The sequence below is a fragment of the Narcine bancroftii genome, chromosome 7 (genome assembly GCF_036971445.1).
Source record: "Narcine bancroftii isolate sNarBan1 chromosome 7, sNarBan1.hap1, whole genome shotgun sequence".
In the NCBI taxonomy this organism is placed as follows: Eukaryota; Metazoa; Chordata; class Chondrichthyes; order Torpediniformes; family Narcinidae; genus Narcine; species Narcine bancroftii.
Genome location: NC_091475.1, coordinates 179885123 through 180029301, shown reverse-complemented (window position 1 = coordinate 180029301; position 144179 = coordinate 179885123). Strand labels below are relative to the sequence as shown.

The 144179-nt window shown below is 41.6% G+C and overlaps 3 long non-coding RNA genes across 4 annotated transcripts; 2 read left to right on the top strand and 1 right to left on the bottom strand.

Moving 5' to 3' along the window:
* The first annotated feature begins 39464 nt into the window (after positions 1–39464).
* Positions 39465–62612, top strand: LOC138739459 (uncharacterized). Of its 2 annotated transcripts, none has more exons than XR_011342267.1 (4): positions 39465–39608; positions 54655–54874; positions 54989–55132; positions 56474–62612. It is a non-coding gene; the product is annotated as an uncharacterized lncRNA (long non-coding RNA). The 2 variants fall into 2 exon arrangements; XR_011342266.1 differs by lacking the exon at positions 39465–39608 and adding an exon at positions 48115–48193.
* LOC138739460 (uncharacterized) lies at positions 44452–88545 on the bottom strand. Its single transcript, XR_011342268.1, has 4 exons — positions 88348–88545; positions 87181–87356; positions 86345–86684; positions 44452–44696 (listed from the first exon to the last, which is right to left on the bottom strand). It is a non-coding gene; the product is annotated as an uncharacterized lncRNA (long non-coding RNA).
* Positions 77047–141549, top strand: LOC138739461 (uncharacterized). The gene is made up of 6 exons (XR_011342269.1): positions 77047–78583; positions 132321–132404; positions 134110–134300; positions 134968–135072; positions 139356–139587; positions 141029–141549. It is a non-coding gene; the product is annotated as an uncharacterized lncRNA (long non-coding RNA).
* Positions 141550–144179: the final 2630 nt, after the last annotated feature.

Sequence of the window (144179 nt, the reverse complement as noted above, 5' to 3'; positions counted from 1 at the left end):
GGATGCGAGAGGGTGCTGAGGACACTGAAGGGTTCCTAATTGTATTGGAGTTCAGAATGCCAATGGTTTGGACTGGACTCAGTGTGGCTGCGGAGGCTGCAGAACAGCTGGAGGTGAATCCATAGACACTCAGTAGGCACTTTCAAGCTGCCTTGTAAAGTGAGGTTAACTGGGCTATTTGCCCTGTTACCGCCTCATCAGGCAGCTTGAAATGATCCAACCTGGTCAGTGGGCTCCAAAATCAACCGGGTCCCTGTCCTACCTTGGAGGTGGTCAGAGAGCCCAGTTAAACTTACCCAGATCGTGTCCACCGGCGGATTGAAAACAAAAATGGCCGACCCAGTTACTCCTGTGACATCAGTGCTTGTGCACTTCACCCCTGCTGAAGTGTCTGCCATAATTGGGGGGAGAGAGGGGTTCTATGCCATGGAGGTGAGGGGGCCACAATTGGGGGGAGTGAAGTTGCTGACACGGGGGGGAGAGGTGGCTGCCACGGGAACAGAGGAGTAGGCTGCCACGGGGTGGGAGGAAGCACAAATGACGGTGGGGGCATGATTGATAGCTGATGGGGGGACAAGGGAGACTGACCACTGATAGTTTGCATGATGGGTCACCTACCATGTCATCGTGGGGGCAGGATCCCCCTTAAATCGCCATGTTGGCAATTTACTGGGTCGATTTATACCCCCCCCCCTCCCCAGCTTGAAAGCTGCTGTTAGCACCTTTATCCCACTATGCACCTGGATCCCTGGAGGGCTACCCAGGTGCTGCAGCATAAAAACACCTAGTGACTCTGAGTAGACTCTCTCTTGCTTCTCTTTTCTCTGATTGTATGAGGTGCCTCAGGCAATTTCTGCCAATGGTGAATCTGTTTGCCTTACAGCAGACAAAAGACAAATTTTGTGTAATATGACACTGTTTTTAATACATGACAAGAAATTGAATCTTCAATAGTTTCGCCTTCACAGCTCTCTGAGCTCTCTGAGCTCCAGAGTCAAGAGTTTGAGAGAGGAAATTCCTCCTCATTGCCATCTGTTCCTTTATTCTGAAACAACGCCTTTTGACACTTACTCAGCTAATCCTCAACATTTTACAGGTCAATAAGATCACTTCTTATTCTTCTAAACGCAAATGATTATTGATCCATTGTGCTCAGTTCATGTTCATACATCAGTGTCCATCCCAAGAATCAATCAATGAACTTTCTCTACATTCCCTCCGATACAAATATATTCTTCCATAAATATGAAGACCAAACTGTATCCCATCCAAATAAAATCTCACCAGATCACTATAAATTTGCAGGCCCTTATCCCTTGTTTAAAAGGCTAACAGCCCTTCAGCCTTCCATTTGGCATACTTGCTGTACCTGCATGAGAACTCTTGATGTTTCATGTACTCAGGCCCCCAGTGAAAACACAGCGCTGCTCCAAAGGGTTCAACCGTCCAGCCCTAATGCTGACATTCTTTACAGGCTTGTTAAAGGAGCCGGTGACATTGGGAAAAAACCTTGCAACTGCGGAGAACTATGCCCAAGGTGGCGGTGCCTATGCTCGGCAGCAGCCACGAGGGATTGCAGTCTCCGAGAGAGCAGCGGATCAGTGCGGGACACTAGAAATGGGAAGAACACCCTCCGTTAAGAAGAAGAAGAAGCAGAGGAGACAACCCTACAAGACAGTGACCACGGCAGCATTTCAGTGAGGGGTTCAGTGACTGAGGGATCCACACAGGCTGTGGGTGACTTGAAGTAAGGTGATATATGTGGACTGTGGGCTGATAGAGATGGGCTCATGTGAACCATTATCAGAGCCAGGATTCAACAGGGTGCTGAGGACAAGAAGAGCTCCTGAAGGGCCTCGGTCACTGAAGGTTTTCTGATCGGGTCAGATGTTTGGATCTGGAGCTCGGGTTGCTGGAGGATTGAACAGGAGTCTGTGTGGCTGCAAAGGGTGCAGAAGCACTGGAGGCAAAACCATGGACACTCAGGAACTCTGAAGGGGCTCTCTTTTGCTTCACTTTTTCTCATAATGTAAGGGGCACTGGGCAACACTAATGGTGACTCTTCATCTGCCTTACGGCACGCAGATGGCAATTTCATGTAATAGTACATATTCTGTACTATTACATGACAATAAAGGAATCTTGAATCTTGTAACAGTTTATGGTTTCACATAATTTAAATAACAAATTACATTTTCCTTCTGTTTGTCCAAACTCAATAAGATTACATTTTCTTGTGTTTTATTTCATTTGTGATCTTCTAACCCATTCACTTAACCAACCGATATCTATGTCCTTCTCATAAGCTGACAACTCAGTTATATTTCATTGGCAAATTTGGCTACAGTTCACTAGATCTTTTTATTGAAGTTTGCAATAGAGATTGTGAATAGTTGACCCCCAGCACTAATCCGCAAGGCACCCCCCACTGGTTACTGATTTCCAGCTAGTAAAGATTCATCTTGAGTGCTTGATTTTCGTTAATTTGCCAATCAACTTCCCATGCAAACTCATGTCTCTTAACTTGCATATTAACCTTTAACGTGGTGACACAGATGGTGTTAGTGTCAACCGAGAGGGCTGTGAAGCTAATCTGTCCGAAGGAGTTACAAATAAAGGGAGAAGATTGAGAACAGAGTAGATCAAGCAAACAATGCTGGAACTGGGAAATACAAAACATAGTGGCTGGTGGAATTTTAAAAAGATAATTTAGAGATCCAGCACAGTAACAGCCATGAGCCCGTGCCGCTCAAAAATCTGAAAAAAAAAATAGTGCATCTGCAGAGAGAGAAAAACCAATTCCATTAACACTGGCCAGTTCCAAGACATACTGGAAATGTGGAGTCCTTCCACCATATTTGACAATGTGTTGGTTCACTTCCATTCTACCAGTTCTCTTCATGCCATCCCAATCTCCAAAATATTTAGTTTAACTCTATTCTAAGGGTGCTGGATAATCTTGGTAATTTATTGGCTAATATAAGATAGTCCACTATTTCATCCCTAATGTCGATTCATACAATATGACAGAACAGGCCCTACTCCCCAATTTCTGCATGCCAGCCAAGTTGTGAATTTGAGCAAGTTCAGATTTTGTCCATATCTCCCAAAACCTCTCCAAGCCATACCTGCCTAAATGATTTCTGAATGTTACAATTATACACACTTCTACCATTTCCTATGGCAGCTCATTTCACATACCTACCACACTCTGTGAAAAAAAAGTGACTTTCAGGTCCCTTTTACATCTTTCCCCTTTCACCTGAAATATATGCCATCTAGTTTGACATTCCTTTACCATGAGAAAAAGATGAAGACTATTTATTTTATTCATGCTCTTCATAAACCTCAATCAGAAAAAACAACCTTCCATTTCCACCCACTGACACTTCCATTAAGCCATTGATTGACATGACACAAGTTAGCACAGAACAAATGAGGATCTCAAACTTCTACAAATATAAAACACAATATCAGTAATTACTGGAAGATTACTTATGGCATTATTGAATCAAGCACTGCCATGTATCACAGAGTAAATTTCAGCTGTATTTTCATTTGGAATATATGGCCTTAAGTCAAGTCAAGTTTATTGTCATCTGATTACATAAGTATAACCCGACAAGACAGCATTCTCTGGAACATGCAGACACACAACCAGACATAACACACATACAGAAAAATAATACATATGCAGGACAAGTATTTCATCTATACAGATAAATAAATATTGTTTTGAACATATGAGAGCCTCAAATGGTTAGTGTGAGCAGTTCCTTTGGTCATTCAGCATTCTCTCTGCCCATGGGAAGAAGCTATTCCTCAGCCTGGTGGTGCTGGCTCTAATACTCCTGTATCTCTTCTCCGATGGGAGCAGCTGAAAAATGCTGTGTGCAGGGTGAAAGGGGTCCTCAATGATTTTGTGCACCTTCTTCAGACAATGATCCCAGTAAAGCATTTTAATGGGGTGGGGGCAAAGAAAGATTCCAGTGATCCTCTCTGACACACTATGGTTCTGTGGATTGACCTCTGATCCATTTTTCTGTAGTAACTGTATGACACTGTGATACAGCTGGCCAGGACACTCTTGATAGAGCTCCTGTAGAAGGTTAACATAATGGTGGCCAATAGCGTTGCTGCTTCAGTCTTCTCAGGCAGTGCAGTCGACGTTGTGCCTTCCTGACAAGTGAGCGGATGTTGAATCTCTAAGAAAGGTCACTATTTAAGTGAACTCCAAGGAACTTGGTGCTCTCCAGTCTCTCTGCTACAGAGTTGTTGATGCGTAGTGGAGAGTGTCGTTCCTGGTCTTCCTGAAGTCTACGATCATCTCCTTTGTCTTGTCCATGTTGAGACTCGGGTTGTTAGTCTCGCACCATTTTATGAGATTTTCCTCCTCTTTTCTGTAATGCAAATCATCGTTATTACTTATGAAGTCAACTCATAAGTTGCGTCATCTACAACCTTGATGACACAGTTGGAGCTGGATCTGGCGATGTAGTCGTGGATCAGTAGCATGAACAGGAGTGGGTTGAGCACACAGCCCTGAGGTGCTTGATATTCTGCTACTGACCCAGACAGACTAAGGTCTTTTCATTAGGAAGTCCAGGATCCAATTACAGCGAGGACAGCTTTTCTTCCATCCTCTGGGGAATGATTGTATTAAATGCAGAGCTGAAATCAATGAACAGCAGCCTAATATATGAGGCATCATTCTCCAGGTGGGTCAGAACCAAGTACCAAGTGAATAGGGTCCTTTTTTCAGATTGTCAGAAGAGAAATGTTGCTGTATGCTGCCAGTTAGAATTCCTGAGACAAAAAGGCATTTGTTTAAGACCAGGAATGAACTTTATCCTAAGCCATTGAAAATAAAACAATGTAGCTGCTGCTTATCACTGTCCCAAGCTTGTATGGTTGTTTCAATGGAGGCTTTCCTTGATCTATTAAGAGAGAAACAGCATCAGAAAAGATGTTGATTTTCATTCTGGGGTACTGAATGGAGGAGTAAACCTTCTAATTATATTGATCATACAGTAAGTATGATGAAGGTCTTGATGCAGCACTTTGGATTCAGGATGTTCAAGTGTCAATCGAGCATTGGTCAACTAGAGACTAGCCAACAAGTTTGGCAGTAGGCTAATTGGGTTTAATTGGGTGGCACGGGCTTATGGGTGGAAGGGCCTGTTACCGTGCTGTAAAGTATGTCCAAATTTAAATATAAAATCTGGATGTAATATGCATGACAAATACTCAGTTCATTTCTGTCCCAGAATGAAATCGGGTTCAACGTATAACCCAATATACATTGGATATCCCTACCCCAACCTCCAATAAGGCAAATGATTAAAATATTTAAGTAAGACCATGTGTTCACAGCATCCTTCCTCCTCACACGAGTGAGTTAAAATGAAAGAGAAGAGAATTCTTGTATGTAATCCTCCCAGGCAATTTTGATTGCTTGCCTTCCTGGTTTCCACCAGTTAAAATTAGCCCAAAACGAAGTCATTACAAAGAAGGGCACAAGCCTGAAACGGCAACTTTCTATAAATGAAGTATGACCCACTGAGTTTCTCCAGCACTTTTTGTTTACTTTACTAGCCCCTGATATCTGCAGATGTTCTTGATTACATCCATTATATATCATACACAAAACAAATTGAAGGCCTGCTGCCCTCTAGTGCAACATTATTGGCTTTACTGACAGTTCAACAATCTTCATCTTAAACATCATGAATTTTTCCTTTCCAATTCCCTTCGCATCTTTCCCTTTTGTGCATGAATTCACACATCAGACATTTAGTTGAGTAGATGAATGAATCATAAATATTTCTACATCGTTATGTTACTCATTTGATTGGAGATGAATAACTACAGAGTTAAAATACTGTGAGCCCAACTTGAAAAGATTAGAAAATGGATGAGAAGTAGTTGAAGATTATGACAGCTGGTCACCCAACCATCAGTTGACAATTCTGTGTATAGAGCTAATTATGTTTGATCAACCTGCTTCCACTCCGATTTGTTATCCCTTACCCCTCCTGAAATATCAAATGCTGCTGAGTAACTTTCAAAAGAGAGATAATAACAAAAATATTTGTTACCAAAATTGTATGTAATTCCATGTCATTTTTATGAAGATAACTGAGGAACTTGGTGCTCTCCACTCTCTCTACTACAGAATTGTTGATGTATAGAGGAGGGTGTTGTTCCTGGTCCTCCCGAAATCCACGATCAACTCCTTTGCTTTGTCCATGTTGAGTCTCAGGTTGTTCCTCTCTCACCATCTCACAAGATTTTCCACATCTTCTCCGAAGTTTGACTCATTGTGTTGCTGATGAAGCCAATGACTGTTGTGTCATCTGCAAACTTGATGACACTTGGAGGTGGATCTGGCGATGCAGTCGTGGGTCAGTAGCATGAACAGAGTGGGCTGTGCACATAGCCCTGAGGTGCTTGATATTCTGCTATCAACCCAGACAGACTGTGGTCTGTGTTGGGAAGTCCAGGATCCAACTACAGAGAGAGGTGTTGAGTCCCAACGAGGACAGCTTCTCCACCAGCTCTGGGAATGATCGTATTAAATGATGAGCTGGTCAATGAACAGTAGCTTGATGTATGAAGTGTCATTCTCCAGAAGGCCCAGGATGAATGAAACAACAAGGCTATAGCATCGGCTGCGAAACAGTTTCTTCTATAGGCAAATTGAAATGGATCCAACATCTCTAGAAGGTGTGCTTTGAAATTTTCCTTCATCAGATGCTCAAAGAATTTCAATATGGTGGAGGTCAGTGCCACAGGATGGTAGTCATTAGGTGCTTTTAAGCTGCAGGATCCAGGTGCGATTAGTGTGGCAAAGGTGTCTCCAGCACCTTTCAAGCTGAGGGGGGATAGCCCCAGTAAATCGCCAACCCGGCGATTTAAGGGGAAGCCCACCCCTGTGATGATGTGGTAAATGACGTGCTGTGGTGCGCTGTTAGCCAGAATCAGAAGGTAAAGACTGTACAACAGGCTTTAATATACAAAGACTTCTACAGAGCCAGGCTGGCTGTAGCTGCAGCAACTCTGAGTAAGGCCTCAGAGGCCGGCGCAGGCTTATATCCCAGAGGGTGATTGATACCTGACCGGGTGGGGCTTGATCCATTCTGGCCGACTGATTGACAGCTGGCCAGGTGTTTCCTGTCCCCTTACACTCCTGCAGGTACAGAGATTGCACCCTGCTGTAGGCCGGTGGTGTACCACCACATTTACCCCCTTCTTTTAAATTGTCCTGATGGGGGAGGGCAGTAACAAGGAATCATACCCACTATACAAAATACAGTATCTACAGATTGAGACGATCCGGCGGCCGCCGGGGTCTCTGTGATCATCGTAGGACTGGCTCCTGGTCACTGGTCAGGGAGGAAGTGGGGGGGCTGGCAGCAGGGGTCTGTGTGACTGGTGTGGTGCCGCGTGGAGGGGTGGCCAAGGGGGCCAGGGTCGATTGGATGCGTGGGGGGCAGGTTCATCCCCCAGGGCTGAAGTGGGCCCCTGGTGGTCCTGGGTCCTGTGCGCCCCATAGCTGCCTGGGGACGGCGATGTATGCCAGGTCGGCGTCGTCCTGGGCTGAAGGATGCCGTGGAGTGGTGGGAGTGCCTGCTGGTACCAGGTCCCTGGTTGAGACCGTGTCCTCCCTGCCACCACCGAACTTAACATAGGCTTAGTTGTGGTTCGCGTGCTGGAGGGAAGACCTGCTCGATTAGGGATTCGGTCTTGTGTGTCCGTACGTGTTTACCCAGGAGCACCAGTCCCGGGGACGTGAGTCATGCTGTGAGGGACATTCCAGTTGCCGACCTCCTGGGGAATGTGAACAGACGTTCGTGAGGTGTCTCGTTGATAGCCATACATAGCAGTGACTGAATGGCATGGAGCGCCTTGGGCAGGGCATCCTGCCAGTACTCAACGGTGACTTGAGAGCCAGGAGGACTGCCTTCCAGACCACCCTGTTTTCGCGTTCCACTTGCCTCTCGGGTTATAACTTGTCGTGCGGTTAGTCGCGATGCCCCTCGCCATCAGGTACAGGCACAGCTCGTCACTCATGAAACTAGACCCCCGGTCGCTGTGGATGAAAGTGGGGTAGCCAAACATGGTGAATATCTGCCCCAGGGCCCTGTCCAGGCAAGGGACAGCAAAATGGAAGCGTGAGTTCTTGTTCACTACAGTGAGGAAGTAGACGTTTTGGTTTGTGGAAGGCAGGGGCCCCTTTGAAGTCCATGCCAAGATGTTCAAAGGGCCAAGTGGCCTTTACGACATGGGCCTGAGGCGGGCAGAAGAAATGGGGTTTACACTCCGCACAGACCCGGCAGGCCTCGGTCATGTCCCTGATAGTATATGGCAAGTTCTGGGACTTAATGAAGTGGTACAACCTGGTGATACACGGATGGCAGAGGTATTCATGCAATGCCTGCAGCCTGTCGTCGAGCATAGAAGCGCAGGTCTGAGAGAGGGCATCGGGGGAGTCGTTAAACTTCCTGGGGCAGTACTGGATGTCGTAGCTGTGGGTTGCCAGCTCGACTCTCCAGCGCGGGATCTTGTCGTTCTTGATCTTGCTCTTGTGGGTAGTGTTAGACATGAACGCCATGGCCTGCTGGTGCATGAGGAGGGTGAATCTCCTGCTGGCCAGGTAGTGGCGCCAGTGGTGGACCGCTTCCACAATCACCTGGGACTCCTTTTCAATGGCGGAATGCCCTAGCTCGAAGCTGTGGAGAGTCCTAGAGAAGAAAGTGACGGGGTGCCCCCTTGGTTGAGGGTAGTGGCGAGGGCTACCTCAAAGGCATCGCTCTCCACCTGGAAGGGGAAGTCCTCATCCACGGCTTGCATCGTGGCATCTGCGATGTCCTGCCTGATGCAGATGAAGGCTCCCTGCGCTTCAGGTGGAAGGGGAAAAGTTGTGGCTTGGGCCAATGGGTGGGCCTTGTCTGAGAAGCGAGAGACCCACTACGAGTAATAGGAGAATAGGCCAAGGCACCTGCGGAGGGCCTTTAGCGTGGGTGGGGAGAGGTAGCTCCATTAATGGGCGCATCCTTTCTGGATCTGGGCCAATGACCCCATGGGCCATGATGTACCCCAGGATGGTGAGGCGAGTGGTGCTAAACGCACACTTCTCCTTGTTCTAAGTGAGGTTCAGCTCCCCGGCCGACTGGAAGAATTTTTCCAGGTTAACATCGTGGTCCTGCTGGTCACGGCCACAGATAATGACGTTATCCAGATACGGGAATGTCAGTCTACCATGCAATCAATCTCCCGCTGGAAGACGGAGACCCCGTTCGTGACCACAAAGGGAACTCGGCGGAACTGGTACAGGCACCCATCTGCCTCAAAGGCAGTGTTGGGCTTGTCCTTCGGGTGGATGGGAATTTGGTGATATGCCGACTTTGGGTCAATCATGGAGAAAACCCATTAGTGGGCTATCTCGTTGACCATGTCAGTGATCCTCGGCAGGGGATAGGCATCCAGCTGGGTGCACTGATGAATGGTCTAGCTGTAATTCACGACCATCCTCGGTTTACTTCCCCCTTTGACCACCAGGACTTGGGCTCTCCAAGGTCTGTTACTGGACACTATGACACCTTCTGCCAGGAGTCGCCGCTCCTCCGCCTTGATGAAGTCTCTGTCTGTGGTGCAATAGCGCCTACTTCTGGCAGTGACTAGCTTGCAGCCTAGCGAAAGATGTGGGAAGAGCACCAGTGGGGTGATGCGTAGTGTGGAGAGGCCGCAGGTTGGCCGGGGCTTGTAGGTTGGCATGCTGTGTAACGTGAGTGGAAGTTGGGGCCCCCCCGAAGGCAAGGGTGACACTCTGCGTGTGGCACTGGAAATCTAGGCCCAGGAGGCCTGGGGTGCAGAGTTTGGGCATGACCAGGAGCCTGAACCCCTTGTAAGTCTCCCCTCCCACAGTTATATTGGCCGAGCAGCGCCCGAGGGTACCAGTCTTATCCTTGGTGGCGAGGGCGATTAAGCAGGTGGTAGGGTGGACTTTTAATCTCAGGGAGTGGGCCACGCTCAGGTGAATGAAGCTCTCGGTGCTGTCACTGTCGAACAGGCTTTTTGTTACCTGCCCGTTGACTTGCATGTCCATCATAGAGTGCCTGAGGTTGTGAGGGACGTCCCTGGACAGCATGGTGGCAGCCAGGACAGTCTCGGGGTCAGAGTCGTCACTCTCCGGTTGTGCATGGTGATTTATGGCATCTGGAGGCATGGGGAGTGCCGGTAGGGCAGCCTGGTCATCGCCCGTGTTGACTACGTTTACATCGGTCGTGGGGTACGGCGTGCGGCAGCCAGTGGCATCCGGAGGGGTGGAGAGCATTGGTAGGGCATCCTGGTCATTGCCCGTGGTGACCACATTGTTCTCCTCATCATCGGGGGCCCTCCGTGTAGGTCGTTGCCTGGCTCAAGATGGCGGCAGCATGTGGGGCCCTGTTGCGTGGCTGGCCTCCTTCCAAGTTGTGTTCATTACGCCAGGGAAAGTGGTGTCACACCGTGAGCCGGAAGTGGTGTTGCTGAAGTTCTCGGTGAGCAGCGCTGGCGAGGGCGGGGGCTGGTCCGGGAGCTTGAGGCACGCGTTGCGATCATCGCTGGCGGAGCCGGATGCTGCACCGTCAGAGTCAGGGAAGGCGGAAGTTGAAGCGGGGACAATGGTGCCACCCGGCACACACACGTGGAGGGGTCCGCGGGGGAGGTGGGGAGGTCATAGAGGGCCGCTGAGCTGCCGGCTGGTTTCGAGAGGCACACTTTAGCAAAGTGGCCACTCTTGCCGCATTGGGAACAGTACTGGTTCCTAGCCGGGCAGTTTCAGCGCGATCGTCGGTCTGACCCACACCAGGACGCACAGTACTTACAGGGGCGCCGGGCACCTGCCGCAGTGACGTTCTCTTCCCCAGTTGGCTCCGGGGCTGCAGCTGAAGTGTGAGAGGGCCATGATGGAGCCTGGGGGAACCTGGAATCGAAGGCTTCAACATGCAGAGCTGCAGCTTCCAGAGTTTGGACCACTTCCATTGTCTTGGTCCGGCTTCTGCCGGATGGCCCTCGAGCATAGCCCTCGGACGAATGCATCCCAGATCAGCCTCTCGACCTCCTCTGCGCCTACCCTGGGTTCAGCCAGACACGGTCGGGCCAACTCTCGCAGTTGTCACAGGTAAGACTCAGCCGTCTCCCTGGGTTGCTGGGTTCAGGTGTTGAGGAGGTACCTTGCACAGACCACATTCATGGGGGGCTTGTACAAGTTCTCAAGAGTGTCCATTGCGCTCTTGAACGTGGATCAGCCTTTGGTTGCCTGGAAGGTGTGGGGATCCATCTTTGACTGGAGTAGGACCAGCCTCTTCTGATCTGAGTCCAGGATGCCGCCTGCGTGCGCCTCGATGATTGCCTGCACCGCGTGCTGCCAGATCTCGAAGCGTGTCTGGACTTCCAGGTGGCGTGGGTCAACATCAAGGCTCCCTGCGCTCAGGAGTTTTTCTATGGCAGCCATGGGAAAATTTTGTGGATTAAATTGTGGTGCGCTGTTAACCAGAATCAGACACACACACAAGGTGAAGACTGTACAACAGGCTTTAATCCACAAAGACTTCCACAGAGCCAGGCTTGCTGTAGCTGCAGCAACTGTGAGTGAGGCCTTGGGAGGCCGGCGCAGGCTTATATCCCGGAGGGTGACTGACACCCGACCGGGTGGGGCTTGATCCATTCTGGCTGACTGATTGACAGTCGGCCAGGTGTTGTCCTGTCCCCTTACACTCCTGCAGGTACAGAGGTTACCCCTGCAGTAGGCCGGTGGTGTACCACGACACGCGCCACACATATTAGTTTCCCTGTCCCCCCACCAGCTGTCAGTCTCTTCCCCCCATCAGTCTTCCCCCCATCAGTCTCCCTCCCTCCATCAATCATGCTCACCCCCCATCCCGTGGAAGCCGACCCCTCTGCCCCCACGGCAGCTGACTCCTCTGCCCCCGCAGCAGCTGACTCCTCTTCCCCCACGTCAACTGATCCTTCTCTCTCCTCCATGGCAGTGACCCCTCTCCTCTCTCCCCTATAGCAACAACACCTCTCCTCTCTCCCCCACGATAGTGTCGCCTCTCCTCTCTCCTCTCCTCTCTCCCCTGTGGCAGTGACCTCTCTCACTCACGGCAACGACCCCTCTTCTTCCCCCATGCGACATCGATTTCTCCCCCCATGGCAGCGACCTCTCACCCTCTCCCACTTCTCCACCCCAGGTCCTGGCAGTGCCCCTCTCTTCCCCTGATCACCACAGACACTTCAGCCAGGGTTTTCCTGTGACACCAGCACATAATTGCTGACATCACAGGAGTAACCAGGTCAGCCATTTTGCTGTTCAAGCCACCGGTCGACGCGTCCGAGGTAAATTTAACTGGGTTCCTTGACTACCTTCGAAGTAGGGCAGGTTGGATGACTCTTACGTGAGCGGGGCACTAACCAGGCAAATTCCCCAGTTAACCCCATTTTACAAGGCAGTTTGAAAGCACTTATTAAGGCCTAGTATTGTCACCCTATTTGATACTGGGATGATGGTAGCTGTCTTGCACCCTGTGGAAATAATGGACTGCTGCAGTGAGGTGTTGAAGACACAGGGAGAACGTACAAATTCCTTGCAGACAGAGTCGGCATCGAACCTGGATCACCAGTGCTGTAACAACATTGCACTAACTGCTACACTAACCATGCCACAGTAGATTTGAACTGCAGTTGCTTACATCCACAACACCTATTTATTTGAGAGCAAGAGAGAGCCACTGCAAATTAAACCACATCTTTACTTCGGTTGCTCATGTTCAACTCATTTTGTAAGGTGATTTTCCCAGAATAAACTGCATTGATTCTCATGTCTTGTGTTCTCATGGTCACAGCCTCTTGGCATTTTATAATGGGTATGACATCATGTGAGTACTTAGATTTTGCAATGACATTCTATGAATGTCCACAGGATCATAAGATTTAATTTACATAATCTCAGGAGATTTGCTCCTTTTAAAGTATTGGGAGTTACAAATAGCAGTGTTCAAATTGTTCTGGATTCAAGATTCCTTTATTGTCGTGTAATAAAAAACAATGTAACATTACACAAAATTGACTTCAGTCTGCCATAAGGGAGACAAAGATTTGCCATCAGCAGAAATTGCTAAGTGCCCCTTTCAGACAGAGAATAAGAAGCAAAAGAATCTCTCCCAGATTCACCGAGTGTCCGTGGATTTGCCTCCAGGACTCCTGCAGCCCTTTCAGCCACACAGAGGCTCCAATAGCTCAGTAGTTACAGCACTGGTCTTGTAAACCATGGGTTGTGAGTTCATCCCTCACTGAGGCCTCTGTGAGGGGCACTGGACAAAGTGGTTGACAAATTTAAAGAATTTCATGTAGGATGACAATAATAGAACCCAGACTTCAAACTATCAGCAACCCGATCCAGATCCACACAGCGCTCTCTCGCATCCTGGTTCCATCAAAGGTCAATGTCCCCACATGATCATCTCCTCAGCTTCTCTCTCAATCAGGGGGTGTTCTCCTTGTTTTCTGGCACCTTGCACCAGTCTTCCCCGGTGTCTGCACCCCTCACACCCTCACGGCTGCTTCCGATCATAGACGCCACCATCTTGGGTTGCAGGATTTTAAAATAACCATCATAATATCCTTTAGTAGGCTGTTTAAAACCTGCAGGAACTAGCAGCTGTTGGACTGGGTGGTAGAACCCAGTGAGGAGTGCTGTGGCTCTGCTCCTGCTTTCCTGGTGGTCCACACCAGTGGCAGTGTTGCCGTTACAGAAGTTCTAGCAGTGCCTTACATTGTGTGACACTGAAGAAAGATATATTGATATTAACCATACTCTGGATTTTGCATTGGAAAGACTCATCTTTGTTTTACCTTTCTAGTTCTGCACCTCAATACTGATGCAAATGCATTTATATAAATATCATAGAAGAGCAACACCTGCCCAGCGTAAAAAAAGGTTACTGGACAGTGAACTGAAGCATCAATTTGCAAAGTGTCAGACCAATATGGCATGTGTTCATTTCTGTAATTCTCCAGTATCTTGAAACTGCGCTGAGAGATCACACACCTCACAATGGTGGTGAATAGGGGTAGGGAGAAGGGTGCAAGGGGGAAGCAAAAATGGAAGTGTGTCATCTTGAGGCACCTTTCTGTAACTAATTACAGCATTGAAGAAGTGGGAGGGAAAATCAGAGGGTGTGTCATCCTGATCCATTATTATACATTCCTCGGGGAGAAATTACAGGTGGAACTGGTATTGGAGCTGATTCAGTGATAGACACTTGCATATCCTTCATTAAAGAGGTTTTTTGAAAGGCTTTGAAGGAGTCTTTGCTCCCTATTCAAATGGGCAGCACAGGTCTGAATTCAAAGAGAGTTGAAGCAGAGAAATAAAATAAACAATTACTCTTAAAGCATAACACTCAATCCAATAAATTCCAAAAAAAATTTTGACAATTATTCCTTCACAAGAATTACACTAGTAGTCGAAAAAATCTGCTGGGCTGTTCAAAATTAATCAAATAGAGGCATTGTCTCTACACAATCTATGAATTCAAACATCTGAGAAAATTCTGCTTCAGTTGGTATTGCTTCGTAGTATTTTCTCATTACCTCATATAACTTCTCAACCTTGCCCTGAGGGACATGCAAGGGTGCATCAGTGTGACTCACTGACCGAGTGATATGGGCCCTCCAATTCTTCAATACTTTAGATGCCATTTAATTATAGAAGACTACACACCCAGTTTGCAGGAGCAAATTTAATTTACACAGAATGACACAGATGAAAAATAAGCCAGTTACATAACTGCTGAAGTGAATTTTGTGCTTTTCTCAACTGAGTGAATTTATGATTAATTCAGTAAATTTTAAGAAGAATGAGTGCATGAAAGACTAAATGTATTAACCATATTCCTGGCAATCAGATATTGTGGTATATTAGGACCAAGGTCTAAATTTTAACATGGCTACACTGAAACAATATATAATTAACATTATTTTCCAACTTTTATTTTTATACTGGACGTGATTTGCTCTTTTGTGATATTTATAAATTCATTAACATATTCTTGAGCTGCAGAGCCAGAGATGCAGAACAGAAACAACTTTTTCCAACACAAAACACATCATCATGTTAGAGAGGATCATTCTTGGTCTTTGCATGGTCGACGAGATAGACAGCAGACTCGCCAAGGCAAATAATGCCTTTGGAAGACTACACAAAAGAGTCTGGAAAAACAACCAACTGAAAAACCTCACAAAGATAAGCGTATACAGAGCCGTTGTCATATCCACACTCCTGTTCGGCTCTGAATCATGGGTCCTCTACCGGCATCACCTACGGCTCCTAGAACGCTTCCACCAGCGTTGTCTCCGCTCCATCCTCAACATTCATTGGAGCGCCTTCATCCCTAACATCGAAGTACTCGAGATGGCAGAGGCCGACAGCATTGAGTCCACCCTGCTGAAGATCCAGCTGCGCTGGGTGGGTCACGTCTCCAGAATGGAGGACCATCGCCTTCCCAAGATCGTGTTATATGGCGAGCTCTCCACTGGCCACCGTGACAGAGGTGCACCAAAGAAGAGGTACAAGGACTGCCTAAAGAAATCTCTTGGTGCCTGCCACATTGACCACTGCCAGTGGGCTGATCTCGCCTCAAACCGTACATCTTGGCGCCTCACAGTTCAGCGGGCAGCAACCTCCTTTGAAGAAGACCGCAGAGCCCACCTCACTGACAAAAGACAAAGGAGGGAAAACCCAACACCCAACCCCAACCAACCAATTTTTCCCTGCAACCGCTGCAACCGTGTCTGCCTGTCCCGCATCGGACTTGTCAGCCACAAACGAGCCTGCAGCTGACGTGGACATTTACCCCCTCCATAAATCTTCGTCCGCGAAGCCAAGCCAAAGAAGAGAAGGAATAAGACACAATATTATTTTAACAATGACTTGAATAAAAAGACCAGTCAACATGCATGCAGGTCAGCTGAATGGAAAGTCTGCAAAATACAAAAGTTCTGGAGAAACTCAGCAGGTCATGCAGCATCAATAGAAAGAAAAGGGTAATCAACATTTAGAGCCTGAACCCTTGGCCAATGGATGAGGAAAAGCAGGCAGGCACCTAAATAAACAGATGGGGGTATGGGGAGGAGATGAGGAAGGAAGGGAGGGGCAGGGAAGGAGTACAGTCTAACAGGTAAGAGGTCATAGATGGATATGGGTGGGAGGGTAGAAGATTTTAAAAAGCTGAGAATTAATAATAAACAAGAATGGGGAAGACTGAAGCGCTCTGAATGGAGGGGGAATGGAAGGGAGTGGAGGAAAGGAGGCACAGGGATAGGGAAAGTGAGAAACTCAAGGGAGGTGTTTAACAGAAACTGGAGAAGTTGATGTTAATGCATCTGGTTGGAGAGTGCCAGGACAGAATATTACTTGTTGTTTCTCCAAAGTGCAGATAGCCTCCATTTGGCTGTGCATGAGGCCATGGATAGATGCATATAACCATAACCATATAACCATATAACCATTTACAGCACGAAAACAGGCCATGTCGGCCCTTCAAGTCCATACCGGTTCACTTGAACAACTCCACTAGCTCCTCCGCAAACTCCTGAGGAAGCAGAGGCTCTCTTAGGTCGGAACATCCTTAGATTTTCCAGGTATTCATAGATTGGTGCATCTTAAGACCCTCCAGGTCCTCGTAGATCAGGTAAGTTTAATTTAGATAAATAGGATTCGAAAGAACTAGTGTCCTGTTTTCCCTCAGAAGTATATAATTTTTGATAAAATGAATAAAACTGATCATTAATAGGTAACTATTGAATTCTTTTTCACCATTTCCAATCTCAATACAATTAATCACTACATTGGTGTGGGAATGGTGTATGGAAAATCAAGAGGATGCAGACTGCGAGGCCATTTTGTTGAGCACCTTCACTCTTTCCGCTGCAATAACAGAGACACCCCCAAGTGGCCAACCATTTTAAGTTCACAAACCATTCCCACACTGACATGTCTATCCATGGCCTCATGCACTGGCAAACGGAGGCTACCTGATATTCGGTCTGGGCACTCTCCAATCAGACGCCATTAATATAGTCTACTCCAGATTCCATTAAACTCCTCCCCCGTCTCTCTCTTTCCCTATCCTCTGGCTCCTTTCCTTCAGCTCTGCATCCATTTTCCTTGGCTCTCCATTCGGAGAGCTACCTCCTTCCTCTAATGTTTCTCAACTTCTTCCTCTTCTATCCTTCCATTGATATCCATCTATGATATTGTAGCTGTTAGCCCCTGCTTCTTCCCTGCTCCTTCCAACCTTCTCACCTCTCCTCCCTTCACCTTTTTATTCAGGTGCCTGTCTGTTTTTTTTTAAACAAAGAGTTCAGGTCTCAGATGCTGAGTGACCTGCTGACTTTCTCCAGCACCTCTGTGCATTCCACTGAATAGTTCGACCCACTGGGCTTTTCTCTCATGTCATTTCTCTCATGACCCTGTAGTGTTCTGATGTTGCAATGTTAAAATGGCCATGGGCATATTGTACAAAAACAACACAAGGTTGCCAGTCTCACTCAGAAAAGACAACTGTAGGAACATAAAAGCCATTCCATGTCAAGGATACTATCTGTTAATATTATGGATTCCAAAACTCTGAGTGTTCTATTAAAAATAATGAGGACTAATGGGTTGGAAGCACCATTGCTTTTCTGGATTCCTAAATGCTCATTATAAAAAGGAAAAAGAGCCTATAAAACTTGGGGAAATATTTCTGTGCCTGGGGGTTGGAGCTATGACGGGTTTTTACTTGTTATATTGGAATTGTTATATTGGAAGTGAGCAGTGACCAGCTTTTTTTAAATTCTGCTGCCTTTGCAGGTTGGATCCCTGACTGTGGATAATTGCACCTCCAATCAACCAGCTCAGTTCTGCTTTGTAAGCAATCCGGGCATAGTAGGAATACAAAGGTTTCAGCTTTACCCTTTTCCAAAAAAAAGTTATTCTAACTGACAGATCTAAGAAAATAATGGCTTATTTCCCACATTCAAAGCAAGAATAACACACTCTTATTTTGTCTTACTCCTAGAACTCTGGATTTTGATCACAATAACATGATATTTTGAGGAGTCAAACCAATTGACCCAATACTGCTTTGCCCAAATCAAGTTAAAAAGAGATGACTTTATTGGTTGCATTAAGGAAGTTAAATTGAACTGTGTTCCTGTTAAAATTGCCAAGGCGCTGTCTTCAAGTGACAACCTGACCAGGTACCATATTTCACATAATACTGCAATGTCATTGAATTAATTGTATAATAAGCCAGTGCTTTTTTAGCATTTAATCTTAGTTGGCCTTAAGATTATTTAATCAATTTATTTAACAGTGGGACTTTTCAAAAACATGTTGAATGTTTTTATAAAATCTGAATATATTTTAAATTGTGTCGAATTTTGTCGAATTGCTCTTATCCATACCAAATCCTGGTGTGAAACACTAACAATGTCTTTATTAAATCACTGTCAAAAGGTATGTTGTCTTATACTTCCTGAGGTGAATTTTTCCAAGAGAAACCCAGATACCTTCCACCAGAAAAGAGAGAAAAAAAATAATTGCAGAAGCAATGAGAAAGAAATTAGTGTTAGGTGATTGTGTTTAAAAAAATGTTGTAAGTCAGGAATGAAAATGGAAATGTTGAAACTGCTTAGGAGGCCAGACAACATCTATTTAAAAGGGAAACAAGGAAAGGAACAAAGGTAAACAAGATAAATTGTTGGAGAGAAGAGCAGGATTTCTTCAAAATGCTATTCTGAGAAATCTGACCATGACCTAAACAGCAAAACAAAAGCAAAACAGTGTCAAATAAACCATTGTGCTGGAGAAACACAGCAGGTCACACAACATTCATAGGAAGTAAAAGGTCACCAACTTTACGAACCTGAGTGACCTTTTATTTCCTATGGATGCTGCATGTGCTGTCGGGTTTCTGCACCACATTTGTGTATTGCACTCGATGGCAGCAACTGCAGACTTTCTTGTTTAACTCAAAACACTGTGGATACAAGAGAGCAGGAAAAAGAGTGGCAAAGCTATAGGATCCTCTGTGACCACAAAATGGGGCTCACACTTGTGTGGTCTCCCGGATACAAAAGTGGCTACCAGTCATTCTGAAAGTGGAAGCGAACAACCAGTTGTTGTGGTTCATGTATGGATCAACAGTATAGGAAAATAGTGGGACAAGGCCCTAGAAGCAGAATTTAGCAAGCTAAGAGATATATTAAAAAGTAAAACTTCAAAGATAGACATCTCATGATCAATACCTGTTTCAAGCGTCAAGTAGGAATTGCAGAATAGTTAGGATCAATCAGTGACTTGAACAGTCATGCAGGAGGGAAGGTCTCGTGTTTCTGGGGCATTGGAACCGGTTCTAGAAGATGTAGAACCAGTACAAACTGTCCCAGTGAGACTATATGCTAGTGCTTTTGGGGAGGGTTTAAACTAACATGGCAGAAAGATGGGAATCCATGCGGAAAGACAGAACGAAGCAATGCAGAGACTAAAGTACATTGGAAAGAAAAAAAAAATAAGGTGGAGTACAGAAAATTCAAATGCAAAGATCATTATATTCTAAAAGGTCAATGAGTTTAAGTGTTTTATCTGAATCCATGTAATATTTGTGACAAGGTGAATGAACTTGTGGCACAATCCAGTACAAAGGGGTGTGATTTAGTGGCCATTATAGAAACATGGTTGCAGAGTAGAGATGACTGGGAGTTAAATATCCAAGGGTATCAGGTAATTCAGAAGGATGGGAAGGAGGTAAGGGATGTGGGGTTGGGCTCTTAATTAAGGGAGACCACAGCGATAATGAGAGATGTTATAAGATCGAAGAAGAAAAATGTTGAATACATCTGAGTAGAAATTAGGAGTGTTTAGGCATGAATTCCAAAAAAAACTTGGTTTGCAGGTGCAACAGATAATTAAGAAAGCAAATGGAATATTAAGCTTCAATGCTGGAGGAATTGAACTTAAGAGCAGGGAGATCTGCTTCAACTCCACAGGGCAGCATCTGAGAGCGTGGCATACAGTACTTACCTCGTTATTTGAGAAAGGATATATTGGCTTTGGAGGAGGTGCAGAGGAGGATGACCAAATTATTCTGAAGATGAGAGGGGTTAACCTATTCGGTGAGATTGGGTCACCTTTCTTTGCTAGAATTCAGAAGAATGAGAGAGGATCTTTTAGAAAGATAAAATTATGAAAATGATAGAGGCTGGAAAGTTGTTTTCACTGGTAGGTGAGATTAGAACTCAGGGGCATAGCCTCAAGATCTAGGGGAGTAGATTAAGATGGAGATCTGGAGGAACTGCTATTTCTAGAGAGTAGTGAATCTGTGGAAATCTCTGCCCAGGAAAGCAGTAGAGGCTGCCTTATTAAATATATTTAGATAGATCCTTGTATCATAGGAGAATTAAGGGTTATGGAGTAAAGGCAGGTAGATGGCCAGATCAGCTGCGATCTTATTGAAAGGTGGAACAGGCTCGATGGGTCAGGCTCTCTACTCCTCCTGTTTCATATGAAAGGGAAGAACAAGCAGAAAGTGCTGGAAAGAGTCTGCAGATCAGGCAGCATCTTTGGAATGGAAAACAAGTCAATTTTCAGGACAAGAATTTTCATTAGACTAACTACTGCAGCCTCACATTGTTTTCCTGTGTGCCATTTTGTGAAAAATGTTACCCACTGGACCAAAATACTGGGGTTGCTGGAATCCAAACCCTCCATGACTCTACTATTTATTTAACAATAATATTTATATATTTTAATATTTGTACCTATGTACTGTGCATATGTATCATTTGTCTGTATGTGTGTTATGTCTGCTTGTGTGTCTGCATGTTTTGCACCATGGACCGGAGAACCCTGCAGATGATGAATAAATTTGAACTTGAACCCAAAAAGGGGACAGAATAAGCAGGAAATTCTTAACAGATCAGTGAGTGTTGCCATGGTACATTCTATCCCACTGCCGTTGAAAAGAAAACAAACTCTTGATTCACTGTTGTTTGTTCTGCACCACAACCCATTATTTTAATCTTGGATATGTTTTGGGCAATTTGGTTTTAATAGAGCCCTTGGCATGAGAAATCAGCAATAATAATGCCCCTGATTTTCATAAATATTATATGATCTTTTGTTGATGAGTAAGAATGACACTAAATATCAGCCCAGGAAACAGAAGCAATAACTCGTGAATATCCACAGATGTTTGGGCCATGAGTAGAAGCCCAGCTACAGTGTCACCAGAGTGCCAAGAATCACAAGTGCAGAAGAAGCAAACTATATTCTCTTTTGTTATGTCATGGGTTTCATCTAAACTAGTGACTCATTAAATTTGCTTTAAGTAGAATTCTATTGATTAAGCAGAGGCTTGACTCCAATATAGTAAACTCGTGTTGTCAGTCTTTCTGTTCTACTTGCAACACTTGGATGAACTTGCTTTTTTATGGGAATGTCCCATGAAATATTTTATGTAGACCAAGAAGTGTGGGACATAATCACTGTTGCTTTGTACAGGACTGTGCTCATATTTGTCATGAAAATATTAGCAGCTTGGACCATCTCACCATATACTGCTCGCACTAACTATCCTACACTCTAATATTTACTAAACAATATTTCTTTATTTATTTTTATATATGTAAACTTGTCCTGTGTATGTACACGTATATTGTCTAGATGTCTGCCTACATACTTGGCACCAAGGACCAGAGAACACTGTTTCTTTGGGTGGTACCTGTGGAATTGCATGATAATAAACTTGAACTTGATAGACAGTACCATATTTCTTAAGGGGAAATATATATATATTTGTCTGGTATCACATCACAGATTATACAAAATGCAACAATACATCAGGAGTAGATTATCATCTTATTTTGGTCTCAGATTTCTAGCAGGTTAAGGAAATTCAAAACTCCCCAACCTCAACCTTTTTGTATATTTTGGATTCAACGCTGTAATATTAAGATCAACCTAAATATCCAGTTGTGTATTCTGGAGAAGCCTGACAACTGTGGCATTGACTCTATGCAGCTAAAATAGCTGTTTGACAATCAAGTAATCTGAATTAATACTTTTGCTTTCTTGTTCTACGATTATTGCTTCTCTTCCATTTCCTTCTCAGACATTCTCACTTCAAGATGTAGACACAGTTAAATAAGGGATGATCAAGGTCCAGTCTGTTCACCCTCTATCACCTCATAGATAGGTGATACAATATAATGCTTATGTATTGTTGAGCATAGATGTACTGGGACAGCCTGGCCAAGAGAAGGGCTAGTTTGGGAGTGCAAGCCTTCGGGAGGGCACAGTTAGGATAGTGGCTAGTGCAACACCATTACAGCACCATTGACCCAGGTTCAAACCATCCCTGTCTATAAGAAGTTTGTACGTTCCCTCTCCATCTGCGTGGATTTCCTCCAGGTGCTCTGGTTTCCTCCCACCCTTCAAAACATTATAGGTTAATTGGGAAATTTGGATGGCACAAGCTCATGGGCTATGATCATGCTGCCTGTCTAAATTAAAATTACTATTGCTGAGATATTTTCAGGGCCCATGACCTTTGCTGTCTATAAAGCCTTGATCATTCTATTCCTGATGAAGGGCTCAGGCCAAAAACCTTGACTGCCTATTGATTTCTCTGGATGCTGCATGACCTGTTGACTTCCTCCTGCCCTTGTTGATGTGTTTTCTGTATTGTTACTGTTCTACTGCATCTGCAGACTTCTTCTTTAACCCCAAACTATCACTCAATCAGTTGTGTCTCATTTGAAATCTTGAAAGGGTCTAATGGGGCATTAGCTTAAAATTGTTGCAATTGGAATCTCATGGGGAATTACTGATTGCTAACTTCATTGGCTGGAAAAAATATATCCCCATCAGTATATCTCCCAAACCCACTGAATGCCAAAATGACCAAAGTGTAGTTATGTGCATTACTCTCTCATGCTGAATCTCTCATGCTGACCAGCCATTCCTGATACTGAGCTGCAGAGGAACGGCTTCAAGGTTTCAGCCAATATTTAGATCCGATCAGAGGAAAGTCCATTTTGTGCCCAGATCATGGTGGTTTGACCAATAATGACACAATTTATTTTACAGGATTAAGGAATTATTTTCAGCGTAGGTGAACCTGCACAGTGGGGCCCAGGGGTCCTATGATCTCCCCCCAACTGCTTATGAATTAATTACATTGAGTGTTGAGGATTTCAGGGTGAGAATGACCAAGTGGTTTGAAGTGGAGATACTTATTTTGCAGATTTCTCATGAAAATGATCTCTCTGTGGAGAGACCCTTGAATTCCCATGCATTCACTGACTCCTCCTCCATTAAGTTAGAGAAGAAGGGTCTGGATATGAATGGGCACAGTCCTGGTAATCTTCTTCATTCTAGTCCTCCTCTTTCTCCTGCCGCTCTCCATGTTAAACCTTTCAATCCTCAGCCTCCACTTTTCGAGCAGTGACTGGTTTGATCGGTATGAATGTACAGCATGCAACAGAGAGTGATGAAGCAGTAAATAACATCACCTCTTCAGGAGGTATGGCATTTTCTGCTTTGATTTGAGGACTTTTGTGGCTTTTATTGCATCTGTCCTCAACCTACAGTCAGGGAAGTAAATGGAACCCTAGAGACACAAGCTACTAAAAGTATATTGTAATGTCGACACCCTCAAGCTGAAGGTGCCATGTATATTTCCCAGAGTTCAAATTGTTTGTGTGACCTTAAGATTTCCTATTCATATTTTATTTTGGATTATTGAGAAGAGCTCTTATGAACTTATGGGAAGCCAACAATGCTGGCTACCTGTCCTTCACTGAAAGCCAAGGGAATAAAATCACTTCTCCTCAAACAAAGTGCCTGGATGACTCTTCCATGTAGTGGTGAGTAGCAAAATAGGAGACATGGCAAAAATCTGCTTCAGGGACTTGGAATGATCCTATGGTGAAAAACCTCAGCCATTATGATCTTGAATTTCTTCACAGAGAAGGCAGCTCAAGTATGAGAATGTGTCTGAAGTTTTTCCACAGAATGTCACATGATAATCTTGGAAAATACAAGCCTGCCAATATGTTGTTCATCAATGTGCCTCTGCAGACTCTTTGCCAATTGATCCGTCTGCCTCCTGTCTGATATTCCTATCCATACATTTTAATGACTCAACATTAAAATGAACAGATCTTTCCAGTCCAGTTTACAGACAATGGTTGTATTCATTCCTTTAAATTTAATTATCCACTCATCCTTACTATCAGTACATTTTCTCACTTACACCTGGATGAAAAAAGTAGACCCAAAAAAAGTATTTTTTTGATTTAGGTGGAATTGCCCTGGTCTTAATGGTTTACACATAACCAGCACCTGTTGTGGAAAATTGATCACAGAGTGTTCTGAAGTATCATATAGTGAGCACATCCATCGCTCAATAGTAGCCGTGCTGAAAATAATGTTTTAAGCCCTCATTACCATCTGCCAGTTCTTCCATTCGGCTTCTCAGTGCATTAGCCCTCTTTTTGGAGACACACTCTGTGGGTCTCTCATGTGAGATGTTCCCCTTTGCATTTTGATATGTTTCTATCTTTTCTCAGGCTTTGAATCTCTTCCCAATCTGTGAATCTTGCCATCTGAACAATGTTGTTCTTGTCTGCTTTTTCTCAGCCATAAAGTACCAATGCTCTCTTTAAGATCCTCCTTCAGACAGTCTCAAGAAAAAATTAGTGTGTTTGTTAGTATCTATTGCAATCCTAGAATCATGTCCAGGGCAGTTCAAGTCTGTGCATGGAATGAAAGCCTAGATCTTTGCAATTAGTGTGTCAGGGCTTTCTATAACCCTTATCTAGCTCAGAATGTCATCTCTCTCCATCCATTCATCTTGAACAGTGTAAACTCTTTGTATAAAGTTCCCATGACATCCTTGCACAATTAGATATATAAACAGCAGAGATCAGAGCATCGAATGAGATACCATAGATTAATTAGAATTGTTGGGTCCTGTTTCATGCTAACTTTCAAAAAAGGTGAGTAATCATTCCACAGGTTCACTACTCTCCAGAGAAAAGCAGTTCATCTTCATCTCTGTTTTAAATCTATTCCCCTAAATCTTGATGCTATGTTCCTGAATTCATCTTACCTACCACTAAAAACAACTTTCCTGCTTCTAATCTTATCTACCCCTTTCATAATTCTCTATGAAAAAAATTATACTTCTTAATTACAGTGAGGAAAGTCCTGGTTAATCCCCTCATCTCTGAAATCAACCTGGTGAAACTCATCTACACTGCCTCCAAAGCCAGTAGTGTATATCCTTTCTCAAGTAAGGAGACCAGAATTGCATGCATCTTCTTTTCAATTTGCTTTTCTACTTAATTTAGTGTCATTAGCGAATATGCAAATGCTATACTTGGTTTCCTTTTCCAAATCATTGATTGTTTACTGAACATTTGCTGGGGGTCCTGAGGAGGTTTATGAGAATTATCCCAGGAATGAGAGGGTTAACATATGAGGACCGTTGATTGGCTTTTGGCCTGTACCTGCTGGAGTTTAGAAGGGTGGGAGGGGATCTCATCAGTACTTACTGAATATTGAAAGAGCTGGATAAAATGGATGTGGAGAAGACATTTCCAATTGTGGGAGAGGGGAGGACCAAAGGGCACAGCCTCAAAATAAAAGAACATCCCTTGAGAACAGAGAAGAGGAGATGCTGGTGATTTCCAAAATTAGTTGCCACATATGGCTGTGGAGGACAAGTCATTGGGTATATTTAAAGGTTATGGGGAGAAGGCAGGAGAATGGGCTTGAAAGGAAAAATATATCAGCCTTGATTGGAATGGCAAACCTGACTCAATAGGCTGAATGGCCTATCTCTGGTCCTCAGTCATGTAGTCTTATGGAAATGTTGCTTGGTCACAAAGAAAGTGGCTCATGCACAACTTGTTGAGTTTCCCCAGCATTTTTGTGTAAACTACAATCGCAACGTCAACCAATTATCTTATTTAACTCATGTTCCATGAGCTTTTCTTACTGTTATTAGCCTGCAGCAGTGTAGAGGATACAAAATCATTTAGAAAATAATTGTAATCATGATCTACCATTTGATTTTTATTCTTGGTGTGTTTCTAACTTATGCTGTTTTGTACATTAGTCTTTTGCAATCCAGAGTAATATATTAACTGGCACAGTACCAGTAATAATGTGGCTAGTTAATAGAATATATAAGATGCATGATCTCAGAATTAAATTTCCATGGTTTTTAAAGATGAAATATGAAATTACAGTATAACTCCAAATTAATTGATCATAGATCTAGTCATAAATCCTCAACTAAATGTGTACAAAATAATGATGAACATTATATGGTTTTCTGAAGATAACTAATGCACTCAATGAAATCTAAACTGTTCCTTGATTCAACCTAAAATAAAGCAGTGCGACTGAGGCAAGATTCAAGCACAGATACCTATAACACCACTGCCCTTTACAGCTCCCCCATTACCCAACCTACTTACTTGCTCGTGAGCCCAGTTTCCCATTACAGTTCAGGATCACTATTTTAGTGGTAGCAGCCACAGGTGACCCTCGCTTTCCTGCCTTCCAAGACATGGGAATGAGCAATTATAGGAATCACTGCCCAAATATTTGATGCAGAATATAATTTTCTCTCGTAGAATTCATGTGGGGGGGTGGGGGGAATTAAAGTAAATAAATCAACACAATTATTTTTCACCTCGCCTTTCTCGATATGTACAGATGAAGCGAATTTATGATTATTTTTTAGACAGAGCACTGTAACAGGCCCTTCCAGCCCACAAGCCTGTGCCACCCAATTCACTTACAACCCCCAAACGTTTTGAAGTGAGAAAACCAGAGCACCTGGAGGAAACCTACGCAAACACTGGGAGAACGTATAATCTCCATAGGCAGTGCCAAATTCGAACCCGGGTCGCTGGCACTGTTCAGTGTTGCGCTAACTGCTGTGTTAACATGGGAAATCACAATACAGCCCAGTCTTTTGGAACACAGTCCTTCCACCCCCCCCCCCCCAATAATGCAGGGGTTGTCTGTATTAGTAACAGAGGGGGTCATTTCAAGGGGTGAATAGGATAGTTTTATTATTAACTCTGATACACTGCTTGGTAGCCCATCTATTATTCTTGGCATTAGGCCCAAACACTTCCTGTCCTGTTGCTTCCTGCAGCAATAAAGTAGGGCAAGTGGAATCAGCACCTCTCTCGAACAAATTCAGAACAAAAGGAACATCAAAATCCACCTCTCTTCAGGCACTTGCCAAGATTGATTTGTTTTGAGTGAGTTTTCCTTCATAACACCTACTTCCATGTGTTTCCAGCTGTGAGCATTCAACGAGCAAAGGCCTGTCTCAGGAAGAAGATCTGGATATTGATGTTTAAAACAACAACACATGGGGTCATATCAATCAGCCCTTCACACTCTCAATAAGTCTGCAACTCCTTCATCTGTGTTGGTTTGCCTATATAAATCCCCTACCACTTTCTCCACCTTTGCTCTGCCATTTTAATGACTGGACTCATGCCGTGTATTTTTGGTATCTCCTGATGCATGGAAATCAGTGGTGGGGCAAAGTGGAAGGTGTGAAATGTGGTATTGAGCTAAATGGAGCATAACAGCCTTTAACATGCAAAATACAGTCAACATCTTTGATAACTTGAAGCTTACATTGTGAAGAATTATGTTCTGGGTGATCACTAATTTGCTAATGCTATTTAATACCTATCATATATACTCATGTAAAAATCAATCCTATGTAAAGGTCAACCCCCTATTTTGGCCAAACAATCAGAAATTTTCTATACATCTTGTGTAAATTCGATCCTAGTTCTTCGCAGATAACAGATCAACAGTTGCAAGTGCCTGTACCTTAACTGCTACAATGAAGAAATGAATGGATTAGAATGACTGAACTATTTGTGAATGTGAGTGCTAGAGAATTGTTACCAATGTTTATCAATGTTTACATAGACCTTCTACCTGCTGTAGTCCCCGATGCCTCTTTCAATGCAGGTACTTACCCCAGTCCTGAGCAACCCTGTTCTGGCATCCACACCTACTCCATCACCAGTTTCGACACCAACCTCAGTCTCTGTAAAACTGACACCTTGGATTCTTCCGCTGCTGGATCCCACTGCTTCATTCCCCTCTGCTTTTTACCCATCTCTATCCCCCTCACACCTCTCACTACTCACCCCATCTCTTTCTCTATCTACCCCCTTTCTTTTCACTTCCCCAGCCTTTAAACCCCCTTATCTCCCTCCAGCTCCCTGAGCACCCCTTTTCTTCCCACCCTCTTAGCCCTCAGACTCTCTCATCTCCCCTCCAACTCCCCTCTGACCTCCCCAACCCTCCTTCTGTCCTCCCTGACTTTCTCAATCTTCCGTAACCCCCTCCCCAGATCTCCCCACCTTCTTCATTTAGAGCTATCTCCTCCCCCCTACCACTTCTCGGCTATTTTTTTCCTCTTGTGGCCTCCCACCCCCATCTAACTATGACCTCTTTCTTATGGGCCTGTGCCTTGCCCTCCCCTTGCCCTTCCTCCCACCTTCTATTCAGCCACCTGCCTGCTTTTAACTCTTATCTTTATTTTCACTACATAAAAATCAGAGCATTGACTTGTTTAGTTTCTCCAACACTTTTGTGTAAACTACAAAGTGTTTTTACAGATTTTTGTGTTTAACTATTAATCATATTTTAATTGACTTGAAATAGCAAAGATGATTACACTCCGATAAGATTCCATAAAACATTGACCCTCACATTCAAATTCCATATGCTTTTCTATATAGGGTCCAAACATGGATGGCCTGAATGAGACAAGGTTTTTTTGTGTTCATTGCTGATGACATTAAAAGTGAACAAAACTGTAAGATGTAATGATGGCTTAGAAAAAGGGACCCAACCAAAAAACTGCTAGTCCATTTATCTCTCTATGGACACTGCTTGGCCCACTGAACCTCTCCAGCTTCTCCATGCAGAAATAGACAACATAACAGAATGAATGAATGAATGGTCGATAAAGGATAACTATTCAGTGTTAGAGGATGGAAATTGGGATCCTACAAGGATTATACTTGAGATCATTTTTGTTCTTAATTTATTTTAATAATTTGAGTTTTTGATTCAAAAATAAGAAATTCTTAATTTGCATACAACCTTGAATTGTGTAAGGGTATTGGTCTATGCTGAGGAGATGGTACAAGTTAAAAATTTGGTTGAAAAGAGTAGAAAGTGACTACCAGGATCTTGAGATCATTCTGGGTGACATGGTTCGCATAGGGGAATTGATGGCACAATGCTATTATGGCTCCAGCCACCTGGGTTCAAATCCAGCGCTGTCTGGGAGAAGTTTGCACATTCTCCCTGTGTCCTGTGTGGGTTTTTCCTGGTTCTCCAGTTTCTCCCACTCTCCAAAAATGTTTAGGAATGGTAGGTTCATTGGGTGTAATTGGGCAGTACAGGTTTCAATGGCCGGAATCAACTTCTACCATGTTGTAAATAAATAAATTCATTTTAATAGATTAGATTTCAACCTTGAGGGTTTTAAAGTTCCCACAAACCTACAGTTGTCTTCGTTTGGATGGAGTTTGTCCAGATAAAGCATGCATCAACAATGCCTTGATCATTGGTCATTCTACTTGTGCCAGTGCCCTGAAGGTTTACTGGACTTCACTGTGACAAAGGCCTTTTCTAACCATTCCAACTGCAGTAGAAAGATCAGCAAATTCGAATGGAAAACAATCAACTGGTATAAATGTTCTGGGCTGAAGAACTAGAAAATATTTCAATTATTATGTGTAAAATGTAAGGGAAGTTATGTTAATAAGAAGAAAAATCCAAAAAATTGCCTTTAAAAGTGGTTTATTAAAATGTTAAAGAGCCAAGCAGAGTTTAATGGTGCAATTGAGCAGTGAACCTCACATTGATGCAGGAAGTGATATTTTGCGAGGAATTTTCATCTAACTTGTATGAATTTAGGGGTTCTGTTTGACCACGCATTTGACAACACTCTCTGTTTTAATGGGGTTCATTCCCCACTCTGCTGATATTAATGCAGCTTTTCATCAGCTTCCGCAGAAGTTAATACTAGATCAATTTGGAGGCAGCTGCCCACTACCTGGTTTGGGACACTGTATGGAGTATTTCGGCAGGATGATGATAGGTTTGGTTACATCACCCTCAGGAGCTCCTGATTCACGGTGATTGTTGCAGATCGCAAGGTGGATCAGTCGGCTACATACCATCTCTGGACAGAAGACCTGCTCTACTTTCAGAGCAACCTGCATCAGGCCTTTCCTGCCCTTTGTTAAGGAGTTACCTACCTCGGCCGCACCATTTCATCTGATGCAAGGATCAACAAAGAGATAGACAACAGACTCGCCAAGGCAAATAGCACCTTTGGAAGATTACACAAAAGAGTCTGGAAAAACAACCACCTGAAGAAACATACAAAGATCAGCGTGTATAGAACCGTTGTCATACCCACGCTCCTGTTTGGCTCCGAATCATTGGTCCTCTACCAGCATCACCTACGGCTCCTAGAACACTTCCACCAGCATTGTCTCCGCTCCATCCTCAACATTCATTGGAGTGACTTCATCACCAACATCGAAGTACTGAAGATGGCAGAGGCCGACAGCATCGAATCCACACTGCTGAAGATCCAACTGCGCTGGGTAGGTCACGTCTCCAGAATGGAGGACCATCACCTTCCCAAGATCGTGTTATATGGCGAGCTCTCCACTGGCCACCGAGACAGAGGTGCACCAAAGAAGAGGTACAAGGACTGCTTAAAGAAATCTCGGTGCCTGCCACATTGACTACCGCCAGTGGGCTGATATCGCCTCACAGTTCGGAGGGCAGCAACCTCCTTTGAAGAAGACCGCAGAGCCCACCTCACTGACAAAAGACAAAGGAGGAAAAACCCAACACCCAACCCCAACCAACCAATTTTCCCTTGCAACCGCTACAACGGTGCCTGTCTGTCCCGCATCGGACTTGTCAGTCACCAACGAGCTGCAGCGGACGTGGACCTACCCCTCCATAAATCTTTGTCTGCGAAGCCAAGCCAAAGAGAAGAGAGAAGATTAATGACGATCAAAATCATTAAAGAGGGAAACTAATCAGTGTATAATTTTCCAGTGAGCAGGACATAGACATTTTAACACGTACAAAGTTTCTGTGCATTAAGTGAGAGGATTTTAAAAAAAACCTTGTTGCTAGGCAGAACTGAGTACTTGACTTGGGCTACAAACACAATCTGCCGGAGGAACTCAACAGGTCAGCAGCATCAATGGAGGGAGAAGGAATTGTTTTTTTTTAATTTTTTTATTTGCACTATGTCATATCAATAACAACATCCACAAATGATCATCAACAATATATATATATAGTAGGGAATTAAGGGAGTGAGCTTTGTTATATATGAAGATTAAAATCTTTTCTGGGGGGGCTGGGTGGGGAAGAATAACAGTCACTGTGAAATCAGTTGATGCTTGCGAGCGGGTTCGCAAATCCAAATGAAGAGGGGAGATGTGGTTGCCGACAAGGGACAAAGGGCAACTCAGAGAGGGGAGGGACTATTGAGGTTAAAGGAATTTTAGATATGGGAATAGTGGAAATATTTTATGTTTTAGAAATGTTGTCTTATAATGTGTTCAAAAAAAGAAAACAGAAATGGATAAGAAGGGAAGGTGGTGATGAGGAAAGGGAAAGGAAAGATAAACAAGTATGAAATGGCCATGTTGAACTATATGACCTTAAATATTCACAGAATACATAACCAAATCAAAAGGAAGAAGCTGTTAAATTTACTGAAGAAAGAAAAAATTGATATAGCATTCATGCAAGAAAGATATTTAACTGAAGTGGAACACAAGAAATTGAAGAGAGATTGGATAGGACATGTAACAGCAACATCATATAATTCAAAAGCCAGAGGAGTAGCTATATTAATCAATAAAAATGTACCAATCAAAATAGAAGAGGAAATAATAGATCCAGCAGGGAGGTATGTAATGATAAAATGTCAGATATATTCAGAATTTTGGAATTTACTCAATGTATACGCACCTAATGAAGAAGATCAAAAATTTATGCAAGATACCTTTTTGAAGATCGCAAATACGCAAGGGAATATACTAGTAGGAGGAGATTTTAACCTTAATTTGGACTCAAACATGGATAAAACTGGAAAAAAGACTAACAGAAAGAAAAAAGTAATCAAATTTATAATTAAATCGATGCAGGAAATGCAACTTTTGGATATATGGAGGAAACAACACCCAAAGGAAAAGGAATATTATTCGAGTAGACATAAAATATACTCAAGGATAGACCTATTCCTGTTATCAGCCCACATTCAAGGAAGAGTTAAGAAAACGGAATATAAAGCTAGATTGTTATCGGATCACTCACCCCTGTTATTGGCAATAGAGCTAGAGGACATCCCACCAAGAATGTATAGATGGAGATTAAACTCCATGCTACTTAAAAGACATGATTTTAGAGAATTCATTGAGTGAAAAATTAAAATGTACTTTGAAATAAATACGGAATCAGTGAAAAATAAATTTATACTATGGGATGCAATGAAAGCATTCATCAGAGGACAGATAATAAGTTATGCAACTAAGATGAAGAAGGACTACAATTGAGAAATAGAACAGTTGGAAAGGGAAATAACAAATACAGAAAAAGAATTAGCAATAAAGGAAGATACAACTAAAAGAAGAGAATTGACAGACAAGAAAATAAAATATGAAACACTAAAAACATATAAGGTGGAGAAGAACATGAAGACAAAACAGAAATATTATGAGCTGGGAGAAAAAACACACAAAATACTAGCGTGGCAGCTTAAGACAGAACAAACTAAAAGAACGGTATTGGCATCAAGGAAAAAGGACAAACAAATTACATATAACCCAACATAGATCAACGAAAACTTCATGGAATTCTACGAACAACTATATCAAATTGAAAACGAAGGGAAAGAAGACAAAGCAGATGAATTTCTAACTAAAATTGAACTACCGAAATTACAAACAGAGGAGCAAAATAAATTAATAAAACCATTTGAAATAGAAGAAATACAGGAGATATTAAAAAAACTACCGAACAATAAAACACCGGGAAAGGATGGACTCCCAATAGAATTCTATAAATCATTCAAAGACTTATTAATTCCTCCTCTCCTGGAAGTAATGAACCAGATTGAAAAAACACAAAACATACCAGATTCATGCAAAACAGCAATAATTACAGTAATACCAAAGACGGGGAAAGATCCACTAACACCAGCATCGTATAGACCAATATTTCTACTTAACACAGATTATAAGATAATAGCTAAACTATTAGCAAACAGATTGGCCGTCTGTGTAACAAAAATAGTAAAACTAGACCAAACTGGATTTATTAAAAAAAGACGAACAACGGACAATATCTGTAAATTCATTAACTTAATCCATGCAGTACAAGGAAACAAAACTCCAACAGTAGTGGTTACTTCAGACGCAGAGAATGGAATTATTTATTCAAAGTACTACAAAAATTCAACCTACCAGAGAAAGCATTATATAAGGGACCTTTGGCGAAAGTGACGGTAAATGGATATATATCAAACCAATTTAAATTAAGCAGATCAACAAGGCAGGGATGTCCACTATCTCCCTCACTGTTCGCATTAGCTATAGAACCACTAGCAGAACTGATAAGAACAGAAAATAAAATACGAGGGATAAAAATAAAAGAGAAGGAATATAAAATCAGTCTATTTGCAGATGACGTTATAATATACTTAACAGAACCAGAAATATCAATAAAAGAATTACATAAGAAATTGAAGGAATATGGAGAAGTAACGGGGTACAAGATCAACGCAAATAAAAGTGAAGCAATGCCAAGGAATAATGCGGATTTCACAAAGTTTAAGGAAGAATCACCATTTAGATGGCAAACACAAGCAATTCGATACCTAGGTATACAACTAAATAATAATCTCGGCCATCTATATAAACTAAATTATCAGCCATTAATGAAAAAATTACAAGACGACTTAGAGCACTGGAAAGACTTACCACTAACACTGATAGGAAGGATAAACTGTATTAAAATGAACATCTTCCCAAGGATACAATACCTATTTCAATCATTACCAATTCACCTAACAGAGAAATTCTTCAAGGAGCTAAAGAAAATAATAAGGAAATTCTTATGGAAAGGGGGGAAACCGAGGATAGCACTAGATAAATTAACAGAATGGTACAAACAAGGAGGCTTACAACTACCAAACTTTAAGAATTATTGTAGAGCAGCACAATTAAGATACCTATCAGATTTTTATCAAACAAGGGAAACCAAATTAGACCAGATTAGAACTAGATAAAATAGGGGAGAAGATACCTGAGTATATACTCTATAAGTGGGATGAAAAATTGGTACAACGTAGGAATTCACCAGTATTGCACCATCTGCTCAACATTTGGAAGAAGATTCACGTAGAAAGGAATAAAATAAATTATCAACTACCAAAATTAATATTGACACAAAATCAACTAATCCCTTTCACAATAAATAACCTTTCCTTCAGAGAATGGGAGAGAAAAGGGATCAAAAGAATAGAAAATTGTTTTTCGGGAAATAAATTATTATCTTTTGAACAAATGAAGGACAAATATAATATAACTCACAATACAAGGTTTGCATACCACCAACTGAAAACCTACTTGAAGGACAAATTGGGAAACAGTCTGAGGTTACCAGTAGAAAGCAATTTTGAATATGTGATTACAGACACAATGATAATTTAAAAATTTATAACAAGCATGTACATCAAACTGCAAGAAAAGGAGAATGAGGAAACAAACTGTAAACCTAAACAAAAATGGGAACAAGATCTAAACATAAAGATAAAGAATGAAACATGGGAAAAGCTATGCTCCGGAACTATGAGAAATACAATAAACATGAGGTTACACATGATACAATATAATTGGTTACACAGGCTATACATCACACCCCAAAAGTTAAATAAATGGGACCCAACAGTATCAGACAGATGTTTTCGCTGTAAAAAGGAAACGGGAACAACAATACATGCAATTTGGACATGTGAGAAAGTGCAAAAATTTTGGGAAGATCTAAACCAGATATTAAATAAAATCACAAAAAGCAATATACCAAAAAACCCAGAGATCTTCCTTCTAAGAAATATAAGAAATAAAGAATTTGGACTCGATTTGGATGGGGCACAAAAAAGATTTATTATGATAGCCCTAGCTGTAGCAAAAAAATGTATTATGTCAACCTGGAAATTAGAAGATAACTTGAGAATACAACAATGGTACATAGAAATAAATAAATGTATTCCATTAGAAAAAATAACATACAATTTAAGAAATAACATCACAATATTCAAACAATATAGGAACCATACATGAAATACAATAGAGAAATCCTACCATGAACCTCCACCACCTAAAATGACAGAAGGAGAAGACAACAAAATGAACTGACTCAGTATATAAAAGTAAAAGATAAAAATTATGGTTTATTGTGTGAAAAATAAAAAAATTAAAAAAAAACAAAATATATATATATTGTGACATTTTTTCTTTTCCCCCCACTTCCTCTCTCCCCTTCCCCACCCTCATAAAAATCAGTAAAGAATAAAACACTTAAAACAAAGAAAGAGAAACAAGTTGTATTGTCTACTTTCACATATTTAAATCTTCTTGTGCTCATAATTATGTTGTTTTACAAGATGGAGGTTTGTGGCCGGCATTCTCCGACATATTTTATGTATAGTTCCCAAATTTGTTCAAATAATGTACACTTGTCTTTCAGATTGTATGTAATTTTTCTAATGGAATACACTTGTTTATTTCTGTACCACTGCTGTATTTTAAGGTTTGTTTCTAATTTCCAGGTTGTCATAATTACATTTTTTGGCTACTGCTAACGCTATCATAATAAATTTTATTTGGGCTTTGTCTAATTTTAGTCCTAATTTTTTGTCTTTTATATTATTTAACAGAATTTTTTTTGGATCTTTTGGTATATTATTTTTTGTGATTTTGTTTAATATTAGATTTAGATCTTCCCAAAAAGTTTTTACTTTTGAGCATGTCCAAATTGCATGTAATGTTGTTCCAATCTCTTTTTTCCAACGAAAATATCTATCCGAAGCTGTTGGGTACCATTCTTTTAATTTCTGAGGAGTAATGTATAATCTGTGTAGCCATTTATATTGAATCATACATAATCTACTATTTATCGTGTTCCTCATTGTTCCTATACATAACTTCTCCCATGTTTTGTTCTTTATCTCTGTGTTTAAATCTTTTTCCCAACCTTGTTTCGAAGGAATTGTTGGCCTTTTTGGCTGAGACCTGATGTAGTGTGGACTACCTGCAGGATCCTAGTGCACAAGCATGCTTGAAGTGTTCAGTGATGCATAAAACTACACTGCCAGTAAATAGGTTGGACCACACATTATGTGGCAGATCTTCCCTGGAGGATTCAGGCCTGGTCAATATTATTTCAAGGGTCTTATCTGAGCTGCTGCCAGGATGTTTAAAATAACCACCTTAGTTATAGAGTCCCAGAGGAAGTGTGGAAAGAGGCTTTTGACCCACCAAGTCCACACTAGTCATTGGCACCCATTTATATTAATCCTATGTTATTCTCCCCAATCATTTTTTGTCACTGCCCCTAGATTTCACACACACCGACACACACAGTGGACAATTAACCTATCAAACCTCACATCTTTGGATGTGGGAGGAAACATGAGCATCTGGAGGAGACCTGTGCAGTCACAGTTAAAAAAAAAGGAAGCTCCACACATGAAGCACGTGGATCAGGATTTAACCCAGGTTCTGTACTGTGAGACAACAACCATCATTGATTTTATTTCTAACAGAGGTTATTGCAACTGCCCTTTCTGCTGCTGGTATTTCTCACGGTCAATCCAAGCTCACGTGGCCAATCAATGCCCACTTCCAGTCTTCTGCTAACATTCCAATCTGGTTCACTGAGGCTCACTCTATTTTTAATATTTTATTTATTCACATATATAATGTCAAAAATTAAGAACATTACAACATAGCTACATAATAAAAAAAATTAACCAGTATAAATATATTGAAAATATATTTATAAAAACTAAAATCCAACTTAAAAAAAAACAACAAACCACAAAAAAAACCCAAGGGACCCACCAAGTTAATCTAATCCCAAAACTAATATATAAAATATTCATTATAAAACTCTTACAAATAATTAAATCTGATTGCATCAGTTGACACTCAAAGACCTTAAGAACATTATAAAATAATTATATTTTAGGGAAAACTTCACCGATCAAGGATTTTTTAAATATAATTCATGATTTTAACCATTATTTTTGCACATGGACCCAAAAAATGCTAAACGATTAATTATTGGTGTTTTTAATAAAAGAATATATCCATCAACTTCCACTTTAACCTTATTCTAAATATTCAACAAATTTTTAATATCGGAGCTTCCTTGTTTTTACATTAGATTTGAGATCCCATTTATAAATGAACTCATCTGATTTAACCTCTCCTATTTTATTTATTTCAATATCCACCCATGATGGTTTAATTTACCAAACATAAAAACTAAAAATTTTAATTGTGCTGCTCTATAATAATTTTTAAAATTGGGAAATCGTAAAATTCCCTGTTCATATTTCCATGTTAATTTTTCTAATGATTTTCTTACCCATCTCTCCTTTCAAAGAATTTTCCTAACTTGTTTATTTAAATCCTGAAAAAATTTATGGGGTATAGATATGGGTAAAGTTTGAAATAATTATTGAAGTCATGGGAAATTATTCATTTTAATACATTTAATTCTCCCAATTAATGTAATTGGTAAATTAACCCATTTTCTTTAAATCTTGCTCTATCTTTTTAAATAATGGAATATAATTTAATTTATATACATTTTTCAAATTAGTATCAATATATATACCTAAATATTTAATCTCTTTTCAATTTTAAATGTTCACTTTCAGTTAAAAGAATCTCTTGTAAAAAGGCAATATCTACCCCTAATTTCTTAATATATATAGTCATACCTACTTTCTTTTTATGGGTTCATTAATATTAAAACTTAATATCTTAACTGTTTTAGCCATTATTTCCCAAATTATTAATATACAGTCCTATCCAGGAAGAATTCCCATAAATTAGAATGGTCTGAGGTGTCATCATCTGCAATCCAAAAACACTGAACTTATTCAAAATAAAAATATTAAATAAAATTGTAAAATTGAAAAAAATTGAAGAATGGAAAAAAATTCCTCCCTGCCCAAAATGCCATAAAAACTAACATTACCACCCTCCATTTTACGGGTCACAGTCAAACCACAAAAACACATGTCGTCATCAGAAAACTAACAAACACGACCCCCAACTCCTGGGAAAAAAAATGAAAAACACATTCCCCATTAAAAGAAATAATTTCCCTGGTAAGGAAATAAATGACAATTAAATAAGTAAGAATAAACAGAAAATTAAAGTTTAAAATTTGTGAATGTTCTCTGAAGCAACACACAACCCCTTAGTGAAGATGAGAGGAAACATTCAGCCAGTGGGAGGTGAGCCATGGGCAGATCTTTAACAAAATCTTCGGCCTGAATATAATTGGTGAAGAAGACATTCTGCTGATCTGGAATGAAGACTTTCAAAGTAGCTGGATATCGCAGCACAAATCTATAACTTTATCGTATAGAGCCTTCTTAACCAGATTAAACTCTTTCCTTTTCTTCAAAGAGCTTGACACAGATATGGATAAAAAAATCTTATCACCTTCATAATTCAAAGGCCCATGTTTTTTAGCTATAATTTTCCAAGATATCAACCTTCTCTAACAGTTTTCCATTCATAGAAACCAAGACAGTAACAGAGTCCTCATTAACATTTGTTCTTTCCTCAATACATTGAACTTCTTCACGATCATCTCGAATTCTTTCTTCCAATTTATCAACTCTTTGTGAAACACTATTTATTGATTTAGTTAAATCAATTTTAACTTGTTGTTTTTCTCCAGTTAAAAATTTTAAATTATTTTCCATTGCATTTGCAGGAATATCAATTTTAGCTTCAATTTTATCCATTTTTTCTTTAAAAAAAACTTTGCCTTGCCTTTAAATTCTTCTTCTGTAGTTGTATCTTCATCTTCACTTGTAAGATCACCAGAATCCTCTTTCATACCAGATAAGTCTTCTTCTCCTTGCAGACCTGGAGTGCTGGATTGTCCCTTTAAGAGGGATGAAGATTTTTTTTTTCCCCTAACATTTTCATCTGCAATGCACCTGTGCGACTCCTTGTGCACCCGCTGTGTGGAAGTAGTTTTCTGGACAGTGCTATCTTTGCGGGGAGCTGCAGGGATGGCTCTGTGAGGCGGTCCCTCTCTAGGGCTGTCTCCAGCAGATTGAGGAAGAACTCTGACAGCCGACTTCATTGAAAAGGTAGGCCCAGGTTCTTTTTCTCTCTTCAGTTCACATTTTTCCTTTGCTGTAGTTTTTGGCGTTTTTTTCTTTTTTCAGCAAAGCTATAGTTAAAGTTAGTAATAGTTTAAAAAGACTTTAAATTAACTTTAATAGTAAAAGCTTAACTTAATTAGCACATTTTAAAATTAAAATCCCCGAGAGTCAAAAGGGAGTGCTGCATTCCCTACGCCGTCATGTGACCTCCCTCCTGAGACTCATTCTTACAATGCCTAATTAATACACCTGCATGAAGAATAAACAGTTTAAAAAGACAAATGTTCAAAATGTAAAGTAAATTGAAAAAAAAATCAGTGTCATTATCTTTAATTATGTAAAGTTCACTTTAATCAGGTAATTCCCATATCTTAAAAAATTTAAATTTAAATTTGAACCCCAGTTGCTGGCCCTGTTACAGCGTTGAACTAACCACCACACTGACCATGCTGCCATCATAATTAACACCCCCCTCCCAAGTTTACAGATAAAGCCTTACTAATGTACTAATAAAGATAAAGACTCTTACCAGGCAGGGATAGGGAGACACTTTGGGAGAGTTGCCCCAGAACGAGCATCCTGGGTGTCACCATTTTATTCAAATCCAACTTTATTCAAATTTTATTCAAACAGCTGCTGCAGGCAGGGCATGACCAGGGCATCCCACTGGCTGAATGTTTCCTCTCATCTTCACTAAGGGGTTGTGTGTTGCTTCAGAGAACATTCACAAATTTTAAACTTTAATTTTCTGTTTATTCTTATTTATTTAATTGTCATTTATTTCCTTACCAGGGATTTTATTCTATATATGACAATAACCCTCATATCATAATCCTATTCTTTACTTGACCCACTCCATTTGAAACTCAGTTGCTCCGAGCTGAGATGTCTTACAGTCGACCACCTGCTGACAATTTCTCGTCACTTGAATGTTGCATATTCATTCAGTGTTAAATGTGGATCAGAAGCAATAAGCACCATTTTCTGCAGCATTTTTCTTTGCTCATCTCCCATGCCAACATCATTTCTCTCACAGCTTCCTCTCCTTACTATTTATCTATGGCTTTGTAATTTGGCTGGCTTGATAAGGACAATGACACAGATAATTTAGAGACAGGTTCAGATCAGTTAGGTGAATGGACTGAAAAATCACACATTGATACTTTGAGAATAAATGTGAAGTAACAAAGGTGGGAAAAGATTACGTGAAGTACTGTCTGTGGAACAGGAAAAGTATTTAGGTGGGATTATTCATCATTCACTGATGTTTCCTGTCCATAAGGAGCTCTCACAAAAAGGTTAGCTCTGTACTGGCATATATCTTGGCTGCGCTTTGAAACAAACTATCCTTACCTTACAGAAGATATTCTTTTTTTTATTTTAAATTTTTTTTTTTGTTTTTCACACTGTGAATCATATCAATCAAAATACGTACAAACATTTCCCTCTTAGATATACACAGTGGCATTTTCTCCCCTTTTTTCTCCCCTACCTTCCCTCCCCTCTTCCCACCCCCCTCCAAACCCATTAAACATTCAACATATACAATACAATAAAACCATTAAACAATGTCATCACACAATGAATACTGTATCATGCGTAACCTTGTGTTTATTATATTCTTCATAGTTCCAGACCATAACTTTTCCCATGTTTCATTTTTTATCTTCATGTTTAAATCTTTTTCCCACTTTTGTTTGAGTTTATATTTTATTTCATAATTCTCCTTCTCTTGCAGCGTGATGTACATGTTCATTATAAATCTTTTAATTATCATTGTGTCTGTAATCACATATTCAAAGCTGCTTCCTTCTGGTAATCTCAGTCTGTTTCCCAATTTATCCTTTAAATAAGCTTTCAGTTGATAATATGCAAACATTGTACCATGAGTTATTCCATATTTATACTTCATTTGTTCAAATGTTAATAAATTATTCCCCAAAAAACAATTTTCTATTCTTTTAATTCCTTTTCTCTCCCATTCTCTAAAGGAAAGGTTATCTATTGTAAAAGGGATTAGCTGATTTTTCGTCAATAATAATTTTGGTATTTGGTAATTTGTTTTTTTCCTTTCTAAGTGAATCTTCTTCCATATATTGAGTAAATGATGCAATACTGGTGAGCTTTTATATCGTACCAGCTTTTCATCCCACTTATAAAGTATATGCTCAGGTACCTTCACCCCTATTTTATCTAGCCCTATCTTAATCCAGTCTGGTTTTTCCCTTGTCTGATAAAAGTCTGATAAATACCTTAATTAACATAACATAACATAACAATTTACAGCACGGAAACAGGCCATTAGGCCCTTCTAGTCCACACCGAACCAAACACCCCTCTCTAGTCCCACCTCCCTGCACAATGCCCATAACCCTCCATCTTCTTCTCATCCATATACCTGTCCAACCTTTTCTTAAATAATACAATTGACTCCGCCGCCACTATTTCTCCCGGAAGCTCATTCCACACGGTTACCACTCTCTGAGTAAAGAAGTTCCCCCTCATGTTACCTCTAAACCTCTGCCCCTTAATTCTTAACTCATGTCCTCTTGTTTTAATCTTTCCTCCTCTTAACGGAAATAGTCTATCCACATCCACTCTGTCTATCCCTTTCATAATCTTAAATACTTCTATCAAATCAACCTTCTACGCTCCAAAGAATAAAGACCTAATCTGTCCAATCTCTCCCTATACTCTAGATGCTTAAACCCAGGTAACATTCTGGTAAACCTTCTCTGCACTCTCTCCACTCTGTTTATATCCTTCCTATAATTAGGCGACCAGAACTGCACACAGAACTCCAAATTAGGCCGCACCAACGTCTTATACAATCTCAACATCACCTCCCAACTCCTATATTCCATGCAATGATTGATAAAGGCCAGCATACTAAAAGCCTTCTTCACCACCCTATTCACGTGAGTTTCTACCTTCAGGGAACGATGTACCGTTACTCCTAAATCTTTCTGCTCTTCTGTATTCATCAATGCTCTCCCATTTACCACGTATGTCCTGTTCTGATTCTTCTTACCAAAATGAAGCACCTCACACTTATCAGCATTAAATTCCATCTGCCATTTTTCAGCCCACTTTTCTAAGCAGCCCAAATCCCTCTGCAATCCTTGAAAACCTTCTTCATTATCCACTATTCCACCTATCTTTGTATTGTCTGCATATTTACTAATCCAATTTACCACCCCATCATCTAGATCATTAATGTATATAACGAACAACAATGGGCCCAATACAGATCCTTGAGGCACACCACTGGTCACCGGCCTCCAACCTGACAGACAATTATCCACTACCACTCTCTGGCCTCTCCCTTTCAGCCAATGTTCAATCCATTTGACTATCTCAAAATTTATACCTAAAGACTGCACCTTCTTAACTAACCTTCCATGTGGTACCTTATCGAAGGCCTTACTGAAGTCCATATTGACAACATCCACTGCACTACCCTCATCCACATTCCTAGTCACCTCTTCAAAAAATTCAATCAGATTGGTCAAACATGACCTTCCTCCCACAAATCCATGTTGAGTGCTCCTGATCAGACCCTGTCTATCCAGATGTTTATAAGTACTATCTCTAAGAATTTACCACAGACGTCAAACTTACAGGCCGATAGTTGCCAGGCTTCCTCCTTGAACCCTATTTAAATAACGGAACCACATGCGCAATGCGCCAATCCTCCGGCACTATCCCCTTGTCTATGCTGCTCTATAATAATTTTTAAAGTTTTGCAACTGCAAACCACCTTGGTTGTATCTCTCTGTTAATTTATCTAATGTTATCCTCGGTTTTCCCCACTTTCCATAAAAAATTTCCTTATTATTCTCTTTAGTTCATTAAAGAATTTCTCTGTTAAGGGAATTGGTAACAATTGAAATAAGTATTGTATTCTTGGGAAGACATTCATTTTAATGCAATTTACCCTCCCTATCAACGTTAGCGGTAATTCTTTCCAATGTTCTAAGTCTTCCTGCAATTTCTTTATTAGTGGCTGATAATTTAGTTTGTACAAGTGGCTTAAATTATTATCTAATCTAATACCTAGGTATCAGATTGCTTTTGTTTGCCATTTAAATGGTGATTCTTTTTAAAATTCTGTATAATCCGCATTGCTCATTGGCATCACTTCACTTTTATTTGCGTTGATCTTGTACCCCGATATTTCTCCATATTCCTACAATTTCTTATGGGGTTCTTTTATTGATATTTCTGATTCTATTAAGTATACTATGATGTCATCTGCAAATAAATTGATTTTATACTCCTTCTCCTTTATTTTTAACCCTTTTATTTTATTTTCTGTTCTTATCAGTTCTGCCAATGGTTCTATTGCTAAAGAGAACAGTGAGGGAGATAGTGGACATCCCTGCCTAGTTGACCTACTTAATTTAAATTGGTTCAATACATATCCATTTACTGTTACCTTCGCCAATGGTCCATTATATAATGCTTTAATCCAATTAATATATTTTTCTGGTAGATTGAACCTCTGTAATACTTTGAATAAATAATTCTATTCTACCCTGTCAAAGGCTTTTTCTGCGTCTAAAGCTACAGCCACTGTTGGCTTCTTATTTCCTTGAACTGCATGAATTAGATTAATAAATTTACAGACATTATCCGCTGTTCGTCTTTTCTTAATAAATCCAGTTTGATCTTGATTTACTATTTTTGGTACACAGTCAGCCAATCTATTCTTGAGGTCAGGTTTGGAATGTTGTTTACAGCCTTGGCAAGTTAGTTTTAAAAGGATATTGTTGCATTAAAAAAAAGTTCACAAAAGAACACCAGTAGGACCCAATATTTTCCTCAGATATTTAATTCATTTTTAAACATATTATTCATCAGCATAGTTAGTTTAGCAGATAGTGCAAACTTATCCCAGTGCCAGAGACTGGGGTTCGAATCTTGTGCTGTCTGTAAGGAGTTTGTACATTCTCCCCTTGTCTGCGTGGGTTTCCTCCAGCTGCTAAAGTTTCCTCCCACATTCCAAAGATGTTCAGTGTTAGTAGGTGAATTGTTCATATGGGTGTGATTGGGCTCATGGGACGGAGAAGCCTGTTAAAATTTAAAGTTCAGAGTTATTGTCAGCGTACATGCATGTTATGCATCATAACACTAATTTACATTTAAAAATAATGTTTTACAGTCCAATCCTATAGCAACGGTACAATTCTAGATGGATGTACAGATGACATGTAGAAAAGAAGAATTACATTCCAAGAGAAAGGGATCAATTAAAATGTTTGAAACTGAAAGTTACAGATATCCTTAGCTCAAGCAGTAGCTAAGGTTTGAGAGAGACAAGAAAAAGTAGTTGAGATACAAATTAACATTCTGATATTGGAAAAATGTCAAACTCCATGATCCCCTGAGCTCTGTTCATGGTTGAATGCAACGTCCACACAAGCTCATGTCCAATTTGCGTTGCTGGATAACATTAATTGGCAGTAACCTTTCTTTGACTCCCTCTTTCTTTCAAAGGTCCAAAGGTTCAAGGTTCCTTTTATTGTCATGTAATAATCCATTAAAAATGTAATAAACTTTCAATTTACGTCTGATGTAAGGCGAACAGAACCATGAGTATTGCGACAGATTATAGGTATGTTTTTGGGAGATAAATTGGGGAAAGTTTTTTAGTGTAGGTCACATAGAAACACTTCCAAACAGATCTCATTTAAAACGCTGGAACTCTCCTCATGCTAGACATGCCTTTGCAAAAGCTTTGGAGAGTACCCAAGAGATTTCACTCATGGATTGTTGTTTACAAAAAGGTAACAGATGAAAGATCTCATCGGAGCCACAGGCTGTCTGGAGTGGAACTTGCTATTCTAAGAGGGTCATTTGTTTTTGCAAGCAGAGAGAGAAAAACAGGCTTTTTCTCTGAGAGAGAGAGAGAGAGGGAGAGAATTCAGTTTTGTAGTGCAACAGTCAGCAGCAGCAGCTGGGACTGGAACAGGACAAGCTGGCAAGCTTGTGGAAAACCCCATTTGGAAGACGGGATGTGACTGCTTAGTTCAGCATGGTCAAAGCCCTTGTGGTTCATGCAAGAGGAGAGGACTAGCAATCTAATATTTCACTTGAAATAGGGGAAACAAAAAGGAACTCTGTGGTGACCTGAAAGAAAGAGGTGATCATTTGGAGAACCCTGAGGGGGCAAGTTTCATCAGCAAGACACTGAAGTAACTGATTAAAAAGCAATCAGTTGTGGATGTCCTGGAACAACAAATCTCTCTCTGAAAACCGACAAGAACCTTTCAAGCACCAAAGCCTGGTGAACTTTATAAATGTTAAATTCTGTGCACAGTATAAGAATTACCTGTGGCCAGTGAACTAGGAGGAATGAGAAGTGAGATTGGACTGTGAACCAAAGAATTTTCTAAACTTACACACACATTACATACATGTGCACTTAGAATTAGAAGGGGGTTAAGTTAGGTTAGTGAAGTCAATTGTGACAAGTTAAAGTGTGATTCTGTTTATATTTTTAAAGATAATTAAAAGCAACCTTTGTTTAAGTAACCATTGGTCTTGGATTTTGGGGTCCTCTGGGCTTGTAGCAGCATTATCCAGTGCCCCTAACAGTAGGGAAAGAAGAAGCAATTGAGAGTCCATGACATTTTGATGGGCTTTCTGCTTAGAGGTAATGGTGTCCCCATTCCAGGCTGCGATGCAGCCAGTCAGCACGCTTTCTATAACACATCTTCAGAAGCAGTGAGTGCCCAAGGATTTGCCGCCAACACTCCTGCAGCCTCTGCAGTTGCATATTCCTTCTGGGCATAATGTAGAACCCTTAAGTAAAACTCACAGATTCAGCAACGGCCCAGAGATATGTTGAACCTATTTTTTGTTGGTGATTTAGTTCAAATTTCAAAGTTCAGATTTATTGTCAGACATCACAACATGACATCACATACAACTCTTAGACTCTTTTTCCTGTGGGCCAGGTAGAATTTCTAGTGTAAAAAAACTGTCCTCAAGAAAAGATACATATCCAAAAGATAGAAATGTAAACAAACTGACTGCAAATACCGAAAAAATATTCAGTAATAAATAATGTACTAAGTAAGAGTTGTGAAGTGAGCCTCTGATTGAGTTTATTGTTCCAGAATCTGATAATGGAGGGATAGCAACTACTCCTGAACCAGATGGTGTGAGCCTTGTGGCACATACAGCTCTTTCCTGACCTTTGATGACGGCTGCTGCTCTATGACAGCAGCACTCCATGTAGATTTTATCAATGGTGTGGAGGGTTTTGTCTGTGATAGACTGTGTCCGTGACATTTTGATGGGCTTTCTGCTTAGAGGTAATGGTGTCCCCATTCCAGGCTGCGATGCAGCCAGTCAGCACGCGTTCTGCAACACATCTGTAAAGCTTTGTCAAAGTTTCCGATGTCCTACCAAACCTCATCAAACTGCTGAAGAAGTAGAGACGTTGACCTGCTTTCTTCACGATAATGTTAGTGTGTTGGAAAGGTCCTCCAAGATAGTGCCTACGAGGAACTTAAATTTGCTCACCCTCTCCATCTCTGATCCCCCAATAATCACTGGATTATGCACTTCTGGTTTTCCTTTGCTAAAGTCTATGATCAGCTCCTTGGTTTTGGTTATATCGAGTGTGAGGTTGTTGTTAGTACACTATTCAGCTAAGTTTTCAATTCCTGTATTCTGACTCATCATCCAATTTTTTTGACACACTTCCGTAGTATCATTAGCGAATTTGTCGATGGTATTGTTGTCATACCGAGTCACACAATCATGGATATAAAACTAGTAGAGCAGGAGGTTAAGTACACAACCCTGTGGTGCTCTGGAACTGATGAAGATGGTGGAGGAGATGTTCTTGCCAATCATCACTGATCGAGGTCTGGAGACGAGAAAATCCAGGATCCAATTACACAGTTGGGTTATTGAGGCCCAGATCCTAGAGTTTGCTTATTGGTTTTGAGGGGGTGATGTTGAATGCTGCACTGTAGTCAATAAAGAGCATCCCAGTGTATGTGTCTTTGCTGTCCAGGTGTCCAAAGGTTTTGTGTAGAACCAGTGAGAAGGGATCTGCCAAGGACCTGTTGTTGCAGTTGGGAAATTGGACGGATTCATGTTGCCGCTCAGTCTAGAGCTGATGTGCTCAAACACCAGCCTCTCATCACTATGGATGTAAGTGTCCCTGGTTGTTCAGCATAGTGTTTCAGGACTTGGCCATGAATTTTGTCCAGACCAGATGCTTTCTTTGGATTCTCTCTCCCTGAAGGCAGCCACATGCCATCTTTGAATACTGACAGTGGGGGATCATCATGGGGTGCGCAGAGGTGGCTCTTCCTTGTTTTGGTGGTCAAATCAGGTGAAGAAGGCATTGAGTTCATCTGGGAGTGAAGCTTTGCTGTCTCCTACTGCACTGGATTTGGTTTTGTTGCAGGTTATTGTTGTTTTTAAAGTGAAGCTGGGAGGGGTTTACTTCCTGTCTGTCTTCTTTATCTCCTGTGTGCCTTGTGTATTGCTTGAAGGCCATGCTGTGTGCAGTGGAGAAACAACAGAGGTAGAAGACAAGTTTCTGTGTATGTATTTATGGTTTTACTGCTCCAGATAATGCTGTTCTTTTGAGTTTGAAGTTGCTAAGTGGTTCTTTCTCAAAGTAGAAGTTAACACATATTTTTGGCGATGAAGTGAACTGGTTTTGTGGCAGTGTTGGCCCATCTTGAACTGCAGCTGTGCATTTAGATGGGTACGTTCGGGATTATCGGTGAATTCATGGAAGGAAATGAGGATTGGCCTGTGTATAGTTGGGAAACTTTTTCTGTGCAAATGGAATTACTGAGGAGGCTAAGAAGTGTTCTATTCTCCTGAGTGTGTGTGTGTGTGTGTGTGTGTCTGTGTGTGTGTGTCTGTGTGTGTGTGTCTGTGTGTGTGTGTCTGTGTGTGTGTGTGTGTGTGTGTGTGTGTGTGTGTGTGTGTGTGTGTGTGTCTGTGTGTGTGTGTGTGTCTGTGTGTGTGTGTGTGTCTGTGTGTGTGTGTGGAGGGGGGGGTGGGGAAACAAAACTTACAAGTTAATAAAGACGTTAGCTATACTGCAGAAACCAGGGGAAATTCCATTTGATGAACTAGTCAAGCTCTGAAACCTTCTGTGGTCGTCCAACAGTTTAAGTTTCACGGCATTTTCAAGAAGCCAGCACAGTCTGTGTGTGGCCAATTGTGTGCTGAGCTTCTACTTCTATTGGAGCATTGAGATTTTGAGGCAGTATTAGATGATGCGCTCCGTGATAGATTGGTATACGGAATTAATAATGGCACCATACAATATGGCTTGTCGGGGGAAACCACACCGCCGACTTTCAAGAAACCCCTAGAGATTCCTCAAGGCATGGAGATGGCTGCTAATAATGCCAAGGATATCCAGACATGGGACGGTGGGGGTGGGGGGGGGGTGGAGGGGGGGGTTGTCACAGTCATAAGCAATGTACCAAGTCAGGAGGGAGACTGGTAAACAGGAAAGGAGGGTGGAATGTTTTTGGTGTGGAGGGATGCACGATGCAAATAAATGTAAATTCAAAGACACTGTCTGCTTTGGGTGTGGCAAAGAAAGGACATTTAGCTAAGAAGTGCAGGGGTTCAAAGGGTAAAGTGAAGGCTGGGCAGAGGAAAACTCAACGGCTCCAGCAGTCACTTAGAAGAAGCAGATGAAGAGACTGCGTGTGCTTACAATATGTTTGGAGTAGGGACAGATGGGGAATGACCTGAACCATATTCTGCCACAGTCACTGTCCGAGGACAGGATATTACGTTTGAGATTAATTCAGGGGCCACAGCATTGGTCATTAGTGAGGAGGCCTACAGTGGGACATGGGGGTCCAACCTGCCTCCCGCCAAAGCTCAAACTCAGGATCTATACCTCATTTAGGGTGTTATATGTAGATATTTCAGCCAAAGGTCAGAAGCCAGAAGCCAGGCTGATGAGAGCTAATGGTAGCGGGCCCAGTCTTTCGGGCCGCGATTGGCTTTGCAAAGACCAGCTCAACTGGCTTGAAATTAAGTCTGCACATACCGCAGAGAACATTCTGCAGTGGAACAGTGACATCTCAGGGATGAGCTGGGCACATTTAGGGGCATGACAGTGAAACTCAATGTTGACCCTGAGGCCACAACACATTTTTTTTAAGCCCAAGGCCTTACGCCACAAAAGATAAGGTCAAGGAGGAGCTTAAACATTTACAGCAGTTCGGCATCATTGAGTCCATCTAGTTTTCAAGGTGGCCAGCTCCATTGTTCCAGTTTTGAAGGCAGACAAAATGGTGAGGATGAGTGGGGACTATAAATTTACGGTGAATCAGGTCTGGAGGAGTACCCAATTGTAATGCACGTCGAAAGAACCAAAGACTTGTTGATCCAAATCAAGGCTTTTATTAACTAAAAGACTGGAGCATATCATAAGTAGGTCGACCAGTCCAGAGTGACCTGGTCTGGCTAGGAGCAATCCTTTAAGACCTGCCAGTAGGTGTGGCTACACTCTCAGCCAATCACAGTCATCCTACACTACCATCTGTACATATGTACATATACACATTGGTGATAGAATCTGTCTTCTTCTTTGGCTTGGCTTCGCGGACGAAGATTTATGGAGGGGGTAAATGTCCACGTCAGCTGCAGGCTCGTTTGTGGCTGACAAGTGGCAAAGCAGCAGGAATGGATGGAATCCCCCCAGAGGTCTGGATACTACATATGTGCCTCCAGAGATGCTGTTTTCATTGGAGAGGCTGTCAGAGACACCTGTAAAGCAATGGACAGAGAGAGAACCAGTCCTGTTTCAAGTCATGTCTTGCCTTTTACAAGGATGGCCAAGTATCGTGGAAGGAGAGGATCTAAAGCGTTATGCCAAATGTAAGGCAGAATTGAGTCTGCAGCATGGATAGAAGCTCACATCATGGGCAACATTACAGCCCATTCAAGCATAGACAAACTCAGGCGAGTATTTGCAGTCCAGGGTTTGCCTGACCAACACTGATAATGGCCCGATGTTTACCAGTGAGCTGTTTGGTGAGTTCATGCAACAAAATGACATTCATCCCATTCAGACGCCCCTTTCCACCCAGCCTCACATGGTTTGGCTGAGTGGACTGTTCAGACAGTGAAGGAAGGCCTGAAGAGGATGACAGGAAACTCCCTTAGCACCAAGCTTTCACGTTTCTTGTTTAAATAATACCTTGTGTCGCAGACTACAACTGCACGCACTCCTGAAGAGATGCTGATGGGGTGGTAGGCCCAAGTCAAGATTGTCCCTGCGTTGCCCAGACATGAAGGCAAGTGTGGAGAGAAAGCAGGAAAAGCAGAAAAAGGGACATGATAAACATACGTGAGAAAGACAGTTAAAACCAGATGACACTCTATGAGAGAAACAATCAGCAATGGCTACCTGGGATTATTCTTAAGCAGAGTAGGCCTGTCTCCTATGTTGTTAAGCTGACTGAAGGACGCGTTTTCCACAGGCACCAGGACCATGTCCGCTTGTGTCATGATAAATACTCAGATGCGGACAGTATAAGGGCTAGTCAGCATGGATTCCTTAAGGGAACCTTCTGGAATTTTTCGAGGATGTGACAAAGAGGGTGGACTTGGGAGAGCCAGTGGATGTGGTGTATTTGGACTTCCAGAAGGCCTTTGATAAGGTACCGCACGGGAGACTAGTGGGCAAGATCAGGGAGCATGGTATTGGAGGTAAGGTGCTGACATGGATAGGAAATTGGTTAAGAAATAGGAAACAAAGGGTTGGGGTAAGCGGGTCTTTTTCAGGATGGCAGGATGTGACAAGTGGAGTGCCGCAGGGATTGGTATTGGGTCCTCAGTTGTTTGTAATTTATGTAAATGATTTGGATGAGGGGATTATGAATAATTTGAGCAAATTTGCAGATGACACGAAACTGGGTGGCGGTGTGGGGTGTGAGGAGGATGTCAGGAAAATGCAGAGGGGCTTGGACAGGTTGGGGGAGTGGGCTGCTGAATGGAAGATGACGTTCAATGTAAGCAAATGTGAGGTTATCCATTTTGGGGGCAATAATAGGAAAGCTGAGTATTATTTAAATGGAGACAAGCTAGGGAGTGGGGAGGAGCAAATGGATCTGGGAGTACTTGTTCACCGGTCACTGAAGACTAGCATGCAGGTTCAGAAAGCTGTGAAGAAGGCTAATAGCATGTTGGCTTTCATAAAGAGGGGATTGGAGTATAGGAACAGAGACACCCTTCTGCAGTTGTACAGGGCCCTGGTGAGACCCCACCTGGAGTATTGCGTCCAGTTCTGGTCTCCAATTTTGAGGAAGGACATACTAGCTATAGAGGGTGTGCAGCGCAGATTTACAAGGTTAGTTCCAGGGATGGCGGGGTTGACATATGCTGAAAGGCTAGAAAAACTGGACTTGTATCTGATGGAGTTTAGAAGGATGAGGGGGGACATGATTGAGATATACAAAATTATCAGGGGGATAGACAGGGTGAAGTCGGATTACTTGTTCCCAATGATGGGGGAGACGAGGACGAGAGGGCATAGTTTAAGAATACAGGGTAGGCCCTTTAGGACGGAGATGAGAAAACATTTTTTTACTCAGAGAAGTGTGAATCTGTGGAATGCTCTGCCACAGAGGGTGGTAGAGGCAGATTCGCTGATTATGTTCAAAAGAGAGTTAGACAAGACTCTAGTGGGCAAAGGAGTTAAGGGTTATGGGGATAAGGCTGGAAAGGGGTACTGATGGTAGTGATCAGCCATGATCTGTAAAATGGCGGTGCTGGCTCGACGGGCCGAAGGGCCTACTCCAGCGCCTATTGTCTATTGTCTATTGTCCATGGAGTTTCCAATGGTGAGACAGACTACTGTGGAAGAATGTTCCCCAGTGACTTTGCCAGAGAGAGAGAGAGAGAGAGAGAGAGAGAGAGGGAGAGACTGGTGCCCTGAAGAGGATGAACATTCCCACACAGACCCCTCTTATGCCCTCAACACCAGATCTGCCCAAAACACCTTCATCAGCGATGCCTGCTGAGTCATCAGGGGTAGTGTGCAGATCACAGCGCCTTTGCAAACCTCATGGCAGACTAAATCTTTTTAGTAGACTGAATGGAAATCTGCCACGTTTTTTAGATGTTTTTATATTGTTTTGAGCCATGTTAGCTGAAGGCAGAGCCAATAATGGAGATTGTGATTGTGAGAGCACGCAGGATTGAAAATGTAACTTTCTTCTAAGGCTGTAGAGCTTAAAGAGGTTGCAGAAAGAGGGCATGGTGAGCCCTTGGAGGAGTTTGATATCCAGAAGGAGAATTTTAATGTTGAGATGCTGTTCATGCTGGACTGGGAGCCAATGCAAATCAATGGGCAGAGGGAGATTGGTGAAAGTCCCATGTGATTAGGAAGGCAAATGGCATAATTGAATTGAATTGGTGTTGTCATGCGTAATAAGATGCAGGAAAAAGCTTTGTTTTCTGTGCTATCCAGAGAAGTTATATCATATAGCAGGCAGTGCAAGGATACCAAATGAATGTACAGCAGTGCAAGGAGTAGAGTTAAACAAATGAAATAGTGCAGAGTATAGAGAAAAGTACAATGAAAGAATCAATGGATCTTTTGCCAGCAAGAGATACATTTAAGAGTCTGATAACAGCAGGAAAGAAACTGTCCTTGAATCGGGAGCTTTGTGGTTTCAAACGTGTATTTTCTGCCTGATAGAAGGGTGGTGAAAAGAGTGTGACTGAGGTGGGATGGGTCCTTTAATATCTGCTACAGTTTCTGCAGTCTTAGAAAGAGAAGTTTCCATATGTAGCTGGAAGCTGTGATGCACCTGGACATGATGGCAAGAGAGTTGGAGCTTAAATACATAGAAGTATTTCTTATGATCATAGGAATTGTCCAGTGTATTTGTGATGTCTGTTTGGAGTTTTAGCTTTGTTTAGTCCCCTTTGTTAAGTTATACCTTGCTCCTGGAAGTGATCCGCCAGGCAAATTCTTGGGGTAAATGGGTTATCACAAATAAATAAATTAGATCTATATTCTTAGAAACAGAAGAATGGGGAAATTATCGTATTAATAGATAAAAGGGGCTTAATAGGGTATGCCTTAGGATGCTTCCATTCATGAGAGAGTTTTGAACAAGGGACACAGCTGAAAGATTTAGAGACAGTCATTTGAAACTGATATGTATGGGTACATCTTCTCACAGGTGAATCTCTGGTACATCTTCTCACAGGTGAACCTCTGGAATTCTCCACCCCAGAGAACTGTGAAGGCTAAATTACTAAGGGTATTTAAAGTAAAGTGGACCAATGTTTGAAAGATGAGGGTATTGTAAGCTACAAGGAACTGGCACAAAAGAGGAGATTCATCCTGGATAGTTCGGTGCTGATTATTTTGAATAGCAGGGAAAGATTGAAGGGCTGAGTACCCACTCTTGCTCCTGTTTTCTTATGTTCCCTGACAGTAAGGAGACATTCATCAGAGTTTCAGATTTAAAGGTTGATGTTGGCACAGTCAAATGGAGGCAAGGGTGAGAGTTTTGTTCCCGCATAAATCTAATTTGAGATATATATATATCCTTCACAAGAAAACATAAACATATAATAATGGTTTGGTGTAAATTTGTAAACCTATATCACGCAGAAGAAAATGGGTGACATGGTTGGTGTAGCAATCAGCACACCTTTACAGACCCAACAATTGGGACCAGACCAGGGTTCAAATCCTGTACTGTCAATATGTTCTGCCCGTACCTGCATGGATTTTCTCTGGTTTTCTCCCACCATTCAAAACATAATGGGGGTGTAAGTTAATGGGGTGTAAATTGGGCAGCTCAGACTTGTTGGCCAAAATGGCCTGTTACTATGCTGTATGTCTAAATTTTAAAAATTTATACTGGTATATTGCTAATAACTAGCACAGGCTGAATGATATCCTCCTGTGCAGTATAATTCTATGACCAAGATGAATTCCAAAATTACATTTCCATATCACTATCAGACACATTGATAAGTTCATTTTTTTGGACCATAGGGACTAGGAACTGGAAGAGCAAAACTTGAGACCAGACATCTACGTGGCTACAAGTGGCAGAAATGTAAACAAAAGAAGTAGAATGAGATTCCACAAGAGAGAATCTTTGAGGCAGAAGAAACAAAATAATGGTTTCCCAATGTCAAGCACATTGGCAACAAAAAGGAATTGTGTAACACTGAAGGCCAAGAGAACATGGTTTGTGTCAGAATGATCAAAGGCCAGTATGCTTATTTTAATTTTCATCTTTAAATGCAATAATTTCTCCAAAAAGAGCAATCCACCTCAATGGACAATCTCATCTTGATTATTTCATTAAAAAAAATTAAAACAGGCACATCTACTAAAGAGCCAAAGAAGGAAGAAAAGTCAAAAAGGAGCAGATGATGCCAATGGTATTGAAGTACCATTCAGAACACATTCATCGAATGGAATTCCCCTCCCCCTCTAGGGGAAGAAAAGCTACACTACTGTCAAGGTAAATTTGTTTTTGATATGGTAATCAATAGAATAAATCTAAATAATAAATCATTTTCTGACTGACGTTAATTGCAGTGAAGTTAAGTGTTATAAAGGAGTTCCAAATAATGCTTGTTAGCTGATTCCTTGGTGTAAAATCTATTTTCACGCGATTTTAGTTCAACACTTTGGTACTGTTTGCTAAAATAGTTTAACACAAAGATAAGGACACAATCAAAGGTAAATTAATCACAGCAAGATGTTTATGGGGATGACCTGAAAGGTCAGAGTTATAGCAAATACCTGAGAAAGGGAAAGGATTGCAAGGTGAGAAAGGAGATTTGAACACAAGGCCAAAACTAACCCCCCACGGTGGGAGGTCAAGAGTGAGGGGCACAGCAAGGAGTCAGATTAATGGAGAATTCGGTGGAAATTAGATAAAATGCAGGAAGAATTGCAGAGCTACAGAAGTTGAAGGAATTATGTGATCCTAAATAATTTATAAGAGAACAACTTGGGTCAATATAGTGCAATAATGATATCTGAGTTAGTATGGTGGCACTTGATGGCCCCTTATTCCTCAACAACATCTACAGGTCCACCATCAAAAGCATACTTGCTGGATGCATCATGTCGTGGTCCCCTCCAAGACAATTTTAGTGAAGGGGGTGAATGTGGTGATACTGCAGGGGGAGACCACTGTACCTGCAGGAAGATCACTGGAGGACAGACAGCACCTGGCTGGCTGTCAATCAGTCGACCTGAATGGACCAAACCCCACCCGGTCAGCTGCCAATCAGCCGCTCAGGATATAAGCCACATCCAGCCCCTCTCGCAGTCAGTCACTCAGGAGCAAGGCACAGCTTGCCACAGCAGAGACTTTAAGCTGAATAAAGCCTGTTGTTTCAGTCCTTGAATCTTGTGTCTCTCACTGTCACTACAGTGCATCGCAAGAACATTTAAGGATTCTTACTTTGCACATTATTTATTACCTAAATTTTTTCCATATTGCACAGTTTGTTTGTTTACATTTCTTTCTTTTGTATATGTATCTTTTTTTATGTACCTACTAACAATTAGAATTTCTGCCCGGCCCACAGGAGAAAAAGGAATCTCAGAATTGTATGTGATGTCATGTAAGTGTGCTGACAATAAATCTGCACTTTGAACTTCGTTATGCCATCATTTAATGAATTGGGGAAAATTAACACATTGGCAAAGCAAGTGAGAGAGTTCAATTTCCAGCCAGGAGAAAGGGTGTTAATGTAAAAAACTTCCTTTGGAGAATAGAAGCAAGAAGTGAGATTTATAATAGAAACAAAAATGAAATGAAATAAATGTGACATCTCGTTACTTTCAGAGTTGAACAAAGGATGATCTTCATTGCGGATACTAATACAGCAGGTTACATTAAGCATCATTTACCAGATATCCCCATTTCTGATGGCTCCTGGGATACTTCCAAAATGCAAATCAATAGCTTCCTGACCAGTCTGATACTTGATCAAAAACACCAGAAAAACATCAGCATTCCCACACATGAAGTAGGAGGAAATGACGAGTCCACCTTTGCATCAGGATGGTCACCTGCATCACAGATTGATATCTGAGTGAACCAGGTAAATATTTTCAATTTAAAGCAAACTGGCAAAGGCAAACAGTTTCAGTTACATGGAATTTCAATAATTCCTGGAGGTGCTCATTAAATGGTTGTTGATCAGTATATCCTATTTCACCTGAGAGATTGGCAGCAAAACATTGGTGCTGTGGATCTGGGTGGAGCGGAGACACAGCGCTTCCCCATTGGGTCCAACCACCCAGTCCAACTGCCAAAGGCTCCCTGCAAGCTTTAAATGGCCTGTTAAGAGAGCTAATGGTGTTTTATTTAAAATCCTGAAAATGCGGGGTCTGGGCCAAGATGGAAACACCTGTGCTCGGCAGCATTAAGGGGATGTAGACTCCAGGGAAGCAAAGAACTGGCGTAGGGCACCAGAAAACGCAAGTAACTAACAAGTTGTTGGCGACTTGCGGGTGAGGAACTCACACAGGAAGCAGGCTGCTGGCAATTTGAGGTCAAAGGACTCACACCAGGCAGCTGGAGGCTGGCTCATGAGAACCAAGTATTGGAACCAGAATTCAAGCGGATGCTGAGGAAGGCTCCTGCTGAAGTGTTCCTCATCATGTTGGAGGTTTGGACCTGGGCTCAGGATGTCAATGGTTTGAACCGAACTGGAGTTTTGAGGTCATGCAGAGGCTGCGTGAGCTCTGGAGGCGAATCCACGGACACTCAGTGAGTCTGAGAGGACTGGCTTTTGCTTCTCTTTCTCTGACTGTAAGGGGGCTGGGCAATGCTAATGGTGAATCTTTGTCTGTCAAGGCAGACTGAAGGCAATTTTGTATAATATTTCATTTCTGTTTCACAACATGACAATAAATAATATTTCATCTGATCTGAAAAATTCAACCGTACCCAGTGCATCAGGCAATATTTAATTTCCCCTGCACGATGAAAGTCTTCCTTCTGTACATTGGTCTCATGTAGACTTTTGGTCCAGTGATTTGGAGAGGAGAGAGGCTTGGACTTGGGAAAAGGGTGTGTCAAGGCGATGGCACCAGTGAGTACCTGTGATTGGCTGTCTGGCAGGGTGTTTGGAGGATCAGCCTGCATAAGGATCCTGAGCTTGTGGTGATGGTAAAGGTTTAGTACCATTGGGATGAATGGTTGACTCAAAGTCTGTAATCCCAGTCTGGGACTACAGACCCCTGTGGTGAAACAGGCCACACAGGCACTATCAAACCTGCTTCTATAGGAGATAAGGCGGGCCAATCCAACATGTCTTCCAAAACCACTTCATACATCTGGGGCCCTTTGTGTGTGATGTGCAGATGCAAGGATGAACTTGGACAAGCAACAATGGACTTCATGTCCACAGTTAAAGTTTGCTGAACAAAGATTAAGTATTTAATCATCAGTTGGAGTTTAACTTCCCTAAATATTAATTGGTAGTCTAATGTGTGAGACTTGATATTAACTTTTATTTATCTTCATGATACTTAGCCAAATTTGAGAAGTAGAATATCTTCTCAAACTTACAATCAGACCTAGAGTGCAGAACAACATTTCCAAATTGTAAGGAAGTATTGAACAGAGTTCATTGATCGTGTTGGATAAAATCAGGTGGGAGAATGCTGCAGTGGAGCAGCTCGGATTAATTGATATAATTGCCCTCTTTGTGTTCTGTGCTATTTTGTGTCCTGCAACTTACATTGAACTAATAAAGTTTTAGAAATGGGATGGGAAGTAGAAAATTGGAATGGTTATGTTGTGGCTCACTGAGTAGTAATATATATTTTTAAAAATAAACAGTCATCGATTGAGGAAAGGGAAAATAAACTAAAATAAATCAGAGTTCAATCTAGAGGAGAACATAGGTTGGTCAGAGGGATTGGTGGTGCTTAGAAAGGATAAAGTTATGGGAAAGTGGAGGTAAGGAAGTAGGCAGGAATATTTTGCATCATTTAAACTTCCTATCCTTACAGTTGAGACAGCGAGTTTGCTCTGAAAAACATTTCAGATGTCAAACTACCAATAGATTAGGACATAGGCTGACTTTTCCGTGGTGAAAGGATAAAGAAGAGGAGAAGGCAGAAAGTTTTACTGGCTTGGAAGAAAATTTACAAACTCTTTTGTTTTTAAATTTCTGTTATAAACTACAAATTAATTTGGCAGTAGCAGAAATAAGTCACATTAGAAGATGACAGACATCCTTTATATGTGGGACAGAAAAAAGTATATCATTTAAATTTTTTTGCAGAATATAATACGCAAGGATGGCATCATGATGTCCCTGTTAAAGAAAATTAGGTTAAAACAGGCTTTGCTATTTTACGATAATATTATGGCCTACACTAGAGGAACAGCTGCAATGAGCTAATGGTTGTCTTCTTATCCAGTTCAGCTTCAGATTGCGATCATAATAAAATGGTGGGGTGAAGAAGAAAGGAGGTGTGTTGAGGAGAGAGCTGAGAGGATGGGAAACTAGGTGCAGGTGGGAGAGTGAGAGCAAGTAAATCTTGATCCTCAGTGACAGCCAGAGAAGAAGAGTAAAAATGTGGGGAAGATTTGTTGGAAGGAATCTGATTCTGAGCCACACAGAATGTGATGAAAGGAATGTGCTAGTAGTTTGTGAATAATAGAGGAATTTTAGAATAACCCCTGATAACCAACATCATTCTTTAGTTTACACCAAATACAAAGGATAGTTTTCCCATATTCTGTAGCGACAAACCTAAAAGGAAAAGACATGTTATCATCGCTGTGCGCACAATAGATTAGTTACCTAAAATAATGTAGTAATTAATCATTATATTTGTTGAGTTCAGAGGAGCGAGAGCGAAAATGATCAAACCCAGGGGAGATCAAAGTTCTTAGCAATCTCAACAATTTCAAGTTTACATTTGCACAAGCATTCAGTTCTCACATACTTTTGTAGCAGGAAAAACATTTACACAACATAAGATTTTTGTACGCACTGACTACTAAAAATTAAAGGGAACATTGGTAATCATTCATATTTCCTATTTTTCATACAACACAGGAGACCATTTCGCTTTTTGATCTCAGAGCAATCCCATAACTCTCATTCCACACTTACATCCTTCTAATTTAGTATCTCTCGCATGTCCATCAACTTTGATTTCTCTAATGCCAGTGGTCAATTAGTCTACCCACTAGCACATACTTTGGAGTGTGGGAGGAAATTGGAAGCAACCAGGAGAATCCCGTGTGGTCATATGGAGAAAAAATACAAACTGCACGGACTGCTCCGAAAGTCAGGAATGAATCCAAGTCATTGGATCTGTGAAGCAGTGGGACTACCTGCTGCAGCAGTCTGTCACCACTGAGACAATGCCATCATTGTTGAAATCTAACTTTAACTATTTGAATTATTAAAAAAGAATGTGGATCAAACAGACTGTAAAATAGGAAATAAAAATGTAGATGAAGGAAATTTGAAACAATAACAGAAAATCTTGGAAATTTTTCAGCTGAAGTCAGAAAATGCAATAGATTATGTCTTAAATTTCGTATGGGTCAGCATAAGATTGGAAGGCTGCAAGTAAGCAATAGATCATAGCTATTGTCCACACTATAATATTGCCTAAACCATACACTATTGTCTCCAATTAATAGCTCAATAGTAGATTTGGAAATACATTATTTGTAAATAAATAAATGAATGTGTAAATCATTCGTTGGTATTGATGATGCCACTGTAAAATGCTCATTCCCCTAGCTCTTTATATTTTGATAAAATGATAGAGAACTTTCATTACATGTTCAACATTTATGTGCCATGTGTGATACAATTGTCAGAAAGCTGTTACGGAAAATCTTAGACTTGCCATGCAGAACTTGAAGTCAGATATTTTCATTCCAGTTCCTCCAAGCACTTAATTCACGAGCACAAAGAGGCATCGTGACATAGGAAGTGGTGTCCAGTAGCATGTAACCATGACTGTATGCTCTGCATACTTTCCACTTGTCTGGCTATTCATGCAGAACCAGGCTTTTACAACAGACGTCCATGAAACAGGCCCACTCCAGCACTAGGCCCTGACACAGAGAACTTCAGACTCTGAAAGCCCACATCCTTCCATAATTTCACACCCCAACCAAAACCAAATTATGAGCTCCACTCTCAGCCATCAAACCCATCAAAACTCCAAATACTCTCACTGACCAAAAGTAATCATAAACCCCATTATGACCTGAGCCTCGAGAACTCAATTACTCCTTGACTGATGGGTTGATTCTAATTCTTTCAACAGCTATCTGAGTGTTTAAAATATCTAAATGACAAAATGTGTATAACGAGTCAAATGAATGGAAATGTCTTTGCATTTTCTTCCAAGAGGCCCAGACCCACTTTAATCTGTAAATTTGACATGTAATTTCTCTTTCATGTGCTCTGCCTTCACTGAGGCATAAAGAAGAGGCCTTTCTCCACATTAATTGTGTGAAGCCTTGAATCTCATGCACCATGGAAAACTGCATCAATGAACTCATCATATGAAAACTATATTGGTCCCATCAAGAGAAATTAAATTCATGTACTTTTTCTTGCACAAAATACTTTCTTGTACCTACAAAGACTATAATCCAAAAGATAATTTCCAAAATTAAAATCAACCGGCTAGAATACATAACAAATACTGCATATTCTGGAAAATTGAAATTAAAACATTGAATGCGGGTCAGATCAGATAGCTTGTGTGGACTTAGAAATAGGTTACTGTTTCAGCCCGATAGAGGGCTGAGATTGCGGAATACTGATTCTGATTGTGAAGCTGAAGAATCACACCATGACTTGATGGGTGAAGTGGTTTTCCAGTTTGCAAATTTTAATTTAGCAGTGTATAGAAAATGTTACTTCAGAGTGCAAATAAAATTATTCTCCTTCAATTATTCCACAATGTATTACCCAGTATTACAAAGTAACTAGAGACAAAAAAATCAATTATTAATGTGTGTTTTAATCTTTTTTTTATTTCAAGATGATTATCTTGATAATGAAAATGGCTATCCAAGTATTTAAGATATCTAAATGACAAAATGTGTATTAACAAGTCAAGTGAATGGAAGTGTCTTTGCATTTTTATTACTCAATGATCAGATTTAGATTTATTGCCAGAGTACATACATAACATCACATATAACCTTGAGATTCTTTTTTCCTGCGATGAGGCAGAATTGCCACTTCTTGGTAGTGCAAAAAAACTCTACACAATGTACACATGCAAAAATAGAAATGTAAACAAACTGACTGTGCTATACAGAGAGGGGGGGGGAAATCAATAAAGTGCAAAAGTAAGAGTTCTTAAATGAGTCCCTGATTGAGTTTATTGTTGAGAACTACTTCAAGGAGACAAGAGTAACAGTGCTGGATGTAGTCAGAGCATATGCACTGCTCTGGGTGAATACTGGCAAACATTAATAACCAAAAGTCTTATTTTCTTGAACCTATTTGCAAGGGGAAAATTACCTATTCCTGCTTCTGTTTCTTATGCCAATTGAATAATTGGACTGGGCACTTCAGTCATGATCTCCATTAATACAGCCAACCTTTCACAGTATCTGGCAGCATCTAATGACCACTGTTCATGCAAAGGCTATTTCACCTACACCAGTGGTTTTCAACCTTTTTTTTCCACTCACAAACCACTTTAAGTATTCCCTATGCCACAGGCATTCTGTGATTAGTAAGGGATTGCTTAAGGTTTTCTCGCTTCTTAAAGGGAGAGAATGTTGATAATTGTGGTGAATGTCTGCCAAGCTGCCTGTCTCCCCTCTGGCGAGCCTTGCTGTACTAACATTGGCTGTGCATTATCTCTACTGTTAAGGACATTCCCCTTGGATATAACTGTATATGCACCTATTGTCTTTCATTATTGTACCAGGAGTTTCTGCTAATAAAAGCCATGATTATTGTTTGCCACATCGTCTTTGTCTACTTCATCAACTGGGACTTCAATAATAAAGTACTTAATTGGATCATCTACATATTGTTCAAATGCCTTCCAAAGCCCACAAAATGATCTGGAACTAAAAGGACCTTTCCCCCAATTTTATTAACTTGGAAACTTATTCAATGGATGCTCTAGTGGTGATGTCACTTACTTGCTGCAGGCATCATTATTCTCATCACTGACCACTTGAACTGGGCCTGGAATCTTGGCATAAGAGATCCAAGCATATCAATTGTGAAAAGCCTACTCCTAGAGAAACTTCAAAGGCATCATATCCTACCTAGTCTTCCACTGTCTTACATTTTCCAAGACTGATGGCCACGTTTATCAAGATACAGTGATTTGCATGCTAGCCAGGTACCTCAAAAAAGTCACCATCCTCCATCTCCATTTTAGATTTGAAAATTCACAGAATGTCAAACAGGATTTCTCTTATTTTAATATGCTGCTCAAAAGAGCCCAGTAGACCATGAATTTTTGTGCCAGGTTGAAACCTTAATTTTTTATCCATTCCTTTCCTCATTCAACTGATGGCATGCTGTTGCATTGAATATTGTGATGAATGCCATCATCAATGAGATTCCCAGATATGAGGAGTGGTCCACAATTTTCAGGGTCTTGCCATGAACATTAATTGTCAGAGTTTGTTGATGTAGAGTGAGGCAGACTGATAAAGGGCCATTGTTTTGTGGCTGCTGAGTGCAAGGCCTATCTTTGGGTGACAGAGATAGTGGTACATGGCAACCAAGTAGACATTCTGAACTGCTGGAAACTTTTTTCTATCTTCTCTTTTGCCATGGCAGTTGTAGTCAGTCAATCTGCCGCATGGAATATACCTTTAAAGGTCAATGCTTTTTAGTAGAAGCTGCACAATGAAGGGTTGGTAACTGCACTCAATTGGATGTGCTCCTGTGGGAACTGGGCAGATCCAATTTTACAGATCCTTGCTGGATCTGAATTGCTCAAAGGTCTTTTTTGAATGGGACCTGATTTGTTGCTGCCACTAAATTCAATAATGCAAGAGTGGATCTAAAAACCACAGAGTCGGAGTTGCTGTTTTGGCATCTAAAGGAGAAACAATGATCCCCATAACAACTGCAAGGTGTCAACGATAATTCAAGGAATTGTGATGTATCTGGTATGAAACATTCTCACATATTTAGATTTTGATTTCCTGAAAATCCAATGTTGTGAAAGTAGCTGAGATGTAACAAGAAGGATGATACTCATTAAATTTAAAATGTTTACACTTTTAAGTGACTAAAATTAAAAGCAAAATACTGCTGATGAGAAATTTAGATATTAACTCTGATTACAAAGAATTTATTTCTTTGGCTTTCAACAGTTTGTACAGTTTTGGTCACCAAATTATAGGAAAGATATAAACAAAACAGAGAGAGTGCAGAGAAGGTTCACGAGAATGTTGACAGGATTTCAGGGTCTGAGTTACAGGGAAAGGTTGTGCAGACTGGGGCTTTTTTCTCTGGAGCGTAGAAGATTGAGAGGGGACTTGATAGAGGTGTTTAAGATAGGCTTTTTCAATTAAGAAAGGGGGAGATTCAAACTAGAGGACATGGTTTAAGATTGAAGGGGGAAAATTATAAGGGGAACATGAGGGGAAATTTCTTTACACAGAGGGTGGTGGGGATGTGGAATGAGCTTCCGGCAGACGTGGTCGAGGCGGGATCATTGGTTACATTTAAGGAAAGACTGGATCGTTACATGGATAGGAGGGGACTAGAGGGGTATGGACCGGGTGCTGGTCAGTGGGACTAGGAGGGTGGGGATTTGCTACGGCATGGACTAGTAGGGCCGAACTGGCTTGTTCTGTGCTGTAAGTGGTTATATGGTTATATTAACAAAAAAAATGTAGTTTATTTTAGTCAATTGACCAACAAATGGCTTTCGTTTCCTCTTGCGATGCCTGACAGTCACGGAGAAACAACATTCATCCTCCAGTTCAGTGTGACATATAAATACCTCAAATAGATTAGAAAGTGAAGCCAACTGCCCACTCAGTGAAATTATTTTATAATGAGTGCACTGATTAAAACAAGCTGATAACTATAAGCTCTGCTGCACGGTGTCCAGTTCTTATTTGATTAAATTATTAGACAGCGCATGGGCTACTGTCAAAGCTGCATTTTATAGTCAAGACTATTTTTGGGTCCCCAACTTTCGGATGAGTTATTCCATACTGGGCCAAACACTGTCCCTAAAAATGTCCCTCATTTACAATAATTCACAAATCTAGTTGTGACCTTCAGGAGCCAACCTCCAGAGGTTTATCCACATGGCAAAAGCCCTAACCCTCACGTGCATGTGGATAAACCTCTGGAGGTTGGCGTCATGGTCTTCCAGAGAGTGTCCACAAATGGTGACGTTGTCAAGATAAGGGAAGGTGGACTTCAATCCGTACTCAACGACCATTGGTGATACCAAAAGGGACCGTCCAGAACTGATAGAGCCATCTGTCTGTCTCAAATGCTGTTTTGGGGCAGTCCTCAGAATGGATTGGTAACTGATGGTATGCAGTTTTCAGGTCAATGGTCGAATAGACCCAATACTGCTCAATTTTGTTTACCATGTCCGAAATTCGAGGGAAGGGTATGCGTCCAGGAGTGTGAAATGATTCATTGTTTGGCTGTAGTCAATCACCAGTCTGGTCTTTTCTTCCCCTTTGACGACTACCACCGGGGCTCTCCATGGCTGTTATGTTTTTTTTGAGCAGCTGCTGTGTATCAGCTCTAATAAATTCCTGGTCTCCCACACTGTATTGCCTTCTCTTTATAGCTATTAGTTTTCAATCGGGAGTCAGGTTTGGAAACAGTGGGGGGGAGGGGATCAATATTTAGGGTGGAGAGACTGCATGTGTTGTCTGGCTTTTAAGACCTTCCATTCTGCACCGTGATTGGAGGAAGTGGGTCAGAGTACTCCATGGTCACGCTTTTAAGGTGACACAGGAGCACACAAATCCTTCAGTACATACAATCGGAACTTACAAAATTCCCCCCCTTTTACAGTTAGATGAACTATACAATACCCCTGGATTGTCGCAGAGTGCGAATGCAAAGCTAAGAAAATACGATAGTCCGTCGGGTACCGCAGAGCCAGTGTCTACTAAGCAATCAGTCAAATGTCTGTTTACTATCACCTCCATCATCGAGTTATTCAATTGGTGAGGTATTGCCTGATCCAGGACGACTGATGCCAGTGCTCCGGAAACCCCATCGCTCCCCATGCTGATGTTGACTCTCTCCTCTTGGCCAGCAGACAGACAAGATGGCATTGACCATAAGGCATGGCAAGATGGTCACCCTCCATCTTGATCTAATGACAGACTTAGTGACACCGACTTTGAGGCACGGCAATATGGCTGCATGGCTTCCCATGATGCTTCACTTCCGGTGGCGGGTCCCAAGAGGCGCAGCGTGACGCTGGTGGAGAACAGCATGACGAGGCAGAGGCCAATCCTTCAGGATTTGGGCATGGGTTGAGTGATGATTCGGGGGTTGCAAATGCAGTCACCCTTTTTGGGTTCCGTTTAGCCCAGCAGACGTTCACCCAGTGCCCTCACTTACCGCATCATGCACACATGGAGTCCTTTGCGGGGCATTGGGTGCAGGGATGCTGTGCCTTTCCACAGAAGTAGCATCCCCATTCACGCATGGCCACAGCGGTCGGTGCTGGGGCTGCGGGGGTCACTGGCACCCAATGACCTGGTCCTCTGAAAGGGCGCCGCTTTTGTCCGTGAGGTTGCCAGCTCTCATTTGGGCCTGTTCAAGTGCTTTCACCTACTCCAGGGTGCTGGCCAACTTTTTCTTCCCCAACTCTAGCAGTTGCTGGTTCATGTACCTCAACCTTACTTCTGCCACGAGGGTGTCCCAGATTTGATTCTCCTCTCTCACCCGGGCTGTGACCACTTCATAGAGGCATTTTCAGTTCAGGGCCCACAGTTCAAGAACATAATCGTCCATCGACTCACCTGGACACTGCCGACGATGAGCCTCGCCAGCACATCACTCAGGGGATACATGTAGTGGGCCTTCAAGCCTTCTATGGCTGATCATACGTAGCACAGTTTCTGATGACAGTGAACCCCTTGAAGCCGACTCGAGAGAGAAATGCCAATCTCTGGAGACCATCAGAATCATCTTGTGTGGCCATCAGGTAGGACTGGAAGCACTCCTCTGGCAAATTCCTCCAGCACCTCAGGGGACGGAGGGTCAACCTGGAGCATCCCTGGCTTCAATAGGGCTTCCATCCTGCTTCAAAGTTAAGCTATTAAAATTGTAACGCAACTGATTGCGCTCAAAGACAAGTGAGAGGAGTACAAACATGCTTTGAATAGCTTACAATTAATGACCAGTAGATACAATAGTCCTCGGGTGAATCTGAGGTAAGGCGGGAAAGCCAGGGTTTATATTGGGTAGGTGAGGGTGGAGTCAGTACATGTTTCAGGGAATGTTTCAATAGATTTTTCAATAGAACTGTGAGGTTGCTGATGTCAGGCAAATTTTCAGGCATGCAGTGTTGTAGCAAAACCTTTACCAGACAGTGAACTCCAGTTCACTGCACATTCCTCTCCCCTCCAAGGTCAAACGTTGGTGGAATCCCAGGATCGAATGGGATCAGGATATATCATCCCCTGGGCTCTCTACTGAAGCCAGATATTGCTGGGACACCCACCCTCATTAAGGTGGAGTAAGTAAGAGAGAAGAAGAGAGGAAGAGGAGAGACAAGGAAATAATGGGTGGGGGGGGGTGAGAGAGAGAGAAAGAGAGCAAGAAAAAAGGATGAGAATGAAAAAGAGAGGCAGAGTGGAAGCAGACAGGGATGGGGGAGACACTGGGATGTTTGCTGACTCCTAAGTATGGACTTTGTACATGAATCATTTGGTTGAAAGACAGACTTTTGCTTAATTCACTGTAATCCACAGTCTTGAGGTGGCAATCCCACCCATTCTCTCCTCTTTTTACTTCTTCTCTTGCTATCCTCCCACTCAGCCAACCCCTTCTCTCTGACCCAGATTTCTCCCAGCTCTAACCTCTCAAAGATAAAGTGCTTTCCTTTCATAGTTCTCAAAAATATGGAATCCATTATTATTTACAAGCTTGATTAAAATGGCAATTAACTCGTGACATTTTGTCATCACACAATTCATGGTGATTACTTTTTTAATCCCTTTGTGACCCAAATTATAATGCTCCACTGTTAAAGATGATGATAATGTGATGTTCCATTATGTTATATCATAATCGGAGGTTCTTTCATTTTGTCATCAACAGGAATTTGCTGGTAAATACAGTTTAATTTAATGGATTTGGATTAAAAAATGAAGTCAGCTTACCCTAGATACCATAGTGGCCCAAGCTGGGAATTGCAGGATTTTGACCAAACAATTTTGAAGAAATGGCAATTTGTGTTAACATTTGAATCTTAGAACGTTAGTGATTGTTGGAGAAAATGCTTCCATGCTAGTTTTCTGTGAAATTTGGTACCTTTGTCCTACTTGGCAGTGGATATTGTAGGGGACTGGAAAGGCAGTTGTAATTCATCACCCTGTCAGGATGGTGCAAGCGATCTGAAAAAGATCTCGAAAGAGAATTGGATAAACACTTGAAAGAATAATGATCAGGGTTATGGGGAAAGTGCATGGGAATGTGACTGACAAGATTACTCTGCTTGGAAGTAGTATAGATTCAATGGACAGAAAGGTTTGTTTCTATGCCATACCATTTCAATGATTCTATATCCAAAGAACAAGTCAGTTTACAAATACATATAACTTTAGCCTTTGCAGAATGACTTAGGACCAAAAGAAGCAGGGATGGGATTAGACCACTCAGTCCCTTTCAGCCTGCTCTAGCATTCAATAGGATCTTGGCTGATCTAACATTCCTAAAGATCATTTTCCTGCCCTTGATTCCTTTACTGATTTAAAATCCATCTATCTCAGCCTGAAGCATGCCCAAGGATCTTGCCCACACAACTCCCTGTGATGTGGAAGCCTCCGAGAGAAGTCTTAAATAGGCATTTGTTTATTCTGAGAGCATGCCCTCTTGTCCACGACGAGTGGTCTCAACCTTTTTTCCCCACTGATATACCACCTTAGGATGCCATGGGTACTCTGTGAATAGTAAGGGATTACTTAGGTGGTATGTGAATGGGGCGAAAAAAGTTTGAAAACCATTGGTTTAACATTTTTAGCCCAACTGTGTGCTTGAATGTAATGAAGCCTCCAGAAGGAATCTCCTCTGGATGAATGTTCGATCCAACCCAAAGACATTTTCTTTGCTCTATCCATATGGTATTGAAATGTTGTATCATTGCAGAAGACATGCTTTGTATTGTCAATTATAAGTTAGTTGGATGTGTGATTTCTGACGCTTATTCAGAAGTACCAAGAATTGTTTGAGATTGGATTCATTGAAATCCTCAGTCTCAAGATGGTTTTCCTTTATATCTCCATCATGCTATTTGAATTTGTTATGGATCATGAGAATCTCGGGCAATGTTTCAGGCATCAGGAAAGGTCAGGAAACAAGGAAATGTTCTGCTGCAGAGGAAGGAGGAGGATTGAGGAGAATAGGGCATGAATGTGATAGGGTGGAGACCAGAAAGACTGTGATACAAATAGCAGTGTTGCAAACAGCAAACTAACCAAAAAGAATTCCAACCATAAGTTGTATATGTTCAGTCAGATGAGAATAAAATTGAATAAGAAATTGAAGAAATGTATTACAGGCAGTCCCCAGGTTAAAATTAAAATTACCTAGGTCAAATTCGTACTTAAGTCAGAACAAGTACATATGGTCCTTATTTAGCGTCAGTTAGTCAAATGTTAATCTGAGTATATGGCATATATAGTATATATTTTACCTTTCTATGCTTGTAAAATGCTTAAGAACCATTTCCAAATACACAATAATAATAATAATACAGTGCATAATTGGTTGATGTAGGAGAAGATGATGGAGAGATGGCTACTGTTGGAGAGGATGGACCTGGAGAGTCAGGGTTTGATTCTGCCACACTTGCATCAGATTTATGCTTTAGAAGCATGGTTACTCTGTTATTATGCATGTACAGTACAGTAGTTTCAGGGCTTTTCCCCTGGTACAGTACAAATAGAGTACAGGTGTATTAGGATTTTTGCCATGTGAAACTTGGAGGTGGTATCAGCTGCAAAGAACCATCTGTTCATTTCTAGCTGCCCTTAACCCAAGGAGGCAGTAAAGAGTCTCCAACCTGTTGGTTCACGAGTCACTTGTAAACCAGATAAAATAAGATTATACAGTGCTTTACAGGGGCAATGTTCGTAACTGTACTTTTCAATTTCAAATCTGTTCCCACGTTCGCGATATGCGATACGCTACTCTCTCTTGATTCTGGGCGATGGTAGCATCATGCAAGAGTACCGTACAGCATACTCTCGCATGACCCTGACTCAACCATTCTACTTCCTTCATTCTAGTTGTTCGTATGTTGGATATTTTTAACCCGGGGACTGCCTGTACTTCTTACTATTGTCAATACATCAGCTGATGGAAAACAGACCCAGTACTGGCGTGATTTCTGAAAGGATCAACTAATTCTGAGGGAAGACCACTAAGACGATTATTATGAAGTCATGGAGTTAAGTTAATCCACACCTGATATTGGTGGAAACAAATGAGCTTTGAACTAAATAGGGACTTTCTGTAACAAACTGGAGAGACTCAGCAGTTCAAGCACCATCCGTAGGTGACTGACTGGTCAGTCAGCATTTTAGCGAGGGTGCCTTTATCAATGCCTGAAGTATTGACTCAAAACTTCTCTCCATGGATGCTGCCCAACCTGTTGTGTCCTTTCAGCTACTCACTATTCACTCAAGATTCCAGAATCTGCAGTTTTTTTAGTATTCCTTTGGGATACATGATCCTGAAGGAAGTTAATACAGCTGAGAGCAGACTTGTCAATGCTAAACAAATGCATCCTTTGGCTTTCCTTAAAAATTGTCACCAGCAACCCAAGGCAACTTTCTACGGGCTGAAGAACCCCTGTTAAATACTCATTTAAAATACTCACCTTCCCAGCTGTTTTTATTACAATCAACTGCATGCAGTGTTTTCTTGACTGACCAGCTGCTGAACACAGTTAATGATCTTCAAATCTCCCGGGTAACGGATTTCAGGAACAGGCCAGCTGGAAGGCAGGGGCTTAAAAGGGACAGCCCACCTCCAAGGTCATAATTGGAAACGTGGAGAGAGGGCCGGGATCTAAACAAGACTGAAGCACAAGGGTCTGATACCTCCCCAACTGTCCATATTACTGGCGAATGTCGAGCCATTGGAGAATAAAATTGACAACCTGAGGGCAAGGCTGCTTTATCAGAGACAGGTAAGACACATCTCAGTTGTTTGCTGCAACAAGATCTGGCTAACAGAGACCTGGCTATCTGACCAGATGGTTTTGCCATCCATAGACTGGATCAGAACTTGGATTATGGAAAAGGGAGAGGGGCGGTGTGTGTTTTCCATTAATACTGACTGGTGCATGGACATTGGAGTCATGTCGACCTCCTGCTCTGCTGCCTTAGAGAAAATCTCAAATAAATGCAGGTCCTTCTAACTACCGCGGGAGTTCCTATCAGTGATTCTCACCAGAGTTTATATCCCACCCAATAGCAATTACAAGCAGACACTTGCAGAGCTGCATGATGTGGTTAGTAAACAAAGGATAACCCAAAGTACTACAAATCTTAGTCAGTGACTTTATCCAGGCCTGTGTCATGGAAACACTGTCCAACTACCACCAGCCTTTTACCTGCTGTACCAGAGGCCCCAGCATACTTGATCACTTCTGCACCAAGATAAGGAAGGCCTATCATTTCTTTCCCAAGACCATATTTTGGAAAGTTGGATCACCTGGCTGTGTTCCTTCTGCCTTCATACAAACAGAGCCTAAAAAGAGAGGCTCCAGTAACAGGACAGGTAGAAGGTGGTCACAGGAAGCTGACGAACGGTGACAGGACTTCCTCAAGTCAGCAGTTTGGGCGGTGTTCAAGGGCTCAGCTGAGAATTTGAACAATTACACCACCAATGTCAAAGACTTTATTAAAACAGCTGTGGATGAATGGGTACCCATCAAATCGTTCAGGGTTTCCCCCAACGAGAAGCCCTGGATGAAATCTGGAACCTGCTGAGAGCCAGATCACAGACATTTAAGTCCAGAGATTCTGATAATTTAAGTCCAGAGATTCTGTAAGGAGCAGGTATGACCTACGAAAAGCTATGTCCCAGGTGAAGTGGAGATTCTGGATGAAAATGGAAACAACAAAGGGCACCCGACAGCTGTGGCAGGGCCTAAATGCTACAAAATTAAATTCATTGCAAGGCTTAGCCCCTAGAGAAACTCAATGCCTTCAACGCCCAATTTGACAACAGTAACAGCAAAGAACCACCCCTCCGCACTCCCTCATCTCCTGATGATCCCATTCTATTTGTAGCTGAGGATGGTGTGCAAGCTGCCTTCAGCAGAGTGAATCCAAGGAAAGCATCCAGCCAAACAGAGTACCTGGCCAAGAACAAAAATCTGTGGTGACCAGCTTATCAATGTATTCACGGATATCTTCAACATCTCACCCCGGCAGAATGTGGTACCCACTTGTTTCAAACAGGTGTCAATCACACCAGTGCCCAAGAAGATTGTGGGAACCTGCCTTAATGACTATTGTCCAGTAGCACTTGCATCAACAGTGATGAAGTGCTTTGAAAGGCTGGTGTTGAAGCATATCAGCTCCTTTCTGAGCGTTGACATGGATATGTTCCAGTTCCCCATCTTACTGGCTCTACTCAAAGCCCTAGAACACCTGGACAGTAAAGATGCATACATCACGATGCTACTTATTGACTACAGTTTGGCATGTAACACCATCGTCCCCTCAAAACTGATCAGCAAATTCCAAGACCTGGGACTTAAACACCCCACTGTATAATTGGATCATGGATTTCCTCATCTCCACACCACAATCAGTGAGGATTAGTAAGAACATCTCCTCCACAATCTCCATTAGTACCAGAGCTCTACAGGGCTGTGTTTTAGCCCTCTACTCATTTTACACCTACAACTGTGTTGTTCAGTACGACAATATAGTAACAGCATCTACAAATTTGCGAATGATACCACGATAGTGGGTTGTATAAAGAAAGATGATGTGTCAGCATGCAGGAGGGAGATTGAAAACATGGCTGAATGGTGCACCAACAACAACTCTGTGTGGTCAACCACTCTTGTATGTATTTGTCTGGTCAGGCACACCCATTGGCCAGTTGTACCTGTGGCCCCTCCCACAGGCTCCTGTATAAAGGTGACTGTTCCACAGCCCCCTCATCAGTGCAGGGCAGTCGAGCAGTATCGATGCACCTTTGTTCTTTAGTGAAGAAAAGCCTATTAGTTTTTCAACCTTTGAATAAATGGTGGTGCATCCTCCTGCACTCAATGTCACCATTGTTGACTTCAGGAAAGCCAAAGGTATGCAATCCAGTGATCATTGAGGAATCAGAGGTGGAGAGGGTAAGTAAATTTGTTTTTAGAGTCACTGGACCCAACACACCAATGCCATCGCGAAGAAAGCCTGTCAGCACCTCTACTTACTCTGCGGAGGTTTGGTATGACACCAGAAACCCTGGAAAATTTCTACAGACGTGTGGTGGAAAATGTGCTGACCAGCTGCATCACAGTCTGGTATGGGGACACCAATACCCCTGAGCGTAAAGCCCTCCAAAAGGTAGTGGACACAGCCTGAGACATCACAAGCAAAAACCCTCCGCACTATTGAGTACATCTACATCTACAGGGAATGCTGCCGTCAGAGAGCCGCAGCAATCATCAAAGACCCACACCACCCAGCACATGCTCTGTTCTCACTGCTGCCATCAAGAAAGAGGTCTAGGTGCCACAAAACTTGCACCAACAAGTTCAGAAACAGCTGCTACCCCTTCACCATCAGACTCCTCAACAACAAACTCAATCAGGGACTCATTTAAGGACTCTTACTTGTCCACTTTATTTTTTGTTCTCCCTGTATTGCACTGTCAGTTTGTTTATAGTTCTTTATTTGTTTATATGTGTACACTGTGCACAGCTCTTTTTGCACTACTGATAAGTGGTAATTCTGCCTCACCCGCAGAATAAAGAATCTCAGGATTGTAAGTGATGTACCCTGGTATGTACCCCGACAAGAAATCTGAAATCATGGGTAATCATTAAAACCAAGGTCTTCCAGTTTACTGCATGATATCATGTATGATCCTGAAGTTAATGCAGCTAAAAGCAGACTTATCAATGTTAAACTAATGCATCCTTAGGCATTCCTCTGTCATGGGCAGTTAGTTGTTCAGTGCAGAGGATCCATTAAGTAGATAAGATACAAGCTTTAATGTTATGTTAACAAATACATCTGTGAAGGTCCTTGACCCCAAACACAAAAATGGCATTGCTTAATTAACTGAACTCTTCCAGCATCTTGTTTTGTTTCAGATTCCAGTATCTTTAGTTTTATTTTTTTTCCCAGAAAATATACCTTTCCTGGTTTTGTTGTTAGTGGAATATAGACCTGGTTGATATAAAGAGAATTTGAATCAACTTACCTCAGAAGTAATCAATATACTCTCTCCTTTAATGTCTACCCCATCAGATAAGCTTAATTGCCTTTCTGTATGATTTGCACTCACTTGTGCTGATCATTTTAACTTTCCAACAATCTATTAAGTAACAGTTTAATGTATGATTATCCAGATTATACTGCACTCTTGGTTGCAGTTTCTGGGCATATTGCTTCGTTATAGATATAAAGCAATTAAATCTATATTTTTACAGATGAAGATTTTCACAAATGAGATTTGTGTCTGGTGATGTGTTTTGATTAATTCAGATGACTTACTCATCGACTCAGCCTGTTTGGGTCAAGTGCAGACCTTGTTAACATTTATGTTATACCACATAAATAACTGCAGATTGAAACAAATTGCCTGGAAATTAGATTTCACCTCTTTCAGTATGAATCTTGAGTTCTGTTTATGGTGCCAACCCACAATTAGATATTGAGCTATTCCTGAAATTGTTTCATCATGCAATCAGGCTGAACCTGAAGATATTTTGCATGTTTTTAGATTTGCTGCTGGGTTTCCAATTTTTTTTTTCTTTTTGCTTTTTGATAGGCTTCAAAGGATACAATAATCAGGTGATAGCATTTTCTGAATCAAATGACCTGGTCAAAGTTCAGCCAAATAATACCTCAGTACAGGTTGGATGCAGTGATACAAATGCCTACGTAAGCAATGCATGTCCAACTAGAATGAGGTGCATTAATTTATGGTTAGCATACAAATGTCTTCCAAATTCCTGCTTTTCTGATTCTTGTGAGCATGGTGGCACATGTATCCTTTCCTCAGAAGGCTTACTTCATTGCATTTGAAAGCCAGATTTTACAGGATCATCTTGTGAGTTGTCCTTTAGGGAAGAAAATATTCAATTTCAATTTCCCGGCTATTTAGGTTATTTTGTTTTCCCCAGTGGTTGCCTTCTTTAACTATCAATATGCATCCTTAAAAAAGAAAGAGAACAAAAACGATACAATCACTTCATGCAGATACTGACAACAAAGCTTTAGATTATGACAAAGTTGATGTTGATGGCACAAAATGTTGCTCTTCAATGCAGAAAACAATTATCACACTATAGATGAAACATATATTGATGCCACAGCCATGGTGCAGAGGAAGAAATATGGGCACAAAGACTATGTCTTCGAGAATTATCCCACTGACAATTCTAGCTCCTTCTGTCATTCAGCACCAGGAAGAGATCCAGATCTTTAATGACCATTATAAAAATAAGATACTTCCAAGAAATGAAAAATTCCAACCTTTTACATCCACATTTAATCAAATAAATACTCATTCCATTGCACAGTCTACTTCAAACCAATAAAATGTAACAAAAAATCATCTTGGAAAGCAACACTGCCCTGATAACACTTCCATCAAAATGGTTTCCTTCACCACTTTTATTTGCAGAGTACACAAACAGTCGATGGACAAACTTCTTTCAATGGGCTATGAAGCAGAGTTTCCCACCATGTTCACTTTGATAGCAATCAATCAAATCAAGGATGTATTGATAGCAATCAATCAAATCAAGGATGTATTGATAACTTGTCTTTCAGTGGAGATATTCAGCCCCATGTATTAACTTCATTCTAAGAACCAACAGCAAAGGAGAATAGGCCATTAGGAGATTGCCACCAGATCTCTCTGTAGAAGATGTAAAACAACTGAATGAACCAACAAGACACCTCTCAAGGAGTTTCACTGTCGCAGTTTTCACAAAGAACTTCAGCCCAGAATGGTGACTCAGTCTTTATTCCTTCCTCAGACCTGTCATCCCACAGTGATTCATTCCCACATTTCTTTCACTTGTTCAGAGTATGACCATGAAAGGGAACTTCTGGCACACAGCCATATTTCTGTGGACAAATCTGTTCAACAAAATTTCCAGCAAGACATTTTTGAAGATGATAAGATACTAAATGAATGGGAGATTAGATTACAAGAACATTTAAAAGAGTATACATCTAATTCACTTTGAATAGATTCTGATATTATCAGTATTGAGGATTCAGATAACAATTGGCTATCTTCTGCTCATTCTTCTGTTAATAGAATGAATAATTGGGAAATATTTTTAAACTGGAGACCAACGTTCGAAATGTATCTTGACATTTTCAAAAATCTTGCTTAAATTCCATCTAAGCCAGGAGCAGAAAATCAATTTTGCATTGCTGAAGGAAATGATCACAGACAAATGTCTCAAAATTCACTTAAAGAAACAATGTCCAAACATTTTAGTGTTTATCCTATATGCTAAATTATGCTAAAATATAATGAATGGTGTGTGGCGGCGCACATCCTCGTGGCGAACCGGCCCCGCTTGTATCACCACGTAGCAGGACAGCCATGGGGAAATGGCGCCGTCAGAGTGTCACAATGAGCTCATGCTTGCTGAATTTGAATAAAAACAGTCGTTAACGACCGTCGGTGAAGCAGCAGTGATTTCCTTCAGCTCCTGCAAGCGCCACAGGTGAATAATTCTGAGATGCTAAACTTTTATAATTTTATGCAAAGATTTTCTATCAAGAAAGTAACACAAAATATTATACAAATTCAAAATTAAAAGCAAGTTACTATCATTACAACAGTAGAATAGATGTAACCTCTTAGCAATGTAGCAAAATAGGACATGGTCAGAGATGGGTTCTTATATGTTATGATAATATGTTTCCTTGAAGCAATCTGTTATTTTGAGACCAACATGACCAAATTGCATCAATTTGTGTTTCCATTCCAGATAACTGGACACTACACTGTTAATAAGAGAACAGTTAATACCAAGATTCTCTACTGGACCAAAGACCTGACCAGTCACCCTCTACAATCACCTTCCTCTGCCTGGCAGAACTTGTCCTCATTCTAAATAACTTTTCCTTTAACTCATCCCACTTCCTCCAAATTGAAGGAGTAGCCATGGGTACCCACATGGGTCCCAGCTACGCCTGCTTGTTTGTAGGCTTTGTGGAGCAAACCATAATCCAGGCCTACACAGGGAAGACCCCTCAGCTCTTCCTCCGGTATATATCAATGATTACATTGGGGCTGCATGTCAACTTCATCCACTTTGCAGGCAACTTCTACTCTGATGTTATACTCACCTGGTCCACCTCCGTCAACACTTTCCCCTTCCTGGATCTCACTGTCTCCATCTCAGGAGACAAGCTTTCCACTGACATATACTTCAGGCCCTTCAACTCCCACAACTACCTGGACTACACTTCCTCACACCCTGTCCCCTGCAAGGATTCCATCCCCTTCTCTCAATTTCTCCATCTCTGCCACATCTGTTCCCAAGATGAGGTCTCCCAATTTAGATCTTCCGAAACGTCTGCCTTCTTCCACAAGCATGGCTTCCCCTCCACCACCATCAACTCAGCCCTCACCAGCATTTCCTCCATTTCCCACTCATATGCCCTGGCCCTCTCTGCCCCCAAATGCAACAAACATAGAATCCCCCTCATCCTCACCTACCACCTCCAATACATCCAATACATTATCCGCCAGAATTTCAGACAATTACTACAGGATCCCACTATCAGACACATTTTACCTTCTCGTCTCTCAGCCTTCCGCAGGGATCACACCCTCTGTGATTCCCTCGTGCACTCACCTTCCTCACCTATTACCACCTCACCCTCCCCTCCCCGCACCTTCCCGTGTGACCACAGAAGGTGCAACACTTGCACCCACACCTCCTCCCTCACCATGGTCTGGGGCCCCAAACAAGCCTTTTAAGTGAAGCAAAATTTCACTTGTATATCCACAGGACTTATTTACTGCATTTAGTATTCCCTCTGTGGCCTTCTCTACATCAGAAAGACTGGTTGCAGACTGAGAGATCTCTTCGCTGAGCACCTCCTCTTCATTTGCAACAACAGTGACCTCCCAGTAGCCAACCATTTAAATTCTGAGTCACACTCGCAGACTCACATGTATGTCCATGGTTTTATGTACCATCCCACCCTGACCACCCGCAGATTGGAGGAACATCACCTTATTTTCCGTCTGGGCACTCTCCAGCCAGATGGCATTAACATTAGCCCTTTTTATGGTGAAACCCTGCATTATAGCCGGCTTAAGTAAAAAAAAGTGATTTTTACCTTTTATGGTGACAACCTATAATGTGGATCCTGCAGTGCCTTTATGGAAAGCAGAGTTGGGAGCCGCTTCCAGACCTGCAGGAGGTGGGGTGAGTGCTGCAGTAACGCCTCCCGCCAGCGTGACCTCAAACATACGTGCCGAGAAGGGAAAGCAGCCTATACTCGAAAATAGTGACCAAAGAGCAGGTAAGAATGCTAATGGAGATCTGTGCATGTAGTCACAGGACTCAGACAGATCTCCTGCACAACTTAATGGACTCTATTAACTGTATGGGTTTTTTTAATTCTTGCTCCTGGGTCCCAGACTGACGGTGTCATCACCACATCATCAGCCTTCCCCTTTGGAGCTGCTTTCAGCGGCATTCCTTTTACAGAAGAGGTGGAGTGACTTCACTCCACCTCTGAGTCTATACCCCTAGGCGAATGGAAGATGAAGCGAGTTCAACCAGTCAATCCACATTCAGACCTTTTAGGGAGGTAAGTGAAGCGATTTAAAGACAATGTCACTATAAAAGGGGTATTGACTTCTCTTCTTTCTGCTAAATGTTTGCCTTTTCTTTCCCCTCCCCTTTTCCTGCCTTTCTAGTTCTCCCCCTTCCCCCTTACCCACCCAGCCATCCCTCCTCCCCTCATTGCTGCTGTCCCCTCCCTCCTTTCTCCACCTATCATCTTCTGCCTTTGCCACCACCCCCCCCACCCTTTTATTCAGATGTCCACTGGCATTCTCTCATACCTTGATGAAGGGCTCAAGCCTGAAATGTCGGTTCTGTATCTTTACCTTTGCTACATAATTGACACTGATCTGCTGAGCTTTTCCAGCATTTTGTATTTTTACTTCAACCACAATAGCTACAGATTTTCATGATTTACTTCTTTCTATACTGAAATTTTTTTTAAAAAAAAGCATTTGCAATTGTCTAACAATTCACACCACAACAATGTTGAAGTTGAAGGCTTCAAAATTACAACAATCCCCTATTCCTCCTCAACAACACTATTGAATGGAAGTTAAATTTGCCTATTAACTGTCACAAAATGAAACTTCCTGAATTTCCAAATGAAAATTTCCTGTGAGCCTAATAATGACATGTGAATGATTTCCCTCATTCTCTCACTCTGCTTTTCCTTTTTCTTCACACTAACAGCGGAGAGCTACGCCTATTCTGAAAGGCAGGTCTGTATCTAAAACACCCCACTGTGGATGAGGGAGGAGAACCAGGGCCAGTTGAAAGCAAGCTGAAGGCTGGGAAGGCTAAATGCAAAAAAAAAATCATCCCTGAAATTCCTGGTTTTTCACTGACAAAGCCTGAATAGTTAATTAGAATGAGAGTCATGATGTGGAGATATAGCAAGACCAGTTGAGACAACTGTATGTGTGAAATTGTTGAGCCTGACAATTACAAAAAGTTTGAGTCACGATTTCTGCTGTTGGCAATGTTTACCTCGACTGCCAATAAGTTGCTTTTGATTCTTTGGCTTGGCTTCGCGGATGAAGATTTATGGAGGGGTAATGTCCACGTCAGCTGCAGGCTCGTTTGTGGCTGACAAGTCCAATGCGGGACAGGCAGACACGGTTGCAGCGGTTGCAGGGGAAAATTGGTTGGTTGGGGTTGGGTGTTGGGTTTTTCCTCCTTTGTCTTTTGTCAGTGAGGTGGGCTTTTGATTATGTACCAGTATTAACACCATGTCTTCAGATATTGAATTGCATAAAGCTGTTCTTTCAATCATATACAATGACTCAAAGTGAAAACCACATCTGGGTCATTTGCAGTGTTACTCCTCACCAACACCAATTGAAAGACGCATAAACAGAAGGGTTAAGTTTATCTAAAAATTTATTAACAATAATATAATTATCTAAATCAACTCAACACCCAAACATAAGCCTTTATGGCAACTATACACTAACAATGTATATTGATAGTGTGCATGTGGAAAAGAATCTCAGACCATTACAGTCTAAAACCAAATAGCCCAAAATAAACTCCCAAAACAAGTCAGTCTCATCAAGTAAGTAATTCAAAAGAACAATGACAGAACAGTGCACAGTGAAGGATGTTCTGGGATGGGAGAGACATCAGAGCCGAGAACACGTCGTAAAAGGGTGGTGGTGATTAGAGTAAAGGCTGGAATAGGCAAAGCAATGGGGCAATTGATGCAGCAGAAATTGGATCATGGTTCACAGAATATGAAAAAAAACACAAAAGCTGGAGAAACTCAGCAGGTCAAACAGTGCCTTTATGTAGCAAAGGTGAAGATACATCACCAACGTTTCGGGCTTTAGCCCTTCATCAAGGATTTGTGTGTTTTTTTACTTAACCACGGTGTCAACAGAATCCTGTGTTTTACCTCTGACTACTACAATTCAGAGTATGGTCTCCAGGCTTTAATTCAGTTGTGTAGAGGTCTTTGAGTTGAACGTGGAGAGAGATAACTGTTGTCACTGAGCAGACTTACAACCTTGGCAGGCTAATACAGGAGTTTCTTGTGTGGTAATGACCAGCTCGGACCGGGGCCGGGGCCGCCGCTGCTCTCCCTGTGCCTGGACTGGGGCCGCCGCCTCCCACTCCCTGTCCGGACCGGGGCCTCCGCCTGCCTCACTCGACGGCGGCCCCGGCCTCGGTCGAGTGAGGCAGGCGGAGGCCCCGGTCCGGGCAGGGAGTGGGAGGCGGTGGCCCCAGTCCAGGCACAGGGTGAACTGCGGCGGCCTCGGCCCCGGTCCGGGCAGTATGGACCGACCTAGGAGGGGAGGCAGATCCCTCCAGCCCGGGTAAGAAACCTGCATAGGAGAAGGCCACTCCGATATAAAACCTACGACCCAAGGACCTCGCTGCCACGTCCCAGCTTGCTTGGCCACGGCACACGAACCATGGGTGTAAAGGGTGGGGCCAGTACTGCGCGCACTGCACTCCACCTAAAAGCTCCTTTGCGCAGGCCCGAGGACAGGTCCACGTCCTCCCCCTCCACGTCCTCCCCCTCCACGTCCTCCCCCTCCACGTCCTCCCCCTCCACGTCCTCCCCCTCCACGTCCTCCCCCTCCACGTCCTCCCCCTCCACGTCCTCCCCCTCCACGTCCTCCCCCTCCACGTCCTCCCCCTCCACGTCCTCCCCCTCCACGTCCTCCCCCTCCACGTCCTCCCCCTCCACGTCCTCCCCCTCCACGTCCTCCCCCTCCACGTCCTCCCCCTCAAAAGATGCTCACAAACTCAAGCTAGCATGCTGGAACATCAGAACCATGCTAGACAAGACTGACAGCCACCGACCTGAACGTTGGTCTGCCCTCATTGCACATGAACTCCTCAGACTTGACATCGACATAGCCGCTCTCAGTGAAGTCCGCCTGGCAGATGTAGGCAGCCTCCAAGAACGCGGCGCGGGCTACACACTCTACTGGTCTGGCAAGCCTTCGGATGAACGACGCCTATCTGGTGTAGGCTTCATGGTCAAGAGCTTCATTGCCTCCAAACTCGAAAACCTTCCGACAGGCCTCTCGGACCGAATCATGTCCATGCGACTCCCACTTCAAAACAAGCGTCACATCACCCTCATCAGTGTCTATGCTCCAACCCTCCAGGCGGAACCAGCAGAAAAGAACAAGTTCTACACCGACCTGCGCAACCTCATCTAACGTACCCCTACAGCCGACAAGGTTGTCATCCTGGGCGACTTCAACGCTCGTGTCGGCAAAGACTCAGAAACCTGGCCAGGAATCCTGGGCAAGCATGGCGTCGGCAAGTGCAACGACAATGGGCGCCTCCTGTTGGAGCTCTGCGCAGAACAGCGGCTTGTCATTACAAACACCCTTTTTCAGCAGAGGGACAGCCTTAAGACCACCTGGATGCATCCCCGATCCAAACACTGGCACCTCCTGGACTACATCCTGGTGCGAGAAAGTGACAAACAAGATGTGCTCCACACCAGGGTCATGCCTAGCGCGGAATGCCACACTGACCACCGGCTGGTTCGCTGCAAGCTCAACCTTCACTTCAAGCCAAAGCCCAGGAACAATAAAGCCCCCAGAAAGAGGTTCAATGTTGGAAAACTGCAGTCAGACGAAGCGAGAGGAAACTTCCAGGCAAACCTCAAAGCAAAGCTCGACGTTGCAACCCGCCTCACGGACCCGTCCCCTGAAACCCTCTGGGATCAGTTGAAGACTACCATACTGCAATCCACTGAAGAGGTACTGGGCTTCTCCTCCAGGAAAAACAAGGACTGGTTTGACGAAAACAGCCAGGAAATCCAGGAGCTGCTGGCAAAGAAGCGAGCTGCCCACCAGGCTCACCTTACAAAGCCGTCCTGTCCAGAGAAGAAACAAGCCTTCCGTCGCGCATGCAGCCATCTTCAGCGCAAACTCCGGGAGATCCAAAATGAGTGGTGGACTAGCCTCGCCAAACGAACACAGCTCAGCGCGGACATTGGCGACTTCAGGGGTTTCTACGAGGCTCTAAAGGCTGTGTACGGCCCCTCACCCCAAGTCCAAAGCCCGCTGCGCAGCTCAGACGGCAAAGTCCTCCTCAGCGACAAGATCTCCATCCTCAACCGATGGTCAGAACACTTCCAATCTCTTTTCAGTACCAACCGCTCAGTCCAAGATTCCGCCCTGCTCCAGCTCCCTCAACAGCCCCTAAGGCTAGAGCTGGATGAGGTTCCCACCCTGGATGAGACATATAAGGCAATCGAACAACTGAAAAGTGGCAAAGCAGCAGGTATGGATGGAATCCCCCCAGAAGTCTGGAAGGCTGGCGGCTAAACTCTGCATGCCAAACAGCATGAGTTTTTCAAGCTTTGTTGGGACCAAGGTAAACTGCCTCAGGATCTTCGTGATGCCACCATCATCACCCTGTACAAAAACAAAGGCGAGAAATCAGACTGCTCAAACTACAGGGGAATCACGTTGCTCTCCATTGCAGGCAAAATCTTCGCTAGGATTCTACTAAATAGAATAATACCTAGTGTCGCTGAGAATATTCTCCCAGAATCACAGTGCGGCTTTCGCGCAAACAGAGGAACCACTGACATGGTCTTTGCCCTCAGACAGCTCCAAGAAAAGTGCAGAGAACAAAACAAAGGACTCTACATCACCTTTGTTGACCTCACCAAAGCCTTCGACACCGTGAGCAGGAAAGGGCTTTGGCAAATACTAGAGCGCATCGGATGTCCCCCAAAGTTCCTCAACATGATTATCCAACTGCACGAAAACCAACAAGGTCGGGTCAGATACAGCAATGAGCTCTCTGAACCCTTCTCCATTAACAATGGCGTGAAGCAAGGCTGTGTTCTCGCACCAACCCTCTTTTCAATCTTCTTCAGCATGATGCTGAACCAAGCCATGAAAGACCCCAACAATGAAGACGCTGTTTACATCCGGTACCGCACGGATGGCAGTCTCTTCAATCTGAGGCGCCTGCAAGCTCACACCAAGACACAAGAGAAACTTGTCCGTGAACTACTCTTTGCAGATGATGCCGCTTTAGTTGCCCATTCAGAGCCAGCTCTTCAGCGCTTGACGTCCTGCTTTGCGGAAACTGCCAAAATGTTTGGCCTGGAAGTCAGCCTGAAGAAAACTGAGGTCCTCCATCAGCCAGCTCCCCACCATGACTACCAGCCCCCCCACATCTCCATCGGCCACACAAAACTCAAAACGGTCAACCAGTTTACCTATCTCGGCTGCACCATTTCATCAGATGCAAGGATCGACAATGAGATAGACAACAGACTCGCCAAGGCAAATAGCGCCTTTGGAAGACTACACAAAAGAGTCTGGAAAAACAACCAACTGAAAAACCTCACAAAGATAAGCGTATACAGAGCCGTTGTCATACCCACACTCCTGTTCGGCTCCGAATCATGGGTCCTCTACCGGCACCACCTAGAACGCTTCCACCAGCGTTGTCTCCGCTCCATCCTCAACATCCATTGGAGCGCTTACATCCCTAACGTCGAAGTACTCGAGATGGCAGAGGTCGACAGCATCGAGTCCACGCTGCTGAAGATCCAGCTGCGCTGGATGGGTCACGTCTCCAGAATGGAGGACCATCGCCTTCCCAAGATCGTGTTATATGGCGAGCTCTCCACTGGCCACCGTGACAGAGGTGCACCAAAGAAGAGGTACAAGGACTGCCTAAAGAAATCTCTTGGTGCCTGCCACATTGACCACCGCCAGTGGGCTGATAACGCCTCAAACCGTGCATCTTGGCGCCTCACAGTTTGGCGGGCAGCAGCCTCCTTTGAAGAAGACCGCAGAGCCCACCTCACTGACAAAAGGCAAAGGAGGAAAAACCCAACACCCAACCCCAACCAACCAATTTTCCCTTGCAACCGCTGCAATCGTGTCTGCCTGTCCCGCATCGGACTGGTCAGCCACAAACGAGCCTGCAGCTGACGTGGACTTTTTACCCCCTCCATAAATCTTCGTCCGCGAAGCCAAGCCAAGAATGACCAGCTTCAGTTTTCTCACAAGGGAGTTTTTCACAGTGACCTCCAGGTCTGCACCTCTGAAGACCTCTTTGCGGTTGTACCAGGTGACCCTCTGTCACACAAAGTCTTCTCTGCCAAAGCCCTGCCTTGGGTTATACCAAGTGACTTTTGTCACACAAAGTCCTCTTCTCGAAAGGGGACTGGAGAAACACAGGCTGGACACACACTCAGGAATCAGAAGGTAAAATCTGCTGTCAGAACAGCAGTGCTCCTGCAAACAGAGCAGCTCAAATTCCTGCCTTTTAGCTGGAGCTGCCGGGTGAGCACAAACTGACAGTTTGTTCCTCAGCGAACTGGACAGTTTTAACTGCTGCAGCGTGTGCCTTCAGCACTCCTGATTGGATGAGAGGGGTGGATAGCAGCTGGCACACTCTCAGCAACCCCACCAGCTTTAGTGCGCGGCTCTCATGCTCCACACAGCTGTTCATTCTCCCAGCTCACTACTAGGGTACTTCTCACAGTGTGCGCTCCTTTCTCCCGCTGAACAGTCAGTCACTTTCCCTGGTCAGAGTTAAAACTGTCCATAGTCCATAACAGTAGACATTCTGGGCATTTCTGGACATGAATGAGTCTTAAACTATGATCCAATTTCTGCTGCATCAACTGCCCCATTGCTTTGCCTATTCCAGCCTTTACTCTAATCACCACCACCCTTTTACAACGTGTTCTCGGCTCTCCCATCCCAGAACATCCTTCATTGTGCACTGTTCAGTCATTGGTTCTGTTCAATAATTCTAAATTTAGATGTACATCATGGTAGCATGCTCTTCCAGCCCATGACCCTGCACCCTCCAAATACACCAGTCAACCTACAACACCCATATGTTTTGAAGGGTGGGAGGAAACCCACACAGACACAGGGAAAATGTACAAACTCCGTACAAGCAGCACCGGATTCTAACCTATGCCATCAGTCTGTCTTTTATTAGTCATACATTACATAGAAAGCATGCAGATCGTCCTTCGATGGATACATATATAAAGCCCCATAAAGTTCTAATAGATTCAGCTCTGGGGTCAATGCGCACATTCCTGATCACAAAATCTCTCACAGAATACCACTTGTAATTTGGAGACATACGAGACTACAGAAGCTAGAACAAAAAAAAACAAATAGCTGGAGGAGCTCAGCAGTTCAGGCAGCATCCATGGAGCCAAAGGGATGTGTTGAGATTCTGCATCAGGACTCATAAAGCTAATGTGGCCTGAAGCAAGGTTTTGACTCGAAGCATTAACCATCCTTCTGCCCTCATGGAGGCTGCCTGATCCACTGAGTTCTTCCAGCAGTTTGTTTTTTTCCACTTGTAATTGTTCAGACATGGTGCAGCAAAAAAAAGCAAAGGTTCCATTATTGTCACGAAATACGACATTTAGAATTTAACATACATGAAATTCTTTAACCTTTGTCTACCTTAAGGCAGACAGAGAGTCACCACTTTGTCCAACGCCCCTCACAGAAACCTACAGTACCTGGTGTTCCTGGGTGGTCTCCCTTCCAAGTATTGACCAGTCCTGAGTCTCAGCTTCCAAGATCAGACAATCTCAGGCATATTCAGGCTATTAGGCTTCTAAATTACCATAGTTGGAGAAATATCTATTTATCCAAGGACTTCCCAAAATGTTATATGGTGCCCACCAACAAGATCATCAAGGCACATGTCAGCACAGAAACGCAGCTGCAGGAGCTGTTGCCTCACAGCTCCGGCCATCTGGGTTCAGTCTTGATCTTTGGTGCTGTCTTTGAGGAGTCTGCATGTTCTGATTGTGAGTCCCTGAGCTTTCTCCAGGTACTCCAGTTTCTTCTCAAATCCTAAAGGACAGGCAGATTAGAAAATTAATTGGTTGTTGAAAATTGTCACTTGAGTGAAGATTGGTTGTAAAATTTTGGGAGAAGATGAGAAGAACATTCAGAAATAAAAAAGGGGAGGTGGAATTAGTCCAAAATGGGCGCCTGATAATCAGCATGCACCCAGTCAACCAAAGAGTCTGTTTCTGTACAATGTGTTTCTATGACTCTACAATCAATGGTCTCCTTGCAATAATAGTTTGATGTGCCACAATTTGCTTCAAAGCCACTTATCAAGAGGAATAAAATCAGCCATCATTTGTGCACTTGCTTGCTATTGGTGGTCTCTCTCAGGAGAATGAGTACATGTGTTTGTCAGATAAGATAAGACTTACCCAGCAGGCATATAAAAATCTTCACTTCCCAGGAAGGGGAGACAATTTCCTACAGACCAGTAGGATTAGCTCTCAAAGGAGGACTTGCTAAATATTGGAAGAAAGAATGAAAGAAAATTGTTTACCTTTCAGAATGACTCATGATTCTGTGAAACTTTTGAAAGCATTCTCCTGTAATTGTCTTTCTGGCCACCTTTGTAATTAAAATCATTGGTGAATGGATCAGAAAATATGACGCAGAGAGACTACTTCTTTCTTTCTGTGAACACCCAGCAACTGAGAGGCTTCAACAGTATTTTGTCTGATGATAAATTAAAAAAACATAAATGGTGTCAAATATGTTTTGTTATATTTCAACTAAAATTGCCTGAGCTTCTTTTATTAACATGTTTCCTTTCTTGAAATTTAAATTTAACATAATAACATAATAACATAACAATTACAGCACGGAAACAGGCCATTAGGCCCTTCCAGTCTGCACCGAACCAAACACCCCTTTCTAGTCCCACCTCCCTGCACAATGCCCATAACCCTCCATCTTCTTCTCATCCATAGACCTGTCCAACCTTTTCTTAAATAATACAATTGACTCCGCTTCCACTATTTCTCCCGGAAGCTCATTCCACACGGAATTACTTTGTCATAATGAAGGATAAATGTAATTGCTTTTTGAAATAGCCAGTTTAATATTGACTCTGTTGAACAGTCTGAGGTATTTTGATTTTCATTAGGCAGATATTTGTGCAATGAACTGATCTTTGATGTAGTTTTATTACTGATCATACCAAGTGACAACTGAAATTTTAAAAAAAGTTTCATTCAACAGATTAGTATTCATGGTCACCTATATGAATGAATGGCTGATTTTCAAATAAATAGTTGGAACATTATACTCCTGCATGCTTCAAGAAATGTGAGAAATTACATTCAGATTTAGTAGATGGGCAGGAATGACTCTACTGTCACATAGGATAAACCAATACATCTGCTCCAAATCTAAATGTTTGCATGTTGTAGCAATGTTCCAATATGGAGCAAGTGCTTGTTCATTATCTTAAATTTCAAGTTGTATTGAGGTCAAATCCATTAATTTCATAATTGAATCAAAATGGTTCAAGTCTAACTCTGTGCCTCATGGTGAAATTGTTTTTAAAATGGAATATTTCCAGCATTTTCTGTTTTATTTGCACCTTTAATTTTAATTTTTTTATTTAAAAATTTACATTCAGCACAGTAACAGGCCATTTCACCCCATGAGTCCGTGCCGCCCAAATTACACCCCATTAACTTACATTTAAGGTACGTTTTTGAAAGGTGGGAGAAAACTCACGCAGACACGGGGAGAATGTACAAACTCCTTACAGACAGCATGGGATTCGAATCCCAGTTCGGTACCGATCCCGCTAACAGCTACACTAATCATGCCACCCCATATATTAATTATAGATTAAGTTAATAGTATAAAGCTGTCTAACACAATTTTAGGTCAGTTGTCATCACAAAGAGTGAAGCTGGCCAACAGAACTTCTCATTGCAACATGGAATGTGTGCTAATTGTGACTTTCCCATTCATTCCAAATTCCAGAAGCAAATGAAGAAAAAAAAAACTTGGCACAGATAACAATTCTGAACTTTGAGGCTAAACTTTCTATTAATCCATAAGAACAGTACATTTCCTTCAGACACTACACAATTAAACATTAATGTTGAGATGAATTATAAATGAGCATTTGTGAATGTTCCTGACTTGTGACCATTTGGTTCATTTGCAAATCGATCTGTAGGTGTAATTGGAGCAGCCAAGCATTAGTTTTCATATAGATCTTTTCCAAATGTGTTATGGGCCATAATTAATCATTTTGGACTTCTATCTTACAAGTTTTAAAAAAATTAATGTGGCCTTCTTCCTTTTTTTTAATCCAATTAAAAACTGGTTGGTGGATTAAAATTTGGTTCAATCTCCACAGTTGTTTCTACCCACAATAAATTAAGTAGTGATTTTAAATTATATATTATAAATATATATATCCCATTATTGTCATGTAATACTACATTTAGAATTTCACATACATGAAATTCTTTGACTTTCATCTACCGTAAGGCAGACAGAGAGTCACCACTTTGTCCAGTGCCCCTCACAGAAATCTACAGCACCTGATGTTCCTAGGAGGTCTCCCCTCCAAGTATTGACCAGTCCTGAGCCTGCTTAGCTTCTGAGATCAGTCAATCCCAGGTGTATTCAGTCGGTTAGGCGGATTATTATTATGAGGTAGGTTTGTGTGTGTGTGTGTGTGTGTGTGTGTGTGTGTGTGTGTGTGTGTGTGTGTGTGTGTGTGTGTGTGTGTGTGTGTGTGTGTGTGTGTGTGATAAAAGGGAAAGTGTAATAACCCATCTTCATCACAAAAAACAAATAACAGACTGCATCGCCAGTTTCCATTAAACTCCTACCTTAAGTCTCTCTCTTTCCCCTGTTCCTCTGTCTCCTTGCCTCCAGCTCTCACCCCCTTCCTTTCCCTCTCCATTCAGAGCTACCCCCCCATCACCCCAGTTTCTATCTCTTCTACCCTCTCACCCTTATCCACCTATGTCCTCTCACTTGTTTGCCTGTACTCCTCCTCCTGCCCTTTCCACCCTCCTCAACCTTTTTTTATTCAGGCACTTGGTTGCCTTTTGCTCAAATCTTGATGAAAGGCTCAGGCTCAAAATGTTGGTTACCCTTTACTTCCTATAGATTCTGTGTGACCTACCGAGTTTGTCCAGCATTTTTGTGCGTTGTCCAACAATCGCGGTTTCTGCTGTCTTTCTTGTTTAACTCCAAAGTATAGGTTTCTACTTCATGCAAAATCTCTGCTGCAGAGACACACAATTCTGCTGTGAGGTTAGGGTTTGAAATTCCATCCCAAGGAATTTTTTTTTACGCCCAGCATGATGGTTTTGAAATGAAAGATCAATACCCAGCTCTTCTGTGTTTCCTCTGCTGCCATCAGTATATATACCTTTGTAGACAAGCATTGGATTTTTTTTTGTAATGATCTCAATGTCACTCATTTTGCAAGTAGACCTTTCTTTCAGGGTGAGGGTTGACAGCAAGATGACCCATTGCTCCTATGTCCAACCTGCTACTCAATGCTAAGGTTAGAGGAAAACTAAGTGGGAGAATGGGATTGATATTAATGCTCATAGAGCTGGCATAGGATTTTTTTTTTAATTATAAGGAAATTGTATATTGAGTATATACTTCAAGTAGCCCGAGCACCATCAACAGCACATGCTCTGGTCTTTTTCTTGGGTTGGAACATTATGAACTAAAGTCCTATTTTATATGTAATCTGGACTTAACATTTCAGGTTAAAAGGAATATTGTACTGCTGGAGATATCATCTTTGAGAGGAGTTTTACGTAAGAAACTGGCCTACCTTCACATCTGAACTAAATATATTAGTACAAAACATCTGTTCATTTGCTTCTTTTTTAGGTGTAGGATCCTGCGATCCACTCATCAGCTGACTAATTTTCTGCATTGAAATGTGCAATAATTGTAAAGTAATGTGTTCTGTTAAGTAATAGTGTGGCTTTGTGCATGGGAAATTGTGCCTCATGAATTTGATTGACTTTTTTTGAACAGGTGTCTAAGAAGATAGATGAGGTCAGGGTGGTAGATGGTGTCTACATGGAGTCTGGTAAGACCTTTGACAAGGTTGGCATGGTGAGCTGGTCTGGAAGGTCTGATCAGAGGGGATCCAGGATGAATTGGCCAATTGAATATAAAATTGGCTTGACAGTAGGAGATAGAAGATGGTCATGAAGGGCTGTTAGATTGGAGACTTGTAACTCAGATTGGGGGCCTGTGACAAGTCATGTGCCACAGGGATCAGTGCCGAATCCACTGTTGTTTGTCATCGATAGTAGGTTTGTCGATGACACCAAAATTGACATTATGATGAACAGTGAATAAAGGTTCTCCAGGATTATGACAGGATCTAGATTAATTGAGAAAGTGGGCGAAGGAATGACAGATGGAATTTAATTCAGACAATGTGGTGAACTGCTGTACACACATTAATCTGGCTCCACCCCATCCTGTGACGGTACCTGTGGCTCCTCCCTCTTGACCCTGTATGAAGGCTCCCACACCATAATCCCTCCTCAGAAAGCCGGTGTCACAGCACATGATGGCCTTCAAGTTTATTGTAAATATAGTTCTGTAACTCTAGTCTTTTGAGTTATTGATAGCGCATCAGACAATATCTATTTTTTAAAAATTAATAAAAGGGCACATTGATAGGTTAAACCAGGGCAGGACTTCAAACGGTGAATGGTAGAGCCCTGGGAAGTGTTGTGAGAACAAAAAGACATGGGGTAGAGATACATAGTCGCAAGAAAGTGGCAACACAAATAGATAGGGTGGTGTCGAAGCCATTTGGCATGCTTGCATTCATTGATCAGGGTACTGAGTACAGGACCAGCATTATAAATGTAAAATATTTTTAATAAGTAATGATTAAGCAGAGATCCTTTATGTACTTAATATTAAATATGAATTTGATGTAATTTATAGGCAAGTAAAATTTATCATCGTTCATTATGCTGCAAATCTCATTTACATTTTTTAAACTTTTCATGTTAATTAGTGCCCCATGTTCGACAGATGGCAATTCAAACACAAATTCTGATTGTAGGCCATACAGGGTGAGAAAGCCAGTGGAAAGGGTGGGGTGAAAACAGACAGGAAAGTGTGCAGGAAATGGAAAATGGCTGGGAAGTATGAAGAGGGAAAATGAAGGGATAATGGAAGAAGTGTTAGAGGACTTAGTCAGGCTCGGCATCATGGGGGGGTGGCATTCGTGGGCCATGCCCCCCAAATGAGTTATTGTGCCCCCCTACCTTCCCACAGCATTAGTATCACTTGGGGGTTGTGGACCGCACTAGGGGGCTGTCATCAGAGAGGGTGTCACCAAAATTAATTACGTAGTTTCACCTCCACGTGCTATAAGCAGACGTGTTTGTCTGAAACGCTGGAGGGAGGGGGAGATGTGATGGTGTGGCAGGGATGGAGGAGGTGCTTGGTGCTTGCTTGCTTTCCGCTCCCCCCCCCCCAGGTATGACACCAGTTTGTGCCCCTCTAATTAGATCGCTTCTGAATCTAGACCCAGAGATGGAGGGAAGAAGGGTTGGGGAGCAGAAAGAGTAGGGTAAGAGGGAGGGAAAGCAACTGTGAATCAAAGAAAAGACTCAAAGAATTAAATTAACAGGATAGATAATGAAAGCTTTTCTAGTAAACAAAAAATGAGGCAAAGCAATAAGATATAAAGAAAAGTTGGGAAGAGAGTGAAAGGCAAGAGTAGAAGCACAAACAAGATAAAATGATGGAAGTGTGGAAGAGGGAGGTAGAGGAGCATAAGGAGAGGAAATAAAGACTAGGAAGAGCAAAAATGGTTGATTAAATTCAAGTTTATTTGTACTCACACAATCTGACGAAACAGTGCACTCTGGTCCATGATGCAGAACAGTGCAAAACATGTACAGACGTAACACTCTAATAGGCACAGTATACATGTACATTTATTAAAATAATATTATTAATAAATAGACTCATGGAGAGTGGTTTTAGCAGAGTGTTATTCAGCAGTCTCACTGCCCGTGGGAAGAAGCTGTTTCTCAGCCTGGTCGTTCTGGCTCTGACCCTTCTATATCTTTTGCCTGATTGGAGTAGCCAGAAGATGCTGTTTGCGGGATGGTAGGGGTCCTCTCTGGTTTAGCAATTCCTTTTTAAACAACAATCCCAGTAAATCACATTGATTGGGAAGGGGTGTGGGTGGAAAGGAGAGGGGAAGGGGGGAGATAGGAGGAGGTTGGAAAAGAGAGGAGATGGGTGGAAAGAGGAGGAGATGGGAGGGAGACCCCAGTGATCTCTTTGCGTAACAAGGAGAGTTACAAGAAAGAAGAGCGATACAGTACAACTCTGATTATCGGAAATGGTCGGGATTGGGCCTATTTCTGATAAACATTTTTTTCAGTTAACTGGTCATTTTTTAAAAAACATCCCAGCAAACACTTGTAACAGTGTTTAAACAACAACAAACAACAAGGGAAAGCTTTCTAAGCATTAAAATAATGTTTAATTCTCACCAAAACAATGCTGGCCACCACCATTCACTAAAATTAAAAAACCCACGTGTCAAGAGAGAACATACAAACGCTTTACAGACAGTGCCAAATTTGAACCTGGGTAACTGGGTGCTGTAATTAGCATTGTGCTAACTGCTACATTAACCACACCACCCTAAAAGGGACAAGGAGCAGTTAAAAGAGACAAAATAAAGGACTGTTAGATAAATGTTAGATGCTGGTTAACTCCCCTTCCCACATTTGTCTGACCTACTGAGTCCCTCCAGCCTCTCATCATTTGACAAAAAAATGTTAAGATAGTTCTTTTGATGAATGTGCGAATCAGAGAAAGGGGTTTAAAAACATTTAAGATTCAAGATTCAATTTATTGTCATAGCAATAAAACAGTGTCATATTACATGAAATTTCTTTGTGCCTGCTGCAAAGCTGTCAGATTCACCACCAGCAGGAATTGCCTAAATGCCTCTTACAGTCAGACTACTGTCTGTCTAGGTAGAAGTTTGCACAGTATCTGATTATATTCTCAGAGATGAGAATTTTCTTCCTCATCACCCCACCCTTTTTTAATGAACACAGGTTGTCAGTCTACATTCCTGGTAAAGTGGTTAATTGCTCAGTATGTAGAAGAAGGAAGTAGTCATTCTATTCTGTGTGCAAAGACTGTGGAAACCAACATCTATAGTGACAAGAGCATTAGAACTGAAAATGCAGAAACCATTTGCATTTTATTGATTTTCATTTCAAATTTACAGTTATTTTAAGTTTGCTCATAAACCTATTGTGACATTAATCAAGGTAAGCTGAAGGACATGTTGTGCAAGGACAGCACCATGTTATCATGGTCCATTAATATTATTTGATTTTTAAAGTGATTCAATGTACACCTTGACCTATTAGAATGAGCAGTAATATTTAATTTCCATTGGCACATACTGAGACAACTCAGAGTAATTGGTGTTGCCTTAATTGTAAATGCTGGACTCCTACATAATCCAAAAAAAAAGACAGGATATAACTAATCTTTCTCTTCTAAGTACTGGTTTGAAGATTTCTAAGGAAAGAGTATCCAATATACATACACTTTTTCCAAGTGTCATATTACAGTTTGATATAATATATCAAACAATTCTTTTCAGCTTAACTTGACTTCTTTCTGCTAAACATTTTCCATCAACTTTGTCACAGTAACTTCTTAAGACCATGTTTAAATATGTTTATCTCAACAGTATATAAAAAGTTTAAAAATTCCATTCATTCCATATATACTTTCCTGCATTTCAGTAGCATTCTACCTGTCATTTCTCAGATTCTTTCTCTTCTACACTCCCACCTGTATCTACCTATTACCTTTTACCTGTTAGCCTGTGTTCTTCCCTGCCCTTTCCTTCCTCCTCCCCTCTCCTCCTCACCCATACCCCATCCTTTTGTTTAGGTGCCTGTCTGTTTTTTCTTGCATCTGATGAAGGGCCCAGTCCTGAAACGTTGGTTACCCTTTACCTCCTATGGATACTGCTTGACCTGCTGAGTTTCTCCAGCACACTTGTGTATTGCACTCAGCCCTTGCATCTGCAGACTTTCTTGTTTAACTCTATTCTATCCGACCACTCTCATATCAGCTTCCTATGTTTCCTCTCTTGCTATTCACAGCATCTCAGAACACTTTTTGCAGATAGCTGCAATCTTCGAAACTCCACTTACTTCTGTGGCAGCCCCAGGAAAAATAAATCCCTCCTAAAATGCTTTCAATTGCACCTTTGACCTCCCTTCATTACATTATTTTGCAGTTGACAATTAGCACGCCACATTTGTACCATCACTATTACTGCCCTAGTCCCCATAAAACTCATAACTCTCTCTCTTTCTCTCAGTTCCCCCAAGTGTGGCCCACAGGATTATATGAAATAGCATACCATAGAATTTTGGTACATTAAAGATGCTGAATGTTTCTATATTGTTGAGGGGTGTCTCAAGGCCTGGAACCAGTGCACACAACCAGTGATCCTAATATCGAAGAAGGATGCACCAGAAACACCCAATAACACATCAGAAATTAGACTTGTGGGGCTTAATCCTTGAAAGATAAAAATTGCTCAAAAAGTAGAATGATGGAAGAACTCAGTAAATCAGGCACCATCTGTGGAGGCAACACCTTTCTCAACATCGATCTTTTGACTCCAGGAATGATGACTGACCCACTGAGTTTTTCGACCATTTTGGTCCAGATCCCTGTATCTGTAATCTCTCTTGTCTTCAACTTAAATGTTCAATTTCATCCCTATCAGATTACAAAACCAATTTTGCTTTCCAGATAAATGACCACCCAGGATTGTTGGGAGATATAATCATTATTCATTATCTGGTCATTATTGGACCTCTTGAACAGGGGGGGGAAAAAGTGCTGCAGAGGATTGAATGCAATCTCACTACCTGATGATTCACAAACTTTCAACAGCCATTATCTTGGCTCTGTATAGAGCACTAACCTTATTAAGATGTTCAACTAACACACGTACATCCATTGCATATATCTTTTCCCAAATTACTATTTTACTAGTACAAGAAGTTGGATTGTTAAAAGTTCTGTAAATGCATCAAGAACATGAAGGAGGCACAAGGATAAGGAAATGAAAGACTGAGTCATTCTGAGCTCAGTTTTAGGCTCAGAGTATGCTTGTGCCAGTCATGAGTGTGGAAGTAATAATTAATGAAGTGTTTTGCTGCAATTAGAGAGAGAAGGGAAGTGAGGGAGGGATAATTTGTGAGTGCTGGGATATAGAAAGGGCAGGATTATTGCATGAATGAAGGTAGGAGGATTTTTACCTGAGTATCTCAGATTAGAATGTTAAATATTTTATAACCAGTCAGAAACTTTGAATTCTTACTGATCTCAAAATGCAAGTGTATTAAGGGTAATTAAAGGCACCACTGCCACATAGAAACATAGAAACATAGAAGATAGGAGCAGGAGTAGGTCATTCGACCCTTCGAACCTGCTCCGCCATTCAACGAGATCATGGCTGATCTTAAAGTTCAGTATCCCATCCCCGCCTTCTCTCCGTAACCTTCAATACCCTTATACTGAAGAAATATATCTAATTCCCTCTTAAATATATTTAATGAACCTGCCTCTACTGCCCTCTGTGGCAATGAATTCCACAGATTCACCACCCTCTGGGTAAAGAAATTCCTCCTCATCTCGGTCCTAAATGGTTTGCCTATTATCCTCAAACCATGGCCCCGGGTTCTGGATTTTCCCATCATTGGAAACATCCCATCTGCATCCATTCTGCCCAATCCTGCCAGAATTTTATATGTCTCTATGAGATCCCCTCTCAATCTTCTAAACTCCAGCGAGTACAATCCCAATTTGCGCAATCTTTCCTCATAAGTCATTCCTGCCATTCCAGGTATCAGCCTGGTGAATCGCCTCTGCACTCCCTCCATTGGAAGAACATCCTTCCTTAGATAAGGTGACCAAAACTGCACACAATACTCCAGGTATAGTCTCACCAAGGCCCTGTACAGCTGCAGTAAGGTATTCTTGTTCCTATACTCAAACCCTCTTGATATGAAGGCCAACATACCATTTGCCTTTTTAACCGCCTGCTGTACCTGCATGCTTGCCTTCAGAGACTGGTGTACAAGTACCCCTAAGTCTCTCTACACTTCCCCATCTCTTAATCTATTGCCATTCAAATAGTAATCTGCCCTCCGATTTGTATTACCAAAGTGGATAACCTCACATTTATCCACATTGTAGTGCATTTGCCATGTATCTGCCCAGTCCCTCAATTTATCCAAATCACACTGGAGCTTCCTGACCCCCTCTTCCTTGCACACAACCCCTCCTAGCTTAGTGTCATCTGCAAATTTGGAGATATTACATCCAATCCCCTCATCCAGATCATTAATGTAAATTGTGAACAGCTGGGGTCCCAGTACAGATCCCTGTGGTACCCCACTGGTCACTGCCTGCCACTCAGAAAACGAGCCATTTATCCCAACTCTCTGTCTTCTACCTGCCAGCCAGTTCTCAATCCACATCAACACTTTGCCCCCAATCCCATGAGCCTTGATTTTGGAAGCCAGTCATTTATGCGGGACCTTATTGAAGGCCTTTTGGAAGTCCAGGTACACCACATCCACTGGCTCTCCCCCATCTATTTTACCTGTCACCATCTCAAAGAATTCCAATAGATTTGTGAAGCACGATTTACCTTTTGTAAATCCATCTTGACTCTGTCCAATCCCTTCTCTGCTAGTCATATGCTCCGCTATTACATCCTTAATAATGGATTCCATCATTTTGCCCACTACTGATGTAAGGCTCACCAGCCTATAATTCCCCGCTTTTTCTCTACCCCCTTTTTAAATAGTGGGGTAACATTAGCTACCCTCCAATCCATGGGTACTGATCCTGAGTCTATCGAGTACTGGAAAATAATTCTTAAAGCATCTGCTATCTGAATGGCCACTTCCTTAAGTACCCTAGGATGTAGATTATCAGGCCCTTGGGATTTAACTGCCTTCAATCCCATCAATTTCCCCAAGACCATGTCCTTAGAGATACTGATTTCTTTCAGTTCCTCCCTTGCATTAGTCTCTATGTTTCCCAACAACCTTGGGAGGTTATTTGTATCCTCTCTTGTAAAAACAGAACTAAAGTAAGAATTTAATTGCTCTGCCATTTCCTTATTCCCCATTATATATTCCCCTGATTCCGACTGCAAAGGACCTACTCTGGATTTCTCCAATCTTTTCCTCTTGATATATTTATAAAAGCTTTTGCAGTCGGTTTTTATATTTGCCGCAAGCTTACTTTCGTAATTTATGTTTGCTCTCTTGATTAATCCCTTTGTCCTCCTTTGGTGCATCTTGAACTGCTTCCAGTCTTCGGTTGTGGTACTTTTTTTGGCCAATTGATATGCTCTGTCTTTGGACCTAATGCTGTCTCTAATTTCCCTTGTTATCCACGGTTGAGTCACCTTTTTTGGTTTATTTTTATGCCAAACCGGTATAAACGATTTTTGCAATTTCTCCATTAGATCTGTGAATGCTTTCCATTGTCTATCCACAGTCAACTCCCCCATAAACACCACCCAATCAATCTTACTCAACTCCCGTCTCATACCATCATAATTCCCTTTATTTAAATTCAGGATCTTAGACTCGGTTTTAATTTCATCACTCTCCATGTCGAGTGAGAATTCAATCATATTGTGATCGCTCCTACCCAAAGGGCCTCGTACAACAAGATTAGCCCCTTATCATTGCATAATACCCAATCTAAAATGGCCTGCTCCTGAGTTGGTTCCTCGACATATTGGTCTAGATAACTGTCCCGTAAACATTCAAGGAATTCCTCCTCCTCAGTATTTTTACCAATTTGACTAGTCCAATCTATATGCAAATTAAAGTCTCCCATGATGACAGCTGTTCCCTTATTGCACGCTTTTCTAATTTCTCTTTTAATGCCTTCCCTCACCTCTACACTACTATTTGGAGGCCTATATACCACCCCCACTAATGTTTTCCGCCCCTTGCTATTCCTCAGTTCTACCCATATAGATTCCGCATCTTCTGAGTTGATATCCTTTTTGTCAATCGTGTCGGTCCCTTCTCTCACCATCAATACTACCCCACCCCCTTTTCTTTCTTGCCGATCCCTCCTAAATATCGTTTACCCCGGGATGTTAAGTTCCCAGGCTTGCCACCCTGCAGCCATGTTTCTGTAATCCCAATCAAATCATATTTGTTTATCTCAATTTCCACAGCTAATTCATCTACCTTGTTCCGAATGCTTCTTGCATTAAGATATAAAGCCTTCAGATTTGCTTTTTTCACCCTCCTTGCTCTTTCTGATTTTTTACTTTCGCTTCCTAACCTAACTTTTCCTGTTTTATCTTTTCCGTCCTTTGCCCTATCATACAGGTTCCCACCCCCCCTGCCAAATTAGTTTAAACCGCACCCGACGGCTGTACCAAACCTAGTTGCCAATATATTGACCCTGTTTGGGTTTAGGTGTAACCCATCCTTCTTGTAGAGGTCATGCCTTCCCCAAAAGAGATCCCAATGATCCAAGAAGCCAAAACCCTGTCCTTTACACCAGCCCCTCAGCCACACATTCATTTTTCTTAACCTTCCATTTTTGTCCTCAGTTGCACTTGGCACAGGTAGAGTCTGGCAAAGAGAGATTTAATGACATGAGAAAGAAAGGTAAAATGGACAAATATATTTCAAAGTGGGTAGGCCGATTACCTTGGCAGATCAGCCTAGATCACTAAATATTTTGCAGTCAGCCCCTGGACGCAGTGCCACTTGCATTCAACTGATCTACAATCTTTGACAAAAATTAACAAAATACAAAATGCTGGGGATACTCAACTTGTGTGAGGACTTCTGCTTTTTGATCACTTCCAAAGCAGTATTAGAAAAGTAGAATTGAATTTTCTTTCTTTTGACTGCAGACAGCTCCTTGGATTTGGTGGCATTGAGTACGAGCTTGTTGTTAGTACACCATTCAGCCAAGTTTTCATTCTCCCTCCTGTATAATGTATGTTTTCCTTTGAAGGAGTAGACTACCTTCATGTTTTGACAATGGAGCCAACTTTTACAATCGTCAATCAATGAGTTATCATTCAAGAACACCAGTGATGATAGCTTGTAGTGACTGCTGAAGCAGCGCTATGAAATGAAGAGACATCCACACAGTATGAGGATGAGCTAAAAATTGACTTTATTATTATAATTTACCGTGTTGCCCTATGAGGAACATCACAACAGCAGCACCATGGACATTCGCCACATCGGTGTCAAGTCTAACGTGGTGGCCGACGCACTGTCCAGACCCACGATCACTGCAACCTCAGGAGGGCTCAACATTGCCCTGCTCACCAAGAACCTGCCAGCCTTGTCCGCAGAAATGGTGTATGTTTTCCCACTCACCATTACTGGGAGCATCCATTTCAACCCCCTCCAGCCCACAGCCCAGCACCTTAGACGTCCTCCAGAGGTTGATGGTGCAAGCGGGTGAACAGCCCCCCCCTCCACCGTCACCTTCTCAACACAGCTCACCACCAGCCATGTCCCCACAGACCTGCAGTCCACCCACTATGTTTTTGTAAGGAGAGGTCAGCAAGAAACAGCCCTACAGTGCTCGTACAAAGGCCCGTTCAGGGTACTACAGAGAGACGGTGTCATGTTTACACTGGACATCAGCAGCTGACTGGACAGATTAGCAATTTGTCATATCACCAAGTACAGGGCCAACAGTTCGCAGTCGAACGCACTGTATTTTAGCTCTGGTGTTCGAAGGTGCTTCCTGAAGAAAGCAAGGGTGCGCCATTGCTCATCGACCCATTGCTCCAGCTCTCCAACCACTACTCTGTCTGATGCATCTGTTGTAAGGGACAGGGGGAGGTCGATTCTGGGTGCGCCAGCACCCTGGCCCTTCCCAGTGATGTTTTTGTCGCCTGGAAGGCTTCTGTGGCATCTGGCGTCCTCTGGAGCATCTTGTTGCTGAGCTTGCTGAGGTCAAACAGCAGCTGCAAGAGGGTGGCCGCTCCTGGTAGGAAGAGATGGTAGGTGTTAACCATCCCCAGGAACTCCTGCAAGCTTTTGGTCGTGCTCAGCTTGGGGAAACTTTGAATGGCCTCTACCTTGTCGGGCAGTGGCATGGCTCCCTCTGGGGTGATGGGGTGTGCCAAGAAGTCTATTGTCTCTAAGTTGAACTGGCACTTGGCCGGGTTCGCTGTGAGCCCAAACTGCTGCAATTTGTGGAACAGGAGGATCAGAAGCGTCCTGTGAGTGCTGGCATTGGCACTGGCGATGAGAATGTCGTCTAAGTAGACGAAGATGAAATTGAGGTCCCTGCCAACCACACCCATTAGTCGCTGGAACCTCTGGGCCACATTTTTTATTCCGAAGGGCATCTGCAGGAACTTGAAAAGGCTAAAGGGTGTGATGAATGCTGTTTTTGGAACGTCGCTGGGGTGTACCGGGATCTGGTGTAATCCTTTGATGAGGTCCACCTTGAAGAAGACTCAGCAGCCTCATGCCAAAGTCTTGGACATATGGGATGGGATATCTGTCTGGGACTGTTGCCTCGTTCAGTCATCTATAATCGTTGCATGGGCACCAAATGCCAGAGCTCTTCTGCACTATGTGAAGTGGGGAGGCCCATGTGGTTTTTGGATGGCGGACAATCCCCAGCTCCTCTACGGTGGTGAACTTGGCCTTTGCCTGTTGGAGCTTGTCTTGCGGGAGGCGCTGGCCCGTGCGTGAACTGCGGGCCCAGCAGTCCCTATGTGGTGCTCCATGCCATGTGGAGGGTTAGAGTCATGGAAGTTTGGGACCAGTAAGGCTAGGTACCTCGCCAGTAGGTAGCTTACTCATCTCAGACCAGGGTGTGGATCCCTAACGGCAGGAAGGAATGTTGCCGCAGGGTGAGGGAGAAAGACTGGAACATGGTAGCATTCACTAACTGGCATCTCGTCATGTCCACCAGCAGTTCATTTTCCCGTAGGAAGTCTGCTCCAAGTAGTGCCTGTCCCATGGCCACATAGTGATCAGGGTGGTCCTGTAGCTCGGGATGGACAAACCGTTGGCTGCTTGTAGGGAGAGAACCTTGGGGTTGTGTCTGGCCTCAAAATACGTCAGTGGGATGAGGCTGATTTCTGCACCCGTGTTGACTAGGAAGTTCCTCTTCATCCATTGGTCTGAAGTGGAGTAGGCTTTTCAGTGCATCAACCACCAAGGCCACTATCAGCAGCTGGTTTTCCCGTTTCCCATCGCTGTGCTAGATTTTTTAATGAGCACGATGCGGTGGGGGGGGTGGTGAGGGGGGTCCACCACCAGGCATACCAGCCTCATTAGCAGTGGTAGAAACAGTATTCATCATGCTTCTCTGTGCACCCATCGCTTTGCTGCTGTGCCGCAGCCACTGTTGGGGTTTCCAATGGACTGGTTGCAATGGCGGCACCGATGATGTAGATCGGCTGCATGTGTAGGGAGCTCTGCTGTGGGTTGCAGAAGAGCCTGTCTGCCTCCTTGGCTACCAGGTGTGGGGTGCTGAAATCCATGTCCGAAACCGCTGAGGAAACATGTTCTGGCAGCTTGGAGAGGAACAGGGAACTAGTCTGTATACCCATCCGCTAGGGCCACCATCTCATGCATGAGCTCGGAGGGATTCCTGTTGCCCAGGCCCTGCATGTTTAAGATCCAAATGGCATGCTCGTGCCGGCTGAGTTCTAGGGAGTCAAGGAGGTACTGCCGGAACTGTTCGTACTTATGTTCCATTGGTGGGTTCTCCACGAAGGAGCTTACTTTGGCAGTGGTGGCACTGTCCAGAGCGCTGACAACGTGCCAGAACTTGGTGTCCTCTGAGACAATTCCCCTGATGTGGAACTGGGACTCAGTCAGTTCCTGGGCTGGGTTGCCCAGAAGGGCAGTAAATGCACGTTCACCGGGTTGGTCAAAGCTGTTGCAACTGTAGTAGTAGTGGATTCTTCCGTTCTGATGCATTCGATGCAGATTCCAAAACATTGGAACTGTCGGGGTCACCATTGTAGCGACTGCTGCGGCAGCACTACGAAATGAAGAGACGCCCACACGGTATGAGGATGAACCAAAAACTGACTTTATTTTTTGAATTCGCCACGTTGCCCCGTGGGGAACGCCCACTTCTGGTGATGTATGTGCTGGCTTCCGGAAGTGGTGTCAGCGCATCGCTGCATCACTCCTCACCCGGCGGTGCACCGCACGGAAGTGGGAGGGGGTTCCTTTAGCTTGCTCATGGCGTCAACCGCGGGCTTCTTCTCAGTAGTGAAAGGAAGGCCCGCGCCATCTTGGGATGGCTGATTGTTGAGGCGATTCAGCCCATCCACCTGCGCAGTCGCTCGGCCCGCTACAAGTTCATCATTCTCAATGGCAGGAGCACAAGATTCAAATGATCAATATTTAGCTCTTCGGTCCTTTCAGCATAGAAAATAAAGCGACAAAAGCAAAAGATTTCCTTCATACACTTGCTTACACTTGGCTTAAATTTATTATTTACAGAACTCAAATTATTATATATTTTCAATAATTATATATTAGACCAGGAGTAAAGGGTTCACTGAGTGAGCTTAATGTCATTTTTGTGAATCCAGACTGAAAGGTTAGAGTACTTCTTATCCTATAACTTAAGTGAAGAATCTAATTTTTGCTCCCCATTGTGCATCCTCTGCCATCTATTGATTTGTAACCATGATCCCTGAATCATGGCTTTGGTTATTGCCTGGAAAATAATTTAGCTGCGATGTAGAATGGTCACCAATTTGACTGAATGTTTGCATCTGTCCCAAAGTAGCATCTACATTTCCTATTGACTAGTGAGACTTTGAGTTTTCTTTGTTCTCCTGCATGATGCACAAGAAGTTGAAATGTAACATGAATTTAGTTTGGAAGCAGTGGCCTAATTTAAAAAAAAACAACTAACCAAAAACAATACAATACTTCATTTCCACCCATTGCAGTGGAGAAGGGATCGAGTTTATACTTTTTGAAATTTATACACATATGTGACTCTGTATTTTCAGTTGTGTTCTCTTGTATTTCCTATAAATCAATAAAAAAGGTTGAAAAAGAAGAAACAGTGACCTCAGTTTCCCATCAATCATAATTCTTCAGGCAACCATACCAGCAGTTGGAAATGCAGGATTGGTTACTTCCAAAGGTCTTCAGATCGACTCTGACCTATAATGTTCTGACTTATATTTCAAAGTTACAATGGTCAGAATCCGTAGTTTTGATTCTGAGTTTTGATGTTTCTCCACACTTGCAATATGCAGTGCAGTGGCATGACTCTCTCCCAATGCTGGGTGATTGCAACATCGCGCGAGGGTAGCATTCAGCATACGCTGTAATGCAACCACAATAGCAGTCTCTGTAGCTTCTGAATAAAGGTTTTCAGTGTCCTCTCCCTGGCCACCCACACATCCGAGCACCCAACCGCGGGTCCTCTTCCCGGCCACCCGTGCATCCGAGATTCCCATGCCCAGGCTGTCTATGTATCTGAACTCCTGATGCCCAGGCTGCAGCACATTTGAGCTCCTGACCACAGGTCTTCTCCCCAGCCGCTGTGTACATTACAATAATGTTTTTTTGAATAAAGGTTTTCAACGTTTAATTTCAAAAAATGGTATAGTCCAGTATTTTTTCGACTTAACAATATTTTTGACTTACAATGGGAATCCTGGAACCAAACCCCATCGTAAGTCAGAGTCTATCTGTACTTGGCTACTACTCAACTGGGCCATTTCCTAACCAGTTGACTACAAAATCATTGTTCTAAAATAAATAAAATGCGGGCTGATTTTCAACAGAGCCTATGGACAACCCTCACAAATTAATCAAATTATAAGATGGTGAGCCTGACGTCAGTAGTATATAAATTATTGGAAGGTGTTCTAAAGATCAGATGTACAATTATTTGGATAGCCAGAAACTCATTAGGATAGTCAACATGTTTATTGAGTTATAGAGTTTTTTGAGGAGGTTACCAGTGAAGTTGTTGAAGAAAAGACTGTGAATGTTGTCTACATGGAATTTAGTAAGGCCTTTGACAAGGTCCCACATGGGAGGTTAGTCAAGAAGGTTCAGATGCTAGGTATTTATGGTGATGTAGTGAACTGAATTTGACAATAGCTGACGGGGAGAAGCCAGAGAGTAGTGGTCGATGATTGCTTCTCAGACTGGAGGCCTGTGATTAGTGGTGTGCCTCAGGGATCAGTGCTGGGGCCATTGTTGTTTGTTGTCTATATCAATGATCTGGATAATGTAGTAACTAGGATCAGCAAGTTTGCAGATGACACTAAGACTGGCAGTATTGTGGACAGCGAAGAAAGTTTTCAAAGCTTGCAGAGGGATCCGCTGGAAAAATGGGCTGAAAAATGGCAGATGGAATTTCTTTTATTTTAAATATTTTTATTGTGTTTAACAAACTTACTTACAAAATTTTAAGGAAAACACATAACAAGTCAACTCATATATATAAAAGTACAAAAAAAGATGAAACTACATTAGACAGTTTCTTAATCCATGAGAAGCAAATTATTGAATTAATCTATGATAACCACGTTGAAATCCATATTTGCCAAATTAATCCATATAAAAAGAAAAAAAAAACAAAATCTAATTTAATCTCCCTCCCTCTAATCAAGATAACCTTTGTAAAAGAAAAGGGAAATTGTGGATCGGATAGCGACCTCGAGACATCGGACAGAGAATCTCCGGAACATTGAAAATTCTTAATTCTTCCAATCATGATTGTGTTCTAAGAATGGGACCCACATCTTTACAAAATGAAACTTCCTATCTTTAATGTTGTATCTAATTTGTTCTAAGCTTAAATAGGACATTACATCATGTAACCACTGTGTGTGTATGGGTAGGTGGAGTCATCTTTCTAGTTCATTAAAATTGAATTCAATGCAGACATGTGTGAGGTGTTGCATTTTGGAAGGACAAACCAAGAAAGGACATACACGGTGAATGGTAAGGCAGTGAGGAGTGTGGTAGAAGAGAAGGATCTGGGAATACAGATTCATAATTGTGGTGAAACTACTATTGAACATATTTGTCATATGTAAATTACATGACCTTTCCTGGTTGACCCTGCTCTCAATGGCCAGCTCATGACTTCTCCCCTTTCTTCCCCATAACAGCTATCATGCCACAAGCCTGCCCCCAATTTGAGCCCAGGTCAGCATGAATGACCAACACAGGGATGCTGTCCATCTCTTGCAAATGAAAGCCTTCAATTTCAGCAACTTCAGTCTTTGTCTAATTGATTGTGCATCAATAATTCCCTGAAAGTGGTGTCACAGGTGAATAGGGATGTAAAGAGAGCTTTTGGCTTATTGGCCTTCATAAATCAAAGTACTGAGTACAGGAGTTGGGATCTTATGGTAAACTTGTTTAAGACATTGCTGAAGCCAAATTTGGAGTCTTGTGTGCAGTTTTGGTCACCTAACCATGAAATATATCAATATTATAGAAAGAGTGCAGAAAAGATTTACTAGGATATTGCCCGGACTTCAAGAACTAGGAAAGGTTAAACAGGTTAGGACTTTATTCCCTGAAGTGTAGAAGAATGAAGGAAGATTTGACAGAAATATTAAAATTATGAGGGGGATAGACAGGGTAAATGTAGATAGGCTTTTTCCACTGGAGGTAGATAGGATACATGAAGACATGGGTTAAGAGTGAAAAGGGAAAGGTTTAGGGAGAACATGAAGGTGGACTTCTTCACACAGAGCGTGGTGGGAGTGTGGAACAAGCTGCCATCTGAGGTAGTGAATGCGGGTTCAATTTTACATTTAAGAAGAATTTGGACAGGTACATGGATGGGAGAGGTATGGAGCTATGGAATGGGTGCAGGTCAGTGGGACTAGGCAAAACAAATGGTTTGGCACAGACAAGAAGGGTCGAAGTGGCCTGTTTCTGAGCTGTAGTGTTCTATGGTTCTAAATGATTGCTTATATTGATTGGCCGGACATGTCTGATTATCTACATTAACCAGTTTTTTCCTCCAAAGAAGCTGCCTGTTCTGTGGATTTCCATAATTCTCTTTTCTAGTAACTACTAGAAACATGCCTCTCACTCTTCCAGCATGTTCTTTTGCAGTTTCTTTTTTCTCTCTTTCTCTATTCATTTGGCCTCATTCAAAAGCATTGTAATTGCCTTTCACATCCACCACTGCTGAAACTAGAAACACAAAGGACATAAAAACTTTTCATTTTGTGACAAAAACCCAAAAATGTTAGCAATATTTGCCTCTCCACAGATGCAGCCCAAATTGCTGAATATTCCCAGCACAGTGTTTATTTTCATTTTTAATTTGCAGTGGAATAGATTTCAGACTTGCACTTATTTAGGCACTGAATCCAAGATATCCCTTATCCTATAAACAGCATCATATTGTAAGATTACCTCTGGAAGGTAATGAGTGAATTGTAAAAGCCTTTGCAGTAATCTTCATTCACTGAATTAAACTACCCTTTTCCTTTACTCTTTGATCAAGGAAACTTTCATAACTTTAATGAACCCAGGGTATTATATATCTTCCTTTTATTCTGCATCTTAGAACATAGAACATTATAGCACAGTTCAGGCCTTTTGGCCCACTATGTTGTGTCAACCTATATAAACCTACTCAACAATCTAAACCTTCCCTCCCTATACCTTCACATATAACCCTCTATTTTTCTTGCATCCATATGCGTTTCTTTTTTTCTTCTTTGGCTTGGCTTCGCGGACGAAGATTTATGGAGGGGGCAAAAAGTCCACGTCAGCTGCAGGCTCGTTCGTGGCTGACAAGTCCGATGCGGGACAGGCAGACACGGTTGCAGCGGCTGCAGGGGAAAACTGGTCGGTTGGGGTTGGGTGTTGGGTTTTTCCTCCTTTGCCTTTTGTCAGTCTGTTAAATGTCCCTTTTGTACTAGTCTCTACCACCACCCCTGGCAATGCCTGCTACTCTCCATGCAAAAAAAACTTACCCCTGACACTTACCCTCAACTCTCCTCCCCTCACCTTATCAATAGTCTGCAACAATAATTTTTTTAAATTAAATAGTTGAGTCCCCAATCTCTTCACACTTTGCCTATTAACATTGCTCCCTCAGAGACAAACTCAAAACAATTATTAGAAAGTTACAATATTTGTTGGATAAAAGGTTAAGTCCGATGTTGGGTGATATAAATTTTTGTTGCTTATATGCTGATCTTGGCATTCTGATTAAAGATGATGGTTCAAGAGATAGTCTTGGAAGAAAACAAGGGAAAACATTTGAAAAAAATTATACACTTAAAATATTTGACAGAAAGAGAGAAAAAAAATCTTTCACTTTCACAAGAAAGCCACAAGGTTTTTTGAAATTTGTGAGCAACTGAATCAGAAATACTTGAGTTATATTGTGGGTGTTGTGTCCGGGTTGTACCATCTGAAGTCTTAATAAATACTAGAAAGGCTTGTAAGTTTACAGCACATTTCTTTACTCACATCAGGCGACTGGATCGCTTGTAGATACAATGTCTCTCACGTGCATGCACTACTCTCAAGTGTGATGTGGCACTTACAGTGTTTGTGTTCATGCTCTAGCATAAAATAGTCCCATGTTTCCTCAGTATATAAGATCCCTCCTTCTTAAAAAAAAATAACATTTAGAAAATTTATTACAACTTTAGGTTCCTTAAAAATAAATCATTACTGCTTCTTTATCTGCAATTGCAGTGAAGAATTAACTATTCTATTTACACATTTGCAGCTCTATATTCTTTTCAGTGGAATCGCACTGGTGGGAGGATGTGGCTTCTCCACCTTGTAGACCTGGTAGCAACTGTTTGGTTCTGCCGTTCTCCTGGTGTTTGCTGTGCAGTCGTTGCCGTGTTGTTGGTTGGGGTTTTGCCCCGTGTTCCCTCACAAGCTGTTGGAATTACAGAAGATGCTGATGCTTCTCGTGCTTTTTGTGCCAAATGTTTCATCTCAGTTGCCTGCCAGATTCTGTCTCAATGATGTACGACCTTGGTGTCTCAGCTTTTCTAACAATCATTGCTGGACTCCAGGTTTTTATCACTAGCTCTTGAACATGCACATGCTGCCCCGTAAAGAGTTCTGGTAATGTTTGTGCATGTTTGTTGTAATGTTGACGACTTCCCTCCTGTATGTTAGTCAACTTTCTTCTTATTTTCTCTTGGTCATCTGGTGGATAGATTTTGCTTTCGTTCTTTCTACCATTCAGAAGTTCTGCCAGGGATTTTATGTCGGCCCTCAAGGGTGTTGCTCACAGTGACAGAAGAGGAAGGTAATGGTCTTCCTTTGTCTCTCGACACTTGGTGAGAGTGTGTTTAATTGTCAGTATATGCCACTCAATTAATCCATGGCCTTTAGGGTAATATGGTGATGATGTAGTGATGGTGAACCCATATTCTGCAGCTATTTCTCTGAATTCACGCAATGTGAATTGGGTCCCATTGCCATATGTCACTTGTTCGGGTATCCCATGTTCCGTGAAGACCTCTTGTGATGGTTGGTGCTCTCAGATCCTTCAATTCCCTGATGAAGGGGGATTTGGAGTAGCAGCAGGACACAATGAGATACCATTCTTGGTTTTCTGTGAATAGGTCTGCTCCCACAGTGTGCCATGGCCTGGTGGGTATTTCAGCAGGTATCATCTCTTCCTTTTGTTGTGTATTTCTGTTTTTCTGGCATGCTGGACATGTAGCCACCATTTTTTCAATGTCCTTATACAGACCTGTCCATTAAACTGCTGACTTTGCTCTAAGTTTGCATTTCTCCATTCCCGTGTGGCCTTGGTATATTTTCTGGAGAATTTCTTTTCTCTGGTATTATCAGCTGAGACCCTGCCAGCAGTACATTGTTCTCCAGGGATATGTTGGCTTATTGTAGGCTGCTCCTGTTTTATCCTTTCTGGCCATCCCTGTATCACCTGTTGTGAGAGCAGCTGCAGGACCTCATCCTTTGCCAGTTTCTTCTATAATCAGGTTTAGTTTGTTACTGGTCAAACTGACGAGGTGATGTACCTTGATCTCCATGTCTTTTATTTTGTATTTTTAATTTGGGGAAAGACGTGACAAGGCATCGGCGAGCACCATTTCCTTCCCTGGCCTGTACTTCAAGGAAAAATCATAACATTGGAGCCGGAAGAGTAGCCTCTATAATCTGGCTGGTGCCTTGCTGAGGTTCTTTTTCTGGATGTGTTCCAGTGGACGATGATCACTCTCTACCACAAACTATCTCCCATAGAAGAATTTGTGGTAATTTTTGCATTCATATACAACTGCCAATGACATATCAGGTCTCTGCTGTTGTCAAAGCTTTTGAGGCAAAGGCTATTGGCTTTTCTTCCTGCAACTAAGCTTCCCCAAGGCCTCTGATGGAAGCGTCTACTTGTAATGTGATGGGTTTTTTTCCCTGTCTTTGTAGCTCAGTTTTATTCTCTGCAGACCACTTCCAGAAGCTTGTCAAAATTTCATTGATGCGATGGTGACCACTGAAACTCCACATTTTCTTTCAGCAACCCTGAGGTTGGCTGTGTTGTCTGCCATGTCTAGGATGAAGGAACTCATGTACTGGACCAGGCCGAGGAAGCTTCTTAGTTCCTTTATGTCCTTTGGGTGTTCCATTTCAACAATGGCTGCTACCTTCTCTGGGCTTGGCCTGACCCCATCAGGTGTGTTATCTATTCTGAAGAAATGGTACTCATTCTCTTAATGATGCATTTGTCTGCATGGAGTTTGATGCTGGCCCCTCTTGTTCTCTCAGGGCTTCGTATAGGTGAAGATCATGGGTTTTCCCGTCTCCACTAAAGACCTGGATGACATCTGTGATGTCGACAGCACCCTTGTATCCCTGTAGGTCTCATTCTATCTTTTGCTGTAAGACATCTTGACTCACCTTTAGGCCAAAAGGTAGTTGCAGGAACTTGTACCGGCCAAATTGAGTATTGAACATTGTGAGCAGTCTCGATTCTTCATCCAGCTTCATGTTCCAATATCCATTCTTTGCATCTAGTTTGCTAAAGATTTTTGATCCCACTGATATGCCATAGACATGGACAAGATATGTGTTATACTAATACTAGGCTTTTATTAACAGACTATAACCACTATGAAACTGGCTAGTGGGAAAGCATCTCCCTCTGTTATACCAATAGTGTGGAGTATCTCTACAGCCATAGCCAATAGCAAGCAGTCAGTATAATACACCCCCATTACATCATCACATTCACCACCCCCCCAAAAAAAATTGACCAATTTTAATAAAATACAATAATGGTAAAAGCAAAAGCAAAAAAAAATTACAAAAGATCAAGGGTTACAAACAGAATTAATGAGAATACATAACAAAAAAAAACAAGCTGCGAACCTGAGATAATTCTGGGTGACTCCACACACTGTAATCATGGCTAAGATTAGAAATGGTCATTACAGAGCATCTGTGGAGGCTTTGAGATTCGTGTTGATTTTTGCAAGGGCACAGATGGAGGAGACTTAGCTCTAAGTGAAGGACTTCTGTCGCCAGGTGTGGAAGGGAGTGGAGAGTGCGAGGAAACATTCCCATGAAGCGGGTATTGTTCCTCAGGTTTTTCTTGGGATGGGGGGGGCAGAGAAGGAGTCAGGTCAGTGGAAGGCCTAGCAGGCTCTAGACCAGGTGAGGCTGGATCCCTAAGGGAAACAGTGTCGTTTCTTCCATCAGGAAAATAACATAAGCATACTGTAGATTAGCATGAAGCAGTTGAACATGCTCTACAAGCGGATCAGCTTTGCTAGGTCTAATATGTTTTCTTAATAAAACTTCTCTGGGTTTAGATAGCCAAGTCGGCAAGGTCAATCCAGTTTTAGATTTTCTAGGGAAAACAAAAAGATGTTGGTGAGGAGTCTCATTGGGAACTGGACACAGCAGTGTACAGATAGAGTTTAATGTTTCTGGCAGCACATCTCGCCAGCGGCTGGTGGGGAAACTTTTTGATTTTAGTGCTAGAGTAATAGCTTTCCAGATTGTACCATTACAGCGCTCCACATGACCATTACCCCATGGGTTATAGCTGGTAGTATGACTAATAGCTATTCTCCTATCAAAAAGGTATTACCTAAGTTCAGAACTCATGAAAGCTGATCCTCTGTCACTATGAATGGTTAGGATAACTGAAAATACTAAAAATCATATCAAGACATTTAATAACAGAACTAGCAGAAATGTCAGCACATGCTATAGCGAAGGGGAAACGAGAGAATTCATCAATGATGTTAAGGAAATAGGAATTCTTATTATTTGAAGGTAGTGGTCCTTTAAAATCCATACAGAGGCATTCAAGTGGTCTAGATGCCTTAATCAATGTGGAAGCAGAAGGTTTATAATAGTGTGGTTTACACTCCACACAAACAGGACACTCATTAGTTAGTTTCTTGATGTCATCTATTGAGTTATGCAAATTGAGGGATTTCACATAATAATAAAATTTAGTGACCCCTGGGAGACATAATTCATTGTGAAGGTATTTCAAACGGTCAAGCTGCATTCTTGCACAGGTCATGCAAGAAAGCACGTCCGGAGAGTCATTGAATTTTCCTGGGCGATAGAGTACATCGTAATCATAAGTAGAAAGCTCAATTTTTGATCAGTCAGTGAAGTAAATTTCCTTCTGGCTAAAAGGAATCTCCAATAGCAAATGGATTCTACAATAGCTTACCCTTCCTTTTCGATAGAGGATTTCCTGATCTCCAACCCATGAAATGTCTGAGGGAAAAAGGCCAGTGGTCTACCAGCTTGATTTAGCGTAGCTGCTAAGACCCAATCTGACAAATCAGATTCCACTTGGAATGGTAAATCCTCATCAATAGCTGACATTGTCACCTTGGCTATATCCTGTTTGATGTTTTCAAAAGCACAGAGGGCTTCTTCAGACAGGGGAAAACTAGTAGTTTTAAACAGTGGCAGAGCTTTATCTCCATAAATGGACAATCAATGAGCATAATAGGAGAAAAACTACAGGCAACGCTTGAGGGACATTGTGTCGCAGGTGGGGGTAGATGAGTGGTTACATTATTCTCTCTGGGTCTGGGTTGATCTCCCCTTTACTCACTAGGTAGCCTAGTATAGCCAGGCATTTAGTGTGGTATACACACTTGTCGTTGTTAAGGGTTAAGTGCAGATTCTGGCCACTTGAAGAAATTTTTCTAAGTTCCAATCATGATCATTTAAGTCCTTTTCACATACAGAAACATTGTCCAGATAAGGGAAGGTGGCTTGCAAGTTATGAGCATCTACTAGCTTATCCATCTCTCTTTGGAAAATGGATACACCGTTGGTAACTCCAAAAGAAACTCTTAAACTGAAAAAGTTTGACACCTGCCTCAAAAGCGGTAAACTGTCTTTCATCTTTGTGAAAAGGCACCTGATGATAAGCTGATTTCAGATCAATTGTGGAATATATTTTGTATTGTGCAATCTGGTTTACCATGTCTGAGATAAGAGGCAAGAGATAAGCATATAGTTGCGTAAATGTGTTTATAGTTTGGCTGTAGTCCACGACCATTCTAGGTTATGCGCCAATTTTGACAACTACAACTTGTGCGCGCCAAGGACTTGTACTGGGTTTGATGATTTTTTTTCCTTCATATAAACGTCTAACCTTGTTCTTAATAAAGAGTCTGTCCTCTTTGCTATAGCACCTACCCTTTGTAGCCGTAGGTTTACAATCCGGGGTTAGATTGGTAAAAAGACATGGAGGTTTAATCTTTAGAGTTGATAACCCGCAAACAGCCTCTTGGGGTACTATGATTGATGGTAATGGGCTGTTAAATGCCAATATGATACTATTTATTTGGCATTGGAAATCTAGTCCTAAAATCATCAGAACTCACAGACCGGGGAGCACGTGCAATTTCTCTGGACATTCAGAGTTATTTTACAGCAATTTGTAATGTCTCATTTTAGTCTAGAACAAGCCATAGAAATTTTGCGCTTAGACAAATACAACGTAAAATTCAGGGCACTAGCAGTCGTAGGGTGAATATAGCTGTCAGTACTGCCCGAATTGAGCAAACAGTCAATAGGCTCCCCATTTACCTCCACCTTCATCGTGGAATGCTTCAGGTCGTGGGGTCCATCTTGATTAATCGTCATGGATGCTAGAATAGGATCTCCCCGTGGCGGTGATCTGTCAGAGTTTGCAATGTCACTGGCAGTTCCACTTACAATTTCAGAAGAAGTAGAAGGAGAAGAGAAAGAAGATTTAGATGGGGGCGTGGCAAGATGGCGTGCCTTCCAGTCCTCTCCTGACTCTTATCCTATTGTTTTGTCTAGTAATCTAGTCCAATCTGGCTTTTCCCTTGTTTGGTAAAAATCTGATAGGTATCTTAATTGTGCGGCTCTATAATAATTTTTAAAGTTTGGCAATTGTAAGCCTCCTTATTTATACCATTCTGTTAATTTATCTAGTGCTATCCTCGGTTTCCCCCCTTCCCATAAAAATTTCCTTATTATTTTCTTTAACTCCTTGAAGAATTTCTCTGTCAAGTGTATTGGCAATGCCTGAAATAGGTATCATATTCTTGGGAAAATGTTCATTTTAATACAGTTTATCCTTCCTATTAGTGTTAATGGTAAATCTTTCCAATGCTCTAAATCGCCCTGTAATTTTTTCATTAGTGGATAATAATTGAGTTTATATAAATGGCTGAGATTTTTTTTTATTTGTATACCTAGGTATCTTATTGCTTGCATTTGCCATCTGAATGGTGATTCCTTCTTAAATTTTGAGAAATCCACATTATTCATTGGCATTGTTTCACTTTTATTTACATTAATCTTGTAACCCGACACTTCTCCATATTCCTTCAATTTCTTATATAATTCTTTTATTGATAGTTCTGGAAGAACCTATACAACTTGATGTACTGGGAGAACTTGATACATTCTTTGGCTTGGCTTCGCGGACGAAGATTTATGGAGGGGGTAAAAAGTCCACGTCAGCTGCAGGCTCGTTTGTGGCTGACCAGTCCGATGCGGGACAGGCAGACACGATTGCAGCGGTTGCAAGGGAAAATTGGTTGGTTGGGGTTGGGTGTTGGGTTTTTCCTCCTTTGCCTTTTGTCAGTGAGGTGGGCTCTGCGGTCTTCTTCAAAGGAGGCTGCTGCCCGCCAAACTGTGAGGCGCCAAGATGCACGGTTTGAGGCGTTATCAGCCCACTGGCGGTGGTCAATGTGGCAGGCACCAAGAGATTTCTTTAGGCAGTCCTTGTACCTTTTCTTTGGTGCACCTCTGTCACGGTGGCCAGTGGAGAGCTCGCCATATAATACGATCTTGGGAAGGCGATGGTCCTCCATTCTGGAGACGTGACCCATCCAGCGCAGCTGGATCTTCAGCAGCGTGGACTCGATGCTGTCGACCTCTGCCATCTCGAGTACCTCGACGTTAGGGGTGTGAGCGCTCCAATGGATGTTGAGGATGGAGCGGAGACAACGCTGGTGGAAGCGTTCTAGGAGCCGTAGGTGGTGCCGGTAGAGGACCCATGATTCGGAGCCGAACAGGAGTGTGGGTATGACAACGGCTCTGTATACGCTTATCTTTGTGAGGTTTTTCAGTTGGTTGTTTTTCCAGACTCTTTTGTGTAGTCTTCCAAAGGCGCTATTTGCCTTGGCGAGTCTGTTGTCTATCTCATTGTCGATCCTTGCATCTGATGAAATGGTGCAGCCGAGATAGGTAAACTGGTTGACCGTTTTGAGTTTTGTGTGCCCGATGGAGATGTGGGGGGGCTGGTAGTCATGGTGGGGAGCTGGCTGATGGAGGACCTCAGTTTTCTTCAGGCTGACTTCCAGGCCAAACATTTTGGCAGTTTCCGCAAAGCAGGACGTCAAGCGCTGAAGAGCTGGCTCTGAATGGGCAACTAAAGCGGCATCATCTGCAAAGAGTAGTTCACGGACAAGTTTCTCTTGTGTCTTGGTGTGAGCTTGCAGGCGCCTCAGATTGAAGAGACTGCCATCCGTGCGGTACCGGATGTAAACAGCGTCTTCATTGTTGGGGTCTTTCATGGCTTGGTTCAGCATCATGCTGAAGAAGATTGAAAAGAGGGTTGGTGCGAGAACACAGAATACATTATGGACTGGGGAAAACCCCGGCCAGCATCCTCCAGTCACTGCTGGAGAGGCTGTAGCTGGGGTTTCCACACGCAGTCATACTACAAGGAAAGCAACCAGAATGAGGGAAGGAACAGAAGATCCTTTGGTTATGCAGAAGCAGGAATCTGTTGAGCCAAAAACACTTCCAATTGAAAAGATTTTTGTGAATCTTGAATCTAAATTATCTTATACAATGCAGGGATTATCCAAGATTATGACTGAACTTGGTACTAGGTTTAATACTCTGGTGAAAATACATTCTCAACAGATGGCTGAGTTTGGAGCTTTTAAGTTTGAAGTGAGAGATAAATTTAATTCGTGTGAAGAAGATATAGACGAAATACGGGATCAAGTTTTTGATGTGACCAAAATGGTCGAAGACTTACAAACTCAAAATAAAAATTTGGTGAAAAAGATTGATTATTTGGAAAACCAATCCAGATGGAACAATATAAAGATTATTGGTTTGCCAGAAGGTATGGAGGGACCAGACCCAAGAAAATTTTTTACTGAATGGATTCCGCAGGTGCTGGGTCAAGAACATTTCCCGGAAGGTATAATACTGGAACGTGATCACAGAGCCTTGCGTAGAAGACCTATTTCAGGTCAAAGTCCAAGACCTGTTTTGGTTCATTGCTTGAATTATTATGACAGAGAAATAATTTTACGAGTGGCTATTAGAAATGCACAACAGAGAAAATCACCCTTGATGATTCAAAATAATCGAGTTTTCTTCTATGCGGATTTGAGTCAAGAAGTTATGTTCCAACGATGGGAATTCAATCCTGCTAAAGAGTTGTTGTGGAAGAAAGGTTACAAGGCAACCTTTAGATATCCAGCTGTTTTGAAGGTTTTTCAAGATGGTTGCCAGCCAAAGTTCTTTGATTCTCCAAAGGAAGCTATAGCATTTGCTCAAGAGCTGCCAATTACTCAGTTTCAACAGAGACATAGTCCGCCACGATCTCTAAGGAGACAAGAGATGGAAGAAAAGAGCCGTGCTCCAAGAAGGAATGGTTGTAATGGTGACTCGGCAGTTGGAGCTGATTAAAAGAAGAGTTGTCCTTTTTTTAAAAAAGTGATATTAAATAATGATGATGTTAGTTTAAGATGAAGTGAGAGTTGGGGGAGAGAACTGGATAGGCACTATTTCCTGAAAGTCATCTGCTACGTGTGAGTTATCTCACACCCATTTTTTTTGGGAGTTACCGCATTGCGTGGTTTAGACGGGAGGGGGTATTTTTAACCTCCTACCCGTTTTTTTTCCTTTTTTTTGTATTATTAGATTATAGAGTGAAGGGGTTTTTTTTGTTTAATATAAAAAAAAGCATAAGAAAGTATTTGATTGTTTAAAAAAATAAAAATTGATATGTTTTTTTTGTAAAGTTTATTCAGTAGATAAGGAATATCTGAAATTTAAATGTGAATGGGATGGATAAGTTTTTTTAAAATTTTTTCTTTAACTTTAAGGTGAAAGGAGTGGTAATTCTGGTGTATATTATTTTGCTGTTTTAGTTATAGAATGAAGGGAATAATGGTGAAAGTTATAAATTGAATTGTACAATTCTTAATGAGGCTTGAATTTTGTTTGTGGTTTATGCTCCATTTGTTGAAGATATAGATTTCGTTGTAGATATGTTTTTATTATTTGGATATCTGGATTTTAACATAATGATTGGGGATATTTAAATGTGGTATTGGAGATTTTATTGGATAACTATTCAAGAGTAAAAGGGAAAAATGGTGGAAGAGTACTAAAATTGAATTGTACAATGCTTTTTTTTGAAGACTATTTAAAATTTTATAACATGAATACAATAAAGAATTACATTTAAAGAAAAATAGAAAAAAAATTTAAAAAGGTATTATTACAATATTACATCAGAAAACTACACAAAATAACCCCCCCCCCCCGTTAATTGTAACACAATATTAATAGTCTAACTTAAAATTAGTCCAACCCTCCCCACCAAAATAAAGAGTGAAGAGTTAATAAAATTGACAATATTATATATGAAAAAAAATACCCACCTTCAAAAAAGAGATAAAACTTAACCTAAAAAATTCTAACAACAACAACAACAACAAAAATTGTCAATACTAAAATATCACACTTAAACATATATTAAAATCAAACTTAAATGCATATAATTAGCAAACGGAGTCCACTTTAACTTATAAAAAGACATCTTATTCTGAATTGAAAAAGATATCCTTTCCATAGTCAAACAAAATTTCATTTCCAAATACCACTTATCTAAAGTTAGTATATTTCTATCTTTCCAAGTAAGTGCTATACATTTCTTAGCCACAACTAAAGCTAAATAAATAAATGAAATCTGATAATCCTCTAAACCTAAATCGATTAATGATTGCATGTTCCCTAATAAAAATATATCAGGATCTAATACAAGATGGATATTATATAAACTGTTAAAAACAGATTGAATACCTTTCCAAAACTGTTGCAATCGATCACAAAGCCAAACAGTATGCAAAAAAGTATTGGCCGTCTGATCACATCGAAAACAAGAATCCAACTTACTAAAACCAAATTTTTTTAATTTCTCCGGCGTTAAATATAGCTGATGAATAAAATTATAATTAATCATCGCTAGTCTAGCATTAATTAAATTCCAAATACTATTCTGACAAATTTCCATCCAAGCTTCTTCAGCTATTTTATGTCCTAAATCTTTTTCCCATTTCAACTTATCTTTATCCCAGTCTTTTTTACTACCAATTTCTTGTAAAATACTATACAAATCAGATATATATCCCTTTTTTGGTATTGAAAGTACATATTCTTCAAAACTAGATTCAGGCAATGAAATCATATGTCGACCACATAACTGTTTTACAAAAGATCTTAATTGATAATATACAAATATAGAATTTGCACTAATACCATATTTCCTTTGTAATTCGTCAAAGGAACAAAAACAACCCTCAGAAAAACAATCAGATAAATTTTTTATTCCCTTCTTTTCCCATTGTTTCAAAATGGCATTGGAGACCGTAAAAGGAACAAGTTGATTATTATATAATGGCAATCTTCCAGAATATATATTTTTAAGTCCCAATTTTTTAAGTTTACTTGTCCATAAATTCAATAAATGTTTCAATATTGGCACATCATAAGTTCGTAATAAATTTTTATTCCATCGAAACAAAAACTCATGAGGAAATTTTTCTAAAATAACCACCATTTCTATCTTTACCCAACTAGGTGGGTTGTCCATATTCATTAATGCACTAAGAAATTTGAATTGAGCTGCTTCATAATAATGCTGAAAATTCGGTAATCTTAAACCTCCAAATTGAAAATCCCACATCAATTTTCTCATTGCTACTCTCGGAAATTTTCCCTTCCATAAGAATTCTCTAATCGCTTTATATAAATCCTTAAAAAAAATTTTTTTTTTAAAAATAAGGAATTGATTGAAACAAATATTGTATTCTAGGAAAAATATTCATTTTTATATTATTAATCCTCCCTAGTAAACCCAAAGGTAGATCCCTCCACCTAATCAAATCTAATTTAATCCTTTTTATTAAAGGAAAATAATTAATTGAATATAATTCTTGAAATTCCATATTAACATTAATTCCTAAATATTTAATTTGTGTAGTCCACTTCAAATTTGTAATATTTTTATATACCTTTACAAATTGGTAAAATTTCACTTTTAGCCCAATTTACTTTGTAACCAGATAATTGGCCATAAATTTCTAAACATTCTTGAATTGCAGGTAAAGAAATATCCGGATCCACCAAATATAATAAAACATCATCAGCAAATAAATTAATCTTATATTCCTCAGAACTCTGAATTGTTCAATGCTTAATGAGGTTTGAATTTTGTTTTAAGATGGTGGTTTATGTGACTAATATGATGATAGATGTGAAGTTAGTTGATATTTGGTGAAGGTTTATCTCTATAGAGAAAGTTTTTTTCATCTTTTTTTTCATGCTACAATTTTTTTTAAGAATTGATTATTGTTTAAGAATTTTTGATAGATAATGTTACTAACTTTACTAATTTTTTATATTAAGTTTGAGTTAAATATATGTTTCATCTTAACTCCGTTTGTTAAATATATGCTTTTAAGTTTGATTTAAATATGTTTTTTTTAAGTCTGATATCTTAGTATTAATTACTTTTCTTTTTGTTAGTATTTTAATTGGTTATGTTTTTGTTTTTTTTTGTAAGTGGGTTTTTTTCTCACATATATTATTAACTTTATTAATTCTTCACTCTTTATTTTGGGGGAAAGGGGGGGTTGGACTAATTTGAGTTGGGTTATTAATGTGTAATAATTATTGGGGAGGGTATAGTTTATTTAGATTACTGATATTGTATTGTAATTTTATTATTTTATTCTTAATTTTTTTTAAATGTAATCCTATATGTTATTCATGTTATAAAATCTTAAATAAAGTTTAAAGAAAAAGAATTAGATGAATCGTTGGCTCTCCAGGTCAACACAGCAGTCTTGCGGCAGCGCCCCTGCTTATTAGTAGTGCTTGAGCATTTCTTCTTCTTCAACTCATGGTGTGAGTTGGCGAGGACTCTCGCCACGGAAGGCTCTGGCCCAGTACCCTCGCTTTCTGCAGGTGGCACAATTGGCTTGCCGCGTGGGGCACTGAGAGTGAACGTGCAGTGCCAAACCGCAGAAGTAGCATCTTCTGTAGCAGCTTTTATGCTGCGGTTTAGTGGCGCTCAGCGGTGGATCATCACTGTGGGTGGGTCTTGGGGGTATCGCTTCAGCACCTCTTTCTTTCTTGAGGGCTTTAGCATTTTGTAGTGCAGACTTAAGGATCTTCACTTGTTGTAGAGCAGCATTAAAGGTCAGGCCCGGGTTGTCCAGTAAATGTTGCCTGATGTACCCCGACTCCAATCTGCTTATGAATGCGTCCAGCATCAAAGATTCTCTGTGGGCTTCGGCCATGACAGCAGTGCAAGCACAAGCTCTGGATATCCCTTTTAGTGCAAGCGGGAAAGCATCTTTGCTCTTTCTAGTTTGTTGTTTTCGAGTGTGAAGCTGATGACTTGCACTGAGGAGATTCAGTGCATTCTGGTAGTCAGCTGTCTTCCTAACTATGGAGTAGGGTACTTCTCCAAGGAGGGCCACAAGATGGTCCATTTTCTTGCACAACATTGTTCACTCGCATGTATGCTTCAAAACATTGGACCCAGTGGTGAAAAATTTCTCCAGCTCGGGTGGCATCTTGATCTATCTCGAGACTTCCAGGTTTCAGGGAAGTATCCATGATTGAGAGTCAGTTAATAAAATTGATATGCCATAGACATAGACCAGACAAGTGTTATACTAATACAGGGCTTTTATTAACAGATTATAACCACCCCTAAACTGGCCAGTGGGAAAGAAAGCATGTCCATCTGTTATACCAGTAGGGAGGAGTATCTCTACAGCTATAGCTAATAGCAAGCAACCCCCCCCCCCCCCCCCCACATTACATCATCACACCCACTAGTTCAGGAGTGATGTCTTCCATTATTGGTGTTGGATAGTGACCTCTTTTGATTGCTTGGTTTAAGTCTTTGGGATCCAGACATATCCTCAGGCAGCCATTCGGTTTTTCCTTTATTACAATGGAATTCACCTAGTCGGTTGGCTCTACCACTTTTGCTATCACTCGTTTTTCTTCTATTTCTTTAAACTCCTGCTCTAGCCTTTGTTTCAGCTTTATTGGCACCTTCCGTAGATCATGGATTGTTGGTTTGCATTCTGGGTCTATGGTTATGTGGAATTCAAAATTTCCAAAGCACCCGACTGTGTCATCGAAGCAGTCGGAACATGTCCATGAGCTCAGCCTTGTTTGTGATCGGAGGGCGTTGCTCAAGCGAAATGTCACTATTGATCCTCTTGGAAATTTTCTTCTCCCTGATCTCGTTGTTTACAGAAATTAGCTGTAATTCCTGACAACTATTCAGGCCAAGGATTTCTGGTCCATCGGCGTCAATCATGAAGAATGTGCATATGACGCTTTTTCCTTTATTTGGACTTTTCCTAGTTGTTTAATCACAGGGCCACCATAGGCTGTGAGCATGACATTTACAGCTTCTTCCGGGTACCGTGTTCACCTTGTTCTCGGGAACATTTGACAGTACAGTCTGAGTGGGAGGACGTTGCTTTGTGATCCAGTGTCCAACTTTATTTTCAAGTTGAATGTTGTTGGTTTGTTTCTGATATTTCTCTTCACTTGGATCGTGATGTGCAATTTATTTTTTTCTCCCTTCCCTTTCTTGGAGGCCTCATTGTTTCAATGTCGAGCGTCAGTGTGTTGGAGTCACTGCTGTTTCTTCCCTCGACGTGGTGTACTTTCCTTCTGTATTCTTGTTTTCTCTCTCTTTTCGTGCCAGACCTACACACCTTCCCACTCGTCCTGCACTTCGAATCACACACGGGGCATTTCTTGCAGTCATCGAAGGGGTGTAGTCTGCCACACCTCTTACAGTTCTCAGATCTCTGTGGCTTTCTCTATGTGCATTTTATAGCATCAACCCTTCTATCACTGTGCTGTGTGTTGGTCTGCATGGAAAGGGATTGAATTTGCCTCCTGGTGGCCTCAAAGGCCCTAGCTGCATCTACGGCATCCGCTAGTTTCAAGCTATCTTTTCCTATGAGAGCTTTCTGCACTTTGGGATGAGCATTTCCCCAAATTAGTTGGTCTGTTATTTCTTCGAACTTGCATTTCACAGCAATATTCTTTAGCCTTGTGAGGAAATTATCTACCAACTCGTCAGGCTCTTGTCTTAATCCCTGGAACTCGTATTGCTTTATTCTATGGTTAGATCATGGTTCCAGAAGAGAGGAAAACTTTTCAAATATCCTTTCTGGGTTATTTTCTTCCTCTTCAGCCAGCTTCCAGCTATTAAACAGGTCTAGTCCTCGCTCCCCTGTGTAAAGAAGGGTGTAACTAACCTTTTCCTCCGGTGTGATTCCCTTGAGAAAACTTTCGAATGCCAGGTTGCACTTCTGCTTGAACTTTTTGAAAGGGTCTATGATGTTGTCGGCTTCCCCGTCCATGACTGGGGTATTGCTGCCGCTGCTGCAGTCATTTTCTTCTCCAGCACAGGTCGTCAAATAATGGTGCTTTTTCTTTGATTCCTTCTCTCTGCTTATTTCAATTTTTTTTTCTATATGGTATGGGATTCAATCGATCCCACCACTGCCACCATGTTGTGTCCAGGTGGTACCATCTGAAAACACTAGAAAGGCTTGTAAGTTTACAGCACATTTCTTTTTTTTTATTTTTCACGCTATAAACCATACTGACCAAAATACTTATTTTTCTCTTGAATATATACAGTGTCATTTTCTCCCCTTTTCTCCCCCTCCCTTCCCTCCCTCCCTCTCCCCCCACTTCCCATTTATTCAAAGTTCAATCTATAACACACATGTCAAACTCTGGCCCATATAATTATATTTGGCCCACAAGATCATATTAAATATATATTAGAGTTGGCCCGCTGGCCGCCGCGCAAGTATAGCACATGCACAGCAGCAAGCACGACCATAGTAGTTTTTAGCACTTCCACAGCAGGCACAGCAGTCCACCGATATAGTTAACGGGAAAGTTAATTAGATATTCACAGCGGCGCCGATACAACGGACCCGCCGCCTAGCTACAACGGACCTGCCGCCTAGCTCCAATGGACCCGCCACCTAGCTCCAACGGACCCGCCGCCTAGCTCCAACGTCTCCTTGAGCTTCATCTGTGGGTGGGTGCTGCTGGGCATCGGACTTTCTGCTGGGGTGGAGGTCGCGGACGAGTTCCACCGCTCACGGTATTCCCGGTGAGATGGCGAGACCAGCGGGAACTCCTTGGGTTGTTGGCGGCGGTTGCGGCAGGCGGAGGCGGGGGCGGAGGAGGGAGAGGGGGCGGGACGGTGGATGCCGCTCTGCAGACCTCCGCTCCCTGGCATGCTTCTCGGCAACGTGCGATCCTTGGCTTAAAGGCTAGAGAGAAATATTATTTATTGAATATTTTATTTCTTATTTGTTAATGCTTCTTATGGAAAGAGTTTAACCAAAACTATTATTAAATATTTTAATAAGAAAAAGTTTAACATTACATATGTTGAGAGAAAACATGCAGATGTTGTTGAAAATTTTCAATAAATATTTAGTTCGGCCCTCGACTTAGTCCAAGTTTTTAATTTTGGCCCTCGGTGAATTTGAGTTTGACATCCCTGATCTATAAGATACATTAAACCCGTTAAACAATGTCGTCACTTAATAAAAATAAACAAGAAATTTTTGTCTTTTACTTTTATATATTGAGTCAGTTCATTTCGTTGTCTTCTCCTTCTGTCATTTTAGGTGGTGGAGGTCCATGGTAGGATTTCTCTATTGTGTTTCATGTACGGTTCCCATATTTGTTCAAATATTGTGATGTTATTTCTTAAATTATATGTTATTTTTTCTAATGGAATACATTTATTCATTTCTATATACCAGTGTTGTATTCTCAAGTTGTCTTCTAATTTCCAGGTTGACATAATACATTTTTTTGCTACAGCTAGGGCTATCATAATAAATATTTTTTGTGCTCCATCCAAATCGAGTCCAAATTCTTTATTTCTTATATTACTTAGGAGGAAGATCTCTGGGTTTTTTGGTATATTGCTTTTTGTAATTTTATTTAATATCTGGTTTAGATTTTCCCAACATTTTTTCACTTTCTCACATGTCCAAATTCAAGCCACTGGGTTGCACATAGATACAATGTCTCTCACTGTGAGTGCACCACTCTCAAATGTAATGTGGCTCTTACAGTGTTAATGTTCATGCTCTAGCATAAAATACTCCTAGGTTTCCTCAGTATATAACAGCATGAATATTAGTTTTGACAGGATGTGGTTTTTGCAAGCCAAAACTTATTGCTGCACCTTAAATGATGTTCTAAAAGTAATGTTGAGCTGACTTCTGAAATGTCTGAAGTCTGCATGCTGATGACACACTAATATGATTCTGGGGTAGTAATTCCAGGATTGGCTGTTGAAGAACTAATATTTCAAGGCAGAATTGTGTATGACCCGGAGCATAATTTGCAGGAGGTGATATTTTTATGCATTGATTCTTTTACAAGGCAGAGTTCGTGCTCTATTAAATTGTGACAAAAGCTTTGGTCAGTTTCAGAGGGAGCTGCAGAGGCCCAGGCTTTGAAGCTTGCTGACCAATACTGTGGGGATGATAGTGTTGAAAGCTGAACTGTAATTGTTGAAAAGCAGCCTGATGTACTTGCATGTGTTGTCTCAGTGATCCAGGGTGGAGTGGAGAGCCAGTAAGATTGTATCTGCTATGGAACGATTGTGCTGGTAGACAAATTGCAGCGAGTCCAGGTATTTACTTGGGTATGAGTTCATTCTGGCCATGACCAACCTCTCAAAGCATTTCATTGCAGTAGATGTGAGTGCTACTGGGCGATAATCATACAGTCCATCAGGAAGATTTCAGACTTAGTTTCTTAACATTGCTCTCTCAGAGACAAGCTCAACCTCAGCATGCTTCCAGAAAGTTATATCAGTTGCTTAAGGTGTTATGTCTGTTGCCAGATTATATAAATCTGTAATAAACCAATTATGCTGATATGCATTAATTGCTCCATTCCTTAAAAGTTATACAAAGGTCCACAAAATGTTTGATGTTTCTCAAACTAACTAGTTTCCAATCCATTAGAATTTCTACAGGATAGTATCTGTATCTATAAAATATGTTTTAGAGCAACATGAAATGTTATCCTTTCAATGATTTAAAGATTACATCATAGCAATAAAGAAATTCCTTGCCATTCTGAAGAAATAGAGTGCAGAGAAATATCCCCAAGGAAATCGATTAAACAGTTTAAATATGCTGCTTCCTTAGAAGTGCTGATCTTAGTAGCAAAATGATTGCATTGGGAGCTCAGTCCATGAAAAGAACCTAACAAGGGCATCCTTTGAGAATTAATGGATTGAAAACAGGAAACAACTAAGTGCCTAGAAATGAAGCAGAACTCTGCAGAGCAGACTGAACCTGCACTGTTTCCAGGAAATGGTTACTGGATTGTTTTTACATAGCCATAACCTGTTCACATTATGAGGAAAGAAATCTCACGGTCTCGTCTCCAACTATCTCTGGTCATGCTACAAACAGGGATCTTCCCTCACAAGTTGTTAAGCAGCATATTATTGCAGCAAGAAACATTTATGTGGTGACAGTGCAAGGTGATGTTTACTTCCACAAAAATTCCAAATGAACAGTGCTGTTATTGAAGTTCCAATCGCTGAAATATGCAGCTAAGAAGAATTTGGTTACTTTTGCCAAAATCACATATTAAATCCATAAAGTTTTGTTTTCAAACTTCAACTCGCATTATATTATTCATAAATAAAGTGAAATAAATAACTATAGATATTTCTCTTAGCATTCTTCATTTCTGTGAATTTTGACCTTAACCTTCATTTTCACAGCTCACCAAACAGAATCATTATTAATCTTCAGCAGCATTTTGTACTGAGCTTTTTAAATGAATAAAGTGAAAGCATAAATCATGAATTAAACTGAAATTAACACTACAGAAGACTTAAACATTCATTGTACAGAAAAAAATACATTGATTTCTTTGCATGACTGCATCTTTTTTAGATTATGACGGATTATGTTATATTTTATATTTTATATTGTATATATGTTTTAAAGGAGATAAATTATGAGTTTTTTTTAGTGTAGGTCACAAACAAACACAAACACTTCACAAAACATCTCATTTTAAATGCTAGAGCTCTGCTCAAACTAGACAGTCCAGGCTCCGAGTGCCTTTGCAAAAACTTTGAAGAATGCTATAGAGACTTCACAAGTAGGTGTTAATACTGTGGAGTAATGGATGATTGTTTTGGAAAGCAACAGATGAAGGGACTCGGAAGATTGGGTCCAGTGCTGCAGTCTGTCTGAATGCAGTTTGCTGTTCTAAGAGGGTCACGTGGTTTTCTCTGAGAAAGAGAGAGAGAGAGAATTCAGTTCTACAGTTCAGCAGTAGCAGTTGGGACTGGAACATGACAAATTGGGAAGTTTGTTTGAAACCCCATTTTGGAAGATGGGTTGTGAGTTCTGACTTCAATCTATTTAAAGCCTTTGTGGTCCATATAAGAGGAGATGGCTGGTTGTGTGGTGTTTCGCCTGAGATAAGGGAAACAGAAAAAGAACCCTGTGATGACCTGAAAGAAAGAGGTTATCATCTGGAAAACCATAATGGGGCAAGTTTCTTCGGCAAGGCACTGAAGTGGCTGATTGGAAGGAATCAGTTTGTGTCCAATGAGCAACAAATCTCTCTCTGAAAACCAACAAGAAACTTCCTGGGCGGTAACTATCTAGCTTTCAAGCACCAAAGCCTGGTGAAGATTCATAAATGTTAAATTCTGTGCACATTTTAAGAATTGCTTGATACCAGTGAACTTGGAGGAATGAGAAGTGAGAACGGATTGTGAATCAGAGAACTTTTCTGAACTTATACACACATTACATATACGGGCACTTAGAATTAGAAGAAGGTTAAGTTAGGTTAATAGTAATAAGTTAAAGTTTGATCCTGTTTTATGTTTAAAGAAAATTAAAAGTAACCTATGTTTAAGTAGCATTTGTCTTGATGAATATCTATTGCTGCTGGGTCTTAGGGTCCTTTGGGCCCGTTACAAGACACCTTCAAATATTTGCATAACAGTTTTTGGGGAAGAAGGAATAACACTTCTTGCAATATAAATGCACTGTAATTATGTTATGTATTTAAAAACAATTACTGGTATCTCTTAATTTGCAAATAACTTTTTTTATTCCTTAGATCTTTCTGTTGCTTGTATTTCCCTTCTTTTTTGTGTCACTAACTACCCTTCAGAGTGTGTCTATATACCCTCATTTCTTTTTTTATTTACCTGGTTCCCTGAATGTTCATATTTATTCTCTATCTCTGTCTGTCTCTCTCTATCTCTTACTTTCTTTTCTTTGGGAAGTGTAGATATCATTCTTTTGGTGACTTACCATTGAGATGAGTAATCTGGCCTTGTCCTGTGCCCTAGGCTACGTTTCAGTCAATGGATTTGGAGTTGTGGTATTGTGCAGCAGTGGTGGGAAAAGCGTGGAGGTTTTGTGATTTTTTTTCAAATGAGCTGGAGGGTGTCTACTGCAGTGCACAATGGAGGCTGACCACACAGCCAGGGCAATGACAATGCCTCAGGCCATCTAACTTTGTGGGGAAATCATCAGCTTCTTCCAAACACCCGGCCCCCAATCTTACTTCCTCTTCTACATTTAATCCAAAATTGTATTCTTGACCAACCAACTGACTCCCTGGGTTTCTGTCATGCTTTTATTCGCTGAAATCACAGTCCATTTATCCCCATCACCTTACAACATCTCTCTTCACCATTCCTTCCCCTTTTCCCATCTTCTGACTTTCCCCTGCAAATTCCTTCTCCTCTTATCACCTTGTCTTCATTATCAGTTCCCAGTTTTTGCTGTCATTATCCATTTTCTTTCTCTCAGTCCCTAAAGCCTTGTGCCTCCTTCAGGTCTTTATTGAGTTTATGAGATTTACAAAGGATTCAAAATTGTAGGCAGTCTGCCAGTGATCATCCGTCATCTGAGATTGTGCAAAATGTAACTTAAACATCCTATTGCAGGCTATCTCCGAAGCCATTGTCAACATGTTTTTCATGTAAGATTTCTTCTTTAGCTCACTTTACACATTCATTTTAAAGAAAACATTACATGCTGCGATTAAGTGGCATCAATTCATTTGAGTAGAATGAAAATAATAGCCTGCACAGGCCAACTTTGGTGTTTCCAATGTAGCAGGAACCATAAAGGCAAAACTGCCCACAGTTAGCAATAAGTATTTAAAACTAGCTTCTGTTGAGCCAGTAATCAATTGTTTCCCCTTTTTGTCTGGATAGAAGTGCCTCCCCCTTTGTAGCAAATGAATTACACTCATAGTTTCAAATCCATCATATCCTGCCGCATTCTATTGGGACAGATCTTCTATTCTAGTGCCTGCACTCATATCCAGATCTTACCAGAATAACCCCAAAGACCAGATTTCTAGCACCAGGTCAAACTTAGCTTATGGCAACATCTTTTGCCCATCTGTTGTCAGTCATAGTGGTCTCTCAGACTCCAACGGGGCAACACCATCTTCTGGAAACCTGACTGTTACACCTGTGCTGGGTTACATCTGGCATTGTTACAGTAGCCCCTCTTATGGTGAATGGGAGAAAACTTCTGCAGGGAAAAAGAATCAAAAAGCTACAAGGCACGTCAATAGACTTTTGCGCCAACTCATCCATGTCAATCAGGTTGTTGATATGATCTAGTCCCATTCACTCCAATTCTTTCCCATCCAAATACCTGTCAAAATGCCTTTTAAGTGTCACAATTTTACCTCCTCCTACAGCTTCCGTTAGCAGCTAATTCCATACAGCTTCCACCCTCACTATGTTTCCCCTCTGGTCCTTTTTAGATCTTTCCACTCTCACTTTAAATCTGCACTTCTAGTTTTGCTCCCCCACCCTAGGAAAAAAAACTGAGGCCATTCATTTGATCAAAAAATTAGTCTTAGGATCTCCCAGTGGCCAACCATTTCAATTCTACACCCCACTGCCACACTAGCGTGTACGTCCATGTTTTATGTACTGCCAAGTTGAGGCAGGTGGAATTGGTGAAACCACATCTTATATTCCTTCTCCAACCAGACAGCATCAATATTGATCAATTTCTGTTACCCTCCTCCCAAACTCTCTTCCTTTTCTGTTGTCCCTCTATCTTCCTTCTTCCAGGTCCACACCCCTTCCCTTCCTTCTCCTATCAGAGAGCAATCTTGCTTAGCCCTCTCACCAAATCACTTCTCAGCTTCCATTCTCCCTCCTCTATCCACCTATTATCTCTTATCAGTGAGCCTCTGTTCCTTCCCCTTACTCCCCCCTCCCCTCTCCACCCACCTTTATATTTAGGAATTTGCCTGATTCTGAGCACTCCTGAGAAAGATTTCAGACATGAAACATTGACTGCCTTTTGCTTCCTGTAGATGCTGTGAGACCTTCTGTACTTCTCCAGCACTAGAGAAGTACTGCACTAGACCATAGCATCTGCAGTCTTTCTTGTTTACCTTGAAAAAAAAATTAAATTTTAAAATTTATTTTTAAAGAAATATATTTAATGAATATTTAATGAATTCTATTTGTTATTGACTGTGTATTTTTAAAGAGTTTAAGAAATTATCACAACATGCACGTGTTGTCCCAGTTGATCAGCCTGAGTGAAAAGAGCTCATCAGCTGTTAAAACCATGCTGTGAGTGCAGCAGACAATGCTAACTTAATCCAGTCTGTGAAGGCAGCTGACAGTACTAACTCACCCCAGTCTGGGAGCACAGCTGACCGTACTAACTCACCCCAGTCTGAAAGCATGGCTGACAGTACTAACTCACCCCAGTCTGTGAACACAGCTGACAGTACTAACTCACCCCAGTCTGGGAGCACAGCTGACCGTACTAACTCACCCCAGTCTGAAAGCATGGCTGACAGTACTAACTCACCCCAGTCTGTGAACACAGCTGACAGTACTAACTCACCCCAGTCTGGGAGCACAGCTGACCGTACTAACTCACCCCAGTCTGAAAGCATGGCTGACAGTACTAACTCACCCCAGTCTGTGAACACAGCTGACAGTTGTAACTCACCCCAGTCTGGAAGCACAGATGATAGAACTAACTCACCCCAGTCTGGGAGCACAGCTGAGAGTACTAACTCTGTGAGCATAGATGACAGTGGTAGCTCTCCCCAGTCTGTGAGCACAGCTGACCTTGCTAGCTCTCCCCAGTGTTGCGCTGTGAGCTTTTCCATAGTACTGGAAGATTGTCCCCCAAAGAAAAACTGCTTCCTGGGAGCTACCTAAATATAAAGAATAAACAGCATGGCTCAGCAGCAGACAGATGACCATTTTGGGACAACGGGGATACCACCCATTACACTAGTAACTGGAAAAAATTTTTAAAAATATTTTATTTTAAAATTTCCATCTGTGTAATTAATATATTTTTACATAAGCAAAATTTGATTAGATTAAAAATTACAATGATTACCTGGTAATTTTATTCCTCCCCCTACCCCACTTGCCCTTCCTCCCTTCCCACATATACCCCCCCACTAAAATATATATAATAATAGAAGTATCGTATATAGTTAAGTAGAAAAAATATAGGAAAAAGAAAAAATAATATTCTGGATTGCACAAATGGTCAGATCGCACATTGGAATCTTACAGTATTTATATAGCAACTTTTGGGAAGTAGATTATTACAGGTCATAAGAGGACAGAGATACATTTTTAGATATTTATCCCTAAACTTTGGATAAACAGGGTCCAAATTTGTAAGAAAATAGAATATTTATTTCTTAAATTATATGTAATTTTCTCCAAAAGTATACAATTTTGTATTTCCTTACTCTATCTTTCTATACCTAAATGTGCATCTGATTTCCAAGTCACTGCAATATACTTCCTTTCGACCACTAACACTATTTTAATAAATTTCACTTGATAAAATGATAACTTTAATTTAGCCCTTGTTCCTTCTATGTTCCCTAATAAAAATAAATCTGGTTTTTGTGGAAAAACAATACCAGTAATTTATTCTAGAAACATTCCTAAGTCCACCCAGAAGGTTCTAACTTTAGAACATGACCAAGCAGAGTGCAAAAAAGTTCCTATTTCTTCACACGTCCAGAACATTTATCTGATAAATCTGATTTCATTTTAAGCAATTTTTTGCAGCATTAAATATAATTGATGTAAGTAATTGTATTGAATTAAACTATACCTAATGTTTATAATATTCATCATACAATCTTAACAAAGATCTGTCCATCTTTTCTCATTAATTATAATACTTAAATCTGCCTCTCATTTCTATTCAGATTTATGTTTTCCTTTTTAAAAGAACCTGTTAATAATAAAAGATACATTGCAGAAATAAATTTCTTAGTATAACCTCTCCTAATAACAACGTACAGCTCACTACAAGCCAGTAAGTACATTGCTGGACCTAATTTTTCCTGCGAGTATCCTCTTAATTGAAGATAACAAAAAAGTGTATTCTGAGTTATTCCATATTTATCTCTTAATTTTTGAAATGACATCAATTGACCTTGTTCATAACAAACTTCTACATTTTTAATACCATTATGAGACCAAATATTTAAAAATTGATTATATTTAGAATCAAAGTTGTCTTGGGCTATATATTTCCTTTCATTCCAATTTCATTTTTTACCTTTATCAAGATGATAATCAAATGTTTAAGGAAAGGTCCTTCTTTCATACCAATTTTTAACTTTGACATCTTGCAATTATTGAATATATCTGTAACTTTTAATATTTTGATTTCATTAATGTCTCCAGAATGGAGGACTATCGCCTTCCCAAGATCGTGTTCTATGGCGAGCTCTCCACTGGCCCCCGAGACAGAGGTGCACCAAAGAAGAGGTACAAGGACTGCTTAAAGAAATCTCTTGGTGCCTGCCCCATTGACCACCGCCAGTGGGCTGATATCACCTCCAACCATGCATCTTGGCACCTCACAGTTCGGCGGGCAGCAACCTCCTTTGAAGAAGACCGCAGAGCCCACCTCACTGACAAAAGACAAAGAAGGAAAAACCCAACACCCAACCCCAACCCACCAATTTTCCCTTGCAACCGCTGCAACCGTGTCCCGCATCGGACTTGTCAGTCACCAACGAGCCTGCAGCAGACGTGGACATACCCCTCCATAAATCTTCATCCACAAAGCCATGCCAAAGAAGAACCAGCATGTTCTTCAAGAACATGGTGTAAATGAGATTTGATGCGCACTTGAAAAATCTAGATTAATGGCCAGCAAAGTGATGATGCTGCTTCTATTCAATTGAATTGATTCATTAGCCGATACACTTCAAAACTCATGTAGCAAATATACTTACTCATAAAATGAATGCTTTATTGTAGGATTGAATCCATTTAGTATGATGCAGCTCATTGGGGTCCCCTTTGAAAATTGTACAGTATTCTAATAATTTGAATGTGGTCAGGCAGTCATTGTTAAATATAACTTGCTCTTTTAATACAAAATTCCCTTTTTAATGATATAGAATTCATTACTCCAGACTGATGGTGATCTGCATGAGGTCATTTTCTCCCTCATGTTTTTCAAAAGTTCAGTAATGTCTGTTGAAAATTAGATATGGTTTAACATTTAAGCGATTGAAGTTCATTCCTGCTATAAAACAACATTTCTAGCTAATGAATAACATAATGTTAGTGGCAGAGTAAATTTATCAATGTCAGTTATAGCTCAACTGTGCAGTCCAGCATTATAAACTATAATTTAAAATCTAACCTTCCCATTACGACAGGATTTTGGTCAAAAAGTTTCCAGATTCAAAGGGTTCAACTTTCTCTCCTCATTTGTCATCCCCAAAGGCAATAATTAACTGTAGGATATAACTTCAGAATTTCCCAATTCTCAGCCAAATACCTACATTCAATGTACAAAAGCAGTGAGATGTTTGATCCTGAACATTACCCATTCCCACCAGGATAACTAAGTAGTACTTACAGTAATTTGCCTCTATCACAAAATGCCTTTAATAAACTTGCAGCTGGTGGAGTTGAAGTCAAAGCAGACCAAACAAAATTATCTTAATTTTCTCTTCAATTTTCTTTCTATTTCTTTATCTTCCCCTTAATTTCCTTTTGAAACTTCCCAAGGAATTGAGTTCTGGAGATTATCACAGTAGAAGAAATATTTTCAGCATTATATCAGCCAATATCATATTGAGTAACACAGGCTTGAGGAAACTGATGGCCTTCTCCAACTCCTTGTCAGCAATAATTATTCACTTTCCTATCAATTTTAACTTTACTCTGTTCGTGTTAGAGTAAACACCAGGAAGACCAAAAGACCAGAAGAAATAGAAGTAGATCATTGGGCCTATCCAGTATTCCATTCAATCATTAGATTATCTATTCTCCCACTCAGTCCCACTCCCCTGTCTTCTCCCCATAACATTGGATACCCTGACTATTCACATACTTATCAATTTCTGCCTTAAATGCACCCAATGATTTGGGCTCCACCACCAACCATGGTAACAAATTCCAGACATTCACCACCCAGAATAAAGAAATTCCTCTACATCTCTCTTTTAAATAGGCGCCCCTCAATCCTGAAGTTGTGCCCTCTTGTGCCCTCTTGTTCTGGGGGCGGTGGAAAGTTCTAAACATTTGTATCCTGGTGACGTGGTTTGGACAGGACACGCGCCATACGCCAACCAGATCAGACAGCAGATATTGTGGGGACTGGCGATCATCACATTTTCACATCTCAAAAGGCCAAGGCTCTAGGTTTGTACATTGTTTTTACATTTGATTTTTGCTAGAAATGCTTTGTTTTGTCATTTTCCTCTGTAGCGACACATGATATATTCATTTATTTATATTTATATAAAATTAGGCAGTGTTAACTTATATTTCATGAATGCACTTATGTATGTTATACATATATAGACTATATTGTGTTACTGGCTGCACATCATAGTTTTTGTTATGTACTTACCATAGAAACTATAGAAAACTACAGCGCAATAAACAGGCCATTCTGCTCTTCTACTCTGTGCTAAAACATCATTCTTCTAGTCCCACTGACCTGCACCCATTCCATAACCCTTCAGACCACTCCCATCCAATTTATTCTTAAAACTTGTATTTACCACATCAGTTGGGCAGCTTGTTCCAAACTCCCACCACTCTCTGTGAAGAAGTTCCCCCTAAACCTTTCACCTTTCACCCTAAAGCCATGTCTAACTTTACCTTTCAGCTACGTCTAAACTGCAACTTATAATGTAAAGTAGTTCTTAAGTATTTGATTGTTTATTTAGTTTCACATTTGTACTAATTGTTGTCATGTACTTTTCCTAATAATTGCATTGCTATTATATTTCATTATGTTTTTTTCTGCTGCATTTTGCTGTGATTGGCAGGATTTTTACAAAGAACATATTTTTTGTTGCAGAATAAAATATGGGTGCAGCAAAGCAAGCAAAAAAGAACAAAAACATGAAAATCTGTGGACACCGTGGTTGAAGTAAAAACACACAATGCTGGAGAAACTCAGCTGGTCAGTGTCCTTTATCTTTTTTTCTTTGGCTTGGCTTCGCAGATGAAGATTTATGGAGGATTTATTACCCATGCTGATATCTTTCCTGTGATTCCATGGCCTCTCATCTTGTTAAGCAGCCTTGTCAAAAGCTTTTAGAAAATCCAAATATACAACACCCATTGCATCTCCTGCTTGTGGTTTCCTCAGAAAATTGCTGTAGGTTTGTCAGTCAGGGATTTCCTGTTAAGGAAATCATGCTGACTTTGGCCTATCTTGTCATGCACCTCCAGGTACTCCATAACCTCATCCTCCAACAACTTCCCAACCACCAACGTTAGGCGAACAGGTTTATAATTTCCTTTCTGCTGCCTCGCTTCCTTTTTAAATAGTGAAGTGACCTTTACCACTTTCCAGTCTGCTGGTCCTTGACAGGATCTATTGGTTCTTAGAAGATCATTACTAATGCCTCCGCAATCTCTGTAGCTTCTTAATTCAGAACCCGAGATGCATTCCATCTGGTCTGTGAGTCTTATCATTCAGCTTCCCAAGCACCTTCTCTCTGATATTCGTGACTCCACTAACCTCTCTTCCCTGACACCCTTGAAAGACTGACATACCTGCTAATGTTTTCCACAGTGAAGAATGATGCAAACTGCTCATTCAATTCTTCTGCCATTTCCTTGCCTCCCATTATAATTACTTCAGCATCAATTTCTATCACTCCTATGTCTACTCTTGCCTCTTTTTTATTCTTAATGCACCTAATAAAAGCTTTTTGATATTATTTGTTAGCTTCCTTTCAAAGTTCATTTTTTCATCCTAATGACCTCCTTAGTTGCCTTCTATATGCTTCTAAAACCTCCCCAGTCCTCTATCTGCCCACTATTATTTTCTTCCTTGTGTGCCCTTTCTTTTACTCTTGTCAGCCATAGTTGTCATTTTTTTCATTGAACGATTTCATTTTTTTTTTGGAATAAATGTGTCCTGCATCTTCCTTATTTTCCACAGAAACTCAAGCCATTGCTGCTGTGCTGTCCTCCCCACTAGCTTGCCTTTCCAATCGTACCTCTTTAATCTCCTTTATTCCACTGGTATACTGACATATCTGATTTTAATTTCTCCCCCTTAAATTGCAGGACAAATTCTATCATATTGTGATTACTGCCTTCAAAAGGTTCTCCTTACTTTCTGATCCCTTATCAACTCTGGTTCATTACACAATACCCAAGCTGCATTAACAAGCCATCCTGAAGGCATTCGATAAATTCCATCTCTTGGGATCCAGCTCCAATCTGGTTTTCCTTATGAAATCCCCCGTGACTATTGTCACATTGCCCTTCTTGCATGCCTTCTCTATCTCCCTCTGTAGTATCCTGGCTACTGTTTGGAGGCGTGTATACAACTGTCAACACAGTCTTTTTACTCTTACAGTTTCTTAATTCTACCCACAGGGTATCTCTATCTTCTTATCCAGTATCTCCTCTCTCCAAAGATTTAATTTCATTTATAACCAACAGAACTACCCCATCCCATCTACCTATCTTCTGATACACTATGTATTCACAGATATTTAGTTCCCAGCTGTGGTCACCTTTTAGCCACGGTTCAATGATGCCTACATCATCATGCCTGCCAACTTCCAGCTGCATGACTAGATCATGAATCTTATTTCTTACACTGCAGGCATTTAAATACAAGACCTTCCGTGCTGTATACATCACCCTTTCAGTATTGTTTCCAAAGTACCCCAAGTTAAATCCTTAATCTTACACATGCATGATTGCCCTATACACTGCCTATCCTATACACAATGTATCTACTTGTGTATCATCTGCCCTATTCACTGGCCTCTCATTTTGCTTCTAATTCCCCAATGAAACTAGTTTAAACCCTCCCCAACAGCGCAAGCAAACCTATTCAGGTGCAACCCATCCTTTTGTACAGATTATACCTTCTCTAAAAGAGATACCAATGATACATGAATCTAAACTCCTGCCCCTGCACAAACTCTTCAGCCACGCATTCATCTGCCATAACGTCTTATTCCTGCTCTCAATGGCACATGGCCACCCTTGAGGACCTACTGTTTAACTTCCTTTCTAACTCCCTATATTCCCTCTTCAGGACCCCATTCCTTTTCCTATCTATGTCATTGATACCAACATGGACCACAACAGAACCAAGAAGAACCTAAAAATCTTCTAAAGTCGTCAATAATCACCAATCGGCAACTCTTGCCACCAATCGATTAAAGAAAGCACCAAATTTCTGCTGTTTTGGCCAAAGGCCCCAAATCTGGCAATCCTGCCATGAACACTTTTTTTAAACTCTTCTCTCTGACCTGTGAGTAACTCTCTCTCCTTGCAATTCAGTTAGTCTGCTACATTAATTTTCTATATGACAACAATAACTGCTTTTCAAAGTAATTCACTTGCTGCAAATTGTCTTGTGACATCAAGGGACGCCAGGCAATGCTAATGGTGAATCTTTGTCTGCCTTTTGGCAGTTGAAAGGCAATTTTACAAATTTCTGTTTTATTACATGACAATGAATTGGATCTGATCTGAACAACCTTTTTAAAGACATAGGAATTCTACAGTCCATTCTGCTGTTGATATACCGTCCAGCTTCAAATTTCCTATGTTACAAACAAGAAAGGAAATAATTACAACAGAAGATGCCAGAAATGTGGAGCAGGTTAGGTAGCAAGTATGGAAGAGAAACAATATTTCAGGTCTAGGAGTTTCTACTTTAATTTCACTTTGCCAGCATCTGTCGTTTTTATGATTTCTACAATTGATAGAAAGCTTCAAAAGACAAATTAAACTTATAGTTTGTACAAGTGATCCTATATATTCCAGTTATAACTAGTAAACCAGAACCTACTTGGCTCTCACAAAAAAAATAAGATGACTCAGCTGCATTGAAGCAACATACAACAGGTAATCCTTCAGATATTCTTGCATCCTTTGTCACATTTTCTTTGGCTTGGCTTCGCGGACGAAGATTAATGGAGGGGTAATGTCCATGTCAGCTGCAGGCTCGTTTGTGGCTGACAAGTCCAATGTGGGACAGGCAGACACGGTTGCAGCGGTTGCAAGGGAAAATTGGTTGGTTGGGTTTGGGTGTTGGGTTTTTCCTCCTTTGTCTTTTGTCAGTGAGGTGGGCTCTGCGGTCTTCTTCAAAGGAGGTTGCTGCCCGCTGAACTGTGAGGCGCCAAGATACACGGTTTGAGGCGCTATCAGCCCACTGGTGGTGGTCAATGTGGCAGGCACCAAGAGATTTCTTTAGGCAGTCCTTGTACCTCTTCTTTGATGCACCTCTGTCACGGTGGCCAGTGGAGAGCTCGCCATATAACACGATCTTGGGAAGGCGATGGTCCTCCATTCTGGAGACATCACCCACCCAGTGGAGTTGGGTCTTCAGCAGCATGGATTCGATGCTTGTGGACTCTGCCAGCTCGAGTACTTTGATGTTGGTGATGATGTCACAACTGAGTGTCTGAATGACATATGGGGAGAGCTGCAGTACATCTTTGTTTGAAAATATGGAAAATTGAACCATAGTGTATTCTGCAGAAATACGTCAACAACTAATACCAATTGCTGTCTGCTTATTGAAAAGATATTAATATTAAATATTCATGCCTTTGGCACTATTAGACACTATAGAATCAATCTAGATTTCTAGACAGTCACACATAGGAAGCCGCAGGCATCTTCATGGGACCAGCATAAATAAAACTTGTCCAACTGACCCCAACCTAAGGGCAAGGTCAATTCACATTAGGTTCTTTAGCAGTTCATTAATGAAAATACTGTATAGCATAGAATATTATTCTGGGGAGGTGCTACCTTAAGAAAGCAACCAACATCATAAAGGATCCCCATCACCCTGGTCACAATCTCTCTTCACAGCATTTCAAGGTTCAAGACCAGTTTCTTTCCAACAGCTATCAGGCTCTTGAACCTCGTCTTGTAACACTGCTCCAACACCACAAAAGGACTATCTTTACTATTGTAAAGATACTGATTTTTCATGCACTATGGTAACTGTAAATATTTATAATCTATCTATTTATGTATTTATTGTCTCTTTTTTATTCACTTTAATGTATATTGGCTTGTCCTTTTTAATGAAGTGCCTGTTTGGCTGCAGCATTCCGTGCATATGTACCTTGTACAATGTACTACATATGACAAGAAATGCATTATCATTATCAGGTCAAAGAAACTAAGACCACCTAGGTGTTTGACAATAAACAGACATATTTATACTCATTTACTGCATATATTTTGTAGACATTGTTCAACATGGGCAGAGACTGAATGTTCACCATGATTAATGGTGGTTCTAAATGACTTCAAGCTTCTTCAAAGCTGTTCGTGCTTCTCACATCAAGCAAGTGGAGAATATCCCATCACACTCCATGACATTTACCTTGTCAATGGCTGAAAGGTTCTGTGGAGTCAACAAGTGTTATGGAATAAATATTCTGTTTCTTCAGCCACAGTGATTATTTGCCTGATCCAAGTAAGTTTCTGACCACAGGATATTGATTCTGGGTCAATTCAATGATGGGAATGCTATTGAATGTCAAAAGGAAATGGTTGGTTGTCTTCTTGTTGGTGATGTCAATGCCTGCAAATTGTGTGGCACAAATATCATATGTGACATATCAGGCCAAATCTTGAAACATACAAACTTTCAGTCATGATAATTGTGCTCATTGGTTGAGTAATTGACCAATTAACTGGATCTGTTCAGCACATCCAGGATGGCCTTCATGCCTTGATACTCCTCCAAATTATTTTCTCCTCCAACATCTGCTGGGCAGAGGATAGTTTGTGTTCCATAAAAGCCATCCATCAGTCCAGTATAGTAGCATGAAAATGTTTGGTTCACTCGACTCCACTGGAATCAAGGTACCATGTGAGCTCTCGGGCATAAAGATTTGACCTTTATGACTTTTTCCCATAACCAGAAACTATATGAATGTCAACTATGAAAACTATGAGATGTTGGTGGGAGGCTTGCAGCAGCAACATGTGTGTTGGTGTGCAATATTGTTACATATGTATCAATTAATAGACAAAATTGGCAGGTGGGTGTTAGAAGTGTGGTGTTTTGAGAAGTAGCTATTGACAGACCATTTGAAAGAATGCAGCATTTGAAGATGACTTTGACTATTTGAGTCCACTTCTTGTGCCATTCCCTCCAAGTTTTGGACCTGCCTTTGACCTCCTGGGTTATCTGCTCAATTGCCATTCTGGACATACTTGTGGAAGGTTCCCTGTCAATATGGAACATTTATTCCTCTTTCAACCTCCTTTAGTACAACTCCTGAAAATTGAGGAAATTTTTTCCCCCATTTCAAGCCATTCTCCAATGGCTTAAAGGTAACATTAACATGAATTCCATCAGCAGTGGCTCTCTCCCTTAAGAAGTACAAAGCAACTAGATCCAGAGGCAAAATTTTATTCCCTGTTCCCTATGCTCCATTGCCAACTCCCAATCCCCACCCATCCCAAAAAATCCAGTTAAATCATAAAATAATTAGTTGACAGGACATTGCAATGCTGCAAATTAAGAACAAGTTTGAAATTGACCTATTATTGCTTTATACTAAACAAGCAAGGGTTAAATGCACTGGCAAAGCCATCAGTCCTTCCATTTTCAAAGGCAATAATATTGAGGCCCCTTTGTTTCTTATGAAAGCTATATTGTACTCTCTGACATTCATGGCTCCCTGCTTTTACAGGCTAACATAACTTTTGTCCAACAACTAACCCAGAAAAAAATCCATTTAGTTTGCTACACAGAATGTCCATCCACTTCTCCCTTTATCTCTGAAGAGCTGAGTATAGGCTAGAACCATTGGTTGAAATTCTTTTTGTTAATATACCAAAGTATTAAGTGTAATAAGAGTGAATTAAAAATAGATCTTAATTTACTATATTCTTCCTCTTTATAGAGACTTACATAATCATTAACAACCAACCATGAAGAAGGCATTCCAATGTCTCTACTTCCTGAGGACACTGAGGAGATTTTGCATGTCAACAAATACTCAATCAAACCTCTACAGCTGCACTGTTGAAGGTGTACTGACAGGTTGCATAACATCCTGTTTTGGAGATTCGAGTGCCCAGTAACAAAGAAGGCTCCAGAAGGCAACAAGCATTGCCAAGTCCATCACAGACTCAAATCTCCCATCTGAATATATTTAGGTGAGGCACTCCCTCAAGTAAATAACCTTGGTCACAACCTCTTCTCACTGATACTTGTGGGAAGAAGGTACAGAAGCCTGAAGACCAGCACTTCTAGGTTCAAGAATAGTTTCTTTCCAACAGCTATCAAGTCCTGAATCTCCCCTTGTTACAGTAATCAGGGACTGCTCCAACAGCACAAAAAGACTGTCCGCAATATTGCTAACTCACTTTTTTTACACAAGGATAACTGAATATTTATTACCCCTCTATTTTTGTGAATTCATTGTCCTTTTAATTCAATTAACTTATTAATTAATTAGATTAAGTATTTAACATCTAGTTGTTTTGTAGTTTTTTTTATACAATGTCCATGTTCAGCTGCAGCAAGTAAGAATTTCAATGCATATGTCATTGTGCAATGTATATGACAATGAATGTATTATTATTGTTAATGCTTGCTTTGAATAAGACAAATAGGTCTTTTTGCTTGCTTTTGAAAATATTACACTTAAGCACATATGCACATTATAATGAAGCATGGAAATATTTTGTCAAATTTAAAACTGAAAAATTAGAAATATAATTTTATCCATAGAATTTATTTCAGTTAATTTATTTTGAAATAAACAGGAAAGGAGGGTATTGCTTGCAATTGTTGGTCATTTACTGTACACACACTACACCCAGACTGAGATTCCCATCATCAGAACTGTTTGTCATGCAGCACAGACCAGAATTTTAGCCAGTACATCACCATTATCAATGTTGTGGCAGTCTGCAGCAGTGGCGATTGAGTCGGCACTTCGGGTGGCGAGCGCAACCAAAGGCCAGCAGCCCGCACAGCGGCACTGGCCCCAACAAGCGAACCAGTGGGTGAATGGCAAGAGCAGCTTAAAGGCCAGCAACCCCAAAATGGCACTGGCCTTGCTGCGCAGCCAACAGACAGGGACAGTGCGCAGGGAAGAAGGGCATTATTATGCAGGAAAGTACCCGCACACGGGAAACTCGTTTTTGTTATGCATGTTGTAACATCAGCCAAGGGGGGGACCATGGCGGGAACAGTGCAAGTATAAAAGGGCCTGAGCCCTAATAAAACTCAGAGCTTAACCTGACTACACTCCGTGTGTGTGTGTCTTTTATCGAGTAGTGCGCGGCTACAATTGGTGACCCTGACAGTTTAGATGGCATCTAAACTCAGCGATGAGTGAACAGGCAGCAGTTGCTCTACCTGGATGGGCTAGGGGAAAGGTCCACGACAGCCCTCATGAATGTGATGCTGGCTCTCCTGGGCAAACATGAGCCCTGCATAATGTTTGAGCAGGCTTTCCTGGAGCAACTGCCCGAGGACATCCAACTGCTCCTGGCTGACACAGATTTCAGCGACCCCCAGAAGGTTCCAGTTTGAGCGGACATTCTGAGGAAACAGAAGAGAGAGTGCTCAGCGTCTGTGGGGCTTGTCACTAAACCATACAGCCAGACCCATGCAGAGCCACCAAGAAACAACAGCACCCCAGAGGAGGTGATCCAGATGACCAGAAGTATTTGTACCACCAGAGATGGGGTGCTGGAACCTGCCGATGCAGGCGTCATGCACAATTCAGGGAAACGACAGGGCCAGCCATCACTAATGGCTACGACGGCTGACCACCAAGACAACCTCCTGTACGTTTGGGATCGTCAGACCAGACAACACTTCCTTATGGACAGAGAAGTAGAGGTCAGCATCCTGCCCCCATCGGGACAGGACACTAGGAACAGGCAGTCAGGCCCCACACTGAGGGCTGCCAACAACAACACAATTTTGGCCTATGGAACCTGCAAAGTCCAACTGCAGCTGGGAGGCAGCCTCTTCTCATGGATGTTCATGCTGGCCGCAGTGGAACAACCGCTTCTTGGGGCAGACCTTGGGTGTCCACAGCCTGCTAGTGGACCTCAAGGTAAGGAGATTGGTCCACATCAAGACTTTTCAAATCTTCCCCCTCAAAAGATGCCAGGCTCCCAGCCCTCCACCTGGACTCCTTACAGGAATTGGACAACGAGTAAACCAAGGTCCTGGCCGACCTGCAGTGCTCACTCCCCAATTCACCATGGTGATTCCCGACATGGAGTACAGTACCACATCCTGACCCAGAGCCCACCACTCCACGCAAGGGCAAGATACCTTCCTCCAGAGAAGATCCAGCTGGTGAAAGAAGAATTCAGGAAGCTGGAGGAGCTCGGCATCGTATGGCTGTCGAACAGCCCATGGGCTACTCCCCTGTACATGGTACCTAAAGCAACAGGGAACTGGAGGTTATGCAGTGTCTACCACCGACTTAATGAGGCCACAACACCAGATTAGTACCCCGTATCGCACATCCAGGACTTCACGGCTAACCTGCACAGGGCAAGGATCTTCTCCAAGGTGGACCTCGTGAGGGGATATCATCAGATCCTGGTACACCCCGATGATATCCCCAAGATCACCATCATCATCCTGTTCAGCCTCTTCAAATTCCTCCAAATTCCGTTCAGCTAAAGAACGCTGCACAGTCCTTCCAGCAACTCATGGATGCAGGGGCCGAGATCTGGACAGCACCTTCATGAACCTGGACTACATCCTGGTGGCGAGCAGGAACCAAGAGGAGCATATGGCGCACCTCTGTAACCTCTACACCTGACTGAGCGAGTTCGGCCTGACGATCAACTCAGCCCAATGCCAGTTTGGATTGGAGGCCATCAACTTCCTGGGCCACATGATATCCAGGGAAGGAACCAGACCACTACCAAGTAAAGTGGAGGCCATCCAGAAGTTCCCCAAACCCAACACGACCAAGGGACAATAGGAGTTCGTGGGGATAATCAATTTCTATCACAGGTTCATACCCTCAGCTGCCCAGATCATGCGGCCCTTTTTTGCCTGGATGACAGGAA